General features: G+C 40.4%; 5 protein-coding genes and 1 non-coding gene across 7 annotated transcripts; 2 read left to right on the top strand and 4 right to left on the bottom strand.

The window, feature by feature from the left end:
• Positions 1–1,036: 1,036 nt before the first annotated feature.
• Positions 1,037–10,006, bottom strand: nol9 (nucleolar protein 9). The gene is made up of 13 exons (XM_018688419.2): positions 9,836–10,006; positions 8,561–9,084; positions 8,255–8,465; positions 8,046–8,176; positions 7,772–7,907; positions 7,033–7,129; positions 6,798–6,895; positions 5,996–6,163; positions 5,659–5,911; positions 5,454–5,568; positions 4,846–5,020; positions 4,339–4,472; positions 1,037–4,234 (listed from the first exon to the last, which is right to left on the bottom strand). Exons 2-13 carry the CDS (start codon positions 9,026–9,028, stop codon positions 4,115–4,117), a joined length of 2,106 nt encoding a protein of 701 aa, XP_018543935.1. The 5' UTR covers positions 9,029–9,084; positions 9,836–10,006; the 3' UTR covers positions 1,037–4,114.
• A 244-nt stretch (positions 10,007–10,250) lies between these two features.
• Positions 10,251–18,111, top strand: zbtb48 (zinc finger and BTB domain containing 48). The gene is given in 12 exon segments (XM_018689314.2): positions 10,251–10,425; positions 11,903–12,686; positions 12,804–13,076; positions 13,158–13,263; positions 13,358–13,450; positions 13,551–13,637; positions 13,742–13,896; positions 13,996–14,132; positions 14,657–14,727; positions 14,729–14,822; positions 14,932–15,020; positions 15,813–18,111. Coding segments are annotated over 12 exon segments (2,340 nt in total). The 5' UTR covers positions 10,251–10,412; the 3' UTR covers positions 16,251–18,111.
• On the bottom strand, positions 15,155–15,227 carry trnar-ccu (transfer RNA arginine (anticodon CCU)). The gene has a single exon. It is a non-coding gene; the product is annotated as a tRNA-Arg (tRNA).
• A 52-nt stretch (positions 18,112–18,163) lies between the features above and the next one.
• Positions 18,164–33,313, bottom strand: klhl21 (kelch-like family member 21). 2 transcript variants are annotated; one of them, XM_051071401.1, is made up of 6 exons: positions 33,297–33,313; positions 31,169–32,706; positions 23,156–24,239; positions 21,629–22,034; positions 21,316–21,388; positions 18,164–21,037 (listed from the first exon to the last, which is right to left on the bottom strand). In XM_051071401.1, exons 3-6 carry the CDS (start codon positions 24,180–24,182, stop codon positions 20,702–20,704), a joined length of 1,842 nt encoding a protein of 613 aa, XP_050927358.1. In that variant the 5' UTR covers positions 24,183–24,239; positions 31,169–32,706; positions 33,297–33,313; the 3' UTR covers positions 18,164–20,701. The 2 variants fall into 2 exon arrangements, with proteins under 2 accessions (XP_050927358.1, XP_018544084.1); XM_018688568.2 differs by lacking the exons at positions 31,169–32,706; positions 33,297–33,313 and adding an exon at positions 24,828–31,157.
• Positions 33,314–33,750: 437 nt separating this feature from the next.
• On the top strand, positions 33,751–111,818 carry syt6a (synaptotagmin VIa). The gene is made up of 8 exons (XM_018688934.2): positions 33,751–35,117; positions 78,348–78,607; positions 95,493–95,880; positions 96,929–97,490; positions 103,921–104,041; positions 105,127–105,298; positions 105,987–106,137; positions 107,305–111,818. The coding sequence occupies exons 1-8, from the start codon at positions 33,751–33,753 to the stop codon at positions 107,374–107,376; spliced, it is 3,093 nt and encodes a 1,030-aa protein (XP_018544450.2). The 3' UTR covers positions 107,377–111,818.
• A 67-nt stretch (positions 111,819–111,885) lies between these two features.
• olfml3a (olfactomedin-like 3a) lies at positions 111,886–119,719 on the bottom strand. Its single transcript, XM_018689191.2, has 3 exons — positions 119,175–119,719; positions 116,860–117,169; positions 111,886–113,680 (listed from the first exon to the last, which is right to left on the bottom strand). The coding sequence occupies exons 1-3, from the start codon at positions 119,283–119,285 to the stop codon at positions 112,896–112,898; spliced, it is 1,206 nt and encodes a 401-aa protein (XP_018544707.1). The 5' UTR covers positions 119,286–119,719; the 3' UTR covers positions 111,886–112,895.
• Positions 119,720–119,950: the final 231 nt, after the last annotated feature.

The raw sequence follows: 119,950 nt of genomic DNA, 5'->3' as shown, positions 1-119,950 counted from the left end.
AACAGATCTTAAAGAGATAAAAAAAATGACCACAGAGAAATGAAAAACTACCATAAAGAGATGTAAAATGACTTTGAGGAGACAAAATAACCATAAAGAGACATCAAATGACCATAAATATATTTAAAATGGCCATATACAGATACCATAACAACACACAAAATGGATGTTCAGCCATAAAGAAACATGAAACAACTGCAAAGAGATGAAAAACGACCATAGAGACACACAAAACAACCATAAAGAGATGAAAGATATCCATAAGGACACACAAAACAACCATAAAGAGATTTTAAAAATATCCATAAAGGCACATGAAATGGCCATAAAGAGATAAAAATGACCGTGTGGAGATGAAAATTGATCATGACAACGCACAAAATTATCATGAAGTGACAAAAAATGACCGGCCCACAAACTACAAACCATATAATTTGTAGTCATTTTGTGTCTCTATCAGTCTGGTGGTCCTATATAGAAAAAGCCGGGGCTTTTTACCTGTCTTTGATTGGGGGACCATGTTGTCAGTCTGTCCATGCATTCAGATGTCTGTCACATCGATCTGAAAATAATCAAAGAGAATAAAGACATTACCTAAAATACCTTTCTTTGTTTGTTCCATTTTAAAGGGATGGAGGTCAGAAATTAAGGTTGAAATCTTAGTGTTTTAAAACAGTATGTTTTACTTTTAAAACAGAAGAAGATTTGAGGATGAGGAATCACCAATGAGTCTGACAAGTGCTGCACTATCTAACACACGTTTGGCGAGAGCTGCTTGAGTGTAAACATCCCCAAACCGAATAAAAAGCAGGACAGAGTCACTATCATTATTCTAAACTATGACATTTTCTTGGCTCTTCGCATTGCTGTGGATGTTCCAGATCAAAACAGGTATTTTTCAAATGTTAGCTGTAACCCTGAGTAATAATAATATACAACAGTGCCCTCGCTTCTGGGGAGACATTCCTATGTTCCCAGGGTCTTATGTTCCCCAGATTTTTATGGCACATGATAGGAACATGACAAATGGTAAATGGTAAATGGACTGTACTTATATAGCGCTTTTCTAGTCTTTTCGACCACTCAAAGCGCTTTACACTACAGATCACATTCACCCCATTCACACACATTCATACAGCACATATTCTATATATTTAATGTGCTTTTTTTTTTTTTTTTTCTAAACACATTCACACACCGATGTGAAACACACACATCGGAGGCAATTTGGGGTTCAGTATCTTGCCCAAGGATACTTCGGCATGCAGACTGGAGGAGCCGGGAATCGAACCACCGACCTTCTGATTGGTGGACGACTGCTCTACCTCCTAAGCCACAGCCGCCCAAAGGGCCCTATGTTCCCCAGCTCTACATATGTGCTCTCCCAGAGTCCTATGTTCCCATGGTCCCATATTCTCAGGGTCATGTTCCCAAATTCTACATATGTGCTCTTCCATGGGCCCATGTTCTCAATGCCCTATGTTCCCAGAATCCCATGTTCCCCAGTTCTACATATGTGCTCTCCCAGGGTCCTATGTTCCCAGGGCCCTATGTTCCCCAGCTATATAGCACACAGTGGGAACCTGGTAAAGATGTTCCCCAGTTTTGTATGCACTTAATGTGACATGGGTTATCCTGTTCCCCAGGATGGCCGTATGGCTCTCACTACAGTAGACCTATACGTGAGGGAACTTATCACATGGGTTAAGGTTAGAATTGTTGTGTTTGTGTTTGTAGGACTCTGGAAACGTAGATAGTTCCTGCCTTCAGAAATAATGCTTTAATGACTTTTGAAGAATGTCCCTGCATCAAGGCCTGACATTAAAGACCTTAATTATTTCATTTAAATTTGGGGTTATAAATACTCATAAAACTGTGTGGAACTAAAGGTAATTTTTGTCTTGAGGACCGTTGTTTTGTTGTTCCAGAAATAAAACCATATCATCAAACAGTCCACTAAGTTTGTGGAGTTTCCCCTACTCCCATGACTTTTTTAAGTGAACAAGGGGGATTTGAGTGGTTATAATGGCACACTGCCTCTGTATTGTCTCTTTATTCAGCACAATTGTCTTTGCAGGCAGCAGGCGAGCTGTTTGTCTGGGAGGGAAGACATCACATGAGCATGGCACAGATTACTACTGAAAAATCAAAGGTTTATTAACAACACAAGGCTTATGATTAAAACACGTCTGAGATTTTTTGGTTGAAGTTCAAGACTTTAACCAGATCAGAGTCTCACTGATTCTGGCTGGAACATCACATGAATATTTGAAATGTAGCCCATGTATCCTGTTTTTGAGGTGCAACTAACATATATTTTCACAATTGATTAATTTGTCAGTTATTTTCTTGATTGATCAAATAATGATATGATATATGTACTATCACCAATAACTTCTGAATAGTATTAGGGCTACCAGCTTATTCTCTATTTGATTTATTTACCTGCTTTCTCTTTCCAACTTTGGTGCCAGATAAGTTTAACATATTCTAAGCTTTAATTTGAAGTTTGCACATATGTGGCAGCAGCATCAGACAAATCCAAAGAGTGAATGAACAATATTTTTTACTCAGAGCATCTGCAGTTTTTGTTTTTGTTTGGTGGTTATAAATGCACTGAATTTAAAGGTTGCATTGGATAACGGTGCACAGATGTGCGTTGTTATTTACCCCTACAGTGGGATCTCTCTTTGGTTTGCATGCAACATCTGACCTGACAAAGCCAAAACAATGACTCGGCCAAAATGTCGCTGTGCTGTGTTTGTATGCACCCACCCTCAATAAAGAGGCGGGGAACAGCGAACAAAGAATGGCGAGGGGGCAGAGAGGGGATGTTAAAACGGCCCACTTAACAAATTAGCAATTCTCCACTGCGTGAGTGGATGTTTACGACCCAGAGTCCTCCTTCAATCCCTCCAGTCAGATAATGTAAATGTCAGTCTGCATGCAACACAAGTCTCTCAGATGGTGTTTGTCATTTCTTAAATTAACCTGAATTTACTTTTAAAACCATTATGAAACAGTAAAGTTCTTCAGTATTATAGGATTGTGTCTTTTTTATTGCAGTTTTCCTGCCCTTGAGACTTTTGCTAAGTGATCATCTACTGTTGTCCAGAGCAAAATCTCAACATATATTTGCTGCCCCCTTGTGGCACAAAAGGTATCACCAAAATTATCTTTATTTTTTTTTATCTTTTATATCCCACATGAGCCTACATAAGAAACTGTAAACATTTACAAAACCTCTTGAATGATAAGTGCAGCAACACTTTTGTTGACCGTTTAGCACAATAACAAACGTACAACAGTTAAAGCAGAGTTTGTCAGCAATAAAAAATAGAACCATTTCAGCAAAACATTTGACTGTCATATAAAAACAATACTGACAAAATGGGCTTCTTTCACTTGTAAATCCATCAGATTTACAGATCATGTGAAAGATCCCTCTGTAACTCTGCCTTGTCAAGTTCTCTATTTGAGTGATAGCATAGTTAGCATATTTAAAAATGTCCACTGTATTGGACATTTTATCTCAAAATACAAATGTCAAAAATGAACAAACTACTGCCTGAATTGGGAACTACACTGAACACTGTGATAGACGGATTAAACGGCCATCACCTGGTTGAAATCTACATATGACTGTGAATCAAACAGCAATCGTAACAACCACTAGTGACACTGGTCTAAGAAGCACTTGAAAGCAACAAAAGAGCAAAACTCTGAACCAAAGTCGTTTCTCATTTAATATCTGGCAGGTTTATGTTTTCAGTTTTGGAATGTCACCTACAAAGAAGAGACATTAAACAACAGCTTTAACTACAAGGTGTGATATATTATTGTCCATGTGGCAGAAAACCCAGAAATGTGAAAACTCCTTCACAGCGCCATCAAATGTACGTACAGTCGCAGGTTGTTAAGACGTGGCGAGAACACCTGCAAGTCCAGTGACAGAAAGGCTGCCATGTTCTCCTGCAGAGTCTTGGGAAAAAAGAAACTGTCCTGACTCAAGCTCAGTTCTGTACATTCAAAGGCAAGTGCTGACTGGTTTTTGCGTAAAGACACCAGTCGAGAAGGTAAAGGGCAATAAACTGATGCTTTGTAGAAAAAGTCATTACATCCCTGTTTGACTGGGTCTCGTCAGTCCCTTAAAGACTCGCAGCTTTCCTGCACCAGTGAGATCAAAACTGTAGTCTGTAGTGACGTAGGGCATATCTCCCTCCTCGAAGCCAGGCTGAAACACAGAGGTCCCGTCAGTCACAGTAAAAGAAAGCGTTTTAACAAGGTGTAATGTTTGAAGAGTACTGTGTGTTTTAGAGAAGAGAGATGTTGTCTCACCTGTGTTGTGAGGACGCAGGAAGGCAGCGATATGGCTCCCAGCAGGAGACAGTTGACTTTACGAAGGATGGAGGGATCAACAGGCGTCAGCAAAAAGTACAGACCTCGTGCCATGTCGATACCTCGAAGCACACCTGGAAGACATGAAACATAAATGTTGACATATGATTTCTTTTAAACCTTTGAATCCTGGGCATTTTTTAACATGTCCTAAGTCGATTTTAAATGGAGGAGGTGGAGAATAAAATATTCACTGTGCTCCTTGGTAATTTAACTCATCCTTCCGGATTGCATTTTAACCATCAGGAAATTACAGGATATAGCAGTAATGGATTTTCAGGAGGACAAAACCAGAAACCTCCCCACAGGGATGACGGACAGTTGAATGGGTTTTGAGGTGAAACTAAATTACATCTCTGTCAAATCTTTACACAAAAACATGGAACACATCAATATCATTCATGGTGACTGACACATATCATAATATCATGAGACAGGGTGACGTACCAAAGCCCACACAGGGACAGATGGGTGCCTGGGACAGCAGGACTGGACCTCCTCTGCTTGTTATTTTCTCCCCCAGGCAGCAGAGCCCCACCAGACTGGCATTGGCAGCGTAAAACATGTGACTGGGCACCACCTCGCAATGGACCACACCTAAAGCCACAGCTGTGTGGGGCACCTGTGGGATCAGAGGGAGCACAGTTAGGTACTAATTAACTCAATTACTCATTTGTTTAAGCTGTGTACAAACAGAAATGTAAAAACACCCATTTGAGGTTTTATGGGGAGTCACATGCTGGAACTATTCTTGGCTGGGAGCAGAAAACAGTAAAATTTACAGGTGCTAGTAGGTGAATCATTTTTTAAAACTCTGGACAAAGCCAGACTTGCTTTTATTCCCCGTTTCCAGTCTTTAAGCTTTAAGTTAATCGGCCACTGACTTCAAATCTAGGACAAGCAGATACAGAAAATGTGATGCCACCCTTTGGATACACTGTGAATTTTAAACACTGACGCCAAGAGCCGTAATTAAAACATTTTAAACTATTTTCTGGAGATAATAATAAAAAACTGTAACTCTCTGTATCTGCTGCGTTATCTTTCTCATGTACCTGGTATGGGGTGAGGCTGTTTAGAGGTCTAACTGGTCCAGGATCAGGAGACTGCAGCTGACTCAGGTAGGCCAGCAGTGACTGCTCCCTGTGCTCATTAGTGCGCTGGTGTTTCCTGTCAAATATAATGCACACACGGACAATAAAGCAGGAGGTTTTGGGTAATGACAGCTTCCTGACAGTCGTCTCAGAGCGTTGTACTCACGCTGTCCCCTGACGTCCCACGTCTTGAAACTCTGATTGTACAATAAGGTGAGTGTAGCTTCTGGGGGGGGTGTGGCTCTCTGTGAACTCGTCCAGAGCGGTCTGGGCCGGCGGGTGCGTCTGGCAGCCGTGCGCCGTCCTCAGAAACTCTGGAGTGAGGGCGGGACACTGGGTGGTGCCGCTGTGACAGAGCTGGACGACATGCGAGACCGGGAAGAAGCGGATCATGTCCACCAGCAGCTGGAATCCAAATCCTGCAGACAGCGAAGACGAGCACATTTTCAGACGCTGTTTACAACTTATGCACTGAAGGTTCTTCATATTCTCTCACTGCTGACCTTTGACCCAGCCCATGGTGTTGATAATGACGGGAGTCTCTCTGCTCTGGGAGCGTCTGCGCCACAAGGATTTCAGGGATTCCAGGTAGCGGTCTAAGTCCGACTCGCATGATGACTGAGCATAATAGATCATGTGCTCTGGTGTGCGCTGATGTGTGAAAGGTGGACCTGAAAAACAATTCAACCTAAGTCTACTAATCCAACCTCACACAGGGAGTGCAGGAATGTCATACGAAATCCACAGTTCAGATACATATCAAAGGAACAGTTCATCATTTTGGGAAATTCCAAGACTAAGGTGGAAAGATCAATATCACCATCATGTGTGCATGGTAAATATGAAGCTTCAGGCAGCTTAGCTTAGCTTAGCATAAAGACTAGAAATGGGGGGAAACAGCTAGCATGGCTCTGTCACTCTGTCATTGCAACACTACAAGTTTGACCCTGACTAATTGTCGTTCACATCCCTGTGTCAAGAAATTGTAAACATGCTGCAAAACTAACAGGCAGCAAGGGTGCGCTCTCTTCTTATTGGTCAACGTGATCATTGGAGATGTTATTCTCAGTAGGAAGTACCAGTTGTGCTGAACTATTTCTTGGCTGGGACCAGATGCAGGACTGGCTCTGTCCACAAAACCCAGCAGATCTTTGTTCTTACACATATTTACATGAGAGTGGCATCAGTATTCCAAAAATGTTAAACTATTCCTTGAACACTTAATATAGTGACACACAGTTACACTGTGAATCTTCTGTGTTTAATACTAAGAAGCGAGGTGAAGAAAAGAAAATATAAACATACCCAGAAGTGGTTCTCTGACAGTTGACAGCGACAGACAACCAGTAGGAGTGAATTCTGTTTGACCGAGGTCACCTTCCAAATAATCTACACTAGTAGTGCTACAGACGCACAAACACACAGACACACACCAACCAGATCGTGTTAGGGATTCACCATGAATAAAAATCTTAGCATACAGACATAGAAATATATACAAATGAAGAGAGCATGGTTTGATAATGTTGGGAGAACTTACTGATTTAGTAAAGTATTGATGAGGGTGCGGATAAATGTTGACTTCCCCACATTCTTGGTGCCACAAACAAGGATAACTGCACAACCATCCATGTCTCCTGAGAACAACAGACAGGTTTTGTGTGTTTGAGTAGAGCCTTTGTCAGATATGTAATACACAACATTGCTAGCTTCACCAGTCTATTACAGTTATGACTTATTGTTATTCAGATACAGAAGTCTGTTACATAAATGGCTTTATTCTGACATGAGTTAAAAGCTGTGAGAAAAGAGGAGGAAGACTCACAGGCTGCATCAGAGATGGATTTTTTTTTATTATTTTGCAATTGAAGCTGCAAATAATGACAATGATGAATGTATATATGTATGTGTGTGTCAGGAAACAAGGGAGAAAGAGACGCAACAAAGGTCTCCATCCAGACTCAAACTACATCAATATTAGATGCTGGTTTCTGCTGCCTCCTTTATGATGTCCAGCAATGCACAAGCATAAATTGACAAGCCACTGACACAGATGTATCACAGTACTTACACTATGATTCAATGTGTTTAACCCTGTGCTGCTGCAGCCTTTGTGTTAATTTGACAGCACGTGAGTCAGATTTGTGCCACGATCAAAGTGTTGGGAAAATGAAACAAGGTCCCACGAGGACGAGGTTACATAAAAGTGAGTCGGGTGCTTATTCAGATGAATTTCCATCATATTTTCACAGGGAATTTCATGGCTGACAGGAGCTTACCTCTGCAGGCACTAACCACCGTGCTGAGAGCCTCTCTGTAGCTCTTTGACGTTTTCAGACCCTCAACGGTGCTGACCAGGGGAATCATACCCAAACCATTAAGAGGAGTGTCGAGAACAGCTGACATGAGTTCACTCTACAGAGAAGCAGTGAGGAGAAAAGCTTCTGTTAGACATTTAGGAGACTGGCTGCAGATTCCAGCTCTATCACAAATTAAATGTGTGTGTGTTAAATGTGTGGGATCTGGTGAATGTAAGAATATCAGTCAGCTTACCATCGGGGGGCTGAACAATTCACTGAGCTCAGTGAAGCTTGACAGAAACCGTGTCAGAGGCGTCTCCATGGGCTCCAGCAGGATGATGGAGGAGTTTGATGTTATCCTTTTGAGCAGCTTTTTCCGTGATGCTACCAAAAAAAAAATTATAATATAAACAAACACATGATTCTCTAATAAAAAGGCAGGAGAGTCGCTTTGGCATTTACCTGATGAAAGATACTTTTGGAGGATGGATGCAGCCTCAGTTTTGTCATCTCTGGTGCCATCAGAGCTTTCTAGTGCTCTAATGGTCAGCGGACAATGCGAGGCTGGAGAGAAGAGCGGATATGACTGCTGGCCTTCTTCAATAGTGAAACCCATCACTTCTACACGACCATACAGGCAGGTCAGGAAGCACTTCCCACGGAAACACAGGGTCTGCAGAAGAGTTATAACGAGCTTAGTTATTTAAAATATGTGCCAATTGTTGCCAAATCTGACGGATTCTTCAGTAACAGTGAGCTGACGCATACCTGCTCCTTCTGCATGACAAGCACTGCATGGTTTTTCCGGTCATCCCTCTCTGCACAGTAATGGAGAGCGTCTCCCTCCAGTCTACCTGGCCGGACATCCTCCACGTCCGCCGAGGTCTCCACACCGTTCCCCTGAATGGACTGGGAATACTCCTTCCAGTCCTGTGAGTCATCAGACTCATTGTCCATTGTAAACACTGAACTTCCATTAGCCTGACTGTACGACTTCTTCAGTCCAGACGAAGAGTTTTTCTTAAAATCAGACACAGACTTTGCCTTGTTTTTCAGTCTCTTGACGGTGGGTTTTTTCTTCACAGACGCCTGGTGCTCTTTTATCATCCTGGCCATGACCGGAGAAGAGTTGAGCTCAGAGGAACTGATGGGAGGCCTGCACCGTTTGCCCCTCACATCCTTCCACTTCTGAGATTTAGCATGGCCTTTAACCTGTGCGGGTTTGTTCACCTTCATGATTCTCTAGTCAACAGTTAATCATGTGGGTGCTGATGAAAATCAAAGGGGGGAGCCTGAGAAAAGAGAGGCAGAGCTTTTACAACCAAAAAGTCAGACGGAGTGTGAGAAATACTGAATATATTCTGTGTCAACAGCTGTGGCAGTTACAGCTAAAAATTCAGTTTCACCACTGTTTTCCCATCTAGACCAAATCAAACCAGGTCAAGATATGAAACAACTACATCTAGACGTGGCAGATCTGGACCAGAGCAGACGAATAGAGTTCAAAAATTAGTTAGATCATTTTAAAACATAGAAATATTCACGCTATTTGTTGAAAAAAAAAAAAGCGATTTCACAGGTGTTTATTTCATCTAGACCACATCAGACTTGATCTGGATCAAGGACACGATGCTGAAGTGAGCTTCCGATGTCAGGCTAATCGATTAATCAAGAAAATAATGAGCAGATTAATCAAAACACGTTAGTTGCATCTTTAACCGCTTTATTTTAAAACATATTATCCACAGCTAGCTTGATTTGGCAGCCAGACAATTCGATAGTAGTTCAAAGCTAAGCTAACCATGCTAACACAAATAAAAGATAATTTAGCTTTGTGTTTCTTATACTTAAATTTCTCAACGTGTGCGTCTAAGTGCTAAACACATGCACCGTTAAAGAAGTGCAAAAATGTCAGACAGCGATGAAACGTGAATTGTTAACTTAGCGTGAAGTTTTCGGGGCTAACTATCACAGCCTTAAAAAGAAACTAGCGTTAGCTGCTACGCTAGCTGTTATTGCTGCTCTCGGGTGCAGAAAACTTACCCCCCGCTTGTGACAAAACAATGCAGAATTGCAGAGATGGTCCTTTGTGACTTTACTGGGTGGACAGGGTTTATAATTTGCCAAAGTGAATCACAGGAGCTGGCCAGCTGTTAATACAGCTCTGCTAAAAGGCTAGCTTACATGTGTGAGCCACTAACAGACGCCGCGTCCGGATGGTCGACTATGGTTTTACCTGGAGCGTTATTATTTACGAAGAAGTTATTTCCCAAATATATATCTCTTTTTAACCTACTGAAACGGACGTAAAAATTACCAAAAAGTTGTGTAACCACAAATAACTCTTTTCTTTGGAGCGGTTTTATTGGTATTGTTGTAAATGTTGGTGTTTAATAATGGACAACAAACAACTTTCCCGGAGTTTGGTCGCGTAAACACCGTCACATCCTCTTCCTTCTTCAGTTTTTAGGGGCCTGCAAGAAACGAAAACAAGGTGCATGTAGCTAGGCTGAACTGTTTATTTTCACCGTATTTATATTACATCAGAGGCGGGTGTAGCTTATCAACAAATGAGAGTAAATGATCAGTTTTGATCGATACTGCAGATGTGAGTGTCGAAATGCAGCTGTCGGGTGAGTACCGAGCTAAGGGAGCGTCTTTAAAGATCTGTGCTAGGAAATAAACGTCGAGGTGCGTAGGTAGCCAGGGGTTTGTTATATTTTTTAAAAAAAAGAGCTCTCAACTGTAGAAATATAATCATATACTAGAAGACTTTATTTTAATAATCAACACAGTTAATGTGGTAGCTGTCATTAATTCAAATGTAATTCATTAAGTCAATAAATGGAATAAGTAGATCACTTAATTTAATCAAGTGATATCTACAGGGTATCTGCAGGGCTTTAAAAGTGCTAAAAAGCAGAATTGCTTCCCTCCCATAAAGGCTTCATGAGGTTATAAAGAGTCTTTCCTGCTGTAGACAATAACAGTAGTTATAACTTTTTTGTACGTGGTTGTGGGCCCATTTGAGCAAAAATGCAACTCAAATTTGTTTATCTACCCACTTCTATGGATCCAGTTCCCATCCACTGATGAACATAATTAAAATGAGTGTAGGCCTGATTGTCCCTACTGGTTTTCTGACCTTTTTTTTTTTTTTACCAGTAGGCCCTTAAACAGATACTAAATTATATTCTGTGGTTAAAATGTCTTTAAAAGTTAATTTGATTTACTCTGCAGAAACTCTGTATCAAGCTCTTTATAGAAACTCAACACCCACACAAACCTTATTTTCTCACATAGGCTAAGTTTTACCCAATGCATTGCAATTAATTCTGTACAATATAATATCATACGGTATGGTGTGAAATGATCAGCAATGGTGGAGGAAGTACTCTCCTATTACCACACTGTAAATACTCCATTACAAGTAAAAGTCATTAATTGAAAATAAGTAAAAGTACATATAAGGAAAATATGTTAAAAAGCAGTAAAGTACTCCATGCAGAAAATGGACCCTGGGAGTTATACTATTATATATTACAACATTAGATTATTATTACTTATGCATTCACGTGTAAGCAGCATTTTACTGTTGTAGTTGTTTGGATTTTCAACTAGTTTGTACAGGACTGCAACTAATAATTATTTTAATTAGTAAAAAATAATAATAAAAAAAAAAATCCCCATCACATTTACCCAGAACCCAAATTCACATTTTCACAATGGAAACTATTGAAGAGAAAAGCTGAAAATCCTCACATTTCAGAGTCTGCAACCAGCCTTTTTTGCTTGAAAAAATACTGAAATAATTCATCAGTTATCAAAATAGTTCCTGATTAATGTTCTTTTGATAGACTAATCACTTAATTCACAAATCAGTTTAGCAGTAGGAGGATGTAGTACAGCAGACAGCTCAAACATAGACAGTGATTAGCAGACATAACATACAGCTAAAAACAGAAAAACAACGTCTTGCATCTAAATTAGAGCCGAAACTATTAATTTATCGACAGAAAATTGATGCCAGCTGTTTTTACCTGTTAATTAATTTTTTGGTCAATCAGTGAGGGATGTATTTTTTGACATTATATTGTGTGTCTCATGCAGCAGCAGCATACAGTGAAGCTGGATCGATGCCTGCACCAGGGAGCAGCCATGCACAGCGTGTCCTGTCCTCCCTGAACCAGCAGAGGGCAGTAGGGAAGTTTTGTGATGCAGTGTTGAATGTGGGAGGCGGGGTGGTCTACCTCGCCCATCGCAACATCCTCGCCTGTTTCAGTGAACTGTTCCAGCAGCCCAGCATGCCTGCCTCACCCTGCATGGAGTTCTGCCTTCAAGAGTGCCCCAACGACGGCCTGGAGCTGCTCCTGAACTTCGTCTACACCGGGGAGCTGAAGCTGGATCCCAACAACCTGGACAAGGTGCAGCACGCAGCGTCCAGGCTGTGTGTACCAGAGGCGCTTGCACTCTGTCAGCAGTTCAAGGAGACATCTGCGGATCCTGCGCCTTTAAAGCGGAAAAGAGGAAGACCTAGAAAGTCTGCATCAAACACAGCCCCTCACTGTTCAGTCAAAGAAGAGAACTCGCTTACAGTCACAAAAGACGAGTCCAGTTTTGATGCTGATGCAGCCACTTTAAGCACAGCTGTCACCACTACCACCACCACCACCACCACCACCCGTTCTGGGCGTGTGGTGAAGGGCCCCAGGCGACTCGTGACTGATGAGAGCCCAAACACTGATTTTACAGCCACAGAAATAGCCGGCAAGAAGGTCCCGAATAATCCTGTGGGGAGAGAAGGTGGTGATGTTGTGGATAATCAAAAACCAGATCAGCCGGGTGGTGAAACTGAGGTATAATACATGAACATAAGCATGAAAAGGCGATTACAGTGACTGAGCATTTGCCACAAATGCAAATAATAATGCGTGGTGTCTTGTTACACTTTTCCTGTTCTGTGTTGCAGATTGACATAAATGACAATGGTGTTAGTAAGGTAACTGAGGAGGCAGAGGAAGAAGAAGGAAGAAGATGATGATGATGATGAAGTGGGGGATTTGGAGGGGATCACCGAAGGCTCAGACGAGGAGTACGTGCCCGTTGCCGAGCCGGCTTCTTCAGCCCCATCCACATCAACGGCACGGAAACGCAAGGCTCAGAATAAGGTGGAGAAGATTGAGAACGGTGAGGCCGTGGAGGAAGACTCCAAGAAGGACTGTGTTCAGTGTCCCATCTGTGACAAATCCTTCAAGAGCAAATATTACCTCAAAGTCCACAACAGGTATACAGCACAACTTCTGCTTTTTCTCCTTTGAATTGCTGTTGAAAGAAAAGAACAGCTACTAATGTGTCTTTTTCATAGGCGGCACACAGGGGAGAGGCCCTTTGGTTGCCTTAAATGTGGAAAGAGGTACTTCAGGAAGGAGAATCTCTTAATACATGAGATCAGAGACTGTGCAAGAGCACAGGTGAGTCACAAAAAGAGTGATGAGAAAGGCAAAAATTCAAAATCCGAGTAGGAGAGAAGGCATAACATCAGTTTGTGTTGCGTTATAACCACAGATGTACACCTGCCTGACATGCTCCTCAACATTTAGTGGGAGAGAGCAGCTTCGTTTGCACATCGTGTCCCACACAGGAGATATGCCCCACAAGGTGCCGCCTACACCCAACAAACATGGACGACAAGAAACTGTATCAAACCTAAAACGAGCATTTAAAATATCTTCATTAACGCAGTGTCATTTTCTTTCAGTGTTCATCGTGTTCTGAACAATTTATGTACAAGAAAAACTTGACGATTCACATGATGAAGATCCATGGTTATCCTAAACCACATGCAGTAAGTTTTTTTAAATTAATAAACTTGCTGGTGAGGTACTGACAGTAAACAATACTTTTGTTGTAAAACTTGTTTTCATTCTGTTTAAAAAATGTCATTTTTAGTGTCCGCAGTGCCCCAAAACGTTCTTAACTCGGACAGAGCTGCGTGTGCATGAAGCAGCCAAACATCGAGGTGAAAAGCCGTTTGTGTGCGAGGAGTGCGGCCACCGAGCGTCCAGTCGAAACGGCCTGCAGATGCATATCAAAGCCATTCACCGGTAACACAACATGTCTGTTTTTTGTCTGTTCGGTACTGCCTTAATCAGACTAGAGGATGGCATTTGTGCAGATTAACTGAGTCTTTTTTTGCCTTTCAGAAATGAGCGCCCTTTCGTGTGTAACTTATGTGGCCATGCATTCTCCCAGAAGAACAACCTCAACATGCACCTGCGTATTCATAGTGGTGAGAAGCCGTACCAGTGTCATCTCTGTGGCAAAACCTTCAGGACGCAAGGTAACAGCCATCCTTCCCAATCTGCTGCTTCTGTCATCACTGTGAGCAGAAAATAAATAAATTAGATCAGAGGTTTTTAAACTGTGAAGTGCAGATACTGTGTGAAAGATACTGAGATGAAAGCAACAGGTGCATGCAGGTTTTTTGAGTTTGACCTGTTCAAAAAATCACACCCTAACATCTCTACCATTAAACTTTCTGTGGATATTATTATCTCCAATGTCCATTGCAAATAAACCTCCATAACTCTGCTTAGAAATCAGTTCAGAACTAGCTTGAGAATCATCACATTTTTAACAAAAAATGTAGTAGTAGAGGAATCCAGTGATAATTGTCTCTACATCCATGATTACAATGCAAACATGAACTTCTGATAGCTAATTCGGCTACTGTCAATATTCCCAGTTTGCAAAAATATAAATAACGAATGTAGCTCTCTGAATTCATAGCTCTGAGTAGTCTGAGATAAATCCTTGAACCCTCACTATTGTTTATTGTATAGATGATTGTCTTTTTAATTCCAGCCAGTCTAGATAAACACCACCGGACGCACACTGGCGAGCGTCCCTTCAGCTGTGATGTCTGTGAGCAGCGATTTCCCAGAAAAAGGCGCCCTCGTCCGCCACAAGGCCAGCAAGCACGAAGAGGGTCGTCCCCACTGTTGTCACATCTGTGGCAAAACCTTCAAAGGTAACAGACAGCATATAATAGACCCTGTTTTCTTCTACAATCGATGAACATGTCATATTTTGTTTCTTGATGCATGGTGTTGACTTAATAATGCGATCGTCTTTACCAGCGAGGGAGCAACTTCGTGTTCATCTGCGCCGCCATAAAGGCATGAGGAAGTTTGAGTGCATAGACTGTGGCTACAAGTTCACCCGACAGGTAGGATCACTAGAAGGGCTACTTATGCAATTAATCCTTTGTTCGGACTATAAAATTGATAGCAGAGGATGGTTTCGATCCATCGACCTCTGGGTTATGGGCCCAGCACGCTTCCGCTGCGCCACTCTGCTATACACCCCAGATGGGACTCGAACCCACAATCCCTGGCTTAGGAGGCCAGTGCCTTATCCATTAGGCCACTGGGGCTGCTGCAGGAGAGCTACTGTGGACAAGGCAGTGTTCAGTGGCATTCACACTGTAATCCTCCTTTAGTTACCTTTTCTATGAACAGGGGTGGTAGCTTTTGTTGTGTGATGTTCATTGTGTCCTACACTGCAGACTAACTGTTTGGTCTACACAATCTAAACATAAAAAACAGAAGTAGAACATGCTCTTAACAGTTTCCCAAAGCCTAATTTGACATCTTCAAAGAGATTCAGTTTACTATCACAAAGGACTAAGAAAAAATATCAATATTTGAGAAGCTAGAACCAGTTAATTTCTGGTATTTTTGGTTAAACGACGATTTAAACAACTTATACCAGTGCTTATCAGAATAGTTGGTAATTAATTTTCTGGTCATTTCAGCTGTAGGGAATACACAGATTTAAAAACTGAGTTTCATTCATCAACATCTACAGTACTCCTCTGACACTTCTTTTATCTTCTTGTGTGTTTTTTGAGATATTTACGACAGCTGGAGAACATATAGTCTCTGCATAAATTGTAGTCAATTTACCTGTTAAGTCATTACACTCAATCCTTTACATCTCTATGTTTTTTTTCATCCAGGCACACCTGAGACGACACATTCAGATCCACAAACGGACTGAGAACTACAACCCCCGGCAGAGGAAGCTAAGGAACGTGATAGTGCAGGATGTCGACGGGAGTTCTGGTGAGAACGAAGCAACTAAAACGGTGGGAGCCTCACTGATCTGTGAGCAGACAGATTACCCCGCAGACGCTAGCGACATCCAGGAACCCACAAACCCAGAGAACGACTCCTCGACGGGCCTCGGCTCAAGCTGCATCATGAGAGTGGTGATTGAGTCGGGCAACGCGGTGATGGAGGAGGTGGTGTCCAATCAGAACCTGGGACACGTTGAGGCAGCGGAGAGTTTCTCTGTGCCGGAAGTCTTGCAGCAAACGCAGCTGGTCGCTGAGCCGTACGAGTCCACAGTGGATATGGAGGGAATCGTTGAGAACATACCAGAGAGGAAGACCTGAGGACTGAAAGCACCAGAGACAAAGTGAAGCCCAATCAGAGTTCAGAGTTCAGGTTAATGTGAAGACTGCTTCCCTAAAGGAGAAGCACAAAAGTGTGATACAGATGGTGAAGCACAGCCTGAAACATTTGGCCTTACAGATCCAAAGATGAAACTGCAACAAAGTCAGCTACCGTAAGTTTCCAGACCTGCAACAGAAGAGTAGCAAGTAACTTTCATGCTTTTAGTAGTTTATACACAGTAAATGAACTGCATGCATGTAGAAACTGCTTGAATGTGAAATAATTTGTTTTACTAAAGGAGCTATTTGTAAGTTTTGCTATTGCTACATAGCTAATGTTACCATTAAGAGCTGTTTATTCACCAGTCTAGAAGAAATCTGAGTTAGCAAATTGATTCCTTTGCTTGCCGAGAGCTGTCTCCAGCAGTGGAAAGAAACGCAAGTTTTTTTTTCTTTTGAAAGGTTAGCATGCTACCTAGCTAGCCCCAGCCTGACTAGCCAGTCTAATCACTTTCTAGTACTCATTGTAATGTCCAGACTGACCTTAAGAAGCAGCACAACCTCTTGCATCTGACCATCACCTCCACCTGCTCCTGGTGAGAAACCATGTTTAGAGGCAGAGAAAACTTACAAATAACTTCTTTAAGCCTCCTTTTTATCAGTGTGCCTACTGCAGCAGGACTCAGAAAATCAGAAAAAACTTTTCTTCGATGGTGTTCACATTTGTTAATGAAGGTATTAAAAGGAATAGTTGGACATTTTGGAAAATGTATTTAATCTCTTTATGGTGGAGGATTAGATGAGAAGCTCTCTACTCCTCCCATATCTGACCATTTAATTTATGGCTACAGCAAGAAGCTAGTTAGCTTAGCATAGCTAAGGTTAGCATAAAGACTGGAAATAGGGATAAACAGCTAGCCTGGCTCTGTCAGTAGTTTTTGTTGAGAATTGTTTTAACGCTTAAGGTCTTGTATGTAAAGATATATGACTTGCTAATTAATTAGCTTTAAAGGTGCTAGTAGATTTTGTTATCATTTGACAGAGGCTGAGTTTCCAGTCTTTATGTTAAGCTAAGCTAACCAGCTACTTACTGTAGCTTCACAGTTAACAAAAAGACAAAGGTGTTACTGTTTTTCTCATCTAACTCTCAAAAAGAAAGTGAATAAACATTTTCCAAAATGTCAGACCTGGTTTAAGTACCCTGTGGAGTTTCTGAACACTAGTGGCACTATGGAGCAATGTGTTTATAAGCAAGTATGATTTGATTATAAGATGCATTAAACTGAGGACATGGACGACCAAGTTTGCAAAAGTTGGGGACAATAACATTCAAAGAAGTGTAAAAATGCCTCTACAAAGGCAGTGAAGAACAAGACTGCTAGAACAAGACTGCTTGAAAACAATGCAGGATTTTTTTTAAAAGAGAAAAAGAAAATACATTCAGTGCATTCCCTACACCTAAAGGTTACACACAATGCATTCTGGTGAGAATCACTAAAGGAAAACATCACTTATAATTTGTTTACAACTCCACAGGGTGCCTTAAATGGAAGAAGGTCAAGGGTTGTCTTATTTACAATATTGTCAGTCAACTTGGGTCATAAAACATGTATACTATTTACAGATATCAGAACTTACTTAGAATTAATATGCCACACAGGTTTGTGATTTTATGATACACAGTTTTCTGAGTGAATGCATTAACTTACACTTGCTATTTATAAAACACTTAATGCATTTATTGTTTTTTCTCACTCTGCCACAGCTAATGTCCATTGTTTATGAGAAATATAAGTGAGCATTTGCATCCTGCTAACAGCTCATCACATGTGACTCAGCAGAATAAACTCTCAGACCTGCCTGCAGTTTAATTTATGGTAACTACACTGTAAACATTACACAAACACGGTACATAAGGTTAAGAATATACTGTATTTACAAAACTGATTCAACATCACAAACTTGTATGAAAACTAAGAAAACGATAATGCATTAACAATACCTTAGAAACACACAAAAGTACAACTTCCATTAAAGCAAGAGCAAATTGAGATTCTTTTGCATTTCCAGTTGAGACTGCCAACCCGTCACTACCACTAAGTTTTACTCCTCTTGTTGCAACTGATAGGCAGGGATATCTTAAGCAACCACAGCACAAAACAGATCCATAAATAAACATACAAAACAGTAAAACATTCATAAATACAGTTTTTAAAGAAAATACTTCATGCACATTCGACTGATGGTTATAGAGGCTGATGTAACCCAGTTTCAACGTCAGGAGTGACACAAAGGAGATGGTGTGCAGCCTAATCGCTAGCAATAGTATCAACCCAGGACAAGTTAACATCACATGCAACTATCCTGAAATTCTACCTTAATGACACAAGGTTACTCAACACACCTACTGAGTACAAGGTATTTCTACTGGTAAATTTCAAACCATCCTATCAAGCCACCTGTCTGCCTAGTGCTAAAAATATCATTTGTGATTGCCGTCGTTTTTGGAATGTAGACAGATAATGGCTGTTTCTGAATAAATATTTGGCTTCTGCTCAGGGCAACAAATTGATTAGAGTGTTCCACCAATTTAGAATAAAACATTGTCAGACTCACAGTGGACAGTTGTTTTTAAAGGATCAAAGTCAACATAGCAGAACCAGAGATACTGCATTTTTCATCCCATACATTATTCACCTTCTTTCTTAAAACCTGGTGCCTACATTAACCACAATACTTGACCGCTGACAATTGAGACCAAGATTCAGGTGTGTTAGGCTAGTAACTGCTCACGTAGCCTCTAGCCTCTGCAGAGGTGAGGAGCAGGCTATGGAGCTCACTTCTTTCCAACTCTACTCCCAAGATTTTTTACATTTTCAGAGTCTTCAGACTCACGTGACGTCACTTGAGGCAATTCATCAGATTTCACACAGCTTCCTCTGGAGCCATAAAAGGTCTGTAAACACATATTCTGATGCGTGCATATCTAAAATGTAGTGTGTTTGTAGAAAATAAACATTCCACAGTGATCAACTGCTAAGCTTTAGGCCATACCGCTTACCTCACCTGTGCACAACAGTCAATGAAACCCTTGCTTTTAAATTCAGCGCCCATGGTGACAAGTTAGATCAACAGCCTCGCTGTAGCGGCATGCCATCTACAGTTTTGGCATGGAGCATATATTTTACACGTGAGGCACACAGTTCTCAGCAAAAATAGACAGTGAAAAGATCTACTGTCATTTGCAACACTATGTGACTGACACCTTTCACTATAGCTTTGATGTTTATGTCAGTGTAGTAACAGAGCATCAGGTGAAGGGCAGTAGTTTTCTGGTGCACTTTCTTTAAACAAGGGTAAACTCTGGTGCACTCTCTGTACTGTCTTTACTGCTTTGTGGTTATTAGTAGGCTGTTACTGATGGCCATTATCAAAGGCAAACAATGTAGAAAGGTGGGACTGGCAGTAGCAGCACCACAGCAGCAACACTCCCTGTGTGAGCGAGGCGCAGCAGTTCAGCAAGGTAGCCGTCACACACAGCTGAGGTACATGGTGTGGCCCAAGGCTAAAACACAGATATCCATACACAGAAACACCTGTCTCATCCACCCAGAGAAGCTGCTATGTTCAGCTTTTTGTCAGAAGTGGGGCAGTTAACCAGACATTAATTTAGTCGCCATCCTTGAAGTCTTTTCTTGTTAAACTGAAAGACGCTGTTTGAAAACACTTGAGATGAAGCATGAATGTCACTATTGTGTGACCATGTTAAGTTTGTTTTAGAGTGTTTTAGAGAGTTGCTAATTCTTGTGGCTAATGGCTGAGAAAGATGACTATATTCTTAATTAATCATTTGGTTTACAGAATGTCTGCAAATTGAGAAAAACATCACAATTTCCTTTGGCCAAAGTTCTTTTGTTTACTATGATATAAAACTGAGAAGCTGGAGCCTGTGACTGTGACATATTTGCTCCAAAAAGTGACTTCAATGATTAATTGAGTTGTACTGACTGGCCAGTGACTGGTCGATTAATTGTTTCAGCTTTAATCTAAAGTGTTTTCAGGCAGTATATTTCACTTTTACAAGTGAAAAGACTTTAAGGATAAGGATTAAATGTGATTAACTTCCCCACCTTCAATAAACAGCAGCAGACAGCAACTTCCCCTAGGCTTTCTATGGGAACCATCCAGGACTGTCTCCCAGTGAACAGGGCTAAGAAACACTTAGCCTTTTTATAATTCATCCAGTCAACGGACTTAAGTGATTGTCAGTGTGACAGCTCAACAGTCAAGTGCATCACAAGGAGCTCAGACTACTTTGTACATGCTCAGTCTTCTCTCTTCTGCCGTAATCAGCTTTAACATTGTGATGAGGTAAATTCACAGTAAACTAACAATGGCACAACGAGGGAAGACAGACTGAACATGTGTGAGAGGGGATTTTAGGTCCAAACTCAGTGCGCTGGGTTCACGTCCTGGTTCTGGTTTTGGTTGAGATTGTTGTTGAGGTTGTGTAGCGCTTGGTGACGTTGGTGCCGGTGTAGGTGAATGGCGTTTGACTCAGGTGAGTCCATAGGTTCGAATGCACTGGACACCAGGGGCATGAACTGGCGGAATATGCTGACACTGCCGTGCCAGAAGGTCGGCTGAGGTAGTCGTCCAGCGAGAGCCCACGAGCGGGTAGTCGGGTCGTAGGCTTCCACCACATCCGACAGCTCAAATGTGTTGTCATAACCACCAGACACATATAATTTACCGCCAAGGGCTGCCACACTTCCTCCAACATGAACCTGGATAAAAAATAAAATTTAATGAAAAAATACACTTCAGATTCCAGAGCCTGCAGAAAGGTAGCGAAAGGTTATAAAACATGACTGGAATACTTAATTCTGGATATACATATCTTATATGATATGATATCTATACAAAAATGTAAAAACAACAAGCAGCTTTTATTATCATCTCTGGATATACTGCAGTCCGGTTGACACCTGTGTTCACAGTGCAAAGAGATCACAAAAGATTGCCACTAAAGCATGCTGGGAGATGTTTGATGTGAAATACAAACCTGGGTCATCGGACTAATTTTGTCCCACTCGTTCTTTTGAGGATTATAAACATCCACCTCAGCTGAGTCATCCCTGCAAATAGAAACACACCAAAGTCAAGCCACTGCCAGAACAGACTGTGCTTCAAATGTATTCACGTTAACTTCACTGACTATTGAAACAGTCATGTTACCAGTCACACCTTTCTCAGAAATATTTTTGTAACTAATAGATAAATTCCAGCTGTTTTCAGGGAATTAGCTGGAAACTACAGGACCTGTAGAATTAATTTACCAGATTTAATTATGTAACACAAATCAGTTTTCTCCTGACCTGACAAAGTAGATGAGGCCGTTGAGGGTCACGGTTTTCGGCGTGAAGGACCACGGAGGCAGCTGTCCACATTTAACCATGGACCAGCGGTTGGTGTCTGCATCATAGCTCTGGATGGCCATGGTGTCCTCCCCGGTCAGACAGCCGATAGCGTACAATCGTCCGCTGCATGTGGTGGTGGAGCAGTTGTCCATGGGGTGCAGCATGGCTGGTAAGGCCTCCCAGCAGTCGAGAGCATGGTCGTAGCGCTCGGTGCTGTCTGATGCCACCACGTAGAGCTGACCTTTCAGCACACAAGAGCTGTGGTACTCGCGGGCCTTCAGCATGGGCGCCGCCTCCGTCCACTCGTTGACACTGGACTTGTAGCGCCACACACCATCATAAAGACGAGAGCCATCAGAGCCACCTAAAAGTAACATACAAAAATATCAACATTAAATTTCTAAATTACCAAACCTGGGCTTTAACATTTACAGAAGAAATACAGAATTCACAGGCTGACATATTGGCCTGGTTTATTTATTGGTCTAGCTTTATTCTGCTATTTCTGAGTTAACCTCAAGAACAACATGCTGGTTTTAAGAAATCATCAGTGCTGTAGTCTTTTCTGAAATAATATAGCAGACAGTAGGTTGACAGTTTTTGAATGTAGTCTGGATATCTCCCATCAGATCCAGGTAACAATGAGCACCTGCTGCTATCAGCTGACTGCACCACAAACAAAAAAAAGTTGAGGTTCACAACTGCATAAATAATAAAATCCAAACAGACCAAAATATGGGTCTAAATTTTTAAGTTACATTCAAGACTTTTCAACAAGTCCTAGCTATTTGCAGTTTTCCTTCTTGACTAATCAGCAGCAAAGATTTAATATTTCAAGCTACTTTCTTGCTCTCAAAACCCCATTGTAGCTTCTAGAGGATTCAACTACAATTTAATTCTAATTTGAAGTGGCCCTGACACCAAGTTTATAAATAATTACATCGTAAATACGCAAAGAAATTGTAGAACAGATTATAAAAACTAAATATGCCTGTCAACATTATGCAATCATATGATGTTGTTATTTCTGTCATCGAGGCAGTGAGCTAACACTGCTAAATTTATGTCCCACCATCAGTGTCTTACAATCTCTGAGAGAGGGTCTAGGATGATTTCTCGAGGGAAACGTAGACTGCTTTTAAGCTCAGAGGAAGATAACTGGTAAGGATGATGATGATGATGAAGACAACACCTCTGCTGTTCTGGCAGCACACCATGTCCTGCCTGACTCAGTCTTGTCCACACACAGAGCTACTAGCCAAAGAGTCTGCAGTTTATTTATAAGCTCTGCCTGACAGCCATTTCATAAGATGAAGGAGCAGGAGTGGAAATCTACTGACTGGAGCTTTAACAGTACAGTCAATGTAATCTACACAGCGACTGCAACCACTGCATACTGTCTGTGGCTTCTGTTTGGTCTCCTGAGACAAAGGAACTGTTGAAAAGGTGCATAGAAAGGTGTTTGAATGTCCTTAAATGACTTACCTGTGACGTACATATCGTTTCCGAGGGCAGCTATGCTGTAGCCTCCTCCCAGGTGGTCAGGGAATTCAGCCAAGTAGCGCCACTGTCCAGTCTGGGGGTTGTAACAGTCCACTGTGACCAGCTCATCGCAGTCCTGGTCGCAGCCTCCCACCACCACCAGGATTTCTGCCAATCCTGTGGAGGGCCGTGGCCTCATGCGGTGGCAGGGCCTGTCGTGGCGGTCGTACTCACAGGACTGAAAGCTACGGGCTTCGTTCACCATGCGGAGGCAAGTGGGTGAAAGGTAGACCAGCGGGTCGCTCTCCACGTGAGCCAACAGGAAAAACCTCCTGACAAAAGGGAGTCTGACCTGCTGGAGGAGCTCGGGCCAGTAGTGGAGTCTCCGCTGGAGGTCAGCCTTCACCCAGCGCACTGCAATCTGATAAACCGTCTCCTCTTTGTCCACACAAAGGTCATTGTCTGACATAAACTCAAGCAGGCGCTTCCAAGGTAACCGCTCAAAGTCCGTGCCTTTAGCCAGCTCCATTATGTTTTTGAGGACAAAGCGGCGAGCGCTGGCTGCCAGCTCTCTGCAAGCGTAGGCCTCTGCAAAGTCCTGGATCTCTAAGCAGTTGGAAACATCCAGCCGCTGCTCCAGAAACGCACAGCAGGCCTCCTTGACTGAGGGAAACTGAAACAGATCAGCCGTCTTCAGAAGGAGGTCCACGTTATCCTGAGTGACGGTGACCCGTCCTGTATAGCAGAAGTCCACCAGCAGCCCTAAAAGCTCAGCTGACACCTCGTGTAGAACGACCCGGTCCATAGCACTCTCCCTCAGCGTTCCTGCGAACATAGCCCGGAAGTAGGTGCTGGCAGCGGCCAACACTGTGCGGTGACAGTGGAACTCGCGGCCCTCAGCACACAGAGTCACATCGAAAAACTTGCGTTCGGCTCGGAGTTCATGGATTCCCCGCAGAAGATTGAAGGCGTGGGCCGTGTCGAAAAAAGGCAGGGTGGATGGTTGTGTCTGCAAGACTGGCTTTTCCATCTCTCCTCTCTCTGGGTGATCAGCTTCCAGTGACTGTGCTCAGAATGTTGTTTTCATCTAAAACAAAGAAACACCAGAAACATACATCAAATTCCAAACCAACACAATTAATGATTATTTACATTATCAACTAATTTGCTGAGATTGATTAGTAAATTGTTTGGTCTATAAAGCCCAAACAGACATCTTCAAATCACTTGTTTGAACTTAACAACAGTCCACAATCCAAAGTTATTTAATTCACAATCCTGTCAGCTAAAGAGAAGCGGCAAGTTCTCATGATTGAGAGGCTGGAATTCACTGTAAATCACTAATTGATTATCAAAACAGCTCAAATTCCCGGAAGATTAGAAGTTCTTATACCAAATAAATCAGACACAGTGGTCTATAATGGTGACAGAAACAACAAAAAGCTATGATGACCAATGTTCAATTAAGTTTCACCATTTACAAAAGTCCTAAAAAGTCCTACCAAACGCATAAAATCAAACCCAAGCCAAATTAATTTCCATCAGTTAATCTGTCTAGTAAGTAGTGGATCATTTAGAAACAATACAACCAAACATGTAACCAAAGTTACAGGCTGCTGCCTCAAATAAAATAAGTAATTTTTAATCAAAAAGCCCAGACTGTTCTTTCCCCTACCTGACAAGCCTGTCCAGGTACATAACACAAGCAAAGTGTACAACAGTCTAGAATATACGACAGCGAAGCTCAGCACAACTCTGGTCGACCAGCTCCTTATCCGTGTTTAAGAAAGAGAGCTCGCTTGCGCTCAGGGGCTATAAATACACCAGCAGTGTCCATTTCCAGACGAGAGGAGGGGGGCGTTTAGGGAGAACACCTAACATGCCGTGGGCTGACGCTGTGGGGAGAGAATATCCCTCCCACCCCCCTTTACTGGTATGTCTCTGTGGTCAGTGAGTGTGAGTAAGTGGTCTTTGAGAGGAGAGCCAGCTGAGCCCGGGCCTCCTCACCACCGTCAGCACGGCAGCGGCAGACCAAAACACAGAGCTTCCTGTCATAATATTCTGCAATCAGCTTAGCAAAGCACAGAAGCACCAGCACAGACCTACTCTGATCACAGCAGACAAACACGAACAGGGACGACTCCGGTGTCAGAAACAACTATTAGACGCCCAACAGAAAATCAACTGACAACTACCCTGATAACTGCTCTGGGGATGACCATCGGTTGGTCTATCCCTTTTGTCCAAACTGAAATATCTCAACAACTTTTGGACTAATTGGCATGAAATTCTACACAGACATTCGTGGTCCCTAGATGACGAATCCTACAGACTTTGGAGATCCCCTGACTGTTTTCTCTGGTGCCATCACAAGGTTGACATGTCTGGTCTGGAGTGAAATGTCTCAACAATTATTAGTTGCCATTAAATGTAACTGAAACAGGACACGCTTTGTTTCATATCAATTCAGTGCAAACCTATGGGAGAGAATTATCACTGGTTAGACTCTTAACATCAGGGTGATTTGTATGAGACAGAAGGAAGCCGTCCTGCTCTCCTTCAGCCTGTCTGCCTGTCATGTTATGTTCCAACACCCAAACAGAGAATCTGCCTCTAACACACACACAACAGACTGTGTTTAAACCACAAACACAGCTAGAGGGGCTGAGATTACACATGAGCTGCTGACAGCCTTAATCACACACATACCTGTGGACCTGCTCACTGTCTGTACATGCCAGTGAAGATGAATTCTAACAAACATGTTGTTTTCACTTCTTAAAGAAACCACTACATTTATACATATCTTCTTGAAATATAGTTCTGTTTTGTTGTAAAGAATGACACAATAACACGTTACTGTTGTTTTGCACAGCCCAAAAGAAAAATATTGAATGATGATCTGTAACACACATATTCCTATCGTTCAAAATACAAAACTGATCAAATTCAGGTTTGTATATTCGCATGTCTTAACACCAGGGCCAATAGATACATGTCTATTAAATGATTGACGCCATTGCAGTTAACCTAATGTGATTATTTATGGTATGTAAGTGCGTATTTTCATGATATATCTTCAGATAAATCTGAATGGTAATATAGGTGTAAGACTTGTCACTTTGGACAAAATGAGAATTACGCAATAATATTTGTTAGTATTTTTGTTTTTTTCTGTTGAAATCTGCTGAAACACCACCAAATAATCGATTAAATATTGACCCTAGAAAAGGTTTTGGGCATTGCATTCTGAAATATCTGTGATACTATAATCCTGTTAATAATTCACTGCTACTTACTGAGAAATGTGGCTGATTTTGATATAACGGCGTTTAAATTTCAAGTTTTCATTCCTGTAAAATCACCAGGAGAAAAACAACACAGTAGAAAGTAGTAAAACACTTGAATAGACTTTTTTTAGAACACCAGTTTGTGTTGACTTCATGGGAACCTGCATTAAAGGCGTATTCAAAGCTTCTTGTCAATATTTGGAGATGATCATTCCTTCTCAAAATATACACTGGTATCTCCTTACAGAGATTTGTTTAAAGGTTGTAATAAAGCCCCTTGTCCTCTGGCCAAAGGACTTAGTGCACATTCCACACCAGGGTCCAACAATGCAGCGGTCCACAAAGCTTTGCGAGGGATCAAACTGCTCTGTGAAGGGCAGACAGGGCCTCACAAACCCAGACCTGCACTGAAAAAAAACAGATCTTTCTAACCTCTGTGTAAGTGATTGTCTTTATGTTAGAAGGGATAATGGCATTTCCTTACATAGAAGTTAGTGAGCTTTCCTTTCTCTCAGTCGTATATGTGATTTCTTACTGCCTGCCACAAATGCTAAGAATGCCCTTTCACAAAAGCAGAGTTGTTCAGTTACATCTGTTCTTCATCTTCACATTTTAGCCATTTTATCTTTTACTACACATTATCACAAACAGCAAACTCTGGAGAGAGGCTTCGAACTCTAACAGTCAAGAGTATTGAGCAACTTAAAATCAGTATGTTTACCAAGCAGCTCCAAGAATAGCGGACAGTAATTTATACTCTCAAAGGACGAGGGGGAGAGGGAAGGTGAGATGGAGGGAAACAGCAGAGGTGTGGAAACAATCTCACTGCTGTGCGTGAAGAGCACAGAGAGACCAGTGTAGCAGCCAGAAAACTACCCCCACCCACCTGCACAGCGGAGCTATATAGGTGAAAGGATCCCTATGCCCCCCTTTCATCATCTACTATAACAGTGTTAGTCTGTCTGCCCTTGGAACTGAACTCATGACCTGTGGTTATATTCCCGATAGAAACACTCAGAGAGGTACAATGCCGTTAGTCACTAGACTTAGTAACAACCTGGCTAAAACTCTAGAGGATGGCTGGTGTATATTCATTTCTATTCCATAAAAAGGTTGACGAGAAGGTCTATGTCTGTATTTGGGAGCCATGTTACCGACGTCTCTGCAGACAGACAAACAAGCAGCATTACTGTAAATAGAAATGGTTTTCATGAGTTGACTCACAGTGAACACACTGGTGCTTTGGGCTAAATGCTAACGTCAGAACACCGGAGAGAGTACAACTGAGGCTGATGAGAATGTCATTACTTTTGCAGGTATTTATATTCAGTGAGAAATAGCTTTCACAATTTACCAAAGTTATTATAATTCATCCTGAGAGGAATGTGAAAGTGAGATTTCATGGCAACCTATGAAATAGCTCTCAGGAAATTTTACTCAGAACTAGTGATGGGCATGATTAATTGATGATCAATTGCTGATTGCTAAGAATTTTGTCAGTCAGGTGAAATTTAATTGATTGATTTCTGTCAATGAGGCAGCAATATTATTATTTTCATTATGTGGCAGCAACCAGCAGGAGGCGCAATTAAAATTTAACAGAGAGAACCGAGCTGCCTTTGAGTTCTCAAAGAAATCTAAGGTGAACATGAAGAGAGCAGAAGTTTGGTGTGGGACCATTTCAAGCTAAGAGTGCCACAGATCTTTGTTGTTCTGCTTTGTTTAGGAGGACAGCAGTTTCTTTAGAAGCCTATTTTCTGCCACGGGCATTTTAAGTATAAAAAAATAACGATTAATCGATAATTTTTTTTTTTTTTTCTGATGATCAATCTATGCTCGATCCCTACTCAGAACCACAAACGTGAAACTTTTTGTGGCACTAGAAGAGAAGTCCTGACTGAGGATCACTTCAGTCAGTAGGATTTATCCTCTGGGGACTGTGAATTTCTGTACAAAATGTTGTACCAGTCCAGCAATTGGATGTCTAAATATTTCACAGGATAAGTGAAAACTCTGAAGTTAGAGGATCAACAAAGTCGTTCAGATTCATAATCCAGAGAACCAAGGAATTCTACATCAGATTTCATGGCAATCCTTTCAACAGTCCCATAAATGTTTGTACAAACTTTTGTGGCAATCCACTGAACAGTCACTGAGATATCTGGATAAAAATACAATGCCAACAAACTCAAAGGCAGAGCACTCAAGCACAACAAAAGCACAAAACATCTCATCTTGTAAACAACATATTGCTTCATTTAAATCTAGAAAAAAAAAGGTTGGCTTGGTTTATTCACCACAGGGCACGACTTTTAATTACAGTTTCATAACACGCTGTGGCTTCCTAGAAGGTACGGTATGTTTATCTGGAAACAGTTCTGTGCATGTGAAAAGGGTAAATCAAAAACAGTTTACATGTAGTTGCTTGCAATATGTTGTTTATCTTTTGGTATTTATACTACTGCTGCCCCCTGCTGGTGCAATCTCAAATTACAACCAAAGCAAATTACAAACACGTTTCATCACTTTTGCATGTCTATCATCTCAGTATCAACGGTTCAATAGCTCTACTGTGTACAGAATAACCTTGCTGAAACTTGGATATTCATAGTTAATATTATACTTCCCAAATGTTAAGCTTAGGCTACCCTGCACATAAAAACAATTAATTCATGACAGAGAATATGAAGCACATAACCTAGAAGGATTTTTTTTTTGCAACAAAGACAACAAATCAGCATCATTCTGTAACGGAGCAGTACTCAGATTCATGTGGTCTACACCAGCACCTGGTCCACCGACAACCACACTGAGACAGCTGCTCGCTCTGCTGTCGCTCCAGGCGGCTGAGGCCAAGGCGACCATCAGAGTGGAGCGACATAAACCCCTGGTTCTCCACAGCTGAGCCTGGCCTGGCCATAAAAAGGCAACCATAGGCTCCCCACACCATGCACTCATCTCATTATTTGGGGGGGGGGGGGGCACCACGAGGCCACTAGCAGCAACAAGACTCAGACAGGAGACAGTATGAGAATGGATATTCTTCTCACAGAAGTGGTGTGGTTTTGGTTGTGGAGCTTTTTATGCAATTACATGACGACCAGCTGTAGCGAGACACGATCTTAGCAGATGCGATTTTGTACGACTACTTTTATTTGTGAAACGTTTGAGTATATTTTTCCGCTAATACTTCCACTTTTGAGGAAAAGGTTTGAATGCAGGTCTTGTACTAGTGAAGTAGTATTTTGTACTATTGTATTGCTACTTTTATCCGAGTTACTACAACTGTGCCCTGCTGAAGTGTCCTTGAGAAAGTCCATGAACCCCTAACCAGTTCGAGTGGTACTTTTCCTGGCTAAACTTGCAGTCTTATTGTTAAGAGTACAACTGTCCAACGGAAGTAGCACATGATTCATCAGACTTGTAAGGGGAATGCCAGGCAGAATAACTTTTAGTGCCACCCTGAAGGTTTGTTTCTGTATCATGACTTGGGGTTTACCACCAGGGATGATTTCAAATACCAAGTAATGTGCGCTATCATCTGCCCCTGCATTCCTGTAATTCCTGCTCCTGTAACAGATGTTACAGTTAGAACTTAAACATCGGTGGTGGACAAAGTATTCAGATGCTTTACTCAAGTAAAAGTACTAATAACACACTGTAAAGATACTCCATTACAAGAATAAGTCCTGCATTGAAAATGTTTCTTGGTAAAAGTATGCAAGCATAATCAGGAAAATATACTTTAAGTGTTAAAAGGAGAAGTAGTGAATGTGGTAAACCGCCCAATTAGCAGATATAATAATAATGAACAAAAAATATGTCAAATGGGAAAAGCAGCAAATGTTCATATATCTGAGAAGCTGGAATCATGAAATGTTAGATATTTTTTACAGTTGCCAATTAATTTTCTGCCAGTCAACTAAAGATTTCAGCTCTACTTGTAGCTACTGTAGGACAGTTTAATCTACAACAAATTCCATTTTATAATCTCATGTTTTCCATGCTAAAATGTTAATCTGCAAAGTAACTGCTAGTAACTAAAGTTGCTGGATAAATGCAGTAGAGTAAAAAGCAGCAGTGTTTCCCCATGAAACAAAAAGTACAGTAAATTGTGCAGAAACAGTTTCATTCCACTAATAAACATTTGTATCATTCAGCTCATGCAGCCATACAAGTCCAAAGTATTGAGCAGTGAGGCCTCAGTCTTAAATGCTTTTGAAAAAAAAAGGTAACCGTTTCCCATCCCAAGCCATGTTTGGTTCTTGATAATATTCAAATGTCGGAGCTAACGATACAGTATATCATAGCTCAGATACGATGCAAGGCCCAAAGCCACATACAGAGATGTAATGTCAGTAAATACTTGAGCTTAGTTATTCTATTACAACACGACATAATGAAAATTGTTAAGCAACTTCTGTCTTGCTAATTAACTTTCGCCACAATGTAACGACTTGTAAAATGCCTGTTTATGCGCCGAGACAGCCATTACATTACGTTGTAATGAGCATAATGGCGTATTAGAGAACATATTAAACAACATTTTGAAGCAGTGGCTATAATTTCACATGTTCAACGGCAGCTGTAAACAGAAGTAGAGTCGTGTTCACACGAAGCTCCCAACGTAATTTTCCTATGGGACACAACGTTGCTGCTTATGTCAGACTGTCCTCCAAAATAACGACATTCAAACACATGTCAACTCAGTCTTTAGACGACTTACCGGTATTTCTGTTCACCTGGCTTTGATGCTTTTATAGAGTACAACGCGTTAACGCCGTACAGATCGAGCTACGATTAAAGTTTGACGCCGCGGATCTCTCCGGCCTCCTCTGCGCCATGATACCCTGCACTGGAACAAATGTTGCTTTTACGGAGTGTCGGAAATATTGGCGTGAAAAGGAACACGCAGATAATCCTACAGTCGACGGCCAATCGCTCGTATGAATTTTCTTCTCATTCTGTACTAATACAGTTACTGCTACTACTTCTATTACTGACTATTATTTGTTTTGAATTACACATTTATACTGATGAAATACTTTGTATTTTTACTCTACTGTACCTTCTTAAGCACTTTGTAATTGCAGATTTGTATAACTGCTATATAAATAGTAAAAAAATAAAAAATAAACATGATTATTATCGAAATAATTAAAATGTTCTTATTGTAGCAGCAGTAGCAGCAGCTGTGTCAGCCAAAAAAACGCACACCTGCAGTGGACAATAACTACGACCCGTTACAAAAATGATGCCTATGAACAGAGCACAGCTAGATTATGCAAGTATATTTTCTAGCATTTTAAATTTCAAAGATCCTCCAATACAACCTCAGCTACATTAACAACTCCTGTTTAATAACTTGACTTTACAGTTTTGTTGTGAGCAGTTAGTAGCATCTGAAATGACTTTCAAACTAATCAATCAAATGGTTCCAAAAGATATCAATGCTGTTACTGCCATGACATCTTTCATGGACATGCATGATCCCCAGATAATCCCACTGACTGTGGTGATTTGATTTTTGTTTTGTTTCACAGCAATCCATCAGGTATTCACAGTGCTCAAGAGTGAATCCTAATGACTTTTTCTTTGACGTTTGACATTTGCGGTTCAGAGTGAAATAACATGTATTGGATGGTATTGGATCAGTTTCACTGCTCATAAAACTTGTGTCTTTGTGAACTGTGATGATAGAACCCATTAGGTCAAAATTTTAATTTGTCAACCAAATACTTTGGTTTAGGACCAAATGCCTTCAAAATTAATGACATCCTCACCACCATTTACTTCTCGGCAAGATAAAACATGAATGCTGGATCTCAACATTTATCTAACAGTTTAGTTTACAGTGAGAATATGTTAGCTTTGCTTGTCTTGGTGCATCTTGGTACCTAAGGTCTGTGAAAAGAAAAAACCAAAGTTGTGTCTTTGCCTGAACAAATTAAACTGTCAATACCCTCATCCATCAGGTGTTCTCAATCACTTTGCAGTCATTTTAACCAGCAGAACACTGACAGTCAATATCCACTATGGCTATCACAATGCTCAATTCAATCTACTGATTAAAATTCAGTCCACGGAGGACACGTATGTCTATCTACCTTTGCCTCTTATCCCTCAGAGGGGAATAATGAGGAGGCAAGAAAGGGATGATGATCTTACCCTTCACAGAGCAATTAGGAGTGACCTGCTGATGAACTTTCTCTGGCCTCATTGTGTCCCTCAGGCAGTGTAGATGTGGGAACTGCTGATGGACGTCTACCATAGGGGTCACAGTGACATTGTACAATTAGATACTCACAAAGGGCCTTCTAACAAATGATACTGACATTTTATATCACTTGATTGAGATTTACTTAGTAAATTTCACTATGACACTTGCAATAGGGATGATTTTGAAACATTTAGTCCAAACGTCTTTAAAACTGTTCAACATTTTGGATAAGATATTCACTTTCTTACAGGTTTGATGAGAAACTTAGATACCACGATATCTGCGTGATAAATATGAAGCAACTGCTACCAAATAGTTAGGTTAGCTGGCCTGGAAATGCTAGCCTGGCTCAGTCCAAAGGTAACAAAATCCGCCAACCAACACCTCAACAGCCCAGTTATTAACATGTTAGATAATGTTTGTTAAATCTGCACACAGAATAAAGTGTAAAAATTAGAAGTTGTGAGTTTTTTTCTGTTTGATGCAGTGAACTTGTCAGCATACAGCCACCCTCTTATTAAGACATCTAGCAGGGTGGGTTAGGGTCTGTATGTTCAATTTTCTTGAGGACCCCTCACCTAATAAATTTCACAGTTGGTTGGCACTGCACTTGAGTTCTAAGCAATATACATACCAAGTCTGAAGTCGATCAGATGAGCGGTTTTTGAGACAAATGAAAGAGACAGACAGGCTGCAGCATGACCATTGACAGTGTCATGAGAATTTGTTAAGAGACAGAAGGTTCTGTGACGTCACAGATGTCCTTTGATGCTGTGACATCATCACGTGATGTCACAAATTAAGGCCCAAGATAAAAGGAGCTGGTGACATCACCAGTGATGATTCTAGAAGCTTACATTTAAGTTTGGAACTTGGGAACTATAAGACCCATCATAAATACAAGCAGTCTTACAGAACAGTACGATCCATATACAAGTCGCGAACTCCGGCAAGATACTCAACAGACAAAAGAAAGCTTAACACAACAAATAGAGATGTCTTCAGCAAACATGTCCATTTTGTCCAGAGCTGAATGGGTCAGATTTCCATCTGTCCATAGAAATCAGCTCAGTGCAGCCAAAATAGACATGAGGCTGACAATGGAAGAGAGTCGCACCAATAATCAGCGGTTTAACCAGAATGGCTGTGACAAAAAATTTAACAAGGTTGTCTTAAGGACACATATGGAGAAGGAGAATCAGGCCCTGTCTGAAATTAAACGAAGACAGCAAAAACTGGCTGAGGAGGAAAACCGTAAGTGTGAAGAGATGATGCAGTCTAGGCACAGAGAAGCTCTGAGGAAGGATCAGGAGAAGATCAATCAGAGAATGCTTAAAGCCCGTGCTTTGGCACAATATCAAGCCAAGCAAATGAAGGAGAGGGAACTGCTGAAAGAAAAGGAGAGACTGCAGGACAAGAAAGACAGGGAAATGCTCTACAACCTCGATGAGCAACATGCACAGGAGCTAAGACGTGAGGCAGAGAAAAAAGCTCTGTCAAAGAAAATTAACTTAAGAAACCAACTGGAGGATATCAACAGAATAAATCTCACCAGAGAGGAGCAGGAACATAGACTGAACATGGAGGTGCAGAACGCCAAACGTGGTCAGCTGCAAAACGATGAACTGCTCCTGAAACGAAAAGCTGAGCAAACCGAGAAGTTCAGGAAGCTCCAGACACCAAAACAGATTGTTTGGGACCAACTGGCAGCCAGAAAGAGGGAGCAGGCCGGCACCAGAGCTCTGAGGGAGGAGCAAAGATTCACCAAGGAAAAGGCAAAGATAGAGGCTGAACTGGTAAAGCAGCAGAGGGAAAAGGCGAAGAACAATGCTGCAGTGGTTCAGTCTATCGCTGCCCACAGACAGAAAAAGACATACGAGAACGAGCAGAAGGCAAAGGCAGAGCAGCAGGGCAACGTGGACTGGCTTCAGGCTCAGAAAGAAGCTGACAGGTTGTTCCTGACAAATGAAAAACTAAAGGCACAGAAGACCAGAGAAGACCGGATGAAAATTCGCGACTTCAATTTGGCCCAGGCAGCTGAAAAGCGTGCTCGTCTTGAGCAGCAGAGAAAGGAGGACCATGACACTGCAGTGAGGAATGCAGAACAGGCTGAGAAGGAGATGTACCTTCGCCAGTATGTTCAGCATGAACTTCACGAGGCAGCAGAGAATCTACTGTGTCAGGAACGCAAGCGCCTGACAATCAAGTACAACGAGACCAGTAACATCGACCTTAAACCCGGCTGCCTCCCGTCCATTTCAAAAGCAGCTAAAACCACCGTAGCTGCAAAGGATTCAACCAGAGGTGGGTCTGGTCTTAGAGTGGGTTCTGGAGAATCCAGAATGACCAACCTGAGCCGCCGCTCCTCTGTAACTTCCATCTGTAACCTCAACCAGGACTTTGTGCTGCCTTCCAAACCCTGCCTCCCACCCATCCGAAAAGCTGTCAAGCAGAGGTCCTAAAAACAATTGATCTAGACCAGCCTGATCTCCAAAAATCTCTTTCCTCCAAACCCTCTAAATTTTTCCCTCTCTTTTTTTCCTGTTACTATTATTCTTTTCTGTTAGAAGTTTGCATGTGTGGTTTTCTCTGGGTCACCCAGTTTCTCCACAAAAAAAAAAAAAAACACACCAACAACAAAAAAAAAAAAAACCTAAAAAAAAAAAAAAAAAACATTTAAAAAGCATGGACTTACATAATATTCTTATTTATGTGGCTATAGTTTCTAAGGCAGTATGGTCACTACAATGATAGTGGTTTCAAAAAAAGAAAAAAAGGGGACAGTATGTATAATTTACCAAATCAAAAAAGTGGTTAAACATGACAAATCTCTCTCAGGAAGTGTCTAATTTGCTCTTTATTAAATTAAGAAATATACTAAAACTCAAAACTAAAAAAAAAAAAAATCTTGAACTGTACTCTGTATACTTCATTAACTATTTTGCAGAATAAAATTGCTGTAATGTATTGAATAATGTACTTTTTTGTAATTATACAAGAAGGAATCACTTATAATGTTGAATACAATAAATGCTGGATATCTATTCTCAAAAACCTTCACTATAGAGAACTCTATTCCATCAAATAGCTTATACTGTACTGTACAACAACTCACCTATGTGTGTCAGATGAACAGTGGGGGAAACTCAAGATTTGACCACTCCTTTGTGTGATCTGTGTTGCAATTGAGCACCAAAAACAGAAGTGAGAGAAATACAAGACAGAAAGAAAAATGAATGTGTATAACTATTCAGCCACTAGATGGAGACATTTTATAGTTTATATATTATAGTCACCTCTTACGTCTGTTTACTTGTAGCTCTCAAAACTAATATCCCTCATTTATGTTTTGTGGAAAAAAGATGATCTAAATCCTATAATTCTTCTGAGTATCCAAGACTGAATTGAATTTGCTGTAAACAAATCTTTGCCTCTATAAAATGATAATTTTGTTTTTGTTAATTGTTATGTTTTAGTATTGACAAGGTTGTTACACATATTTATAGGAGACCAGCCATGACTATAGACTCTAAAGCAGTAGCTGATGACCTGTATGTACTGACTAATAATATAAAGTTTCCTTTCCATACTTCACAAGTGGGTTCTACTAGGTGTTCCTAAACCCATAATAAAGTTTGTGTGTTAAGACAGTGTTTAAGAGTTCAATAAATCTGAAATCAAAACTAACATTTGTTTTAGTTACAGTTTAATAACAGTTACTGGCAGTTAGTAGGTGTAGTAGGTTTTTGTGCTGTGTGATTTAAAATCTCCATAGTTCATATCATTATGACACACATGTTAGCTCAGTTAGCTACGCAACAATTACACGTAGTTACTTACACATAAGTGTTGCATTGTTGTGTTACATTAGTGGATATTTTGTAACTAATATCTTTATAAATCAAACAACAACAAAAACACAGTAAACATAATAACAAGGCTAAGTTCAAACTCAAACAGCTGATGCAAATGGCATGTGTCCTACTTTTAGATAGAGAACACATCTCTTTCTTTGTGCATAGTTATTTATTATTAATGAGTTGAATTTACACATTAGGAAAAAATGTATTGATTTTTTTGGAACAATAATTGTGGTCACCCCCAAGCACTGTATGAAGGTGGTTTAAGGAGCATGATTCACAAGACATCAATCAGTCAATCAATTCCATTTGATGTCATTTCTTTCCATGATTAATGGCATAAAAACAGACAAACCCCAAACTCCTTTCATGGTGCAGTGCAGCATAAAATTGACTAGACAGTTACATCTCTAACACTGATGCTTTACAGTGTATTTGCTTTTCATTTGTTGTGATGCTCTGTTGCATATTTAAGGGCATGGCATAGTCACTGTGTAAATTATTGATATGACAGACTGCAGCTTTGAATGTCAATACATCTCCCTGGAGACGAAAAGTGAAAGAAACCCCAATACAAAAGTTTGATCAATAGAAACCGAAGGACGGTTTGACAGAAGTGAAATGGAATAACAGGGAGAAAGCAAGAAGAGGTAGACAAGTTATAAGAAATGAAATACACAGAGTTGCTGATGAAGGGAGAAAGCTGTGAGGCTGCACAAGTTTAAATCCTTGAGTCTGTTTGAAAACAAATCCACAACTTGCATGCACAGTTGTATGTTGTACCTGGACCTGGTTATATAACACATGATAATAACTACCTTCTTATGTTGTGTTGCAATATCAAAGGTCATGGCGTGCTTTGGTTAATTGAATTCAAACTCTATTGCTGCACAGCGGTGCCTCTCCACGGGGTGACCGATATGAAGGGCTCGATAATAACACATCCAGGGCTTGTTGAATAAGTAGGTGTATTATTTGTGGATCTGGGTGTCAGGGAAAAGCAAAACATTGGGTAGCAGCATAAAATATTGAACAAACTCATCTTTATTGTTCTCTTCTCCTTAACTGCATCACACTGAGAGACAGGATTCTGCTAAGGCTTGTTCAGCAAACCCTTCCCTGGATAAATAGTCAACTTTTTTTATATGCATTCTTTTAAAGGTTATTATTAGTTAGTGCATTCAAATTTGTATTGTTATTTATTATTTTCACTTGGAGTGTTATTTATGATTGTCTACAACCTGTGCAAAATACACCTGAGGGCAGATTTGTTTGGGCTAAGAGAGGAAATATCCGTATTCAGCATGCAGGGGTAGTTTAAGAGGTTGTTATACTGGTACCATCCATTTATTTATCCACAATAATTAGGCTGATTCACTTGGAGTAAGAGGTGTATCCCAGAGCATTTAATTATTTTCTAAAGAAAGAAATTGTGCTCTAAATTGCTTCCCCTGGACTCTACTAAGGCAGAATAAAAACATAAATTCTATGTTTAAATGTTTCATGGCTCAACAGTGCAACCTCTGACAGGTACAGCTCAATCCACCAAGTACCAAATTACAGATTTTCTCCTCCACAGAGTTTGTGCTCATGATTTAATGCCTTGCAGCTGCCATAATGTTCATCATGCAGTGAAGGAGCATGGTAGAGCAGTGAAATGAGCTCTCCTGTGCTCGAAGTTGATCCACATGAGCCACATTTTATTTGTTGTTCCATGTTGCAAGAGCCCAGCTACGCAGTTCATGTGCTGTCAGCCGTGTCATAAAGAGCATCTTTCAATCAGGCATCACTGTGTGTCTGCATGCCTGCCTAAGAATCTCAAAACCGACTGAAAATCCCCCGTCAAATGTTTGGTTGTCACTATTATGACTCACATGCAATACAGGGTTAATGCCAAATTACACATTGAGGCCACCTCCGTGTTCTTAAAGCATGCTCCCTTTTCATCACGTCTGTGTTTACATGCCACGGTGAGATTACAGTTAAATTGGAAAATTATAACATCACATTCATGGTCACTCATCTGTGAATCTCGATCATTATCAGATGTCATCCTTCTGGTTGCTGAGCGAGTAAATTGCAGAGGAAAACAAAACTGCGAAGCATAATCATAAAAGCTGTCAGATGTCAGTGATGAGATTGAAACGCTGATGATTGAAATGTGTTTCTTTTTGTGTCCTGTCGCTATAAATCACAACATGTGGCTAAGGAACTTATAAACATGCACATTTTCTGCATCCAGTCATCAGTCTTGGTTTTGCTTTGCTTGCACTTGCATATTATAGTTTATCTTATATGTAAGGTACTTTTTTCCCCTTTCAGTTGCTGATGCATTCACATGGGGTGAAAAACACTCCAGTGTTGGTTTACTGTGATTAATAATTTCTGAAGGCATGGTTATCTGCTTGCCTGGTGCTCACAGCCTACATGATAATCTGCAGTCTAATCCAATCATACACCACTGATGAGTGGGACACTACTTGTGGATATTACCTCTGCTAGCACATCTGCATTTGCTGAGTGCACACTAAGAGAAATATAGTTGGAATCTGCAAAATCTTCTCTGTTCTCTCTGCACTTGCAGTAAAATTGCCTGACGTCCCTTCTCAGTCTTTCAAATTGAATATGACTGTGATAGTTTATGCTGCCATTACAGAGGCCATCAAAGTGCCTAAATGGAAGATTAGAAGCCATTTATCCTTCTGAAAAATATATTGTTTAGAGATTCCTAGACAGCGTTTTTCCAAGACATCAGCAAAATGTTTCTGTGGTTTCATTTATCATTATACCGGCCCTCTATTTCACACACACAAAAAACAGTTACTTCTCTCCCACTACTGAGGACTCCTCACATATCCATCTGCTAGTTAAGTTCTCCTCTCAACACGACACAATTAATCATGCTGTCACACAATCTATGCATGAGTGCTAGATGGCCCAGGGTTACCAGGCACCGAGTGACACAGTCAAGCAAAATAGCAGAGGATGTTAACTACTCTTTTGTGTGCAAAAACTATTTTCATTATCGCCGCAACCATGCAAGACTTTTAAGTATGTGATTGTTGGAGTGCCCATTAGTCATCTTGCCTTACATAATTATTTTGTACACTCAGAGTCCACTTTAATCAGTCAATCAGTAATCTTCAAAGATGTCATGCTCTTTCAGTGGGCCAGACAAAAAAACAAAAAGGAAAAAATCTCTCTGAACTGAATAAAAAGAAATGAATTCTTCACCCCAACCACTCATTCTAACTGTGCTCATTACATGCAGTTAAAGTAGTCTCTGGGATGCATATGATTCATCCAGTTAAAATGAACAAACTGCCATAAACCACAAAATGTGTTAAACAGAGATTCAATAAGTCTAAGTGTTATAATAGGAACAGAGCCACAGATGTGGGTGACACTCCAGGACTGACACAGCGACTCAAAGAAATAATTGGATATGTCTATATTTGGCTCTGTGTTTGTGTATTCCAATCCTCAGCCTTATTTTATTCGTCCTGAGTACATGACTGATCCCTCACCAGCACCCTCCCAAATAATCTTCAGATATAAGATGCCGGCTAAATGAAGAGCTAATAATGAAAAAGCAAGTTTCTCCAGCTTCCCTCATTTCTCCTATACCTCCCTCACTGTGGATACAGGGGAAGTGACACCAACACAGCAGTGTCCCCGCTGACAAAACTGTTCATTTTGGTGGTTTCTGTGGAAAATAATAAGACATTAAACCCTGGGAGGGCTAGAGAGCCTTATGTTCCTTGCAGCCTGTCTTCGAAGAGCAGCTTTGCCTCCTTCTCACCAAAGGCGCTTAGATTTGGGGGGGCTCCTGCCTCCTGCCACATTTCTGAGGCAGCTGTGTTATTATGGATGGAGATTACTGAGTGTTGGTGGGCAGAAGACGACCTCAACTGATTATTAGGGAAACAAAGGCTGCTGCCTGCCAAGGGGTGGCCTGCTGGATTGCTGCTTGAATGCATTTATCCGACTCTCTTTAAAAAATTCTCCCATAAAAAGGTTCAAAAAGGAATCCCACCATTGTATCTCCGAAATCAAAGAACCTTTTGCCACAAAACGTTTCACTATTAGTCCTGAAAATAGAGCATTTTATATTACAGGGGTTCTCTTTTTATTTGCCGGCGACTAGAGAGGGAAGCTACAGCGCTGTGCCAAGGCAGGCTGTAGTAACCCATTAGAGAAAGTGAAACCAGAGGAGTTTCTTGATACAGAGTATGCCAACTTCTGACTCGCGCACTTGGGAGTTAGGGATGGGTGATTGGTTCAACTTATAAGGCCAGACTCCGGGAGGACCGAAATTGCAACAGCAGCGTTCTTGCTGACATAAACAGCTTAAGCTCGGCTCTGGTGATTATACTTCAAGACAACTGTACCTGACTGTACTGTGACAAAATAATCTCAACTCACAAGTCCACTGACAGTTCTTCCTCTTCTTTGGTTAGAAAAAATAACTAAATTAACAGTGGGCTGCAGTCAAAAGATGCACCTGTTCCCAATCAAAATTTGTATTTCATACATGTAAGAAGCCCAAAGTCCACAAAGGCAGCACTGTTGTACTAAAGTCAAGCAGGTTTCAGTTTCTAATAGTGCTACAGTGAATGCTGATTTGTCTTGGAAAGAGAGCGACTGTGTTGAGTTACAGAAGCTAGTGGAACTAGTCCAGACTTGACTTGGACTTTGGATCTGTCGAATGTCGACATTTCTCTTGAGTAATAAAAATAATAAACTTTATTTATACAAAACTTTTTAAAACAAAGTTACAAAGTGCTTAACACTACACATTACAGTTGAACCACAAATGAAATATTTCAAGACTGCAACGAGGCAGATGTGACCACTCAATTAAAAATAATAAAAAAACATTGTTTTAAAAACAATAATAACAGTGATATTGATAAGACATGTTGGTAATAGTGTGCTAATATTAATTAGCCTTTTCAAGAGGACAGTGTCAAGAGAAGTGATTTAAAATTTGATTCTGATTCTGTAAGTCTCAGATCTTTAGGGTATATATGAAGAAGATGACAAACAGTAAGTTTTCAGTTAGCGTTGTAAATGAGAAAGTTCAGGCCTTGATGCTTTTTTTGCATTAGTATTTCTATCCTTGTTTCTTCCTCTGAGTTGTTGTGACTGTGAAACGTCGTTTAAACACACCAAAACAAAGGTGTAATTTGAAAGTGTTTGTGATGGCGGGGGCGGTATCAAAACAACAAATCTTTTCCCTTTATCTTTAAGACTGACAACTAAGATATCCAAGGCAGTTGGGCGAATTGCTGAACCAGTTTGCTCCTTGTGTGATTATTTTCTGCCTTGCACACATTAAAATTGAAATAGAAACTGTTCTCAATTGCTGAGACAACAGTCAAGGCTGTGTTTATCTGCACAGAAACAAATCTCACGCTACTGCTCCACAGCCAAACATCCTATCATTCTGCCCGAATGATTTCATGCTCTGGGAAGCTGAGGTTAGGAAGAATATATCAGGTAGGAAGGGACAGTAAGAACTCTGAGGGCTGGAGCACCTTCTAAATACAGACAAACTGATTTGCTTTGCCCATGTTTTAACCCAGGTATATTGTCATTTTATTGCTCGAAGGGCTGTTAGATCTCTAAATTGTCGTTATAGCACTTTAGTATATGCTTGACAGGATCCACAGGCTATCTGATTCACCCACTTTAACACAATTTGAATTCTCAAAATTATAGTGGATGAATCATCGACATTTGGTAGGAGAGAGAAAATCACTAAAAATATATCTGTATTTTCAAGCTTACTCTGTGGCATTTACTGTTCATAGGTATATGTTTCTATTAAACAAATAATTTTGTATTTTGACAGTTACACTTTATGTTTATGAGACACTGATAAATATCTAAACCTTTCTTTGGCCTATTTAACACCTTAATTTTAATTTCTTAAGCCTGCATGCACTCCTGAGTTCAGCTGCCATAGTGACTAGATCACACTTCCTCCTGTGGAATGAAAACAAGCTCATTTAGTTTGTCATCTCTGGCTCTGTGTTTCTGCACCTGCTCAGTACAAGGCTATAATGTCTTAAATTACTAACACCTATCAGACCATAAATAAGTAGCCCTGTGCAGGAGATCCTTGAATCCTTATGAGGCTTTTGGGCCTCATAAAGAAGAAGTAGTCGTCCCCATATTGACTGTCACAGTAGTAATCTTACTTAAGACAGGTAGAGTTCTTAATGCTAAAACCAGGCTAATACTGATAATAATACTGATATTTAGTTCATGGAAAAGTTGCAGTCGTTTAGAGGCAGATTTCTTGCTTAAATTTATTTTTTGACTGACTAATAACTCTAGCGTTCTAACATGCTCACAAAGGCAATACTAACATGCTAAAGTCATGACTGGACTAATGTTTACCACTTTAATCATTTTAGTTTCATTTGTTAGCATGCTAACAGTTGCTAATTTGTACAACAGTACAGCAGCTAAAAATTGTTGTGGCCCTTGACTCCAAAGAGCACCTTGTTCATTGAGTGTGATTACAAAAAAAGACACTGTTCACCAAACAAAGACACAGCATCTACAGTAAGTATTGGGCAAATAAGAATTTTGACATGGTAACAGCATTAGATAAAGAGTGATAAACCAAAGTGAGGGGGGACAGAATCTTACCAATCCATATTTGTTTGGAAAAATTTGGCTAAACTATCAAAAATCTGAACCTTATGATGGCACTAGAGGAAAAGTCAGGGGATCACGAAAAATAGGATACAACATGTAGGCACCATGAATGTCTATTCAATATTCTGTGCCAATTCCTAGATACTAGGATATTATTCATCCTCTGGGAAACATGAATGTTTCTTATAAAATTTAATGGCAATTCATCTAATAGTTGTCAGAACATCTCAGTAAAAAAACTTACAGTCATGCTAGAAGAACAATCAAGGAATCACTAACATTTGTGGTCCCCAGAGGATGAATCCTACTTATGCTGTTCATTCATCCCTCCTTCCACTAAACCATTAACGCAGCCATTTAAGAACTGAAATATTTCTAGAGTCCTCCACCCAACACTCATCAGCAACATTTTTCTACAGAATCAGACTGGCAGCTTCCTCATCTGATCCAACTCACCAACCAAAGTTTAACGGTTGACCAGACACTCACCTGCGAGCAGGAATGACTCATGCTCAAGATTCAGTCGTTTCTCCATTAATGCGTTTGGCTGACTGTGGCTTGTAAACACACTGCGGTTGCCAGAACAGCACAGAGCAGAAACAGCTACAGCATCTTGTAAACCTCAGACTAGAAGGATAAACCTTAACAAGAATGAGTGACAAGATGATATATGGCTTTCTTTCAGGTCTAAGAGTCTACAGACACACTAGTGGACAGTATTAACATGCCAATATTTGGCAGGTCTAATGTTTTACCATGTTTAGAGTCTTAGTTTAGATTGTCAGCATGCTAATATTGGCTAGTTGGCATTAAACACAAAGTCCAGCCAAGGATGTCTTTGACTTTGCAAGTATTTGGTCATAACACAAGGTATTGGACGACTAAAATTTTGACTTGATGACGACAAGAGGAAAAGTCAAGGGATCACCAAAGTCATCGGGACGCATCATCTGGGAACCATGGATGTCTTTACAAAATTTTGTGGCAATCCACCCAGAGGATGTGGATAATAAAGTGAACATTTTCATGACTTGCTGGTGTCACGTAAGTCATGAGGATTCATCCTCTGGCCGTCATGGATATATGAACCAAATTTAATGGCAATACATCCAGTAGTTGTCATGACATATCACTCAAAACCCAAAACATAAACCTGATGACAGCACAACAGGAAAAGTCAGAGAAACTTCAGAATGGACCAAAGTGGTGGACCAACACTGTCGTCCTCCTTAGCATGGCAAAAAAGTATAAATATTTCCATTGAACCTGCCCTCCAGGAAACGATACAGCAAATTGTTTCACAGGCAAACAATTGCACTGTGGGTCCAGTTTTATTGCCAAGATTTGTATCCTGCAGAGTGGGAACATAACCACAACACTGTCAGTGAGAAATACAGGCAATTAAATAACTATAGGTCTGGATAAGGTGAGCCTCATGTTTTATGCTTCTTGTCTAAAATAAAGTTATTTTAAATCTGAGAAAATGTTGGTATTTTGTAAGCAGTGTCTTTCACAGTCTTTCTCAGTAAATGTTGCTTTCATGCTTCATTATGGTTCAATTTGTAGCACAATGTTTTTGTCTACAGCATTTAAATTCTTTGGCTGCAGTGCTACCGCAGAGGTCTCCTTGTCAATGCCCATGGTTGCAAAACATTAAGTTGCCGAAAAGCACAAATTATGTTTTTGTAAGAAATAAATTATTGGTGAGAATGGGTACCCTCAGTCCCCCAACAATGTACATTAGAATGAAAAAAATAAATAAATAAATAAAGTTTATGTGGATCCATAAACCAACTGTCTAATCCATAAGGCATTGTGAATGTTTAATGGTTATTTTGTTATCTGTGCTGGTTTGCAGTATAAGGCTAACAAGACATCTTAAGATGGAGCAAATAAATAGTTAAAAGGGTCTAAAACAATATTCATGTTTTCTGAAGGCCTTCACTCAGAATGAAAGACAGTTTTTATGATCTGGAAAGGTTTGTCTTGTCCATTTTATACAAAAATGATTCAAACTGCTACATAATGCATTAAAAACATGAAAAAGGAAATACAGCATAAAACATTAAAATGCTCCTTCAACACCTTACTGTCCTTTAGGTTCCAACTTTCAAAGCAGACCGTTTCTTCTATGTCTGTCTCCCTCTAAAACCCAGAGAATAGATCAAAGACATCATTGATCCTCTCCGCCTTCATTTGGTCTCAGATCTGAAGAGTTGCAGTCTGCTACGATAATCTTCTGTACACGCCGGAGAAGCTGCTGTATTTACTGTACTCAACTGTACTCAGTGTGTGTTTGTTTGCTTTTAATGCTATACAGGACTGCACTGACTTTGGGAGTTTGACAAGTGGTGATCTTACCTAACAGGACATACTGAATAAGGAAGTACAGATATATCAGAGTTCATAGATGTTTGGTGGGCAAGCTAATGCTATAGCATACATTAAGAATTACAGGCAATTAGCACTTTCAAAAGCATAAAACAAAACATGAAAAATTATTTGTATTTATAATATTGCTGATACATAACATATAAAGGTATAGTTCAGGAATAGAAAAATCAATGGCTCTTTTGTCTGTGCAAATAGTGAACCTAAGTCATGACATCAATGCAGCCTCTTATTCAGCATTTCTTTCATTTCATCTTTCTGAGAAAGTTAAGCATGTCTGTCTAAAAATATCTACACTGTTTGTTCCTCTCAGGATTCTCAGCAACAATATTAAATTGTTTTTTCAAAAACCACCATCCTTAGTGAGTCAATAGTCGTAGTTTGAGACAGGCTCTGTTCTATAAGGCTGGATTTTTAGTTATTAATGTAGCTACAAATGTCTGTGGGATTCTGCAAGTTCTCTCTATTGAGCTACATCCAGGTGGTGATTAGCTTAGCTCAGCATAAAGCCTGGAAGTAAGAGGTGACAGCTAGACTGGCTCTGTACACAAACAGAAATTGTAAAGACGACAAGTTTTATGGAGAGTTATAGGCTGTAAGTATCTGTTTGTGTGCAGAATTAAACATTCAATAAACAATAAAGTGTGTCAACCGGTGAGCTTTAGAGCTGTTGGCAAGTTTATAGAGTGGTGTAGGAATGAGTCCTAAAACCAGGAGGTAAGTTAGCATTTTTTAATTCTATGACATAAAATACATAAGAAAATACTCCACTTGTGATTTTTAAAGCTTTTATGTGTCTTAAAAAAAGACAGTTGCTAACAAGTGGCCAAATGAGACAACAGGGTTGTTGACGTCATAAAACCTCACATGAAAACCAATCTACTCACCAGTCCACCTTTACAGCCTCAATATGTTTATAATCCCACTCTTACAACTATCACTAACTTTCTAAGAAGAAAGCCTTTTGTAGAGGTCAAAGCTTAGTGGTGGTGATGCTTTACTGTGGTGTAGTTTGTTTATATCCTAACATTAGTTTTTTACATTCTGGTGATTGTATTTAGGCTTCAAAAATCATAACAGTGGTGTTCATTTGTGAAGATTATCTGATGAACTAAATGTGTTAGTGTCACAAACTTTTGTTGGTCACAGAGTCTGTTTTTTGCGATAATCCAAAACCCAATGAAAAAATCCCATTGGCTTTTTATCGAGGGAATGAGGGTGATGCTAACTTCCGGGTTGGACTACAAAAATACATCATCCCTCTACTACTCTATTACTAAACTTGGGCTAGCTGTTTTCCCCTCCCGTCCTTACGCCATGCTAAACTGATCAACTCATAGCTTTAGCTCTGTACTTAATGTGCACAGACTTGAGAGTGGCATAAAACTTCTAACTCTTAGCAAGAACTTTGTCTTCATCAGCAGTGGAATGCAATCAACCTCAGCTGTCTTAATTATTGACTGAACAAAACAAGCTATTCTTGAAGTCACCAAGAAAAGTGCTTGTGTTGTGTTTCATTATGTCTAGCAGGACTAGCCTCACAGATTGAGACATGCCATTTTAATTTATCCCATTATCCACCCAAAGAGATACATGTTCTCATTTCCTAACAAGTCTTAAACAGCATTAATTTCCTTCAAAGTTCTAAAAATATCTTGAGGCAGTAGCATTAGTTGTAAAATTTGTAAGGAAAGGTTGTGTCGGAACGCTACTTTGAGGCATTGCAAACTTTTAAAATAAAAGTGGGATTGTTTCAGCAGTGGATTGTGCTGCAGGAGGCTGTTCAATCCTTTTTGTGGCATTTCAGTCAGCACTATCAGTAGCACACACTCCCTACTGCAAGCTACAGTCTCGAATAAGCTCATTGACTCAGTGTTGAAGTTTTACTCACATGAATCAATCTCTTTTTAATTGGTTAATCTAGCTATCAATTTTCTGCTGCTTATCCAGGTCCAGGTTGAGTTAATTTAATTAATTATATCATTAGGAATTATTACTGTATACTACTGGGAAGTACTGAAATAATGTGATATAATAGATAATTCTTAGCTGTGTTGATCCTACTGGTTTTTCATGATGTTTTAGCCAGTAAACCTGGTTGTGAAACAGGTATTAAATAGCATTTTATGTGGTATTAGTGGTATTATTGTAAGTCATTTGAACTGAAATCACACCACACAGAGCTATGTACCAGAGACAGAGATGATTTGTCTTCTCATCACATCCTGAGCTCAGTGGTGGTCTTAATTTCCATGAAAAGTGAATGGAAAGCTCTAACGCTGAGCTCTCTTTTGGTGGGTTTGCATTGCGTTGACCTGTAAAGCAATTATAAGAATACCGAATAGGGAAAAGCTGATAGCATTTACATGCGTTATGATTGAAATGCATGACGGCGGCTTCTGAGAATCGACTCCTCTGGACTCTATCACTCTTCGGGGCCACGCTGACAGGAGCTCAATTAAACACCTCATCTCAATGACATTCAGGACATGTTTGGATGAGATACCGCTCTCTGCACATTCCACCTGGACGCAAAATGATTATACCGATCCCTATCCATACTAGGGCAAATGTCACTGTCGTTCATCACCGTGTTGTGTACTCAGCCTTATTGGAGAAAAACAAAATGATGTGAAAGGGCTTATGGATATCCGTAAGTATTCTAAGCCCTTTTGAGGTCCTCACGAAAATAGCATGTGTGCGTTTCATTGTAAATCCAACAGGCTCTTGTATAATTTTCACTGGCAGATCTATTTGTTCTTCATCTGTTGTATTGTAGACACAGGGAATCATCCATCAAATCCTGCTCACACAATTTAAGACTGTTACTAATGAGCTTAACTATGAGTCAAAATAGAAATATTTTTCTCATTGCCCCACAGCTGAGTGGGGAATCTTTGATTAACACATCGTGACAATGAAAAACACACACACACACACACACACCGGGATACACCGATGCACGCTCACTGTAAACTGTAGAAATCCTGCCACTGTGGCCCCCAGGAGAAGTTTGAAAGTGCTGATTTTCATTAGCATAGCTTTGAGTGAGCCAGCCCTTTGTCATGCATTTGCCACGATGAATCAAGTTCAACATCTGCAGCCACCGGGCTGTCACCACAGAAAGATTTGCCAGAGATGAAGCTGATTTGCATATCAAACCGAGGACCTCGTGTGCCACAACCCCCCTCATTTGCTGTGTAAAATATGCCCGCACCTGCTACAAAATTATCAATATGACCACCGCAACCCTCCTCATTTATTTATAGCTTATAGGCAGAATCCCTAATGACAGTGGAGAGAGACGTTTTATATCTGTAGCATTATTAGTTTTACTATTGAAAACGAGCTCTCTCAGCAGTTGTCTTCATTATCGCATTAATTCACCATTGGCATCAGTGGACTTCTATTTGGTTTCTTTAAAGCACTTTTGCCGCTGCAGAGCTTTAAATTATTTAGGGATGGAAATGCATTTATACGAGAGACACTATTTTGTGTTTTTTTCTAACTGTCGCTCATGAATAATTAACAAAGAGGATAAAATGTACTGCGCAGTTAAAGCCGAGACATTTAATCAACGTTTTATTCTGTTTAACTTATAGCAGCCGGTCATTTCAACAGATTGAATATCAGCCGTGCCCTGAATGCAGAGAGAGTTGATAAGTTTTCTTCCTTGATTTGATTCTACTGTGATATTTTCAGCTGCAGTTGCCTCAGTTAATACAACTGATATTATCCTGCTGAGTTTTATTTATCTAGTACATGATACATTAGTTACATGCTCGAATGTATTTACTTTGATGTGAAGTTTACCTCAAACTTTAGCGTACAGATAGGATTATTATTAATGTGTTAAATGAGGAGGAAGTTAGATGCTCTTCTTGGTAATGGTGCATTGCTTTCTTTATGGCAGGTTATTTCTCCAACCGTCTCAAAATGATGGAGTATAAGTTAACAAAGAGCCATTACATAGAGCAACATTATTTGTCTCATGCACTGGACACCCTTGGATAATACCTTCTAAATAATGTAGTGGCAAGAGGAGGAACCGATACACTGCAGGTCTATTTACTTCCACCATTAAAGCTGTTACATTGGTAGAGGCAGGAGCCCTAGGGCGAGTTATTGAGTCGTTTTGTTTTGATATCTATAGCTTGTGGACGCAGGTAGCAGTGAACCTGTACGCATTACGAAGACTCAGGGGCACAAACGAACGCTGCGAGTCAGTATCAGCTGCAGCAGAGGCAGGGAAGTAATTGACTCTTTTGAAAACCCGCAGCCAGAAACAATTTGTTATTTGCCTGTTAATCAGGATTACCCAATAAGAGTAGATCCAATCATCAGGAGCAGGAAACGCAGTAGACCCCAGATCCAACATTCGAGGGAGGGGAGGAAGGAAGGGAGGAAGAGGAGGGGCGGGGGCTTTGATAAGCTCTCAATTATCTTGGCTATCTCGGAACAATAGCCCACCAATGTAGACAGCGCAGTATTTACGCCCTGGGTTAACTCACTTAAGAAGGGGAGTCAACCAAGATCTGGTAAAACTCAATATTGCTCTGTAATTAGACAGGCATGAAATCATTTTTCTGATGCCTTATTTGTCAGGGGGTTTATTAAATTACTTTGATTAATGGTTAAGTTGGTAAGAACATAATTAAGGATAAGGTCAAGCAAGTTCATATAAAGTTCAAAATAATACAGCAAAAAAGTCAACTCAATTATTTTTTTGCTGCACCGGGATTTTTTTTTATTTTTTATTTTTTGGTCCATCTTAACAGCCACAATTTGAAAATCAACTTATTTTAATGGTCGAATAAGATACGAGGAATTAATTTGGTTTGAATCCACAGAGGTTTATGGGAAAAACAACATGGGGATCAGCTACTGGAGATATGTTTGCTTTTGTTGAGCTTCATTAGCTGCAGTGTCCCAACAGATACATTAAGGCAATTTCACATACCGGTTCACACCCATTTACATCTACACACAGTCACACACAGCTGCAAGGTTGGAAATCATATGTGAAATGGATGCATACACTCAGCTGCCAGTTTATTAGGCACAGGTGGATAAAGATAATGGAGTTTAATTCAACAAGTTTTTTGTTTTTGTTTTTGTTTCTGTGAAAAAAATAGAAATATCTCTTGATATGAAACAATAGCAACACAAACTGCAGCCTCCAAACTAACATGAACTGGATTAAATACAAGGCTGTTACATTAGTTTTAGCTGGTTGTCTCTACTGTTACAATCAGTGTGTATCAGCATTTCTTAGTGACCATTTGTACACGTTGTATCCAGCCTCATGTAATAATCTCTCCCTCCCCCCTGTCCCTCTCTGTCTCTCTGACTCACACACACACAGATAGTTAAACCCTCATCATTACAGGTTGTAAACGCTCAGGGATCACAATCGGAGTGATGGGGGACCGTGAGTGCGAGCGGCGAGACCTGGCAGTCACAGGTGGTTCAGCTCGGGGGAGATTTATCACAGGAGACGCTCTGACCTGCAGGGACCAGCCATGTCAGTCGACCTGAGAAAAACAAGCCCAGTGGTCGTTATGAAGGGTTTGTTTTGGGTGGGTGGGTGAGAGGAGAGGGGGGTAACGGAGGGAGGACGAAACACGAGTGGTGGAGGAGGAGGGGCATGGGGGGGTCATTAGTCGACAGCGTTTGTTGGTGTATTGAATATTGCCCCTGATTCTTTTGTTTCATTTGCTTCTCTAGCATTGATGTGATGCAATAATTATGCCCTTAAAACACCTGGGGGCAAATGTGATTCATTAAGTCCACACACACACACATGCAAACACACATATATGGCATGCATACAGCATGTCCATCCACTTAACAATCCTGCCCTGTTTACAGGCACATACAGACCGAAGCACAAACACATGCACACAAACATGCACATGCATTCAAGTGTGTTTGTGTGTTAACACACTTGAGAGATTCTGGAAAAACACGGAGGAGAAGAAGAAGAAGAATCAGCCGAGGACGGAGACAAGTTGCGTTTATCTTCTGCATGCTAGGCTGCTGCGTGTGTGTGTGGGTGTGTTAGTCCCCCTTGGATGAGCACACACGGCTGAGGATGCAGCTGGGAGCATGAGTTCTGACCGAGAGGAGTATGACATGGTCTGTCAGAAAGCTGTGACCCTAATTGTTGACCTTTGCCTGCACAACAGCACACTGTTGGATCAGGATACCTGTCAGGATTTCCTCTTCCTGTTGTCCAGCCAGAGCTCTGACCACAAAGACCAGGGTAAGTACTATAATTAACTCCTGATCTTTATTGGGCGCAAGACAGCAGCTTTCCTGATGTGCTTTTTAAGCCTCTGTGATTAGTTTCCCCCTCCACCACGAAGAAAGCTAATTTTAAAGCATGTTGCTGCTGAATACCAATTGTAGCTACAATCTGTCTTTTTGCAAATTAACATGTGGTTTCACTTTTTTCCCCTATTTGTTTACCACATGTTCGGTCACAGACGGTTGCTCAGACATGGCTTCGACTGAGCTAAGCAATTAATACACCCTTAATGAGTTCTTGTGACCCCAGGGCAACAGGGAGCAATAGGTGTATAAAACAAACTCACACTGACTCCCCAGTTTGCTCCAGAGAGCAGCACTTCTATACTGTTAATAGATAAGCCTTAAGGCTGACTAATGCCAGCTGATGCTGTTCTGACCACACAAAGGAAAAATAAGGGATGAGAAACCTTTTCAGAAATGTATATTCCTATGCCTGAGTGAGTAACAAATATGAACATGTGAACAGTTTGTGTAGAAGCAGTAACGTGTATTTAATCCGCTCTGCAAAGTTTAAACATCCCATATTGGATTTTTGACTTATTCATGAGGGGTGATTTACACATCTGTTGCAGCCTCGTGCATCTGTTGCTTTGGCACTTGAAGTGGGCTTCACCCTATTTAAAGGAATAATCCTCCACTCTCCTTCAAATGCATTGTTAACGGAGCGGCGCTGCGTTAGCCTCTGGCGGACTCGTGTGTGTTTTAAGTCTTTGTTGTGGGAGTTCTAGCTGTGAGACGGTGGCGGTCAATCTGACACAAACATTGGTTCATTTGTCTGGAAGCAACTTGTGCATGTAGTGTTGTAACACAGATAACACTATATAAGATATGGCCAAAGGGAGTGTGAATAATTGTAGCTTTATAGATTTAGAAAGACAGGCTTCCCTGAGCACTCCTAGTGTAATGATTTTTAGAGCTAAAATTAAAAATACCACTTCACTTTTGTCTGGAAAACTGGATTCTGAGTGCAGAAGTGTCCCAGTTATGTAATCTGTTCCACATTAGATATCTGTACGGTAATCTATAATCATTCGCTAATCCATTCAAATTCTATATGTTTCTTTCTTCCAACCAAAAGAGTTTGTTCCAAGTTTTTGAGAACTGATCTGAGGCTCTGTGTTTGACAGAAACCCTGGCTCTTTAGCTTTGTCAGCAGTTGCACAGGAAAAAGGAAAAATATCATTTGTGGCTGCTTTTTCAAAGATGGGTCCCTGTTCACAGAGTGCTTGTCACACCGATCCCGACCGAATCCACTGTCACCTCACATCATCCTCAACGGAAGAACTGAACGTACATCACAGTGCCACTGGCATCCACTACTAGGCGGTGGGGACATTAAATGCCATTGCATGTTATGTTGCCATTGATGTAAATTATTTCTGCCACATGGAAGCTAAAGACAAGCTGCTTCGCATAATGTTGGAGGATGTGTAGGGTGGGGTGGGGGGGTGTATGAAATGTCTCCTTGTATATATGTTCTTTGGTTTAATGCACAGATCTTACAAAGAGCAAAATGTGCTTATGTTCGCCAAACAAGATCTATAATGGAGGGTGGGGATTAAACTGAAATTGGAAGAAAAGATTTTCTACAGATTAAAAAAGACTGATTCTTCAGCTTATTGTACATTTCCTTCTTATAACACTTAAATTATAATGTCCTTACCATACTGTCATGCCAAAGTTTGTAGTTTGAATTAGTCTCTGACAATGTCTATACCATAAGGTGAGAGGTGGATCATCTGTGTGGTAAATTTTAGAGGTAGTGCACTTGCATATACAGTGAGAAAAAAAAAGTGTGCTTATCCCAGAGCTTCATGAATCTTATGTACAGAGAAGAGAGGAGAAAGGAGATTGACTGGGAGGAAATAACACAAAGAACTAGAGTTTGTGGTGAGTTCATTGAGGCTGACTGAGAACACAAACACTGGCTCACTCCCACACACACACAAGGCTGGTGTTGCAAGCTAATGTACAGTTGGTACATTGGCTGTTTGGGACAAATAAACAGAAACAATGCTGAGCAAGTTACTTAAAAACAATGAGTCAGTACATATGAAAAAGTAACTAGATTACTTTATAAACTACTGAGCAGTAAAACGCGTTACATTACTCGTTACTTCACTCGCATTTCCGAACTGCCAGCTCCATCAAAGGTGCTTTTAAACTTCAATCTGGAGGGATTTACTGACCATCCAGTAGCTACCTTAGCCTCGCTGACTGTACACAGCTAGTCCAGACCTTAACCAGATTCTGGACCAGCCTTCTCACTGAATACACAGAGATCAAACTGATATCAACCTTCCATCAAACTCACAGTAAGATAGTGAATAATCGGACTCCTACATGTCGAAGTAGCGGAGTGTTACTAGGATAAATAACTGTAATTACACAACTGCTAATTGTAAACCATTATGCTACGTGTTTCTGAGGAAAGTAATCACATTTCTGTAATGAGTGAACAAAAATGGTCCAGTGATCAAATTCGTGTAAATGACGCTTGCTTCCACTTCCCAAGTGGGAGCCAGTTAGCTTAGCTGGCTAGCTTCCACTTTCTGAGTTGAAGCCAGTTAGCTTAGCTGGCTAGCTTCCACTTTACGAGCAAAATACAAAATTAACAGTATGACGGAGCAGCTTAGCTTAGCTTAAATTGCTAATAACAGTTGGTAGCTAATGCTAGGTGAGCTTGATGAAAAAGGTTGTTAGCATACAGAGTGCCACTGAATTTGACAGCATGTCTCCTGGCAACACCAGCCCTCAGACTGTCCATCAGCTGTTGCCACGGAAACCCTGCCACCCACCCAGAGGCTTAAAGCTTAGACTTTGTTTTTTAGCTTCTTTCAACAATTAGAAAGATATGCACAATGGCTGAAGTATCACTATAGTTTATATCTCTGAACACAAGAAGTGAGAATTCAAATTTCAGTTTCTGATCACTTCATAAACTCACTCTAATGTGCTTTTTCTAACAATCAATTCAACAATTCACATCTGTTCCCAAATCTAGAGTATGCACCTTCTTCAATGTGTGCATATAATTTTCATTTTTCCTCCTACGTCACCTCAGCTTTTAGGGAGATTTGAGAATATAAAACTGTTGCTTTCATCTGCCCCATTTTCTCCTCTGTGACAGCACAAAAGAGCACATTAGCTTTGTGAACATACAGATGTTTGAATATATCTCCAGCTATCAAGCTCACAGCAGCAGTCATTTCACCAGAGCAAATTTGCCCCTCTAACTCCCCGCTGTTGGCTGAGCGTCCCTTCACTAGTTTCAAATCGATTATGATGAAATAAGAACAACTAATTTGGAAGCCTGGGACTTTAATTCCGCCGTCCTGATGCGGCTGGGAGCTAACCCATCGTCTTTATTGACCAATTTGTTGAATCTTGAGCTGGCCGATTGTATTCCAATCAAGGCTGGAAATGTCGCCGTGTCGAACCCACCCGCCGTTCATGTGAAAGGCAACACAGGACTTTTTCCAGCGAGATAAATGAGAGCTCAGATCAGCAGCTCACACTCTGCTGAGCGAACATTTCCCACTGATCAACTGCCTCCTTTAGACATTGATATTCACTCCAGAGCGTTGATGGAGGTTACAAAACATATCCCTTAAGCCTGTGTAGCTCCTGAATGGCGAGGTGTACTTATAAACCCACCTTCCACCCCCTTCTCCAAACACACACACACACACTACACTCGCGCTCATTACAAATTCCCACTTTCATTATCAGCTGCAGCTTCAGGTGTGTGGGCTTGAATTGACAAGGCTTATTTTTGATCACATTATTTCTCGCACGCCCATCTCATCTTGAGGTTTATTAGGCAAGACCTTGGCTGGCAGAGGACATTAGCATCAGTGGATCATTCATTTAGTTCCCACTGGTCTGTTCCTCTCTGTCCGTGGTATTTTGCAGGGGGGGGGTGGGATGGGATGGATGGTGCATTGCAGGTTGAATCCAAAACAGAAAAACAAGAACATCAAATTAACTGCACTGTGGAGATTAGGACCCCATCCGAACCACCATGCCTTTCAATAATTCATACCCACTGTCTACTGTCTCGGTATTTTATTGATACAACATTTCACTGTAGACCACAAAGGAACATTGGAGACATGGTCTGTTCCTGTTCTGAGAGATAACACGCAGAAAAATGTCTGTCTCAGCTGTCATGAAAAGACCAAACGCCAGTCCTCAAAGGCTTGTGCCATTATTGCTGTAATCATTAGAATAATAAAACACATTTTTGTGTTTTTTCCCCCCAAGATGCAGCATTAGAGAGGTTAATGTATTCATATGTATTCATCCAGCCTTTAATCCTTGCTTTGCACCTTTGCACAAGTGGGGAGGTGTAAGATGATCTAATGTAAGGGAGTTTTGATGACACCGGGGGTTAAAATCAAACAGATACGGCAGAATAAGTAAGGTCAGTGAGCCGGTTCACTAGGAGGAAGAAATAATGACCGGCCAAGTGGAACACATTTTTCATTAAAATGGACGCACTAAAGACAAAAGTCAAACAGTGGCTTGAATACCAATCAGCTCTTCTGTGAGCAGGCTGTGAACAGCATTATAAACGGGAACGCCTTCATCGTTCTTTCTCTGAAGGCTTTCCTGGTGTTTCCTCCCCCACTCCACATTTTAATTTTGAAGCTCAATAGCAACTGAGATGTCCCCAAAGGGGGTTGATTTCCAGTGATGCTATCTGCTCCTCAGTTGAACAGCTGTGAAACTATCGTGAATGTGAATCCATCTCCATGAATAAATAATAAAAATCCTTCTCCTTGGACTCAGTAGCGCAGACAGTCTTGTACCTTAATGTGTAAGGTGCTTGGCAGGGCAGCGCTCCCTGCATTGGTTCTCTCCTAAAAAATGCATCAGTGTCATTAATGGCAAAAGTGTTAGGAGGATGAGTAATGTAAAAAACCTGCTGTGTGATACCCAGACCGGCGTACCGGCAAGGCCTCTGCTGAGCTATTGAGCAGTAACATTGGTTTACTGATTAAAGAATCAGGCCCCAAGCGAGTGCAGCGGAGAGAGCCTCACAGGGCGAGCATGAAAAATTTCGTGCTTTTGCCATCTGCCCCACTGGAGCATAACACTATCCCACTAATTAGTACAGATATACAACAGTCGAATGTTAATTGACCCCCACTACTGCTGCTATTTCTGTTAAGCTTTGAAACAATTAGTCCCTGATTTCAGACATAGGTAGACAAAAGCAGGCTGCTTATTTATAGCCAGCCAACACTGATTTATGTTCTTATTCCACAGCTGTCGTTAGCACGTTGTATCAGCTAACCTCATGCAATAATATCAACATTAGTTGGTTTAAAAGCAGTCTCTCACTGACTTCAAAGCAGCTATAATTGATATTGTCTTATAATAATTGCAAAAAACAGTGTGACAATATGGAAGGGGAATTATTACCTAAATCTACAGAAATGTTGCTAACAACTTTCTAACTTTATCCCACTCGCTAATTTGTAGTTAGTTATGTCATGACGTAGCTACTGGATTTACATATATAAATAAAATCAAAGTCAGTTAAGTTGAAGAATGACGTCAAACTGTCAAACTAGACGTACCTGACTCTAGCTAGCTTTGCCATTAGCTATTATTATTCAAGTTTCTGTCATCACATCAATATGCATCTAAATCTACCTGTAGCTTCAACAACATCGAAACTGATGCATTGGAATGAACTCGCTCTGATAAATTCTGTGTATTAACTGTAATAGTTAAACTTAGCAAAAACAAAGGAGAAAAACAACAATGGGGATCAGTGATACTTTCACTTAGCAACTCTAGTCAAGGGAAAACTGATCTGCAGCTCATCTCACCAGCTTTACAGCAAGTTTAACTTTACTGTTTTAATTCACTCTGACCAATCTAATAGAGTCATCCTTAGTCACAACAGGCAGCTGACTTCAGCAAAAAAATCTCTAAAAACAAACTGTACACTCCCTGCTCAGTTAGAGCAAAGCAATTAGCAGATAAAGGAGGAGTTGGTGGAGACCAAAAACAGAGCTAAAAGAGAATGAATGCTGAACTAACACTCTTCAAGTGGCCAAAAACACGACTCTGAATTAATGTGGCTCCGTAACTGCTGCATGTGTAAATAAGAAACAAGTCTTTGTCTCTTGTTTGGAGCCACCACCCTTCAAACTCTGTATACACACATTACTGTTCTTACTACTTCTTTGGCATGCAGAGAAATTAAAACGTGACAAGCCTGCTGTGCCTGGGTATGGATGGTTTAGAAGGTGCAAAGGAAGAGGCTCCGAGCTTTTAGTTTTTCTTTTGCTTCATTTGACTTCGTCACGTCACTGATGTCAAGCTCGTCTCGTCCGCCTCGTTTTTAACGAAGCCCCATGTACCTCTTCTGTCTCAGAGTTTCACTGGATGGTTCTGTTCATGTAGCTGTGTTTTTGTCATAATGGCTGTTGAGCTGTCTGTCACTGTGAAGGCTTCAGGCCTCCGGGGCCGACACTCCTGTCACGCTCACACTGTTGATGGTGTAGAATCAGACGTGGGGCCTGAACACTTCATCACACAAATTAATGTGCAGTCTTGGAGGGTAATATCACTAAATAGTAGAACACTAAAATAGAGATCTGTAAGGACATGATTAACACTGATAAGAAACTGCAAACTGGACTGACGGTGCTGAGAGACATCTTTGTGTAACGTAGTATATTTCTGTTTTGTTGTAGAGTTTCACTATCAATTAACCTACAGGATACTTTCTCGACCAATTACTTTCTTTCTTTCTAGAATAATGACAAATACCCATTATGACGTCCCAGAGCCCAATGTTACAGATTCACATACCTACTTTTATTCAAGTGCATAACAGTCCACTGTAGTAAAATATTCATTTTATTAAGAACAGCATCAGATCGTCACATTTGAAAGGCAGGAACCAAAGAATGTTTGGCATTTTTGCTTAGCTGAAAATTTCCTGTCAATCAACAAACCAAATAATTGACAAACAGTCTGAACTTTTATCTCAGGAAGTTGTTTTTACATTGATCTCTGTCATTTGGATGATTTTGGAGCTCCAAACAAAGCTGGAGGTTTATCTCTTCAACAGACATTTTAGCTTTTAACTAATTTAGCTGTCTCTTTGAAAACCAAAATAGCTCTTAGTTTGTGTCAAATATAGTCCATGATACTGTAACACAAATGGACAGGAGACCTGGGCATCTGTGTCCATTTACCCAAATGCCGCACATAAATACAAATGTAATTTACTTGCACTTAATTTGATTATTTCCATTTTCTGATACTTTATACTTCTGTGGCACTACACTGCAGATTCACATTTCATATATTTTACTCCATTACACAGCTGTACATACCATACAGATTAAGATTTTAGAGACAAACCATGAGATCAGTTTCTAAAATATGATACCAAATACCAGATAATACAGTATATTAAGAAGTAAAATTGGCGATTACAGTTTGTCCCACAGTCCAAAGACATGCAGGTTAAGTTAACTGACAGTGATAAATTGTGGGTAGGTGTGAATGATCGTCTCTATGTGTCAGCCCTATGATGGACTGCTGACCTGTACAGGGTGTACCAGCACTGGTCCAAGAGGAGACAAGTTTTACTGACATTGCTGCAGTTCCTACAGATCAACTACAGATGTCAGTAAAGGCGATAAATGACATGATCTTAGTAAGTTGTTTTTGAAATTGGTATTTTTTGTACTGTTGTTTTACAATAATCCATTTCTAAAACAAACAAAAAACTGACAATATTTTAGCCAGATACTGATATGCACTTTTTAAATGGATGTTGAAGTGAGATCTAGAGTACAGATATCCTCTCCAAAATCAACTTAAATATGCTGCAATACATCTTTACAATCATAAATTCTGAACAGTCTTAACCTCCTGCAGGTGCCATCTCAGTTTTGGGTTGATCTCTCAGATTGTTTGAGTACATAGTCTCATTTTCCAAATTACTAGGGAAGTTTGCACACAATTATCAGCTAGAAAGCGACTGATCTCACACAGTTCCATTCATGATATAACTTCATATTGATTTATTGGTCAGACGTGACAATATACTGTGAGTAAATAGTTGTAGTATAGTAAGATAGGTATAGTAGTATTGTATGCTATCTATTTTATTTGCGATTAAAAAGCTCCAGAAGAAAATATCACTGGTTACACTGTAATATAACTACTGGAGAGACAGAGCAGGATGTGCACATTTTTTCCTGACTCAAAGGAAGCAAAGGTGGCCTCGCACTACTGACCTTGATTGATATATTTTTTTCTAAATGGAAAATAAGTCTAAAAATACATCAGCCTGCAAGCAGATACACAAGCCCACATCTACTTGTTTTATAGCTGCAATTATGGCAGTGATTTGGTTTGAAAATATTTTGATTTAAAGCTGCACTAATTGATATTTTTACATTATAAATGATTAAGGCCGTGTGTAAATTAACAGGTGTTGTAATAATGAAGCCACAGAAGAATATGGAGAAGGATTAGGGAGACTCCAGATGAATGCTAATGTTGTTTGCTGACATGTGCACCACTACAGTGGTACACATACAGTGATAATACACCAGTGTTGTGTTTACAGATTGTTCCACTATCTCCACTGGCCAAAAAAATCAATTAACATTGCTCTGAGATTTAATTTTGACCTTTAATTACAGCTCAGTAATTAGTCAGAAGAACGTGATTAGCAAGAATAGATGTATATGTGTAGCAGGTGTTTTGTGTATTAACCAGTCAAAGTTAAATTTGCCCTTTCATTACTGTGCTACTAAATGGTCATATAGTATTAATATTTCTAGAACAAACAATCAAAATGCACCATCTGTCTGTGTTTAATCAAAAATACATGCTCCACATCTGCTGCTGTTGGTGTAAAACCAGGAAACTGTTCACTGACACGCTCATCATAACAACTTTACAAGGTGATAATGTGTCAGTGCTGAGTTCACAGCTTATGCTGCTGCCAAGTGGCCAGAAATCAATTAATGCAGGTACAAATAACAGAGAAGGTGCAAAGTAATAAGCAATAAATATTACAAAGAAGAATTTGTACCCCCATCTGTTGATCTTTTTTACATTACGGTGCATCAAATGTACGCAGAAACATGACAAAAATATAATCATCTCTCTAGTGCAAACAAACACAATTCAGCATGTACACCAGACCACAATAAATTAAGCTTATACTGTATTCAGTTTTTGCTCAGAGAGGTGTTGATTCAACTTTATGGTAATGTCGAGAGCTGTTGCTTGCGGTGCTGCATCATTCTGAAAGCTGTTTCTGATATTTCATTCCACTGTGAGCTTTTTCATATGTAAACTAATGTCAAAGAAATCACTCCCAGTCAGGGCTTCTGCTCCAAAAAGTTGACAGTGAAAAGAAGCAGAAGGGAAATAGTTTTCAGTTTCTTGTTTTGATAAAAAACTTTGACATGATTTTGCACAATTTTACTGTAAACACATAAAAGACTCATGTAAATCCTAATAAATAAAACCTTAAAGCATCTAATACTGCCTACACCCACACACAAATCTGTTTTTTTTTTCCTGCCAAAGAGATAATAACATACACTGCTGTAACTCTGCTCGCCCTCAATTACAGATGGTAAAAATGACATCTGCTCTTGGATTCAACCCTAAAACAATCAGTTTTATGAATTCATTTTATTCGTAAGTAAATTTTAAAAAACTGAGCAACACATATCATACATGCAAACTGCATCTGGAGACATCAGCCCTCCCAGTGAACAACTGTCCCACGGTTAAACCTAACTGCTGATTCTTGCTATAAACCAAATGAACGAATGAATGAATGAATGCACAAGTGTGTAACAACAGCTGTTAAACTAATCTCCTTCTACCTTAGGTGGAGAACGTATCAACCACCTCTCGTATATTGTCCAGATATTCTGACAAAATAACTTCTTTCTTATCTAAACAAAGTAAGATTGCAAGATTGTTATTTTTTTATAATCTGTGTTTTATTCTTTAGTAAAACTTTCTTAAATGTCAATACTTGTTTCAGTGCCAATGCAACTTTTTTTTCAATACAAATATTTCAGTACTAATGTTTCCTTTTTCAGCTTGGGTGTTGTTTTTTCGGTGCCAAATTTTATTCTCAGTGTCAAAATTTTAATGTCACTGTTCTAGCTTCATACTTTCTGAGATCATGACATGAAGGAGAATGTAAAAATACATAACTGATAAATCTCACAGTCTCCTGTTTCCTGGCGAAACCTCATTTGGGTACACTTGATCATAATTTTCTACTATACTCAGTTTTAATAATACCACGTTTTATGTAGTATTTCTATATATGAACATACATGCATCTCCTACTGTGTAAGTGGAATAACCTATAGTGTTGTTATTCTCACACCTTTCTCAGAAGTCCAGTCCACAGCAGGGTGTGAGCGGTTTCATCTGTTGCCTGTGGCTGAGCAACGTGAGACGTTTTCTTTCTACTAAAACTGGAACCCTCCACAGGCTACGACAAGATAATAAGGGGGAGGTTTACTATATTAAAACGTATTCACTAATTAGATAGAGACGTCGCATGCATGAAAGGCTAAATTAAATACAAATACGAAACGCTTAAGGGACAAACCAAGGGTGTAATATGTGTGCAACACTGCATTGTTTTATACTCTGATGCCAACAGTGTGCTGAACTCTGCCGCCGTTTATTATTATGACAGTGATTGAAGATGTTTTTCTTCATTTATTTTAAGGTTCAGCCAAAGGGAAAGAGCACCAATTTATATATTGGTCTATGAGACAGCCCATTATACAATGTGTAGAATATCTATTTTAGGATGCAGACAGTACGTTCTTGTATCTGCCTATAAATCCTGTGTTCGTGAGCTGCCAGAAAATGTGTTAGTCACAGTGCACCTAGAACATACGGTGCCTTAGGCCCTCCATCAGTTCAGACTGTATCATTCCCATTTCCTGGAATCTCTGCTGCTTCCTATATTTTGTGTTTTCACTTATACTGCCATTAACAACCCCCTGAGGAAACAAGACCCACAAGAAGTACAATCAGGGAGATGGGGGAAGGACAAATTGAATAACAACCTCATGACAAAAGACTGGGAGGCACAGAAAAGTGTGTTTATGTGTGTGTGTGTGTGTGCGCCGCAGATTTGTGAGCATGTCAATAAGTGTGTTTTTTTGTGTTAGTAGGGACATGCAGTTGGCAGAGCGGGAGGCTTTTTAACACCAGGGTGATCATGTTTCATTAAACTAAAGACAGAATGAGATTCTTTTTTTCCTCTGTCTTTGCACTGAATAGAGAAATAGAGCGGTAATTTGAGGTTTGTTGTGACATTTCATCCTGTGATTATATTAGCGCCTCTCTCTGCAAAGCAGACACTGCCTGGTCTGAAATGATGTTACCTGAGCTGACAAGAATTGATGGAATGACCTTACAACTTCTGCACCAGTGGAAAATTGCTCCACGGTTTCACTGTGAAACACTGGAGATGCGAAAACAGTCATGTATCTCAGTTACATTTTTATCTCTCATATTACATCAGTGGAGCAAATACTAGACAGTGGTACAGGAGATGAGAGGAGCAAAGAGTTCTTGGGGGAAAAAAAAGGAGCAAAAAAAAAGGCATCCTGTACTGTGAAATATACCATATATAGAATTTTTGACATGCGGCCAGACAACAAGGAGTTATAATCAAACACTCTGGGGGCCATGTTCCATTATTCATCAACAGACGCATCCATTAAATTTGCATATTTCATTTGTCTGTTAGATGGAGTAATAAATATCCAGATATAGATTGTGTTCTACAACAAAATTACTTGAAATTCATTAATTCTGAGGCGGAGGTCCAAGTTTTGCCCCAAAAAAACTATTTGACAAGAAATGTGCAACTTTTCTGAGACATATAAATAATTCTAACAGATTCACAGGCAGGTGAGTTCCAACTGGTGAGTAATATTTTTAACATTTCAGGTAAATATAGTGAAAATTTAACTGCATATATATGTAAAATAAATAAACTTACTAGCATTTATCAATAGTTACAGTGAGACTGTACACTCTGTTGAGTTTATTAGTTACACCTAGTCACAGAGAGGTGTTTCGGTTATTTTTGCCCGACCTCAACGATGTATATGAGATGGACAAAATACTAGAAATATTTGTCCATAAAGTTGAGTCAGCACCTCTCTAAAACAGTTTCAACACAAATAGAACAATGAAACCTTCATGAAGGTAGGATTTACTGCAGGATTGTTGTACTGTTATTGTTTTTGTGTGCATTTTCAATTTGTGCATAAAAAGCTTGAGTGCAAACACAGAAAAAAGATAACAACCTGAAATATTGCAAAAAACAATGGTTGGTGTATCGAGAAAAAATATACAACACAGTGCAACTGAAATAGACTTAGAGAATAAATTGAACACGAAGCACTGATAACAGCAGACAAAAACCTTAACCTTCAACTACAAGAAACAAACATAAACACTTTCAGACATTTCCATCATTAGTGTCTATCTCCATCTCTCTTTCTCTATGTATCTATGTGTCTCTGTTAAGCCCAAGTAACTGTCTTGGAGGTTTCATTTCTGTAAAATGAAAATCTGTGTGTGTTTGTTTTCTCCCTGCCAACTGAAATTAGCTGCTGAATTACTCCTGACCAAAAACTGTACCAGAACAGTATTTCCAATCTGTTGAAATGTGCGTAAATCCATGTGTCTTGTATGTAATGTTAAAACACTTCGTAGCAGCAGTGTGACAGAAATGGCAGTCGTGTGTAAACAGCACAGAGACCAGAGAAGCTGTTAATTACTTAATTCCCATCAGCTGTGTATAGCCTGCTCCAATTAAGGTTGCCATGGTGATGGTAACAGCTTCTCCTCCCCTTAAGCGAGACTTAGATTTTAGTGAGATTTGGCTCAGTGCACCTCGTGAACTCCCATTATTCAGTCAAAACCATAACACCTAGTGCCAAAGTTTTTACACCGTGAGCCCTGTGAAGCTTTTGTGCACAGATCTGTGCAATTTTGTGTTCCAAGTGTCAAGAATTTGGGAAAAAAGAGCAAGTTTAAAAAAAGGGTTGTTTATGCTTTTCTCTGAAAATGAGGTTTTTAATTTGTATTGCAGTCTATGGGGCAGTCGGATGGTACTCCTGTCACTCAGAGACTCCTGGAGCAAAATGTGTAAGTCTGTTTGCTTAGGTAGTTACATTTTGGGAAAGAGTACAAATTTTCCTATGTTCTACCGAAAACATATGGGTAAAGAGTGAAATTTGTGGCCGTGAGGACAAGTTAAACAGATTTTTTTCACAAAATCTTTTCCCGCTCTGGTTGTGATGTCACCCATTCTAGACTTTGAACATTCCGTCACTGTAGTCTGAACATTCCGTCCATTCAATGGTGGGGGAAAAACTGCTGACAAAACGTTTGATATTTTAAAAACTTTGACACATATCACTGAGAAAAGTACATTATATCATCTCCAGATCAAGCCGCACATTGTGACTTCTGATCGGAGTTTTGACGACAAACGGTTCAGGACTAGTTAGGTTCCAAAACAGTGAGAGGAAGAAAAATTTATGTGTCTCCAGTGTCTCCACATTGAAATGACCTGAGGGTCACTTAGAGAAGATTTCCTGAGAAACATCATGTAATTTGGTACTAATAGGGTAAGAGATTGTGTTTAATGGGTGCACTTGTAATTAATTTTAGCTAAACCTGAAAAAAGAAGGATGCTAAGGCTAATAAAATAAATTTAACGTATATTTTAAAAAAAAGGTTTCCAGTAATTAAAGAATGCATATTTACTTGAATTAAATTCTCTCAAGGGAATACATTCAATAAAACAGATACAACAGTCTTAGAACTTTCACTATTTTTCCTATTATTAGTACCAAATTACATACAGTATTTCTTGCCCAGAAATCTTCGAGAAATAATCAGAAATTCATTAAGAAACAGCAAGCAGGAAGTGTTAGTGATCAGCATTACTGAGTAGACCTTAATGGTTTCCATGTATAGAGGATAGCTGATTTGCATGTGGATCACCAAGTAGCTTATGAATATATTATCAATCATTTTCACTCAGATGACAATTAGCCATATTGGTTGGTATATATGTGTGTGTTGTAATGTGTGCAGTGATTTGTTAGAGTGGCATTAACATTACAACAGGTGTTGGGAGGGGGACAGAAATGAGACACCCTAATTTACAAGCACAGTAATGACCTGGGGGTCACTCACAGAAAGTTTTACTGATGGTAATATATCCCCTGGTAGATCATAGCCCCTTCTTTGACAAGCTAATCCCCAACCAGGCGTGTAATTAAGAACAGAGTTGGGTGTGCTGGTGTTGCAGTGCGTGCGTTTGACACGACAGTGAGGCGGCGGTCTGCGCCATCAGTGCGGTAACTAATCACCTGTCACTGGCTGTTACTGACCAAACACAGTCACTAATGCATTCGATGAGCCAGGATTGGATTTAGACATTGAAGAGAAGCGTTACTAAGTGATGAATGAGGCATCATTATCAAATTCTTCCTCTGACAGAAACATTCCGTCACATGCTCAGGATTTTCATCTGCATGAGACTGCAACAATCCGTGGATATGTCTTTCAAAATGTTACACTGAGGCCGGGGGGCAAAAGTGAAGGTTTAGAGCCTCAGGCAGAAACCACCCTTTACAGTGTTGGACACATATCATATCGCTGTATTACCATAATCACTTCACTGCAGCAGAAGTAGCTCACATACCTGAGGGTATACTGAGAATCCAGACAGCAGTCCTCTGACTCTCCTACATTATAATATGATGTTGACTGGCTTCTCATCTACCTTTGTGCTGTTTTTTTAATAAATGAAATCACTGCAATGTTGACAGAAATAAAACAATTTTGACTTGAAGATGTAACAAAGAAAAGTGTAAGTTTAGCTTTGTTTCATGATTAGATATGTAATGACTAAATAAGGCACGCTATGTTTACAAATGAGTCTGCATTCAGGCCCATTTCTTCTCCTTGTCTGGCCACGTGCACCCTTGCAATGAGTTGCTAATGAGTGGGGTCACAGGGACATGTGTCTATATGTGGCTAAAGGTCTGAGTTTAGCTTCCATTAGGTTCTTTCAGACAGCGAGTGGTTGCTGCTGCTGCCTCCATTGTTTTAATTGCAGACAGAGATCGGGGAGGACAGCTGCCACTCATGTGAGCGTACACGGCTGGTAGGACTGGAGGTAGTCAGGTGTTGTGGTAGCGGCATTGCGCCTTGTTGCTGCCAATTCAAAATAGATGCAGATGTTGCTGACAATCATTCACCGTCTGAAAACACTTTTAAGGTGAAAACAGTGTAAAACACAGCAGACGTTTAGGTGGATGTAACTGGTGCTAGCACGAGGTCAGGATCAACGTGAGCCTCTGTACTACAACACCAAGCTTCCGTATTATAAATGCAAATGACTACAACAGAGTCTGCCCCAGCGGCCTGCAAGAAATTGCCTTAAGGCAAACATGAGATGAGGGAGGAAGTTTCCCCATGCGGCCCAGAGTAATGAGGGTCATGACCTGACTCTAGGGTCTGAAGCAAAGCACACAAGGGCCCTCTTGGACCCTGAAGCCACATCAAGCTCTCAGCATGGCCCGTGCAGTGACCGACATAAGTGTGTGCGAACAGTCAGCAGAAATTACTGTGTGGACGCTCACACGAGTCGAAGCATTAAGCTGGCAGCAGGCCTGTTTTTCAGGACTTCACCTGGAGAAAGTATGTGAGGTGAATCAGTAAGCTCACACAACTGATTGCAGGGCTGCAGGCAGCGAATTATCCTCTTGGTTGATGGTGATGGGGTTGAGGATGGCATGAGGGGCTGTCTCAGGAGCAGCTGAAGCACCACCACAGTGAGCAGAAATATGTATCCTTTGTCTCGGCTAGTTTTGCAGAGAGAAAGGTCACGGTGTACCATTTTACATGCTTGTGGTACAACAGGGATCCTAGCATTATAAATAACTAAAAGCAAAGTCACAACAGGGTAAAATAGCTGAAAAACAGCAACAAAACACAAACACAATGGAAAGTCAGCCATGCCACCCAGGTGGTTTGCAAACCTGGGGAAACTGGGAAAACCAGTGAAAACAGACGGATACAAGATGTCAGCTAACAAGCTAACGGAGGTGTAGAGGAGCAAATTAGAAAGGAGACTTCACCTTTAACCATGCAAGAACCAGCAGACAGAATCTGCCTCTGGTTAGATGGATAAAACCTTTTGGAGCAGCTACATGAACATGTGTAGCTGACGAAATAAGCAGATTAACACTGATTAGGGATCAATCAGGGTCGACTTCTACTCAAGGGGCCAAACAGAAAAATAGCTGTGCTACACACTGCAAGATCCCCTACAGTTCAGAATAAAACAAGGAGAGAGCGTAATGCTGTTTTCTCCTGTACTACTCAGATTTTCTTATTTAAATAACTGTTCGAAGGCCAAACAAATCAAATAAGCCAATATTTTTAAAACATTAGGGAAAAATCGTACTGAGGAACACAAATTTGTACAGCAGAACTTTTCTCTTTTCTTTGTTCCTCTTTTCATTAATGATCTCATGACTTCTCTGATTTATCTTGTAGCTCTTTGGGGGGAAACTCCCTAAAACTCTAATAAATCTAGCTCCACCTCAACCAGTTACAGCAGTTAAATGCTGTTAACAATCTTCCATCTTCTGTGAACAAGTACATTTACTTTGATAGTTTACATAAATTGTGGTTATAATATTTTAACTGTTGGATTTTGTATGCAGGGATTTCACTTGTAATTGAGTATTTTTTTTTTTCATGAATGTACAGGAGCTTTTACTAAACTGAGGGATCTTCCACCACTTGATTTTCCTGCCCAACTGACTTACTGAAACAAGAAGCTTTCTGCAGTGAGATGGCAGATAAAAAGATGAAGAGATTCCCTGATGATATGGTCAATCAGAGACCTGAAATCTCTTTACCCGTGCAAGTGTAATTCGATCTTACCTACTATTAAAACATCGCCTTCAGCAATAACGAGCAAAGGAAACACAGTATTTCTCTACAGATGGCTTCTCTCACTTTTTTCACGATTGCTCTAATTGCGAATGAGAGCATCACTTTACAAGCAGCTTACTGACCCATCTTTGATCATCACTCCCATGATGTTTCTCAGAATGTTTCCAGTGTTTCCCTTGATGCTCTTTCTGGGTCAGCACTCGCCTCCAAACTGCCACAGCCTGTAAGCTCTAACCTCTATCTGCAAAGTATGTGTGATCACTTCAAAATATCTTTTTTTTTTCTCCAGTCAAGTTCTTTTAATTTCAGTCTCAGATGTTCAGTGGCCATAAAAGTGTAAGAAAACATCTTCATCAATCTGAAAACACAGCCACAACATTGCTTGCTGCAAATGGTGCAAGTCACAAATAATACAACAATAAAAGTTTACAGAAGACACTAAAAAGTGATCAACATGAAAACTGTTCCCGATTCAACCCAGAAGTCATTGTTGTTTCTTTGATCAAAGACCGTTTCGCAATCAGTTTTAATCCAAACCAAAATCTTCTCCTAAACCTAATCAAGTTTTGTGTCCAAATCTAATCAAACTGAGACCGTTCCAAAACATCAATTAACCACGTGTTTATTGCTGTTACCATGACGACGATGGCATGCTCCTATGGGTCGTACCTGAGGGTTTAACAATTTCAGTCTAGGTTTACGTATTCTTCTGAATCCAGCCTCACAAAATGGTCCATGATCTCCTGCTGCTTACTGAAAACAGCCTTCAGTTAAGGCCAGAGCTTTAGTTCAGCTACAAAGAATGCTTTATGTGCTTTACACAACAGTATGACCTATTACTGTAGTGTGTATAATGGTGAAGCACAGGACTCTGCTGCAGGCGAGTCGTCTCTGTCTACCTGCTAGCCCCTACTGTATGTAGACAATTTCAAACTCCCCACGTTTTAGTTTTTTTAAATTTTAGATATCAGCCTGCTTGCCCTTCAGCTGAATGCATATTTCCTGCACAGGAAATATTGTTCCTGGAGCAGAGAAACAATTTTCTCCTCCCAAGCTGGTTTAATTTCAGATATTCACTCATTGCAATCCCTTACCTCTTAGACAAGGACATACAGAAGCCTAAATATTCTCTTGGGGGGAAGCTCTTGTGGCTCATCCGCTCCTTATCGTTCTCTTCATCATGAAAATGTCAGAGTGCCATGGCACAGTGTGCTCTGCTTTTAAAGGGAAGGGGTGATCTGATTGGTCCCACTTCACCTACTTAGAATGTATTCCTTGTCCCTCTGAGTTGCACCTCTTCAAGACAACATGCTCAGAAATCAGTCAGTGCTTCATGCGTGCTCATGAAGTCATGTGTTTTCTGCCATGTGGTATTGATTTAGAAATCTAGAGCCTTTAACTCCCATTTGTAAACCGTCCTAGAGTGACTGCAAAACAAATGAAACAAATGCATTTGTTTGATTCTGACATAAATATGATATCCCCAGCACCACTTGTCAGAGTTTGACTTACTCTAAGGTTTACTTTTCCTTAAATCCAGATTGTATTTGTTTATGAAATCTGTGGGAACATTTCCTTTTAGGAGGGTTGACATGGTCCCTTGCTGCCGGTGGATGTGGATAAAGCAAAGGCCTGAATGCATACATAACTTCAAAAATGCTCTGGCACATCCAGTGGGGTTAATCCTCACCAGGGATCCACTCGGCACAATTCATCTTTCTAACGAACCATACATCAAGAGTCTCTCGTCCTCTTAGGCCTCAACAACACATTGGATCTGCTGATGGCTGGTGGCCCCGGCGAGAAAATCTAAGTAGAGTTCAAAGGGAACTGAGCTCAGGCTGGAGGACTGTGTTCCCCAGGGTGTGATGCTTGGAGAATGAAAATCTAAATCAGAATCCACTCAGGTATTCACCGGAGGAGATTCAATACAGCTGCCTGAAATCCTTCCATGCATCCAGCCTGACCTGAAACTCTGCATTAACTCAGAAAGGTTGTGAAGAAGGTTAAAGGAGAAATTTAACTTGGACTCAAGAGATGCAGACGAGATCATTTTCAGGGACTGGAGGACATTTTCTGCTGCTTTATTGAAGGAATATAGGTTGTTTTTTTTTTCTCTCTGGCATTCTGTATCTTTTGCTTTTCAAAAGAGCTACAGTAATTTCTGATAAATCTACAAAGCATATCCCAGTGTTTAAAGGTCTTCTTGTGATGTTTTCCTATGATATCCCCAAAATAACTCTTCTGGTATATGTGTAAGTAATTTTTTTCTATAATATATATATCTTTTGTTTTCTTCTGACCTTGCTTAAGGTACTATATGTACATTTTTGCTATGGCAACATAGTCAACGTTAGCATTAACAGGAGTTTACTTACCAAGAACCTCAGCCATCGTTGGGTTTATAATACAAGAGATTATAATATGTCCTCTGGGTAGCGCTGTCTGGGTAAATGTCTATGACACATTCAGTGACTGCAATGATGCTGCTGCTCGTGACTTTATTCACCTATATGCACACAAACCTATTTTTACATATGAAGAGAAGATAAAGGGCAAAGCGGCGCCTTGCTTACTGGGCTCGTTTCAAAATGTCAGTTTCAGCTCGATAAAACAAGTCAAGTTACCATCAAACTGTTGGTAATGGGTAATGAAAAGGAACTTTATCTTCCGTAACTGAAAACCCTTCCACTGTCGAGCCTGTCGAGCTTTGACGTGCCACAGCACTGCACCATGGAAGTCTGTCGGACTGTGTGTAAAGAATGGATTTAACTGTGTGTTCATCTGTTCTAATATAAACTGCACACATCAGTCCTCATTGGATTTAAGGACATTTACACTGCAGCAACTCCGGCCAATTTCATTACCCGCCACATCAGTCAGTGCTCAAAGTTAAAGTTTTAAAACAGAAACAATAAAGCCAAACTCAAACCTCTCTCAGCCAAATATTAGAATTAAATAAGAGTCTAACATCCTTAATATATAATTTATAATATCTAATTTAGTGTAAAAATACTTAAACTAGCTCTACACTGCAGTACAGGAATGCCTCTTCTTTATTTCCATGTCTTGTGCATGAAGAATCAGCTGGTGAGGATGCTGACTTGCTGAAATGTAGCTTTAGCCTCTTCCAATCCAACGATGTCTCCTAGAAATTACTAAATTGTATACCCGATAACGTTGTGGAGAGGAACATAATCTCTGACTGGATTATCTTTGGAGGCAATATTTTTTTTATTTTTTTTTTAAAGAAAAAAACACAACCTGAAACAACCCTTTATAAATGGTGTCTTATCAGAAAGTGGTACCATTTTAAAACATTCCCACTGCTAATCCTGATAAAAAAAAGTGCTGAGCCACAGAGGAAATATCATTTCCTGATCAAGTAAGGCCGAGTCCGGATATTACAGGACTTCTCCTTCCAGTGGTTTGGGCAGTCCACAGAGAGTGTTTCCATTTCCTCTCAGACTGACCCGCTCCACTCTGAATGCAGGGCAGCTCTCAAACACTGACACATTATTTTTTTCCTAGTCTTGGCCAAATGCCACAGGGCCTGTGGCTATAAGAACACCCTCCTATTGAATATATTATCTTCCCGTCATATAGGACGTTGAGGATAGACGATACCATGTGGAACCTGTTGGTATGCAGAGCCCACTCGCCCTGATGGGTATTTTTAGAGTGGAGTGGGACCACAGTGAATTAACGTGAAGAGAATCCTTGAAAAGGTGATTCAATCATTTTCAGCTGTATAACAACTTCAGAAAAAAATGTCAAACCTACTTCAAGCTGCTTGGAGGACAAAACACGGCACATGTTGGTGGCTTCAAAGTCATGAAAGGTAACATCTGAAGCTGTCCTAATCAAAAATTTAATTTGGTTATATAAATAAATGTAATATAAACAAGACCCTACAAATCCCTGCATATCTTTTTTGGCTAATTTCGTTTTGGTTTCACAGCCTGTAGCTTTAATGTTTCGCTCTTAACAACCTAATTTACCTAATTTAATTTTTGTTGAGTGAAAAAGACCCGCTGTACGCTACCTGTCCGCCACCAGACAGCAGACAGACACAGTTAGCGAGTCTCAGGTGAGCACAGTTGGAGCATTTAGCGGCTAAAGAGCCAGATATTTCCCTCAGGAGTTGGTAGATGGCAAAACAGAGTGAAAAGGAGAGTGAGTATTGGACTGACTCATTCATCACACAGCCTTGTTTGCTAGGAATTACAACAAATCTGTTTTGTAGGAAATGTGTTCGCTGCTCTGATTCCACTAGAGACCAGGATTTGCATTGTCGTTAGGTTTAGGCAACAAAAGCACTTTGCTTAAGGTTAGGGAAAGATCGTGGTTGTGGTTAAATGTAAAAACATCAACGTGTTGGATCTGTTGTTCATACTGAGTTCAGGATTGTTGGGTTGAACTCACTACAAGTGGTTTTTGTACTTCAAGATCGTATATTTTACTGGAAAACAACTATGATGAACATTTTACTGACATGGTCAGCATCAAAATATTTGCAACAACATCTCTTCATTATATTAACAGAAAACATAAACTGGTCAAAGTTATGTTTTTACTGCTTACTAATTTGTTGCTGGTTTTGTTCAATTTAATTTCTCCTCATTCAATATTGATTTTATTCTCCTGCTATCTATTTGTTTATTTATACTTGTAAGAATATTAAATATAGTTGTTTTTAAACAACCTTAACAAATAAATGTGATTTGAATAAATGTAGTGCTTAATACATTCAAGAGAATACATTCTCTACAAAACATATTTGCTGCAGTTTAGTTGTATACAAGTGTTATTTCTAGGGGACGGGGTCGGCAGTTCACCTCAGCTCTTCGGGGCGTTTTAACATCTTTTAACTTATTGTTTTGGTTTTTGCAGCCTGCACCTTCACTCTCACCTCTCTTATCAGCCTTGTTTCTAGCAGCAACAGGCAGCTGTTTTCAACAAATAATACTGATAATAAATCCCCTGTACGCTACCTGCCCAGCACCAAACAGCAGACAGACATCGTTAGTGGCTAGATGGTGCACACTGCAGCATTTAGTAGATATTTCCCCCAGGAGTTGATGAGGACTGAACTGGAGTTAAAAGAAGACTGAAAATTGGACTAACGTTTATCAGGTGGACAGAAGCGCAACTACAAAGGAATGCAAATGTTGTTTATGCAGGGTTTAAAACAAGTGCGTACAATGTCCAGCATTGTTGAACGACTCACACAACTCATTGTGTTTCATTTGTAGGTTAAGATTCCTTCAGTTTTCATTGGTTTACTGGGAGCTTAATCATCCACACAGGACTCCTCCTCTCCAAAACAAACAGACCAAGTAATTAAAATCAATAAAAACAGTGAATAAAGTAGTTTCATGTTAAAAATCTGTGTTTTTCCGATGCTCTTCGACAGACGCAGGACGTCAGCTGCTAGCTGAGCTGCCGCTAATGTTAGCTCAGCTTGTTTTTAGGTTAGATTCCTTCAGTGTTCATCGTTCAGATGGTTTTTACTGGGAGCTGAGTATTTAAAGTATTTAAAATCAGTAAAAACACTGAATAACAACAACAGCCAGCAGAAAACCCTGTTCATGTTTCACTGAAGTGTAATTTAGTTCTTTTTTGCTCCGATGTTTGCTGTATCAAGGTGATATTATACAATACCTGTGTTCACAGTTTGTTTCATGGCAACAGATGATGAGCCATTTCCGTTTTTTCATCTTAAAATAAGAAACCGAAAAACAAAAAAAAAAAAAAGCCATTTTCCGATTTTCGTTTTGGAACAATTAACTTGGAAGACAAAGAACGACTAGTATTTTTTATTTTTGTTTTATGTTAACACATCAGTTACCGGCTTAAAAACCGTCTGTTTCGTCGTGCGCTAAATTATTTTTTTACCCCTGAAGTCACCAAATGAACGATAGCACAGGATCCCTGTAAGCTAGCACAGTCCTTTTCTGTGCTGCCCAGCTAAAAGAGCTGGCCTTAGCTTAGCCTCACCCAGCTAACGTGAAAACAGTTGAGAAAGAAACACCATGCTATGAGCTCACATCTTCATGTTTCAGTTGTCAATCCTTTGCTGCGCTGCCCAAAAATATCGTACTTAGGTGACTTCCAGGGAAAAAAATAAAAATAATTTAACACACAACGAAACAGTTTATAGCCCATAACTGATTTCTCATTTTCCTTGTGTTAACATAAAACAAAAATGAAAAGATAATAGTTGTTCTGTTTTCCAATTTCCTTGACCTAAAATGAAAATCGGAAAACAGCTCATTTTTGTTTTCCGTTCTCCTACTCCAAAATGAGATTTGAGATTATCATCTGATTTCTGTCTTTATGATCTCTGCTGTTACGTACACGGACCTGGTCGTATATACTTTTCATTTACTGTGACATTTCATTACAAATAAGGTACACAAAGGAAAGACAGAATAATAATAGCTTTAGCTGCCTACACCTTTTCATTTTTGTAGGTATATAATGATAATATCAGTGTTGTGCTTAATGGTCTTTCCACTATCCATAAAGTGGCCAAAAAAATCAATTAATCATGCTTCAGGAAGTGCGAGTTTGAAATTTTGACCTTTAATTATAGCACTGTAATTACTCAGATGAATGTGATTTACAAGGGTATGTGTGTAGCAAGTTTTACGTGTATGAATTAGACTCAGCTAGGCCTATGTGTGTGTGTGTGTGTGTGTGTATTTTTATACCCAGAACGCATAGTTAAATACATCATCTGTCCAAGTTTAATCAGAATTAGGCCACTTATGTCGGAGATGTCATGTCTGAGTTTAAAGTGTTGACTGTTAATTATATCACCCTTCATGTGTGATCCCTCAGCAGAAGATAAATTATGTCTGAGGAAGCAGTTTTGTTGTCATCTCACAGTCCCAGCTCATACATACTGTGCTCAGTTAAATACTGGCATTTGTTTGGCTAACACTCATCAGCAGTCTACCTTTAGCTGAGGCATCACTATCCCTCTGCTTACACCCATCAATGCCCCATCAAGAGCCCGTCCAGCCGCTGTCAGGCGATTGTCATGCTGTTCGCTTCTAAACCAATCTGTCATGCATTGTTAATGTTTAGAGGATATTGTTGTGTATGCTGTTTGCAGCAGCTAGATCACAAGGAACTGAGAGATGTGATTTGACTGCAGGACCACAGGATTAAGGGTCCATCTGTTTCTTTGATATAAGACTTTTTTTTTTCTTTGTTCAGCTTACACATATGCTTGATTTGATTTTAATTCTTTAAGAAATGAAAGGACATGCTGTAAGTCAAAATCTCAATAAAGCGTCTTAGCAGGATGTGCAGACAGACACACTCTGACAAAACTGTTTACAGATGCCGGCTTTACAGGAGCTGATCTTTGCCACCATTGAGTAATTTCATTAACACCAGTTACTCTTTCATTTTGCAGTATTTTGATTAAATATATATGGACTGAGAATACACCTGAAATGACACATGAAACCTTCAAAAAGTCCACTAGCATTTCGTCTGTGCAACTCACTGTGGAACAGTAAACCAGCTTTACGATGGGATAATGCCACTGTTAAAGGTATAATATGCAGGATTTGTCAGCTGCTGTTTGTAAACACACCATTCAAAGTTGACCCCTCCTCCCCGGCTAAACAAGCACAAGAGAGAGAGCGAGAGAGCAGTGGTCGAGCGAGCTAGAGAGTGAATGAAGAGAGGAAGAGAGGGAGCGACGTTGGTGTCAACAAAACCCTGACATAAGAATTCAAGACGGCTCCTACTTCCATCAATAATAGTAAATATTCTACTAATTTTACTGTTTATTTATAGCAGTTCTGTCTTATTTATTTGACTGACTTGTATCTCAATGAGACTTCCTGATTAAATAAAGTATATATACTATAAATTATAAAGTCCTGTCTTTACACGCCATGTGATGATTGAGAGGGATTTTTCTAGTATAAGTCTATATATTGTTTTTGAGGAAAATCCTGCATATTATATCAAAAATAAACATGGTAAAGAAAAGTGACGAACCGACTGCAACTCTGCTCACCTTAACAGAGCTTTATGGCAAGTTTCTGGTCTCTAAATCTAGTGTTTTGGTTCACTCTCACAGCATCCTTTTCTGCCACAGCAGGCAGCTGTTTTCAGCAAGAAAACCCATTGTCCACAACCTGCTCAACACCCAACAGCAGACACACACTATTAGCAACTACCTGGTGAACAAAGCGGAGCATTCAGCAGCTGAAGAGACGGATATTTCCCTCAGGAGTTGCTGGAGACCAAACACAGAGCAAAAGATGAGGGAATACTGGACTTGTACAACACTGTTGTTCCTCTTGGTAGGATGGTCTTACAAGATAAAATATAAATTAAGGACAAGCCGACAAATTGCACAATGCAAGAGTTTTAAAACATTCTGCATGAAACTCTGTGTTTCAGAGTGATACATAATGCATTAGCATCTGTAACAGTTAGCAGAGAAACCCTTTCCCCCGGCAGTTCTGTGCTGCTTGTCTTATCCAGAACATGCTTTCTAGGATCACAAATTTGAACGCTTGCCAACTGCACCATTTCATACATGTGTGTAGCGCTGCAAATGCAATTGATTTCTATTTATTTTGTCAGTGTTGCACATCCAATTGATTTCAAGGTGCTCCTGCAGTGGGAGCCTCTGGTCAGAGAAGCATCCTCTGCGGACCACTGGCTGTTGAGGAACTGATGCTAATCTAGATAGAGGGAAGACTGGGGGGGTTGCACTTTCTTCCCCCACCCCTCCTTCTCCTCCTTCCTCTCCCTTTCTCCCCCTCTCTCTCTCTCTCTCTCTCTGTTGAAGATTGTACTGATTGTGCTGCAATATGTCGCATGACCATGGTCAGAACTGCAGACTGAGGCGCAATTTCTCCCATGCTTATTAAATTAATGGTGTGTATGCCTCTTGAAGCAGCATGTGGATGTACATGTGTTCATCACAGCAGCTTACCGCAAGCTCTCTTGACACAGAACAAAGCAAAGGCTTGCATGTGTTGCTCATCCAAAAAAAAAAAAAAGACTCTCTTTTGATCCCTCATGACGCATTTGCCTAATCTCATTCTACGTAGAAATAAAACAACTCTTTGAATGTGTTATCTGGACATCTATTCAAAGAAAAGCTTTGATATTTATGAGGATACCCTCATCATTATTCATGCTCCTAAACTTATGCATGTTTCCTTTCTTTTGCTGCATTGCCTGTGTTTTTAGGGAGGAAATAAATGTTTCCTTACAGGGCTCCTCTTTTGCTTTTCTCCCTCACTGCATGTTTTAGGCTGAACAATGTTTTCCGCAACAGAAGTTGAAGTGGCTCACGGGTGTTTTAGCACAACAAGATTGAAGTGAGAGGCTATTGAGCTTGTTTGACTGCTCGCTGGGCTGAGTGAGGGATCTGCCCCTAGACATTTGCACTACAGTATCCTGCTGACTTGCTTGCTTGCTCACACTGCCATAGAAACAGGGTTCCTGAGTGCAGTGGAGGCTCATTCTGTTCAGGAGCAAGCAAGGGAGAGGATCGGGAGGAGAGAGTGTGAAAGGGGGGGGGAGAAAAAGAGACACAGAGAGGAAAAAGAGAAACAGAGGGAGGGGAGAAGTGAGAGGGAGAGGGAGAGAGTGAGAGGAAAAGTGAGAGAGACTGTCACTGGTGAGTACATAGCTGTCACAGCAGATTGAATCAGTTGTTTAAAATCTGACGCTTTGAGCCTCTTTTTCTCTTCTTTGTTTGCTTTTGACGATTGATTTCTCCGGCTTGATTTCAGCGGTGCCGAGCTGCCGTGAAACAGGTTGCAGGTTGTCAGTTTGTTGGTGGGGGGGGGTGGGGGTTGTGGAGAGAGAGAGAGAGAGAGAGGGTGCTTCTTCGCTCTCAGATGCAGAGACAGATGCAGAGCAGTGGCGGCTTTTTGTTTGTTAATCACTCATTAATACCTCTCAATTTGTAATCTTTGTCTAACAGTGCGTACTTACTTTTTAATAATACATGCTGGTATGAAACTACTTCTCTCTTTCTTTTTTTTTGGCAGCCTCTCTGACTGTATCATACTGTTCTCTATCATTTATGAAGCACCATGTTAATATTTGATTAGAGAGGATGTCTGCAGCTGCACTTTCCGCCTCTATCTTACACACCTCTGCCCATTATGCTGCTGTCTGAGCCCTGGTGAAATTGGCGAGATATTGACTTGTCCTTTCCACAGCTTTTATCAATTATTGAACAACTGAACTAATGCTTTATGGTCAGAGCTGCACCTGTACGGCAGAGGTGAAGACTTACTCAGCTGCATAGCGTAAAATGTTATGTCAGGTCACCGCTTTGTGGATGTGTGTGTGTGTTTTCTATTTGTCTCTGTCCGTTTCTGTTTGCACATGCTTATGTCACTTTTTTTTTCTTCCTCCTCCTCCTCCTCTTCTTCTTCGCTCTTGCTGGGTTTGATCAACGTGCATCATGACACTTTGATGAAACGCCAGGGCTGTGGGGCTATTAGGGGGAGAGATACAGCAGGATACCCTGTGCCTCGTGTCAGCCCGAGTGTGGGGAAATTGTGTTATTCTGATCATTGTCTGCCACCTTGTCAGTTAGGATTTAAAGTACTTCACATGTGACGGAAAGCAAAGATTCCTGCCTCAAATTTATCAGAAAGTATCATCGGAAAATATCTTCCGCTAAGATTTACAACCTGTTCTGTGCGAGCTGAGTGTTAATCCTGTTTATGTTTATCTCTGCGGCTCACTTGGATCCCCTGCCTCCCTTCACCTGTTCCTACAGTGCAGTTCTATTTTTTTTCCTCCCCCTCCAGCAGCAGCAGCAGCAGCTTTGGGAGAAGGCTGAATTAAACAAATCCAGCCAGCCTTATCAGTTTTCTACTGGCTCCTGCCATGACTGGACCCCGGTGGCCCTTCCTGGCAAGCTGTGTGTGTCTGTGGATGTGTGTGGTGGCTCTGCTCTGGATGTGTGCAGCCATACGTGGTTACAAAGCGCATGTGACCAAGTGCATGCATGCATGCGAGTGTGTTTGTGTGTGTGTCGAGGGAGCAGCGTTGACATGATTGTGTGTGATCAGGATAGCCGCAGGGGTAGTTTTGTTTTTTCTTTGTGAGCGGATTCAGGGATTCTGGCATTTTGTCTTCTCTCCTCTCCTCTGTGACATATTTTATGACTTCTTGTTAAAATGTCACTCACTAAAGCTGGACTGTAAAATGTCCCTGCGCGAGAGCTTAGTGTGTGAACAATAGAGCACAGCGGTGTGATAAACCCAGTAAAGCACACAGCTGGGAACGCATGGCTGGAGGATGGGTAAGATAACGCTGAGCTCTCTGACGGCCCCTTCCAGGTATAATTTGTTTCAATACAACACGAAATTGGGCTGAATTCTGACAGCTCCATGGCCTGGATCAATACCCCGGCCGTCCATGAGGGGAAACAATATAGCTCTTGTAAACAGGAGGATATGCTATACTGACAATGATTGCACTTGTTTAGTGGAAGCGCGAGAAGCTAATCTTACATTAAATGAAGCACATGAGAGAAAAGGATTATCCTGTGTTTATGAGCCAGCCAAATGTTGCATCTGTGAGAAGAAGCTCTGCAGGGCAAAACTGCTACTGAAATGCAAATGGATGTGGGGGTGCGTGCTGATAGCCGGATCCATTTTGCTAAAATACCCAGATTCTTTAAGCTCAGCGGCCAACAAATCCCTTATTGAATTTTTCATTCAGTCTCTCTTAGTCAGTTCCTTTTTCCCTCCTTTCTGACACACAATGCATCCACAAAGAAAAGAAACAGGCGATGTGTACGATCACATGCTAACTCAGCAACACAGCTGTCAACAGACTTCACTACACTTGGATCCACTTCATCAAATGCAAAACAACAGCTAAACGCAATATTTGCCAAAGCTGGACAAGTCACTGAAAATTAGTAGTCACAGTTACTAGTTACTTCTTTCAGAAGTACAAATTACTGTATGAAGAAGCAATGAGCTGCAGGGGAAAGTAACCTTTGAGTTAAAGTGTGTTATTAATGCACACAGCTATAATAGTTTAGTGTGACACAGTGTGGGAACTGTTGAATTTTATCTGTCATTACACCCATTATCATTATGAAGAAGTAAGAAGTGGAACAATAAAACACCACCGCTTTACATCAGAGCGGTCACCAGCGCTTTAGAAGATTTGAATTATTATTCTTTGATGTGGAGAAAGTCCTCACACTGGCACATATTCTACAACTCACCGGTTTATTTTTGACCTCGAGGAAGTAAAAATAATGTCCATATTACTCAGACGCTGACTGCGACATCGTAAAGTCGAGTGACGGCTGCGTTTGTCGGCAGTTGTCCTTTTCACAGAAATTTCTTGCTACTTAATTTGAAAAGAACTTAGTGACACCACTAGTTGCTGCCAAAAGTAGTGGCATTAATAACTGAATGTGCAGATCATGTTTCTCTGATCTCTCTCCGAGTGCTTTAATATCGGTTAAATCCAAAACAGCGGTAGCTACTTGATACAAACACTGAAGGTCCAGATTCCAATCTATTAAGTTGATCAGCTAAAAACATTTAGATGAAAGTCTCATCCAGAGAGACGATGCATCACTTCCTCGAATACAAAACCACCTCAGCCCACAACATCAGTGTTAGAGAGTGAAAGTTCTTCCCTCACAAACGACCTCTGGCTGAGCACAGGCACCGGCTCGCCAAGAGCTCTTCAACTGGCCAACAGACAAGTTTTATTTTGGCCTGTTATCTAGCTACTCGTGGATTTAATTCTAATTAGCGACAGCTGTATGACCTGCTATTGCCGCCGTTTGTCATTTTTGCTGGCGAAAGCGACAGTCAGTGGCAGTTAAAAAGGTGAAGCTGCTTGCAGAGGGTTTTATATACTGCTCTTTGATAGCGAGAAAGAGAGAGTGATGCAATTTTTTCTCGGAGCAAAAAGCAAAACTGAGTCAGGGCGGGGTTAATGAACAGAGCTGTGGCAAAACATGGTGGGAGCCCTTCACAGAAGAATCTCTTTGATAACTTCCTGTAGTCTGAGATTATTCCATTTATATTTTACTATCACATAAACTTAACTTATAGACTTGTTACTTTTTAAAACAAGGCGGTGTCTACTTGTGGCTTCCTAATCACAGGTGTCAGAATCAATTTCTTACTAATTCTTTCCTCTAAACTTGTCATATTGTGTTCTTTTTCATACATTTTTAAGTGTCCAAAGAGGTAAAAACATCTGGCTTTTTCACAAAAAGCAAAAAAATTGTGTAGCAGGACTTAGTTTTTTCTTCTTAATCTATCCCATGAACTGTCTCCTAGGTTGGGAATCACTGTCATAGACAAAATATTTTGCATTTTTGCTTGTAAAATTACATAAAGGATTCAAAGGTTATCAAAAATAGTTCATTTTTTATTTCATTATGTGCTCAGGTACTGCTTCTTACTGTAACTCACACTGCAGCTACTGTACATATATATATATGTACACACCAAAGTTTTCACACAGATGTTGTTGTTGTTGAACACTATGATCTCTTCCAAATCACCGCCAGCAGAGATAACACCAAAACACCCTAAAGGCACTCCATCACTTCCTCTGTTTTTGTCCGGTGTACAGAAAGAAAATAAATTTAGGTTTCTTCGAACGGTCAGTGTTTGAAGAGGAGTCGATAAGGAGAGTTTCAGCGGTGGTGGTTGGTTACCCAGGGAGTTTTACAGGAGATAAAACTGCTTTTGTGGTGGAGCTGAACTAAATATATAAGGTGGCCTCACAGAAAATATTGCATCAATCAATGATTAATTCATTGCTTCTCCGTAAATGTGAAAGTTCCAGTTTTAAACACACTGCACTATCAATAATCATTCATCAAGCTGTAGATGGATACATATAGAGAAGAGAAATGACTGGATTCAGCTGCTGAACCTTTGCAGGAGTTCTAGTTTCAGCCTGATAATGCTCTCCGCTTGATAAAACGCTTTGTGCTTGCCATTTTTCTTGTTATCAGCTGAGCGATAATGCATCATGAGGCGACTGGCTTCTGAAGCACGTGGGTCCCAAATGTCAGACCTCGGTTTATTCAGCAGAGTCAGTGATGGATGCATCATTTCCTCATGCTGACTTGTTGTTTGCTGCCATCATTCAGGGCCCCAAGGCCGAAGGTCAGGTCAAACCAAGGTCCCGCCCCTCCCAAAGAAAACTGATGTACTGGCATTTTATTTTATTGTAAGAGGGTTTTAAAGAGAATAATTTGACGTGTCCTTGGAAAGTAAATTTGATAAATTAAATATGAAGCCTGATAAAAACAGTTTCACACTTTGGGAAATACACATTCACTTTCTTGCCAAAAGCAAGATCAGAGGACTGATACCACTCTCATGCCTGTAGGGTGAAAATGACGTTACAACCAGTGAGCGGTTAGCGTAGCTTAGCATAAACACTGGAAATTGAGGGAAACGGCTAGCCTGGCTCGGCCCAAAGGTAACAAAATCTGCCAACCAGCACTTTAAAGTCTAGAGGGACTATATAAAAACATAGCAACCAGGTTACATCACTGCTCTGTCGGTATAATGGATGTATAAAGAGCTAAATGTCTATGTGCCTATTTTAACGAGGGTGAGGCTGTCAGCTGCATCCAGTCAAAGTACAGCAGTGCAGTGTGTTTATTAAAGAACATAACAACTGTGAAAGAAAAGAAAATGATGTTTTATTTCTCAGATTAATTCCTTTTTTCTTGCGAAATAACTGAGCCTCACATAAACCCCTGTAAAAAGGCAAACTACTTTGTTTTTTGTACAGATTAATCAAACAAGATCTCTTATTTACTGAGCTTTAGCGGTGCTGGTAACCAGATTTTGTTTAACCTTTGAACAGCCTGATATTCAGTGTACAGACACGAGAGCTGTATCGATTGTCTCATAACTCTCGGCTGAAAACAAACAAGTGTATTTCCCAAAATGTCGAACTATGTCAAACTCATGTCTCTACGGTCAATATGAAGCTACAACTGATTAGCTTAGCCTAACATAAAGACTGGAAACTCTTCATATGATGAGCTTTTCCTGAATGTTGAAGACTCCTTGTAAAATATTACTTCTTCAACCAACAATAAAACAACAATACACATTAATATTATGTGATATACACATATGTATTGCCTCACTCTGTCTTTTAAACAAACTCTATTAAATATCCATCGCCCTCACAGCCTCCGGTAAACAATCAAACATTTTAATAGGCTCTTAAGAATGTGCCAAAACATATTAACGTTTCTATAATGTTTCTCCCACATATTTCTTCCTTAACCTAATCAGAGACATTAAGAAGCTATGGCATCTTCCCACCCCCACATCGCTCACATCCTCTCTATACACATGACTGCTAGTCATATTTATTCGTCATGATTAACAATGCAATATTTCAGGGCAATGAAGCATTTTGAGTGGAGCAAAAGCTTTCATCGTGCAATACCAGGCGCTTATAACTTCTGGCTGTAATGGATGTAGCACATCCATTTAAAATCCCTGGTGGTGAAAATTACTGAGACTGAAAATGAGCTTAAGCTATTTTTACAGGGGGCAGATTGCAGCCTGTTAGTTTTACTGTGATACCCCTGGAAATTAAAGCATCCATATAGTGGCATACAGGAAGCATGGGCCAAATCGATAAAGGTTCCCCACCCCTGTAACACCATAAATTGTCAGTCTTTATTATTTGATAGCATCATGCAGTCCACCTGCTCCGCTGGTCTCAGGGATTCTTTTATTAGAGTTTCTAACTTCAGCAGGTTTATGATATTCTTTTGCTCCAAATCTCATATAAAACAAATCATACGACTTCATATTGGATCTAATATTTATAGCTCTCTGTACAGTAAAAATTCATTAGTTACAGAGTGATGAGGCGAGTCTCTGAGACAAGGCTGTGGGGGGTGGGAGGGGACGATGGATCGGGCAGGATTCAGATGTACCACAGGTCAAGTGGCTGGGGAATGGCATGGTACCTAATCAGCTCGGTCTGCTGAGGAGATCCAGGGTGATGATGAGGTGACTCGGGATCAGGGGCTCGAGACACTTGAGCTATGGGGAGGGATCTGTCTGTCACTGGTGTGGGGTATAATATCCAAACTGCACGTAATGCCTGAGGAAAGGATGAAGCATGAAGCACTGTTTATCCCAGAGGGGATACTGGGTGGGGACTATTTTCAGCAGCGGATTAACACACATCTAGTGCTGGTTTTCTATGAAATACAGCAGCAACATGTCATCCACTGCAATACTGTGGCTCATTTTTAATGCTTCAGGACAAAAAAATGGAGCTCTGTGCCTCAGATATATCACAATACTTAGTTTTGGTCTTTTCGTGATATTTGCTGACAATAAGAAAAATGCAGAACATCGCCAGACTTTCCCCTCAAACAACCCTGCTAATCTGTGATATTTTATGCCATAGTTGAAAGTGATGACTGAGGCTAAACATCTCTGTTCTGAAGTTTACTTACTGCTACTTACAGACAGTTCATAAATATGCAAGGTTCACTTTTTTTTTTCCTCCTTAACCTCCTGAGGGTGGAGAAGATGATTTCCCACCAGTCACATAACTGATGCTTTTTTATTTAAGTAAACAAGGCAAATCTCCAGCGCCTCATGGGCAACAGGATTGAGGCCGACATCTTGCCTGGCACAGCTTGAAATACTCCGTCAGTACTTTATATGATTTATACTTTGCAGACAGTATTCACAAGTTGACATTAAGAGTTTAACTTCGACATAAAACTCTGAGTTCTACTTGATGATCGTAATTCCAAATATAGGTCAGTTTAATTCCTGTACTTACATACATTAATGATGTACAAGAATATTCAATGGAGTTCATAAAATATAAATGCTATTTAATGTTTAGGTTTAGTTTGCTCGTTTAAATTTCTGCTCTTTCCAAAGCAGAGTTTGATATGTTAGGGCTGCAAGTCAAAATTATTTTTAATATGAATAAATCTACCCAATATTTTCTTAATGAATCAATAAAATGTTAAAATATTGTTTTAAAAACACCCATCACATCAGCTGGAACCAGTGAATTTTTGACTTGTAACTCAAAATATTTGACAATAAGTCAACTAATCGATTAACCAAGTAACTGTTGCTGCCCTAAAACATCTTTCTGGTGTCAAACTGATTTTTTTATTTGAGTGTGTTGACAATTAAACACACATGTACTATCAAAATGTTTCCAAATCCATGTATTTTGCATGTTTTAAATCACATTTTTCATTCATCTGATGTTGGCTGAAAATGACTGATTTGTGGTAAATGCAATATTCTTTTCTTGTTTGCCTGAGGGAAGTCACAATGCAGTAAAAGTGTTAATGAGTATTGGATTGATTGTGCAGAACACCTTTCTCACAAGTCATGTCAGCAACAAAAGTGTAAACGTGCAAACATCTACCACTGAAAATCCTCTTTTTTATTTTTCAATGTTTATTTTCTGGCCTGTGAAGGTCTGCGATCTATCTCAATGTTTGCTCTCTGCAAACGGCCCCCATGAATAGAGGCAACCTGGCAGGCTGAAAGCTGTGCGACAGAGATAGGAGCTCCTGGTCAACAAGCAGGTTAATTGTGTGATAGGACCAGATGCTAATACCGGACTGAACTCGACACAGCCCCGTGGTGGAGGTGGGGGGTGTTGGAGGCTCCCCTGTGGCTCCTCATTGGCTGCAGAACACAGCAATCAAATGACATTTAACAAGATGGAGACTGTGCTTGAGCCAAAATTTACTGAGCCTTGTAACGAGTTTAATATTTTAACTTTCCTGGAGAGATGACAAGAGTTTTTGAACCGTTAGGAGGACTTGAAGATGTGGAGGAGAAGAGAGGCTGCACTTTGATTAACTTCGCACTTGTGGAGGAGATAACAGCTTTCTGAGAGTCTCTCCTGGGCGGATTATTGAGTGTGAGCGCTGGCACATTGTATGAGCCCTCCGAAGTCCATTAGAAATCTCAAGTCATTACATTATGAGACTGTAGAATCACAAGGCAAAGAGAGCATGTGCCTTTTGGGTGACAGAAAACTAATTTAAAAGAAGCAGATTTTTTAAAACGTCATAAATTCATCATATATCATTCCGGCTGTAAACTGCAATACGATTGAAACGTAAGGATTTTCTTAAACAGCAGAAATGTAATGGGTAGAAAAGGGTCAATACCTTTACGAGGCAACCTCCCTGTTACTTTAGAGTGCACAGTTAGCGATTAGCATGTCGTGATCTGGTCAGAGACTTTAAGGGGGTCATGGATAGTTATTAGTGTCAGTAACGGTCATTTCTCACCCTGAATTTGCTGGTTAAAGTCGGCACATTGTGGGGGCTCGGTATGTCACTCTGACACAGATGGGTTTATTTTAAACCAGCCTGGTATCACCAAATGGAGTAGGAATTAGACGCCAATAGAGTGGTGCAGGGATGACTTATTTCTGTGGGCCAGCCCGGAAGTTAGCATCACCCTGGTCACTGGGTTTTGGATTACTGCAGAAAATAGGCTCAGAGGCCAAGAAAAGTTTCTGATACTTACACATTTTTGTTCATCAGATAATCTTCACAAATGAAGTTTCCAACTTGTAATTTAATTTAGTGCTGACCTCTCCTACAAAAGCCTCTCTTCTTAGAAAGTTAGAGATAGTTTGTGAGTAGAAACAAACGAGGCTATAAAGGTGGACTGGTGAGTAGAATAACCTCTGTTGTTAAAGAGATCATGAGTGGATTTTTTACTGACGTATTTTACTCTATGTTGTAGAATAAAATGTGAAAATGACTTGAGTTTGTGTTTACACCACAGACCTTATTTCAGCCTTATTTCAAAAACCTGCTGACTTTGGGAAGAGGGAACCAGAAGTGCTAAAATGCTAACTTACTTCCAGGTTTTAGGAATCATTCCTGCACCACTCTTCATCATTTGTTTGCTACCAGACGACCATTATCATCCAATCATGTTCATGCTGGTGTTTTGGACCTTTATACATCGCCCCCATTGCTCTGCTGAATCTCCACTGCCAACCCTGACTACTGGGAAACTCCCTCCACCACCCTCAAACAGCAGAGTCTTTCTCACCACATCTAACCTTCTGAACAAGTGGTAAATTCTTTGACATAGGTGTCTCTGACTGAAATGTAAAACTGACAAATTGTTTTTAGGGGGGTTATGTGCTGTACCATTTCTTGGCTCTGAGCAGTTGCCAAGCAACCAATCCCCCATTAAACTGAGAATTTATTTCATTACACTTTGTTTTTTACACGGATTAAACAAAAGAGATGTAACATTTTAATTTGTGAGTTCTAGAAGTGCTGGACAGAGCCAGGCTAGCTGTTTCCCTCTGTTTCCAGTCTTTATGCTAAGCTAAGCTAACTGACTGAGAGTTGCATCAATCCTCTCATCTCTCTCTATCAGAGAGGAAATAAGTTTATTTTCCAAACTGTTGCACTATTCCTTTAAAGGACAAACACTGACATATCCCCCTGCTGTACCGAATTAATCTGAAATTGAACCTTAGCACCTTTTGGAGCTGTTACAGTCTGTTCAGAAATTATAGATGCTCTGACTGAGGTCTGTTTTATCTTCATTTAAAATTATGGGGATGAGTAATGTTGAATATGATTATTATTTTGAACTTCAGCAGCAAAAATTTATCCATAGCTTGTCGGCATCCTGCAGCTGTCACTGAGTTTTAACATTTTCACCGTGACAGTTCCCAGACAAGACATATCTGTCGCATATTCTGGCAAAACTGAGACAGAAAAAAAAATATCCCTCTGCTTTGACAGCTCAAAAATATTTCAACATATTTCCACTTGACAGTATATCTTGGCCTTGCAGGTTGGAACTGTCAAGCAGACAGAATGATTGAGCTGACAAACAAAAAAGTAATGAAGAGAAAGTCTTATTTGCTAGTATCATATTCGCTTGCTGGTCACTTATAAAAGGTTCTGTCCCCTTTTATCTTTATTGCCAACGCAGCTGGGTACTCGGATGTGGAGCTTTAGTCTGCTTTTTTGTGCACTGTAGCTGGAAACAGACGAATTCAAATTAAAGCAAAGAGTAATAGGTTTCTAAGCATTTTAAGTAAAGATAATTACTAAGATACACGTCACTGAGGCTGATTTGAGGCTGATTGAGACAACATCTTTTCCCACCTTGGCTTGAAATGCGAAAGTGTAATTTTTTTTTTTATTTTTTTTCCCTCCACAGCCTCAAATTCCTCCTCACACCTCTAGGCTGATCTGCTGGGGTCTAAACTCCTCTTCGCATGTGGTGGGGCTTTAGGATTTGGGGATCTAGGGGATTATGGGATTTTCTGATTGCTCTGAAAAAGACACCATGGGATACAGAAATCCAAAAATGGCTGAGGTACCCACATCAAGATTAGAGCGTATTATTCTCCCCCCCCTTAGAGAAAGAAGACAGGGAAGCCACTACTGACAGCTTTTGAAACAAGTGTGTTGGGGAAACATTTACAATTTAAGGCGCTTGTAGTAAACTACAGAGCCCACTTTGTGCTGAAATCAGTTGTGCAAACTTGACGCACTTTTCCAATCTCATGAAATGTCACTGCCCGTTGATTAAAGTAAACTTTTCCTGAACCACTTTCATTTTCTTTAGAAATTGTAACCATTAATAACAAGTCAACTGTACATGATCCTCTTACACTTAATATCTGGGCTGAAATTACTTTTAAATTTGCTGCAGTTTATTCAATTTCACTGATGCACAATGTGTTGCAAGAAAAAAAAGAGTGTATGTGGAAGTGCTGGAAGGTGACTCTCATACAATTTTGGGGAAGAAAGATATTAATACGTCAGAAATATTGAGGACAATCTGCCATATGGAATATAAATGAAGCCTCACAAGAAAGAAATTTCACTTTTAACTCTCTACCTTGTCAAACGCTGTGGCTCACCCACATTCACATGTTGTGTGCAGCTCTTCTCTCCTTCCTGTGGAAATATCAGATGTCATGCCCATCTGTGACGGACAGAGAGCGTGAGTAACTGTGGGTTACAGGGCACAGACAGCACCAACACTCACCACCATCCTTAGACATCTGCCTTTGGGTAAACGAGGCCAACAGAATATGACAAAGCAGTCATTTTTATAACTATTGATGACTGAATGGACATTATTATCTTTGTGTAGTCGGGTGCTCATTTCATTATTATGACTAAAAGAGGCGACGCAAAATGAGTTTAAAGAGGAGCTACAGATCCTTGTTGCATCTTGTGTTACGTTTTTAAAACACCGTGCAGAGAGAGATGTTTCCAGCAGAGTGTCAAGTATCCAGATTACAGTAACAGCGGCAGATTTACCATAAAAAGTCACAGCATTTACTGAATCGACAGGTCTTCCCTCGCGCACAAACGCAGCATCCCATTTCTAGTCCACGAAACATGAATTTTATCATTTGATTTTAGCAGCTGTAGCTAGCAAATGATAAATGTTAAAACTCGGCCTCCAGCGACTTTTTCATGCTTCCAGCTGACATGTTTAAAAATGAAAAGCCAGTAAAAAGACACGACAGCTACATACATACAATGTTCAAAGACTAAAACCAAAGCGACCCTGTCTCACAGTGTCTCTCCTGCTGGGCTGCTGAGAGTGTTGTCACTCACCATAACACCTGTCGTTTACACTTCAGCTGTGAGTGTTCTCACCCAACACTTCCTGATAACGAAATAGAAACTGTTCACAGCAAATCATTTTGACAAAGAGGGAAAAGTCCAACAGTTAATTTACATGCTAATTTAATCTGTTTGTAGACTAACCTCCACACTGCATAGAGTTGTGTGAAATATTTTATTAAAACGACTATTCATGTAATCTGTAAAAGTTGCACAGCTAGCATGCTACTAATGTTAGCTAAACATGGCGTCAAAAAGTTAGATAATTTGTTTTAATACCTACTTCTTTCGCAAATACATTGAGGATCACGAAGGTTACCATAGGAATAAATGGACTTCTAGTTGACTTGCATAAGTACAGAGCTATATGGAAACAAGGAGTACCACTCACTCAGTCACAGACATACACATTTCAAGCTAAAAACATACCAGCATGTTGCAGCATCTCTGCTGTTCCAGCTCTTAACGAACTTTGCAGGTAACTTCACTAGATTACTATTGTAGGTAATGAGCTAGTTAGGCAGGTATGCTAAAGTTTGCAGCTTTAAATTCTCCCCCCAAAACAATCAGTCCACTCCCACGTGAGCACAAGGAATAACTGTCATACAGTCCCTTATATGGCAATAACGTTGCTGCCTCTACGCTGGTGAAACAAAGCTGGTTGTGTAAAGTAAGTTTCACACTGTAAACATCTCTTTGACGTCTCTATGACCTGTGTGTATTATAGCTCCACTGTGAGTGGACTTTCCCTGTTGAAGATGAGTCAATTCATGACGGCAAACAGAGACATTGCACATCCTCTCTAATGACCAAGTTGCTATGGAAACCAGGTTAGATTTGAACTTGATAGGGGGGGGAGAAAAAAAAAGAAAAAGCCCTCAGGCTTCACTTTGCTCTCTGACTCCACTTCAAAACAAACGTTAATTAAATTTGTGCATCCTCAGAAACACCTGATAACATCTGGACAAGCCCTGTTTCGGCAGGACCTAGTGTGACAAAGGAGGAAACTCCTGACTAGAAACAAACCAACACTGTACTGAAACATGCAAAGTGGCAGCGAAGGGAGCAGCCACCAGTTGCATGCGACAGAGCTCGATGTGGTTTGTCTTGTGGGAAAGGGTAAGCATGCCACAATGTTTTTAGAGCACTGGGGCTGTCAGGGCATTCACGCAAGTCACCCAGCTCAGGGGTCAATATCTGGAAGTTTCACTTTTTACAGTATATATATAAAATACCCGTCTTTCACAAAGCGGTGATTCACTTCCTTGCCTTTTTCACCTGCCCTGAAACCTACCTTAAGGAGCTTTGCAGTATTGATTGTGAAAGGTTTTTTCAGCATGAAAGGATCCACAAAGATCCTTTTGATTGACTGCAGGATAGTGATAGTCCACTCCTCCATGGCATGGGTGCAGTCATTAATAGTGTGCTAAACCCTGAGGTCAGTCTAGTCTCACGCTGTCAGGGGAGGTTGCGTCCGGGGGGAATAATCCGTTCACACAGCTCTGCTCCATTACCCATCTGTCTGAAGAGGAAGAACAATGGCTTTTCTATCACTCTCTCTGTCTTCAACATTCACGCCAGGCTCTCTGTCTCTGCCTCACTATCGATGCATCATTAGCTCTCTGCGTACAGTATCTATCATCTTCTGAACACTAGAAGGCAGAGACTAAAAGGACTGAGAAATTAGCAGCATTTCAGCTTCAACACTTCTATTTTTTCCAGTCATTATGTTAGAAATGACTTATTGTACTGTAGGCGTTGCAGTGCTGGAGGTCTCTCATTAACCTTATCACACCAAACTAGACAAGTGACAGGAACATGACTCAGATCCAGCTGCTTCGATTATTCAATTATCACAGAAACCACTTCAAATCAAAAACAAAAAACGCTCAGTTTCTACTTCTTTTATACCGTTTATCAGTTGTGCAAAGTGCAAAAGTTCAGAAAGTGATAGTCGGTGAAGCAGCGGTGTAATTTCGCAGCTGCGATGTGAACAAAAGGTCACTGCACAAATGCTCCAACTCACATGTTTACCAGTCTGTACACACACTTCCACACAGGCTTTTTTAAGTTTAAAGTGCAGGTGCTTGCAGGTTCTAAAAACAGAGGGAAGTTAGTTTTTGTAGTGTGGCCTTGCAATTTGGCAGATTTACCAACATAGCCAGCACTTGGAGCTGCAGCAGGGGCTGTGACACACAGCGCATGGAGGCTATTAAGGTACTTTAAAACACTTGGCATCAGATTGCTGCAATTTGCAGAAATATTTGCACTCATAAATCTGAACACATGGACATGCTACACATATTTTTAGATTCAGTGTGAGTTATACTTTCTGAGGATATCATTACCTATATATATCCATCGCAAATAAATGTTCATAACTTCACTTCATAAAGGTCAACATTAAAAAAAAACAAGACGCTCCTCATATCGCCAGAACTTGCCTGAGAATCTTCACATTTTTTAATTTTTACAGCACCAAGTTGTCTGTACATCTATACACTCACTGCAAACAGGAACTATTAAGAGCTAATTTGGCAAAATGTAAACGACTACAGGGCTCAAGTTGTAACCCAAACTAAACCCATCTCAGTATTTTACTTCCTGTTTACATCCCCCAATGCATTATGGGAACTTAGTCCCTAAAGTTAGAGCACTATTTCAGTATCCATCAAATATAAGAGTGACAAAATCCATTAATATCAACCTTTTTGAAATGACTGAGGCTCGATTTTGTCTCAGTGAAGCCCATGAACGCTGCCTTAGTGGTTTCCACACTTTGAACATCAATCTGAGGTAACTACTAACTTTCCCACAGCTACAGCAGCAGCAGCCTTCAAATTTTGAAAGCTGCTGCTGCTGCGGGGAAAAGTAAAACAAGCCAAAGTTCCGCACATCAATAAAAATACAAATTTTTGACCTGTCGACGCATTTTGTGGCGACAGATTGTCACCACAGGCCGCTCGCTGGCGTATTTCAGAGCACAGTGCAGGGTCGGCTTCAATTTGCCGTGACAGCGGATGAAGACTCCATGATGGATGAAGACAGTCCAGTCAAGATGAAGCTTTGTGGAGAGCCGTGTGAAATTTCAAATGACATGGAGAGGCCGGGGCCGTGGACAGCTGAGAAATCCTCCTCCAGGCATAAATCCTCCAGACTTGAAATCCTGTCCACCGCTTGACTAAGCTGTAAATTCCCCTTAGTGGACACTCTGTTTTGTTTGAATTCTGAACATGAAAGCTCTTAATTTGTGCAACACAAGGCAGAAAATTTTCACAGCCTTTTGGGTCATTTAGGTTTTATAGATTGAATATAGGAGTAGTAGTTTGTCACATGAACAGTGAGTGATTTATTTTTTTAACAACGGGTGTCACTGCCTGTTCCTTTCTCTGTGAATCTTTAAGTTAGTTAACTATCCTGTTTGTGTTGTTAATTGACTTTGACGTATCTCTGTTATATTACACTACTTGTCTGGATGTGATCAGTGTGTTTTTGTGTGTGTTGAACAGACATCCTACCTGCTCTTCCTCGCTCATCTTCATCACCTTCTCGCTTTCTTTTCCTCTCAGTCCCCTCACCGTGTTTTGTATCTCTTTCCTTCCCGCTGCTTAGTTTTGATTGATGCAGGATTTCCAGTTTCGTCTGCGTCTGTGAAGAAAGTAAACACATGGTCAATTAATATACATACAGTATATATGCAAATGTTACCACTGCAAAGATTTACCTGGCACTGATAGACTGAATCAGCGTTGCGTGAACTTGTTTGGCAAAGGCTTGAATGTAACAACAAAGTCTGAATAATTTCCCACATAAATAACGAATCACATGTATTCTCTAAAAACCTCACCCTGAAAAACGCAGCCTCACCTGCAGGTTTCAGTGCCTGGTGATGCTCGTGTTTTACTTCAGAGAGAAAAGGTTGAGCCAGGAAAATATTAGAGAAGAGCTAATTCAATAAAGCTTGAAGCAGCTTCCTGCTATCTCTGGAGTGTTTTGTGGAGACAGGAGTTTGTGGATCCTCTGAGAGGCCACCGAGACGCTCCTCAGCGCGAGTTATTGTAGATAAACTCGGGCTGCATGGAAAAGAACACTCCAGCAAAAATTTAGAGAATTGTATTCAATCTCGGCTGAAAAGTGTGGAAAACGTTCCCAAGTATCAGCTAGTTAAATGTTTTTTTTTAAATCAAGAGTGCAGCAACTCTGGCAAGAATCCCAAAGGCAAAAGCCAGAGATAACAGTGCTATATGTTTTTTTTGTTTGTTTTTTTTTCTCCCTCGGTCCCCATGAATCCTTGTAAAGTGCTTGTCAGCATTCTTGGTGAGTCTCCAGGTTTTTGTATGCTGCCTGTTTCCCAGGAAGCATATTCAAAATACGCGAGAATAAATGAGTTTGAGTGTGCCTGGCTTTTTTTTTTTTTTTTATCTGTTTCATGGTGAAAAATCCCAGAAGAAGCTTTCTGACACCTTGGTTCTATTCCCATGAGTCTTTTTTTTAAAATTTTTTATTCAATTATATTGTTTGTTTGCATAATTACCTCTCCCTCTCCAGTGAGGAAATTATATGTACAGTATGTGTGCATGACTGCATATCGTACCCACATTTGAATTATGTTTACATTACGATGCTGCTGTGCTTTTCTTATCCCTTGGCTGAACTGAAGACTAATGGAAGTTGCTTTAATATTTATGAAGCACATCTCCCAGTATACTTGGCTCACTGTCCTCCGTCTTATATAAAAACCACTGATATAGCACAAGACCATTTGAAAACTCATGCTCTAATAGACCTCTCTCTCTCTTCCCTCTCTCCTCTTGTAACCACCATCTGTTTGTCCATATTGTGTGATCCTCTGTTTCTGGTCCCCGTGGCTCGCCACCAGACGCTACTTTTGGCCTCCTGCTTGGTGTGTTTGTGGTCTGTGGCCTGGCTCTGCTGGGCCTTCTTACATTCGTCTCCTGGAAGCTGTGCTGGCGGACTAAGGCCCAGTTCCCCAGTCCAACCATCAGCCCCGCCTGTGGCCCCGAGCACTGCCCGCTCCAGCCGCCTCTCCCGCTGCCCAGTCCCCAGCAGCACCAGCCACCGGTCACCATGGCGACAGAGAAGGTGAAGGACCCCATGGGTTCGATGGGTTTCCTGGAGGCAGCAGTGAAGATAAGCCATACATCTCCCGACATCCCTACCGATGTGCAGCTCTCCATGAGGGAGCACTTCCTGCGCCGCACGCAACGCATGCAGAGACAAACCACTGAGCCAGCTTCCTCTACTCGGTTAGTCACATTCACTGTATGTAGGATGTGGTTATCCATGTGTAAATACACTTAAGAGTTACATACAAACATGCACGCATGCACACATAAGCAGAATTTAAGCCACAACATCATGTGGAGTAGGCACCACATATCCTTAATATGCCACTAATGAAGGAAGATCTTTTCTATCAAAGCAATTTAGTATCTACGAAGTTAATTATAATAAATACTGTCGATCGTGTTGCTCTCTGCCCTAGAGGCATCCCTCTGCAGGTCATTATGGTAAAGCTAATTATATGTGATGGCTTCTTTATGAGAATTAATAGAATATAGTGGAGAAAAAAAGCATTTGCTGTAGCAAAACTGCACATTTCCTCTCTGTTAATAAGTGAACATTAGTGGGCCATTCTGCTCATGTATGCAGTTATCCTTTAAGAGCACATCCATTTGTCCTCTAACAAAAGCAGCAAAAAATCCCATTCGCGGTCTTAACACAACAAATCATCAGTCACCCCTGGGTCCTCATTTAATCCCCACTGGGTAGTTTTAGTGCAGTTTTATCTTTACGTGACCTCTATCCGTATATTTCACCTTCATTTTTTATTGTATTTTCCTATTCCTCAAGTAAAATACCAGAAAATCTCAGTGCAAAGCAAAGAAAAGCAAAACTTCTCAAACAGTGACAGATGAAAAGCTATTATTCCAAACATCTTACAAGATTTACAGTGGCATGAGAACAGGCTAGCTTTCGATGGTAACTGTTTTCATGCATTTTTAAAACAATGTAAGTACAGGCTACAGGCCACTAGTTATTTCCTCTCACACAGGATATAACTCTGCTGGCATTGGCTGTTGTCTTTGTTTGATCAATTGCAACTTCACCGGAGGATGTGAGGAGACATGAGGTGACACAATCAGTCGTCCTTTGTCAGCGCTGGTTCTCTGAGGTCAGCTTGCTGTGTTGGACCCTTAAATTCAAAACCTCCATCTTCACCAAATCGCCTCAACAAAAAACACCACCGACTCCGTGTCACACTCTTTCTTCCTGTCTTTTCTGTCCCTGCAGGCACAATTCATTCAAAAGACACCTGCCCAGGCAGATGCAGGTAGGCAGTCTAGACCTGGGAAATGACTATGTGGTGGACAAAGATGAAAAGCCCACAAGCATCGGCCGCATCCAGCCAGAGCTCTACCAACAGAAGGCCCCGGAATCAGAGGATTCATCCAAGAATGGCAGCAGCAAAAACTGTGGCAGGATTAACTTCTCTCTCAAGTACGACTATGAAAATGAGGCCCTGTTAGTCAACATCCTCAAGGCGGTAGACCTGCCCGCCAAGGACTTATGCGGCACATCCGACCCTTACGTGAAGATCTACCTGCTGCCCGACCGCAAGAAGTTCCAGACTCGCGTCCACCGGAAAACTCTCAACCCCACATTCAACGAGAGCTTCCAGTTTCCTGTGCCTTACGATGAGCTGGCGGCCAGGAAGCTCCACATGAGCGTCTTTGACTTTGACCGGTTTTCACGGCATGATATGATCGGGGAGGTGGTGTTGGACAACTTGTTTGAGACATCAGACCTCTCCAGGGAGACAAACATATGGAGGGACATCCAATATGCCACAAGTGTAAGAATCTATTCACTTTTTTTTTGTCTCTTCTAGATTCCAAACCAAATCAGGGCATTCAGTCAGGGCAATAACTGCCATTCATGATAAGGCAAACATGTTGCCTGTAAAATTTCTTGTATTACAGCAAAGTATTACAAGTGGAAGTTTAGACTCTATTATTATTACAGCCACATTTTTTTGGCTTATTCCAGGGCTTTTAGACTATATGAGCTATATTTTTGTGGCAGTGCAACGACCTTGGCAAGCCACACTCTTGTCAGTTCATTTATTCATTCGTTCAGGTTCATTCAAATGAGGCAGCAGAAAGCGAGTTGCTGGCCATGTCTGTTTGTGGCGCTCCTCTGTGTTACAATAATGACTGGAAATCAGATCTTTATTAATGTCTAGGCAACGGTATGTGTATATGAAAGAAAAAAAAAAAAAAAAGTTCAACCAGCCAAGTCATGTGGAATAGATCATTATGTAAATGTAGAATATGTATTAATGTTTGGCGTCTATGCTCTGACCTTGTTGCTCTACACGAGGAAACATCAAAGTCAGCTCAGCACGGAGTAGATACTAAGTTCCCCACCTGAGGGGAGGTATGACTCAGAGCCTACAGGTGGATGTTAGGGTGAAGGTGGCGCTTTTGAAATGTTGATAGCATGTGTGGCAGTGGACATGCAGCTAAAATGCAGAATGAGTAGAGCACTGATGGTTCTGGCTCACAGACCTCACTTCATTAATAACTAAATGAAGTAAATATGAGCTTGGTTGGGGCTTACCTTGAGTTGGCACCAGCTGTCCCACGACTGACGACCCCTCGTAGTGTTCATCTTCATCTCTTGTTGCTTGTGGTTGGTGCAAAAAGAAAACAAATCTGAACACACATGGGTTAACAGGTCACAGCAAAAGACAAGTAGTCAAACAGAAAGGCTCTCACTGTCTCTGTTCAACAGTAGCTCAACAAAGTCAGCACCTCAGTGCTACTATGTATGTGTGAGCACTAAACTGACCTGGCTCCTGCCCACAACCAGCCAGCCAAAAGAACAAAAGGAAAGTGATAAGTGAGCGTAATAGACCTTTTTGACAGCAGACATTTTTGGCATGTCACTGACAAATTACAAACAACTACATCCCATTTAGTCTAGCTAGTCCCAGGGTCTTGGTGTTGTGCATGCTGGCTCCCTTGCATGGCTTACTGGGACAATGAATTAAACTGAGACATCATTAACAAAATTTGTTTCACCTGTGCTGTTCCTGCCATGATCAGTCAAAATGTCTGTCATGAAAAAAAGGAATACTTGGAGCAATACCACTACACTTAAAATGTAAATAATTTTAATTCGACACTTTTCCACCCCTTGGAGATTCAACAGGTTAAAGCAGGAATGTTAGAAACACAGTCTGCCTTTATTTGTAAATTAATGAGTGATTCTTACAGTATCTACAGCTCTTTTATTATTTTTGCATGAAAAGCTTCTGACAGTTCAATCAATGGTGTAAAATGGATGCAATCACAACTATTTGTTTTTATTTTTCAGCTCTATCATTATTTAATCACAACATGAACATGATACATACATTTCATTAATTAGTAAGTGCTAATGTATAAGTTTTTGCTGTTGCTGAACGGCTAACATTAACATTAAACGCTGTTTACGTACCAGAATAGGAGAAACGTTGCGAGTTCAGCATCAAACGTCATTCCTTTACTCGCCAAGATGGCGGAAAGCGACGCCAGCGTCAACTCTTGTTTTGCTACTCTTTTCTTTGCCGCCAAATGTGGTTTGCTGCGAGCGGGTGGTGGTGGTGCCATTGTTGCCTTTAACGTTCCATTCCAGCATTCTATTTCTTCATTCTCTCTGATGGACTGACGGCAGCAACTCACTATCGCCTCTTGAGGTACAAAGTGGTATTACAAGACTACAAGGATGGAACGCGCTAGCTGGTTAGCATGCTAACTTACACACTACACAATACAGTACATAGACGTCTTTGATATAACATCAAAACTAATTTCTTCACATTCTGATGATAATTTAAACTAAGATACTTACACATAGCACTTTTAACCCGCCGAAATACACAGAATATGTAATTTAACATGAATAATTTTAACAAACTGAAAGCCAATCAACAAGAAAAGATTTGGAGAATCTCTTTTTTAATATCTGGCCATAGGTTATTAAGTCTGGCCCTTTAATGTGAAACAAAACATCAGAAATACATCAAACAGCATATGCATTGTTAAGGACCAGATGTGAAGTTCAGTTTTTTATTCTACAAAAACATAACAGTTACTTATTAAAATACATAAAGGGACTAGTTGCAGTCACAGGGGCGTTAACACCTCAAACATAAAAGGATATTTGTGTCTCACAGCTTACTCATGCTTACTTGTTGATGTCCAGGGGCCAGTTTCAGAAACTAAATGTTCCTTGTCTCTGGCACCATGTTAGGCACCTTGGAGCCCTCATCACTTTATCACCTCCTCAGTGCCCTTATATCAGACACCCTCCCTCCCTCCAGTTGTTGAACTTGAGCTTCTTCAAGGATTGTTCAATAATCTCAACGTTATTGCTTAGGAGGCAGAAAAGCAGACGTCCCTCTCCTTGGCACACAAACTTTATTGAACCACCAAATGATTTTATGACAAAATCCCTTGCTCACATTAAATTCAAGATTGGCAACATAAAGAATGCACAGATGGTGGGACTTGAGTAGAAACAAAAAACAAACATGAAGTGGTGTGTAATGAAAGTCTTGGGTAAGATAAAGACACTGCTTTAAAAACACTGTGCAGCTTAATGAGTGAAAAAGACGGCAGTATTGAGCAGAGGGAAGGGGGTGAAAGAAAAGAGCCAGCAGCTTTCCTCAGTACATAGATCAAGGAGAGATATGCATCAATAACGCCAACACAGAAGCAGTACTAAGACTGAGTCTGAAGGAGACCAGTTTATTTATTGACTTCAGACTATTTCTCATGTGTGTTAACACAAACAGACTATTTCAAGAAGGTTTCCACATGCTTAGCATTAAAATGAATGGGGGAGATTATTTATCAACTGTTGAAGTGACTAAACACCTAGAGGTATTTATTCTTTGTAAAAAGTCATCAATGATGTGTAATAAATAAAGCAATGTAAATGTAAATACAGTAAATAACACCAGATTTAGCAGTGGATTTTTGAAGTAGACTCCGCTCGACTTTGGCACAGCAGTGCTTTGAGTGAAATGCAAACGTTAGCATGCTAATATACTCACTTCATAGTGTCATGCCAATGTTTAGCAGTATACTGTTTACCATGTGCACCATCTTAGTTTAGTGTTTTAGCATCATACATTTTGCTAAAGCTAAACACAGGTATTGGTCTTAAAGTATCAGACAAAAGGTTTTTAAACTAATGCTAACTGGTGCTAAATGTAAAGTACAGTATTGGACAAAGTGAAATTCTTATTGGTGATGCTAGGTGAAAAGCTATTCATCCTGGCAGAGACACAAAGGTCTGTACCAAACTTCATGGTTGTCCATCCAGTAGTCACTGAGTCTTTAAACTCAACACCAGAAATGATCATCATGTTAATTTAGCACAGGTTTGATTTTAAATCCAAGCCGAGTCCCAGGTTAATCCAAATCCAAAGCCCTGCACAGGTGACAGGTAGGTTACTGTAATCTAAAAGTATCCTCAGCAGCTAGGATCATGTAATATTAAGCTGTGGGAGCATTTATACAAACACATTATGTACACAATATGTTTTAAATCACAACTTTTTGATGCCGTGAGAAAGAGGTTATTTCTAATAATTAATGGAATAAACAAAGGAAAACAGATCAATGAAAAGGAGTTCTTATAATAACTAAAGGCAGGAAGTAGCACATAAATAAAGGATTTGTGCATCAGAATCATTTTCACAACAATAGAGAGGGAAATAGGCCACATGCTAGATACTCATTTATGTGTATAAATTCCTTCTTTTTATAATAAAATACTGCTTTCTTCAATCTGATTTTACAGTTTTCAGTGGAAATTGTGCTTTGGGGTATAGAGATACTTCATGGATCCTGGTCCTCTTTATTCAGGACACTTAAATGTGAGCAAGCTATCAAGTCATAAAACAAAAGTACTCTATAAATAAAGTCAATTCTTGTGATAGTTGTTATATTAGATATTTTAGTGTGGACCAAAGTGGTGGACTGATGGACTGATTCACAGACCATCATCGTTGTCCGTAGAGTGTCACCGCTAACGTGGCTAAATAAAAAAAGGTTAATGCGGCACAGGTGACGGAGACTGGCACCAAAACAAGCCTGTGTGTCTAGAAGGACAATCAATGTGTCACTTCATGCTTTTACAACACTTGACATTTCTGCTGTGCTCACACATTACGGCTGAACCTTCACACCCTTCAAAAGAAATCCCTCACTTCCTCAGCGGAGAAAGCCAAATCGCAGCTGTACGTGTGAAGAGACATTAAGACTGCTGCACTCAGACAGACGTGTTGGGATTTGCCAATCAGTGGGGCTCTCACCAAGCTCATTCAGAGTGATTAGGGGTCTGCGTGACCTTAATACTGTTTCTAGGATGGTGCTAAGAACTCGCATGGGACAGATAACAGGACTCTCATTGCACTTGAGACTATTATTTCAGAGGGGACTCATGCAGGACTGTCTCTACACAAGTGAAAGCTAATATTTGACTTGGTAGACAGGCTGTGCTTGGAAAGTTTTTTGTCTTAAAAGTAATTTAGATTATATAAAACATTCTTACATGAGGGATCTTAATGATACAAGCCTCTAAAAAGGAAACTCACTCGTTGAGTATGTGGGTAATTGGTTTACATTATGTTAAAGTACTGAGCTGTGAATTTGATATCCCTTAATCTGGATGCCTAAACAGAAATAATGTTTTTTGATAATGAAATGAGGAGGAGGAAATTGGCTGTTTGGTAAGTGCATACAGCTGATGAACCTTAATTTCAGAATTAGACCTGATTGCTTCAGTGAGATATCGACAGCTGGATAACGTGAAGGACTTGAAGTGAAGCCCAGTTGTTCATTTTCCTTTTCTCACTTGAATATTTTTCTTCCTAGATTTGATGGGTGCATGAGAAAACTCATGTTTCTGATCAATATTTCCTCTTACAACTTCATTACCAAGTAATGCTGTTCTGTGTCTTTGTGTTCTGTATCAGAGTTTGAATACAGTGAGTTCTAAGAATCTCAGAATAACCCACAAAGTTTTTTACTTAGAGTTTCCTTTAAAGGAATAGGTGGACAGTTTGGGAAATACACTTGTTCGCTTTCTTGCCAAAAGTTAAATGAGAGGATCGATCTTAAGTCTGTACATTCATTATGGAGCTGGAGGCAGGGGGAAACAGCCAGTCTGAGGTTCACCAGAACCTCTGAAGTTTACTAATTAACATGTTGTATCTCATTTGTTTAATCATTTATTTTCGATTAGTATACAAATGAAATAATTCAGCACCATGTTAATTAATGGGCCAGTCACAACAGCATTTAAAACTAAAAACCTAAAAACTTTAAACTACATCCAATAGAATCACTATGGCTGGTGTTTTTGCATACTGGTAACATAAACCTTATTTTTTCTAGCTGAGTTCATCTTTGTTGAAGTTTGACCCACAAATTGACCATTGACCATTGACCAATGGCAAACCAGCTTGACATTGCCGACCTTTCAAGGAACAAAGAGCCAAAGTAGAGAGTACATAACCTTCTCTGTTGGGAGTATAAACTGCTCCACAAGAGAGAAATGATTTGCAAAAAGTGATACATGAAAACTTATATATATTCTTGAATAAACCTCAGACTTTTTTGGCCATTAGCAACTGAGATAACCATGTATGAGGCGCAGGCTAGCTGTTTCCCTCTGCTTTCACTCTTTATGCTAAGCTAAAATAATCCTCCCCAGACTCAAGCGCCGTAGTTAATGCACAGACATGACAGTGGTATCAATCATCTCGTCTTAATCTCTGCAAGAAATTGCGTTTTGCAAAATGTCAAACTATGGCCTTAAAATAAAAGTGAAACTTATATTAAAAATTGGCCAGCACAGCTCACTCTTTCATTACCTCTCTAATACATGTTTCTGGGTAATCTGAGCTCTAATAAACTTGTTTGCTAGTCTCACTGGTGAGAATTTGACATTATTTATCAACAGGACACCATAAGTTTTATGATAGAGGTTTAGACAGGCCACAAACAACTCAACTGTTCACTTAAAAAAGTATTTCTTTTGCTAGTTTTTGCTGTCTGCTTCACTGACCAGACTATGAACAAAATATCGCATTGATCCCAGAAACAGACCTTGAGCAAGAGACCCTACATTTAATGTATATCCCTCTGGATTATAGTATCTGTGCTGAATGTAAATGTGAAACTGAAAGAGATTTTTTTCCTTTGCTTGTGTGTGTGTTCTCACAGGAAAGTGTCGACCTTGGAGAGATCATGTTCTCACTTTGCTACCTGCCCACCGCAGGCAGACTCACACTTACTGTCATCAAGTGCAGGAACCTCAAGGCCATGGACATCACTGGATACTCAGGTGTGTGTTATGGCTGTATGTGGCTGGGTGTGTGTTTGTGTGACTCACATACAGCTGCAAATGAGTCACAATAAATGACCCCCCGCCCCCTCCTTCCTCTTTCCTCCCCTTGAATATCCAATTGTAAGCATGTCAGATAAAATGAACAAACAGTGGAAAGCCCTCTCTACTGCTGCGTTGTTTATTTCAGCAGTTATTAATATTCAAACACTTGCGATATTAAGACGTTGTCAGCAAATAGTTGCAGGCGGCCTGTTTATTTTAATCGACTGCTGTTTCACTTTCCCATTCCTTGTTTTCATAAAAGACAGATAACACTTGTAAAGTGTGGCGTTTATTGCGCCTTTAATGCCAGGGTTCAGGTGTAATTTGGGGCAAACGTGACGCTCTCCCTCCCGTGTTTAATGACATTTCACGATTTTAATGTGAGTCACAATTTTTAATCCCCACCACCCACCCACCTCTTGAGTCTTTAGGGTTTTAGCTGTCTGCCATTATTTCAATCTGAGCATCGTAAACCCGTGGCGATCAAATTGTGCCTTCAAGCATATTGGGGTTGCTAAGCGAGCACTCTTGTTTGTTGTTTATAGATTTAGGGCGGCTTACGTCTGAAACTAAAACACGGCATAATGGATCATACGAGGCGATTTGCCACTGACGGATGAAGATTGAAATCAGCATTCATCAGGAAGCTTTCACAGTCATGCTACTTAAGCTATCTATGGCCTCCCATGCTCTTTGTTTACACAAGGCGTTGACTCATGTACATTTATGCGCATTACTGATGCCACGTCCTCCAGGGTTGCTTTCATGCTTAAGTAGAAACCAAAACAAGACACACTGGGTAATGAAATAGACCACTGATGGCTCCATCTTCACGGACATCTTTGAAGATGTTTTGGCAGTCAAGACAAACAAAGAAAAATCAGTTTTTTAATAATCCCAGAAGCCTGATCCTCATGATAATTATTGCTCTGGTAGATTGCTAAAGAAGACAAATAACTTGGAGACTGTCCAAACATGATGATATTTAACTGTTAAGCCACTTTTTGTGTCTCTGTCCTCTTTTCCTCTCTCTCATTTAGATCCCTACGTCAAAGTGTCGCTCATATGCGACGGGAGACGTTTGAAAAAGAAGAAGACGAGCATAAAAAAGAACACTCTGAATCCAACCTACAATGAAGCCATCATCTTCGACATCCCACCAGACAGCATGGACCACGTCAGCCTGCACATCTCTGTCATGGACTACGATTTGTACGTACAAATGAGTAAATTACTGATTGTTTCAGTCATTTTTCAAGTAAAAATAAAGAAAAAAATGACTCAAAAATGAGAAACTTTGCTTTTTTTCTTTTTTCAACAAATATCTAAAACAATATTAAACACAAATTACTATTAAACGTGTGTTTTTAAGTCTTAAACCAAAGAAAGAGAAAGAGATTATTGCTCAACCTTTGTGTATGTGAAGCTATAACAAGAAAGGGAAAAAGTAGGTGCAGTGCAGACAGCTACCAGAAACAGAACGTGTGTGTTAAAGGTCAGACTGTGTGTTTATTTTTAACTGTTGTATGAAAGGAGCAGACACTCCCAGGATTAGAAACCTAGCCCCATGTGTTTTCTTTGTCTGGGATTAAAGCAGGTTGTGCTAATAATCTAGTGATTAAGTCAAGAAAAACTAAAGTCTGCTCTAATTTACACTTCAAACGTCGTTAACAGAGCAGAGATCTGCTTTGACGGCCTTCCTGAGATGAGTCAATTCGAGCGTCACAGAGACAGTCAGAGGCAGATTCGCCGTATCAATCGGCAGGACATCCGGATTCAGACTTGTGTCTCCTTTGATTACAAAATGCCCTTCGCGCAATTATAAACAACGGTTTGATGTATGAGATGTCATGTCAGGTTAAGTCACATGTATTTATACAGTACGTGTTTGTCCCCACAGGGTAGGTCACAATGAGATCATTGGCGTGATGCGGGTTGGATGCAACGCCGAGGGACTTGGCAGGGACCACTGGAACGAAATGCTGGCTTATCCACGCAAGCCCATTGCACACTGGCACCCCCTGCTGGAGTCCAAGAAATCTGAGAAGGAGGTAGGTTTGGGACTGGGAAGCATTTTTAAAGGATTATTCTGTACGTGTCCATCATTTAGGATGAGGAATTCAGGGGCTTAGCTGGTATTTCTCAGCCCTGTTAAGGAGTATTGCTCCAGGGCAGAAACAGAGAGTTACAGGGAGGGAGGGAGTCAGGGTGGGGGGGGGGAGACATGAGGCAGCAAAAATACTGCATGAGGTTAAAGGGACAGATGGATGCAGGTGTTCTGAAAACAACTGGTTATTTTAGTGTGGTCTGCTGATCTGGTACCAGCAGCAGCAGCTACCACATATTACAGTTCATGGAAGTGATTAAGCCACTTGCATCAAATCTGAACACACAACCACTAAACACATATTTTTAAAGTAAGTGTGACTTACACTCTCTGAGGATATCACTATCTCCTATGTCAAAAACAAATACACATCCATAACTCTGCGTAGAAGTCATTTATAACCCCAAAACTTGCCTGAGAATCATCATATTTTTTAAAGTTCACTTCACCATCAAAATAATCCAGTATTAGTTGACCGTACATCCAAAAATTTAAAGCAAACAGGAACTGCCAATAGCGAATTCAGCGTAGTTTTAACGGTGGTAGTATGGGCTAAAAAAGTAGTAATCCACAGCATAACTCACTGAATTCAAAACTGCCATCAACAAACTTCCTGTTTACATCCCCCAAAGCATTAAGGGAAATGTGGTTCCAAAGCTTAGAGCATTATAACCCCAAACAGGAGTGACAAAACCTAATATTAGCTGTTATTTGTAGCATTGTTTTTAGACACACTGTAATCTGATTTTCTTCTCTCATCATTCTTTGTTATTGTAAAGATCCAGTACAGAGGTGTTGATAATATCCCCTTTGTGTTTTCGATGAGACTGTATGTAGGTATCTTGCACGAGTACACTCATAGTCTCTTTCATGCTGTGTTCCTGTACCCTCTCCAAACTGAATAGGAAGATGAAATGAAAAACTGTTCACAAAAAACCTAAACAAAGAAAACTATTGTTCTCTTTCTGGAGCACAGATACTCTCTTCTGTACAGATACTATATTTGTTACTGTGCTGAAAGTGACCTGAGAGTGACAGTGCTGTAAAAAAAAAAAAAAAAAAAGCAGCATATGCCCTATGAATCATTGCCTTGTGTGTGTGTGTCCTGCAGTGGAAGGCGAGGACAGCCAGCTTTGACAGCCAAGGCTCCTGCCCCTCACCCAGGCCCCCTGCCAGTCCCTGAGCAGAGCCACCTGTGACCCAGCAGCCCAGAAGGGGGTTTCCTCCCTCCTGCTGATCCACTTCCTGTCTGTCTGATTGAGGAGAAACACAACCCCACTGTCTCTCCCTCCCTCCCTCTCTCCTTCTCCCTCTCTGTCCCTCCCTTCCTCAAAGTCTAGTCCCAGAGCACTCCCAAGAACTGATCTAGGACCACCGTCAGTCAGTTAGTTGTGTGACTCGCGCAGTCTTTTCGGGTTAAAGTTTTAGGGTCTCTGATTTGAAATGTGGGTGTCGTGATGACCCAGAGTTGCCCTCCCTGTCCTCAGAGGAGATTGGCTGTGGACATCGCGGTCTGCAGACATTTAATATTGAGCTGTCCGTCCGGGGGCCTGAGGCGAATGGATCTCAGTGTCCTCGCAGGAGACTTTTCCCAAACACTGAAGATTCAGCTCAGCCCTGATGGAAAAACTCAAGTCGCGTATCGCTCCCTGAAAGCAGCAGAAGTTTCACAGAGGGAAGCTGAGGACACGTTTCAGAGAGGGTTTGAAAAAGAGACGATCTTAAACAGGATCTGAGGCGACTTCAAAAACTCCACACACTCTGAATTTTTTGCTGCACAAGCATAAAACAACACTGAACTGTAGCATTTTGGAACTAGTAGATGTAAAAAAAAAAAAAAAAACAAACAAAAAAAAAACAAAAAAACGCTCCATCAGGCATTGTTTGTAAAAAACAAAAAAAAACTGAAATGAGTTTCAAAGCTCCAGCTGAGTTCACTGTACTTCCAGTTTCATCAATAACATAAGCAATTAGCTGATCTCCAACTTCACAATATGAAGCTTTAGCGTGGATTCACAAGCAGCCGTGACAAACAGATTTAACATAATGAAGAGGAGGAGGAAACAACAGGATTTCTGGTATTCACACAAGAGCAAATTGGCTGCAGAGTTGTCGCTGATTTCAGTTCATTTCAGTTCTCAGCACAAGAAGCAGATGGTTAAACTGCCTGATGAAGGCACAAATAGCTCATACTACGACTAAAAACCAACCTAAAAAAGAAAAAGAGCCATTTTGACAGAAAAAAGCTTTTTCGTCAACGGAGCTCTGGAGGTTACTGCAAACAGGGAAATTGTGAGCACACTTTACACAGCCTTACTTCCTCTGTTTAACATTTGCTTTTGAGCAGTGTCGCCTCTTTTCTTCCAAGTGAAAACTCAACACACAAACGCTCAAGTTTTCCTTCCGACAAACACTCTTCTTTGTCTTTCTCTGAACAGGTTTTGGTGGATGTGTATAGTTTCATGTATAGCCATCTGCCGGTTACTGTATGTACGTTTTGATTTTCCAAACAGAGAAATCATAAAAGATATGATGATAGGTATAGATTAAAAAATAAAAACACAAAAAAGAAAAAAGAAAAATATTGACATTTTGAATATATGTAGCTTTGTTGGTGGTGGTGACTGAGAAAAACCTGAGAAACTTAGAAACATGCAGCTTTCTTGATGTTTATCCTGTCATTAATCATGCTGTTGTACAGGGATAATGTGTCCGTGGATTAGCCATCCAGATGCTTCATCTGCAACATATGGTAAATGGATTATTTTTGAAGATACAAGAAAAGACTGCAGCTGAGTACTACTACATCAGATTTCTTTGTATCAGTAAACTTCCTTTAAAGGGTCCACTTACTTATTTACTATATTTATGATAACTTCAAGAAGTCACTAATTGTTCTGGTGAAAAACAGTAACTCATTAGTATTTTTTAATTTAAAATATTACACAATGGAAGTTCCACGTAGCTGTGTATGGAAGTCCATTACCGAAGATGTGCAAGTCATAAAAATGAGAAACGTTCTCGAAATAATGATTGAGTGTCTCTCATTATTCTGAGATATTAAAATAATTATTTTGAGAATGTTTCTCGTTAATCTGACTTGCTCAATCTTTTTTTTCCACATAACATTGGCAGAAATGGGCTTCCATAAGCTTTGAGAGGAGAACATGACAATTTGGCTTCTACTTACATTATTTTCCTCTAGTTTAACTCCTGTAGTAGTAGTAGTTTTGTTTTGCTGTAACACACAAGTGTCCCAGCGACATTATCATGAGATGTGAGCGCACACGAGGGGAAGACAACAAATTACTTGGAGCTAACCATGAAAAGTTGTTTTTGTAGCATAAACTAAACAAATCAGAAAAATTTTAACATCCCATGTAGAAAAATAAACTATTAGAAGCTAGTGTTCTTGTCAGATTTAATGAGATGGAGGATTGTTTTGCACAGAAACATGGTGACTAAGAAACTTTTTTTGGGTTAGACAGCTCATACTGTTACTGTTGGTTTATGGCTGGTTAATGAATATTGCAACCCTTTTTCAAGCTTCGTGATTAATGCATAAGTCATCAGTTTGTCATGCGTTTGGAGCTTCAGGTGTTAGCTAATACAGGGGAAACGCTTGCCAGATAATTACCTGCTCTATTCTCACATTCGTTCAACTGGACGTTATGCAGACTGGCAGGATGAAATCCACTTCATTCGCCTGGTCTGACTCACACGGATATTTGCGTTCACACATAAAGCTCCGCCGGGAAAAGTTCAGATTTGTCGTGCATGTGTGAAAGCAGCTAAAGTCACCTCTTAATGAGAATCTGAGTGGTTTCCAGCAGGTTGCTTTATGGTGCGTTCCAGCTGTACTCCAAAGTCAGAATTTCTGAATTCCTAGTTGGACGTTTCAACTGGAATACCCGTTGAACCCGGGTAAACTCCAACGTCCAACGTATTTCTAAATACTGAATACTTCCATATATATATACGATCACAAGGTTGTGATGAAGAGTTTCTACCCCCCTGCTGCTTCCTTTGTTGATTATAATGGGAAACCTGTCAACAGCTTTTAATTAAAACATATTGTAAAGGAGGTTCTGTATATTTTTATGGTTAACATTACTTTCAGTTTCAGGTTTACCCTCCACTGGAACACAAAGTTTTGTTGTTGTTGTTGTTGTAATTGGCAAACACAGATATAATCAGTACATTCAGGCCAGGAAACATCCACAGATTATATTGGGGAGGGCTTGTACAGATAATTTCTTCTTGGGCATTTATTGAACAGCGGCCAACGGCATCCTTAATCTGATATGTGACAATGTTCTTGGCGCTGGCTTAGACTAGTCTAGACTGCTGGTGCCTCGCTCAGCACCAGAGAGACAAGTAATACTACAGCTCAGACTGTGTCTCTCAGTCGCAGAACGCAATGGACACGTTATATATCACAGAGTTTGTGAAAATGTCATTGGCCAGACATCAAGACACGAACAGATGCGTTCAGCAGACCCTGTAGGATCTGTTTTGGCCATTTCCTTCACGGGTTAGCTTACGCAGAGCGAAGCTGCTTCAGTGCCTCGGTGTGGGTGCGAGGCGGAGACGACAGCGCGGGGGCAGCTGATGGGGTGGACAGGTCAGCATCTACAGAGCAGTGGCATTTCTCTAATTGGCACTTGTTACAGCGCGAATGAGTCAGCGCGTTATTGTTCGTGCTTGACGTAATCCATCACGGCATCAACACCCCTCCACAGACGTGACAGTTTGAATCACACACTGTTGTTTTTGATGGTGAAATTTCTCTCTAGACTAATACTAATAATGGCATTATTCATAGATTTCTTATACCTTATTTAAGTGTAAAATTTGAAACAAGTGGTTGAATACTAACGTAGTTTCTGTTCCACCTTTCTTTTTTGAACATGTGCTTTATGATGGTCATATATTTCTCTGAATATGTGGTGTGTGTTTTCATAGTAGAAGAAACCTGTTAAATCAATTGCCTCAGTTTATGGACTGTTTCAAGACCTTCTAGCTTTGCCTAATATTGTAACGTTTCTTGATATGATCTTGTATCCCTTCCAACTGTTATGATAGCACTGACTTTCCAGTTTTTTATTGAACATTTTGTATTTGTAATAATAGAAATGTTTGAGAAAACGTTCTGGTGATCGACATCAACAGTTGTTAGTTCAGACAAAAGTCTATTATGAGTTCATTTTAGATTCTAGATCATTATCAAGACTCACAATATGAGTGACCCAGTGTGTAATAAAGTAAACTGAAATAGCATACAGTATTTCCGCCACAATTTGTCCTTTTTTTTTTGTTAGTTTGTTTCAACAAGTCTGAAAATCAGCAGCAGAGAAGAGTTGGTTGTTTTTTCTCCCATGGGGTGTGATGTGTTATCAGTTCTGTGACTTGATTTTTTTTCTTTGATTAAAAGACTTATGCAAAAACGGTCTTGGCATTGTTAGTTTTGTGGCAAACACATCATATAAAAGCAGCACAGCCAGAGGCTTAACAAGCAGGAGCGGGCACAAAGGAAATAAGATTTCTACTGAATCAAATGGTCAAATTAAATGAGGAGAGGACACACATACCACACAGCAGTAAGACTTGACAGCCTCTAATAAACTGTGGCATTTCCTTGTCCTTTTTTGTTTGTTTTTTGATATTTTACACAATAAGAGAAGGATAAAAATGAATATGTCCAAAGACTGATTTATTTATATATTTAAAAATGTATGATGATATCTGTGATCTGTATTAAATCTACCATGATTGGAGAGTCTATAGACTGTGAGGTAAGTGCAAAACTACCAAAAGATTTTGGTATCAACCTCACTCCTAGCCCCATGATACCGTGCTTAAATTACAGGTAGTGATTTCTAGTTATTCCTGTCACTGAACTGGTGTCTTGTGAGAGTTAGCATCATGCTACAGGTGTCTTCCTTTTACTCAGCAAAAGAAAAATACAATCATACCTTTACTTTCTCCTAAGGAGGGCGACCTGAAGAAGTGGCCTCAAACAACACAAAGTAGAATATTTAGCCTCGTTACTAACTCAAATGGTGGACCATTTTCTGACTAGAGTTAGATGAGAAGTACACTAAATATGAATCCACCAACAGCAGCTGGGTAGCTTAGCTTAGCTTAGCTTAGCACAGACTGGAAATGAGAGGAAACAGCTGGCCTGTCTCTGTCCTAAGGTAACAAAAATCCACCTTCTAGCAGCTCTAGACCTCATTAATTAATATGTTATTCCTCATTTGTTTAATCAATACAAAAAACAAAGTGTGCAAACAACAAATCACCCTAATACAGATATAAAAAGGGGGTAAAACATGCTCAAAAGTGAGATGCTTTTAGGCAAAGCTAGGTTATTTAAGCTAAGCTACCCAACAGATGGTGGTGGCTTTACTATGAGATATGAGAGTGGTATCAATCTTTTCATCTAACTCTTGGCAAGAAAGTGAATTAGCGTATTCCAAAAATATCTAACTTCTTGCTTTACGACTGTATTCACACATCATTTATTTCCCAAAAATCTCTAAAAGTCACACTGCATATCGTTACTGCAGACGCCTGCTCAGTGAGAGGAATAACTGGAAGTCCCATAATTCATGCAAAGTATCATGGGACTAAGAATAAGGCGGATAGCATGTTGTTTTTCATCCTTGCCTTTGAAAACATGACACCACTTCCTTGCTGTCAAACTAGGAGTTTCCTCTTCATGGTGAGTCTGTAAATTATTTGGTAGCCGTCATCCCAGCCGTAAAGCTGTCTCTCCTCGGGGTTGTATTTCAGACTGGCGTGGGCTCCGTACCTCCTGGGGAAGTAGAGCAGAGGAGCTTCCTCGCTGATTACCATGTCGTTGACGTCAAACACACACTGAACCCGGGAGCGGCTGGCCAGGCGGGTGTTGTAAACGACATAGACGGTCCCACATACCACGAAAGCCGCCTCCGCGTTCTCCCTCGGGCACCGGGTGTCCCAGATTTGTTCTATATCGAGCGTGGCAGGGTCCATCTTTGCAAGGTTGATGTTTGGTTCGCTGTCACTGATGGCGTACAGGAGCCAGAGGCCCTCGTCATCTGCTGCGAGGTCCGCAACAATCTCTGGGTTGAGGTTGTAAACGGTAGCGTGGCTTTCCACGGGGAACATGGCAGTATCTGTCACAGAGCCACGTAGCAGGTCATATTTGACCACCTGCACGTCTGTATCAGCTTCCTGTTTTATGTAGTACAAATAGCCATTATAAACAGCGCCGCCAGGGCCATTCCACTCAGACGGCAGCCTGATTTGTCTGCTGCCGGTGACGCCCGGAGAGCCAGAGAAGTCACGTACAGAGTTAAACTGGTAGATAACGTCTCCTGATGTCCCGTTAAAGACGTACACCCTGGATGACTTGGGGTCTCTGGTCCACATGCCCTTGGGACTGCCCACTCTCTTCAGGATCTTCACTGATCTGATGCCAGAGATAATTTCCACACAGTCTGCAGAAGGAAGAAAACATAAAGAGAAGGGTAACGTTTCTGTGCGCAGCAATAACTGTGGAAGAACTGGCCAGTTCGGTATTACCTCTTGGTTTTATTTAAGAACTATTTGTGGTGAGGGTTGCTGGAGTAATTGCAACAAAAAGCAGGACGTTATCCTAGAATCCGACAGCACCCAGTATCAGCTGCTATCAGCTTTTATTTACGTATTCCTTGGCCTTGGAAGTAACATTAGGATACTAGTGTTTGTAGCAGGGTTTTCCACAAGTGCATACAACGTCCTCTAAAAAGCATATGGACCAAGTTATTGAAATCAGTAGAAACACTGAATAAAGCAGTTCCATGGTAAAAAATCAGCAATTCTCTGATTTTCTCAGTTTGCTCTTGGGCGGAGATCCAGACGTCCAATGACAAAAATCCTTTATCCAATTAAGATTAAAGTTATAATGTTAGAAAAAGTGATGGAGATGTGACTTGAAACAGTAAGAAAGTAGTTGGCTATCCAGCCAACACCCAGCGCGTACATAAAAACCTGTGGTACTAAATTAGTTGGACATGCTGATGATTTCAAACCTACGTTTGAGCAGAAAAACACACTCTTTTATCCATTGCTTTTACTTCTGGCCCTGTGTTTTTGGTTTTGGAGAGGTGAAAAAAAAGGAAACACCACCCTTCAAACACTTTAAATGCCAAGTATTCCACTTTGGTATGTGGAGACACCCAGTCCAATCCACCTAGGACCCCATAGCTCATCTCAAGAATCTGAATGAGGAAACCCCACGACTGATGGGCCTGTCGTTACAAACTCATGCTGTGCAGTGCAAATGCTGTTCACACCCACAGAACCTTGTTTAAAATTCAAGCAGGGATCCCTAAGTTTCCAAAGACACCATTAATATCAGGTTGAACTTTGAGGTAATGTGTGAAGAGTCACATGAAACATCTAGAATATTTCTATATCTATATATCCGAAAGCATGGAGCCACATTGAGCAACATTTTTTCAACTGTCAATCAAACCACACGAACACAGTCCTGGTAAAGTATATATAATGAAGACTTCAAATGTTGACTTTGATTGCTGCTCATTTAATCATGATTATTTATTATTCTAGAGAAAAATGTATGATTTGAAATGTTTTGAGGGTCTTTAAATCCACTTAAAGTACAACGCTGATATTTCTGAACCTTATGTTCCCATATTTTTGAGCTGCTGTAATGTAATCCAATGGTCCACTAAAGTGCTTGTTTTTCTCACTGACAAACTCAGATTGTTATTCTAAGGATCTGACATTATGGATAGGATTCTTTTTATTAAAGAACCAGATCCTTTTTGTCCAGAAACATCCCTATATATATATATATTACTAACAGATTCCATTGACAAAAACAGTAATTTTTCCAAGCAGAACACAGGAGATGCTGGAGCACCGCTGCCTTGATTGGTTGGTTGGTTTGTGTTATTGTGTGACTTTCATGGCTGGAAGAAGTGTCCAGACACTTTACATAAGTAAAAGTACTACATACTACTACATAACACAGACAAACCAACTAGTCAAGACAGCGGGGCTCCAGCACTTCCTGTGTTCCACTCGGTAAAATTACTGTTTTTGTCAAACAAATTGGAAAATAATGACAACAGTAAGTCACTAATCAAAAAATACTGGAATCATCCTTTAAAAGGAAAAAAGGAGAAAACTGGAAACTGGAAAGGCTGCAAAACTATTTCACAGGTGTGAAGTTAATATAATTATACTAATTGAATTGACATTTAAATCCCCTGTCACAATTAGTTCCGTTAGTATGTTTCAATAAAGAGCCATTCTCCTACTGAAATGTGTATTTGCAGCCTAACATTTAGAAAACTTTATTCAGCCTGCAGCAGTCAATATCAGGCTCTCTAAATTAAGGCAAATTCAAACCAGTCAGGAGGAAATTGGACAAACAGAATCATAATAAGATGAAGTATGAGCGCAGGACACGGTCAACATGAAGATGCTTTCAGTTAAGAGAAGAAAGAATAATACCGCGCTTTTTTTTCCCCGCTGATGTGTCCCGGAGCAATATTAGCACTATGCTCACACAAATCGGAAGTGGTGTCTCTACAATGCAGCTAAGTTCGTTTTGGGTCACGTCACAGACATTTCACAATGGATCACTGTGTGCAGACCTCACTCCTACGAACATGAGCTTGGAGAGTACTGCTGCTGACCTCAGGGTAGTTTCCTGTCCCTCCTCTCTGCAGTGACACAGCTCCAGATTGCACAGGAGATATTTGCACACAGAAGCTAATAGAGAAGCCTTTATTCGGCATTGTACCATCATCTGAGTTGTATTTAGAAGTCTGAATGCAAGAAATGTCCCTTAATTACATAGAGCACGACTAGCATTATGATACCAAACAGAGGTTTTATGACATTTCTAGATAATTCTTGAGTTTATGTGTAATTGATTGTCTAATTAAGTCAGCAAGAATAATAAAGCAATCAATATTTTTCTCATTTGCTTTGTCAGGAGAGTCTGTGTAAATGGAACCAAAGGAATTTAATGATCTGTCATCTGGGGTTTAGCTTTTGGAACCAATTAGCACAAAAATATAGATCTGTTGCTTAATGTGGCACATTCAGTGAAATCTGCCAATATAAAGTCTGATGTGTTTCATGGAATTAAAATCTGCTTTCACAACTTTCCACGTCGGGTTATAAATCCCAGTGTTACCTGGGTAAATGACTCAGAGCAGCAGCTGTATGTCAGCTCTGTTTGTAGGCAGCACGCCTTTGGATCTGGAGATTATAAAGACAAACGCTGCGCTCCAGCAGCACAAACAGAGGAGTAGTGCTGCTGAAATAAATGAGTTTCATGAAGCCACATTTTTCCTGGAAAACATGACTGCCCACTGACTCAAAGCACTTCGTTAAATGACTTGTAACAGCACTGTGTTTGTTTCCCATTTTCCAGTGGCATGGCCTTTCCAAGACAGCAACTCAGCAAAAAAAGGGGGTGGTATAGTGCCTGATGAGATGTGTAATGTTGAATATAACTCTACATCATACATCTTATATATTTCCTAGAGGTTCTGACTGTGCCAGGGCTCCGTCATGAATGAAAATGAAGATCAAACGCAGCCACCCTGCAGAGGAACGTTTGGCTGAAGTGTGTTTGTGTTTCCCTGCAGCTCACCAGAGACTCTGGGCTGCAGCTCCTCCCAGTCTTCGTCCTCCTCTTCCTCTCTGCTCTCCTCCAGCCCCCAGACCCCCCGCTCCACCACCTTGTCTGCCTTATTTGTGCAGGCCCGAGGCGACGTCTGGGTTTCCACGTAGTCCATCTCTCGCTCCACCCGGTCCACTCGGACCGTGGCTCCTTCCAGGTCTTTGAACAGCATGCTGTGCTCCTTCCTCAGCCCATCCATGGTCTCAGCAGTGAGCTTTTTGAAATCCAGCAGCTCTGTGTGGTAGCGATGGGACTGTTCGTGCCAAAACTGCATGCGGTCCTGCGAGACATGGGAAGAGAAAAACAAGTGCTGTAATGTATCCTAGTGCAAGATGAGGTTTTAAAGTTTTTATTTACAAAATCCACCTAACCAGGAAAATGTTTACTTTGTGCAATGTTTTAGCCACACTAGCACCATGGCTTCAGGGACTGCGGTCTGTTGGTTCATACCAAAATATCTCGACAACGGTTAAACAAATTGCCCTATAATCTTGTGCATAGTCCCCAGAGGATGAATCCTAATGATTAAGGTGATCCCTGACTTTTCCTCTACTGCCACCACAAGCATAACATTTATGGTTTTAGTGTAATATTTTGACATATATTTGTTATATTTCCATTAAATTTGGTAGAGAAATTGCTGTTCCCCTCACGATTAATTGCAATAACTTTGGATCACTTAAAGGTTAAAAATCTATATTCATACACATGATGAAGCCTTAAAATTATCCAGGGGACTGGGAACAAATTAAGAAACTAAATTGTGGTGTGAGGAGAATAAGTAGAGAACGAGTCACTGTCCACTGTGCCGTGTTTGCGCTGCAGAGTAGTCTGGCTGAAAGCAAACAAACAAAAAAAGTGCTGTGGCTTATTTGTATCTCTTTAAACCAACCAGGATGCAGCAGCAGAGCCCCTGCGTGTCCATGACCTCAGATGTAAATGGAACACGGCATAAATGTTGCTGCTGCAAAGAATTGTGGGATGGCATTATCTTCTTTCCTTTCATAAAAGATAATTCAGTGTTTCCTTAGCTAAAGGAGATAAGACAGGCACTGAAGCACCTTTCTTTGGCATTTACAGAGTTTGACTAGCTCTTATCATGGCTGCCGCTTAGATACTTCCAGGTCATTTCACTCAGTTAGGGACTTTACTAAGCAAAGACAACTGTTCGACTGACTGCAGCCTCAGTCCTGTTGCCTGCCATAATAAATTTCAGCTGGTAAGATGTGCCTGTTTCAATCAAAGCTTCACTACGGTCACCAAATAGAATACAGTAGTCTGTGTTTCTCAGTGTGGTGATTGACACAGTCAGACGGTTCCTCCACTGTCTCATCCGTCTCTCTGTTTCATTTTCTCCCTTTGCTTTGCTGTGGGCCTGTGGTCAAATGAAAATGAAAGTTCAATGAAAAAACTTGCTGATGAAATGCCGTGTTCGTATCAACGCAGACGTTAAGCCAGCATATTGGAATTGAGACTGGAGGGAAGCCACGGGGGGCGAAGTGAGCAGGCTTTTGCTGTAAATAGATGATTCATTTCATGCAGGATAACAGCTTCATGATTGTCTTTTTTGCATCACAGCCACACGGATGATGAAAAAGAAAATTAAGACTCAGAAAATGTACTCCAAAAGAATACATTAAAGGAGTTATTTAAATTAGAGTTCACTGAAATTGCTCCCTGAGGTAACCAAACATGTAATCCTCTTGCATTTCAAACCTAAGCCAACAGAAATATCTTTCCTTACACAAACTTCGCTTGCTGTCTTTCATGACACATAATAATCCTTAAAAAAACAACACTGAACTCTCAGTAATTTCACCCCTTCCCTGAGGCACTCTGTTGTTATACAGATTCATTCTACCTTTCTACATCTTTCTATTAGTCTGTTGGGATGTTGGATGCCATGGCAGCAGAGGTTGGGCTTGTACTCATTACTGGGGGTGTCATTGCCTTTAAACACTGAAGAAACTGTAATGTCATCGAACAGAAGCTGCGCGTTGCATGAGGAGGAGAGCCGCCCTGCATGCATCGACTGATGTTTCCGCCAGAGGCCCCTGCACAGTTGATGAGCTGGGCAGAGATTGCATTAATTGGATTGCATTAGTTAAGACATTAAATTCAAATAAAAGAAGAGGAGGAGGCAGCGGCCATCGGGAACTCAAAAATATGAAATGGCTTTGCTAATTTTTTAATGAGTGTTCCTTAAGAGAGTTGTGTGCTGCATGAAAAAAACCAAACAATATTTTGGTTAATTACAAGTCATTTAAAGTGGGATTGCTTCTTACCTCAATAGCCAACAGCCTGTTCTCCAGATAATCCATCAGCCCCTGGTAGTAATACTGGGCTCCCGTCAAAGTCCAGGCTGTGGAAACAAGGAGGACTAACACCGGCTTCATTGTGAGCCGATTAATGGGACAGCTGAGCTTCTTTGTCTGTCCAGATTTTAGAGACTTCTCCAGGTTTTTCCGCCTTTGACGCGTTCCCCTGCCGAGCTGTCCTCAGAGCTTCACACGACCTATAAACGGCTTGTATATACAGAGGCAGCCACATGTGCAGAGAGGTGAGAAGTATATATAGAGAGTAAGAGGCCGCTCTGAGAGAGTTTCCAATTCTTTGACCAGCTCTCACTTTGCTGGAATGTTTTCACAAACTCTCAGGGAGGAGCCTTGTGCCTCTTACCCCTTGCTGTCCTTAAAAAAAAAAAAAAAGAAAGAAAGAAAAAATGAATGTGCTCCTCGCGCTCTGTGCATGTGTGTTTGTTGCACATTTTGTACACAGTGTCTCAGCCCATGTCAGGGGATTATAGCACAAACAGAACATAACTGAAGACTCATTTGAGATGACACTCGTTCGTTTGCTGAGCATTTATGGCCCTATCTAAGCAACTGAAATAAGAGTTAAAATATAAGTCATATACTGCTGTCATATGAAGCTTTATGATAAAATCTCATCCATGTCTTGACAGCATGCTACTTTATTTAACTGGGATAACAAACACTGCTGTGAATGCACCAGCCAAGAGAGTTAGAACGCTATATTATATATATATTCCATATGTAGT

This window comes from Lates calcarifer, linkage group LG6, assembly GCF_001640805.2.
Source record: "Lates calcarifer isolate ASB-BC8 linkage group LG6, TLL_Latcal_v3, whole genome shotgun sequence".
Lineage (NCBI taxonomy): Eukaryota > Metazoa > Chordata > Actinopteri > Centropomidae > Lates > Lates calcarifer.
Note: the sequence above shows the minus strand (reverse complement) of the source record. Positions and strands in the feature narration are given on the sequence as shown.

What these genes read in the sequence shown, in the direction of transcription:
- nol9 (XM_018688419.2), bottom strand. Translation starts at nt 9,028, where the DNA reads ATGAAGGTGAACAAACCCGCACAGGTTAAAGGCCATGCTAAATCTCAG. An exon ending in TTGTCATGCAGAAGGAGCAG is followed by an intron (nt 8,466 to 8,560) that starts GTATGCGTCAGC and finishes ACTCTTCTGCAG; the next exon opens with ACCCTGTGTTTCCGTGGGAA. An exon ending in CCTGCGTCCTCACAACACAG is followed by an intron (nt 4,235 to 4,338) that starts GTGAGACAACAT and finishes TCTGTGTTTCAG; the next exon opens with CCTGGCTTCGAGGAGGGAGA.
- klhl21 (XM_051071401.1), bottom strand. Translation starts at nt 24,182, where the DNA reads ATGGAAAAGCCAGTCTTGCAGACACAACCATCCACCCTGCCTTTTTTC. An exon ending in GGCCTCATCTACTTTGTCAG is followed by an intron (nt 21,389 to 21,628) that starts GTCAGGAGAAAA and finishes TTCTATTTGCAG; the next exon opens with GGATGACTCAGCTGAGGTGG. An exon ending in AAATTAGTCCGATGACCCAG is followed by an intron (nt 21,038 to 21,315) that starts GTTTGTATTTCA and finishes TTTTTTATCCAG; the next exon opens with GTTCATGTTGGAGGAAGTGT.
- syt6a (XM_018688934.2), top strand. Translation starts at nt 33,751, where the DNA reads ATGAGGCTGACAATGGAAGAGAGTCGCACCAATAATCAGCGGTTTAAC. An exon ending in AGTGAGAGAGACTGTCACTG is followed by an intron (nt 78,608 to 95,492) that starts GTGAGTACATAG and finishes GCTCGCCACCAG; the next exon opens with ACGCTACTTTTGGCCTCCTG. An exon ending in CCAAGAAATCTGAGAAGGAG is followed by an intron (nt 106,138 to 107,304) that starts GTAGGTTTGGGA and finishes TGTGTCCTGCAG; the next exon opens with TGGAAGGCGAGGACAGCCAG.
- olfml3a (XM_018689191.2), bottom strand. Translation starts at nt 119,285, where the DNA reads ATGAAGCCGGTGTTAGTCCTCCTTGTTTCCACAGCCTGGACTTTGACG. An exon ending in ACAGGCTGTTGGCTATTGAG is followed by an intron (nt 117,170 to 119,174) that starts GTAAGAAGCAAT and finishes CATGTCTCGCAG; the next exon opens with GACCGCATGCAGTTTTGGCA. An exon ending in GCTGCAGCCCAGAGTCTCTG is followed by an intron (nt 113,681 to 116,859) that starts GTGAGCTGCAGG and finishes TTCCTTCTGCAG; the next exon opens with ACTGTGTGGAAATTATCTCT.